Source organism: Babylonia areolata, chromosome 35, assembly GCF_041734735.1.
Source record: "Babylonia areolata isolate BAREFJ2019XMU chromosome 35, ASM4173473v1, whole genome shotgun sequence".
In the NCBI taxonomy this organism is placed as follows: Eukaryota; Metazoa; Mollusca; class Gastropoda; order Neogastropoda; family Buccinidae; genus Babylonia; species Babylonia areolata.
Window position 1 is genome coordinate 6,050,663 of NC_134910.1, and position 144,179 is coordinate 6,194,841.

The following is a 144,179-nucleotide window of genomic DNA, read 5'->3' on the forward strand; positions in this document are numbered from 1 at the left end:
AGGTCGAGCAGGTATTGCATGGTTTCTGTGGGCGTGTCTTTTGTTGTTCCAAGGATCAGCCTCATAGCTTCATTTTGCACTTTTTCTAATTTTAGGAGGTTATGACATATGATAAATAAACAGCGAGAAACACACACACACACACACACACACACACACACACACACAGACGAACAGACAGGCCGACAGACAAGAATGAACAGCTCACCTGCATCGGTCTCTGGGTCTTTTGCCGGGGCCTGGTTCGCTATGACAGAACAAGTGTGCATTGTCATTGCATTTCCATGAACCAGAGTAAAATGAGCCAGGTAATATATATATATATATATATATATATATATATATATATCTGTGTGTGTGTGTGTGTGTGTGTGTGTGTGTGATTATAGCTGTTGTTTTGGGTGGGTTTTTTTTCAAGTGTAGAGCAAACCACGCATGTAAAATCAAGCTCAAGTGAGTTTACCTCTCTCTCTCCCAAAAGCAAAAGGAGGAGGGCAAAGTCTTAGTAACAGTATTAGCTGTGTTAGCTGCGACAAAGGAAACTCCTATGGAATCACCGGTTCTGGTCAATCGGAAATCTCTCACATAGAAGTTGACGGAGGAATGTTCTGAACACCAGAAGGCCGCCTCCAGAATTTGCCAAAGAGGCACATAGTGCTGAAAGCCATTGATCGAAATGTACATTATATACATACATACAAACGTACATATGTAAGTACGTTACGTACATATCATTATCATGAACATAAAATGAAGGCAATTTCAGCATATAACAAACAGGTTTTCGAAGAGAGCTGTGGACAATATGTCGTATTTTCACATCATCTAAGTCACTAAATGATGATCTAACGGCAGGCGACGAAGAAAAGCTTGCTTCAGTTTCATAGATTAAAAAGGTAGTAGTAGTAGTAGTAGAAAATGATGATAATAATGAGAAGAAGAAGAACAAGAGAGGCAAGGCCTTCAAGACTCACTTGTGATACACTTTAAAAAAAAAAAAAATCTAATCGTTAAAATGTGTACTGTATTTTGTTAGCATAAAGCTTCGGGTTAAAAGAAAAAGAAAAAAAGAAAAAAAAAAGAAGTCCTAACGGCAGATTCGAACCCCGTGTGTTCGGGCGAGAAGAAACTGTCTTACACATTACACTATCGTGGCTCCTTAACTGACGTTCAAAAATATAACAATTAAACATGCTTTTTTAAAGGGTAATAAATCGATTGCGGCATTCGTAGAGAGAACCCTGTTTAAATCAGATTATTCTGGTGTATCTTGGGCATTCAAAAAATCTTTAAAGGCAATTAAAAATTCTTTTTAAGTCCGCGGTAAAGGAGACGTGATTATCGCTGCAATCACACTGCAACATTTATCCGTTTTCTCTGGATCTACATAGATGTACAAGTTTAGTTACACCCGGTTGACACGGTCGATTAAGTTTCTCTTTTATGTTAATTCTAGTTTTTTAGTCTACAGAGCTAAAGGTCTACAGAGCAGTAGTTCTCCCCACACTACTGTACGGCTGCGAAACTTGGACAGTGTACCAACGACATGCCAAGAAGCTGAACCACTTCCACACAACATGCCTCAGGAAGCTACTGAACATCAAGTGGCAAGACAAGACCCCAGACACAGAGGTGTTCGCAAAAGCCACCCTTCCCAGCATCTTCACCATCCTGATGCAATCCCAGCTTCGCTGGGCTGGACACGTGGCGCGCATGCCAGACCATCGGCTGCCCAAAAGGCTCTTCTATGGCGAGCTGCAACAAGGGAAGAGATCACACGGAGGTCAGAAGAAGCGCTTCAGAGATACTCTGAAAGTCTCTCTGAAAGCGTTTGATATCAACCCTGACTCCTGGGAGGAATCTGCAGTGGACCGTGACAAATGGCGTGCTGCTGTGCACAAAGGCGCCAGGTTGTGCGAGGCCAGCAGGACTGCTGCAGCTGTTGAGAAGAGGCATGCCAGAAAGTCACGGGCAAACAAGCTCCCTGACAATGATACGCCTGTCTTTGTCTGCCCCAACTGTCAGCGAACATTTCGTGCGCAGATTGGACTATTCAGCCATCTGCGCACTCACAGATAGATTCATGAGCATCCTTCCCCCCACCCCACCACCACCCTCCCCCCATCCCCCATCCCCCATCTGGATGACAACGATGGTCATCATCGATCTCGATGGACACACCACCACCACCACCACCACCAGTTTTATAGTTTTAAAGTTGATATGAAAATTGAGTATTTTGTTAAACTAATAATATGGAGAGCCAAGTACAAGTACTTCTAAACGTCGTATGAAGTGAAAAGGACTTCATTTCGAGAAAAGTCAAGACTGGAAATTTTTGCGTTTCATCAATTCAAGGGTATTAACTCTCATGGTTTATTATTTCTAACTGTGAATTCCGACTGATTCTATGGATATTTTTATGGCTGTTTGGGGCATAATACAGTAAGTGATGAGGCGTTCACAAATCTTTCTCTGAATAAATATTTAATGGTCTCCTTCTCAAACTTTCCATCACATGTTATCGTGTATTGTCGATTGAATATAGGATTGAACGGGCAGGTCAACAACTTGAAACAAAATGGCGTCGTTCGCGTTCGCGAAGAATATGAGCACGCACGCGCTTTGAATATGTATAAATCTGTGTACCCAGCTGATTTTTGCCCATGACCTTCAGGGCTCAGCCAACAGATCAATAAAGTCCACTCGAAGTATTGATTTTAGTATTTTCCGAAAAAGACCACTTGGGCGAATGAACATAGTGAAAGCCCTGTACACTGAGAGTAAAACACACAAGCTTTTTATGTATTGAGTATAATTTCAAAATGTAATGTTTAAGATGAAAAAGATCAGTTTAAAGCAAATTAAGCCCCCTAGAATTAATTACAGATTAATTTCCTTTTTTTTATTATCTGCACCAAGTTCCTGTTTGAACAAAAAATGATAAAAAAAAATGACTGCTCTTGTTGTTGTGTCAGAATATCAGACCAAAGTGCCAAGTTTAGAGAATAAAAAAAATATAGATATAACAGTAAATTCAGTTTGCATATAATTTGGCTTCTTTTTTATTTTATTTTATTTTTTGTGCCCATCCCAGAGGTGTAATATTGTTTCAAACAAAATGACTGGAAAGAACTGAATTTTTCCTATTTTTATGCCAAATTTGGTGTCAATTTGCAGAGAAAATAGCAATGTTAAAGTTTACCACGGACACACACACACACACACACACACACACACACACACACACACACACACACACACACAACCGAACACCGGGTTAAAACGTAGACTCACTTTGTTTACACAAGTGAGTCAAAAAGGAGAAGAAGCAGACAGAAGAAGGGTAAGAAGAAGAAGATGATGATGATGAATAACAACAACAACAAAATTAAGTATAAACGGACTCTCTTCATGGAAATGTTATCTGGTATATACTATGGCAAAAAAATCAACTAAAATGTTAATCATTATAAAAAAAAACAAACAAACATGGATTCAACAGTCAAAATTTGCATCAGGTGGGGTACTCATCTGTTCGAATTGTTCACTCATACGCATGGGTTAAGACAAGGACACCTAATAGGTCCTTTGAATTTCTTCTTTTCTTTTTTCGTGATCGAAGTGGCGGACTGTGTACAAGAAAATGGGAACCACGGCACCCAGCTCCTCCCAGGTTTGAATGAAGTTTTCTTGCTCTTGTCTGCAGATGACAGTTTTCACGTATACTACACGGACTTCAAATTCAACAGTACAGTCAAAAAACTACCAGATAAAATCTTACCACACTCAAACCGTCGATTAGGTTTGTAGTCTTCAACACACTCACAGGTGCCGTCAACACACACGGTGTGCTTCACGTCACACGCCAGGTCACAACTTCCCCCGTACCTTCCTTTTATGGGTTCTGTTGACAAGCACAACATCAACTGTTATTTCTTCATCATAATCATCACGGATTGGTCGGTCGGTCGGCCAATATCCAGCAGGCTCACTACCATCCGCCTGAGGGCATCCCCATTCAACATCACCATCATACAAGCATATGCTCCAACATCTGATCACAGCGATGATGAAGTTGAGGAGTTCTACGAACAACTACAAGAAACCCTTGATCAGACACCAAAGAAAGACATCATAGTAGTACAAGGCGACTGGAACGCCAAGATCGGAGAAGACTCCTACAACACCTGGAAGGGCACATGTGGACGATATGGTAACAACGCTACAAATGAAAGAGGTTTGAGACTCCTGGAATTTGCCTGCTTCAACAACCTGAAGATAACAAACACATTTGGACCACACAAAGCATCCAGAAGATGGACATGGCACAGCCCTGGAGGAGATCACCACAACCAAATAGACTACATCATGGTAAAGAAGCGTTTCCAGTCTAGCGTGAACATTGCCAAGACAAGAAGTTTCCCAGGAGCTGACATTGCAAGTGACCACGACTTGGTAATGATGACCTTCAAACTCCAACTGAAGAAAACAAGGAAACAAAGCTTCTCAAGACTGAAGTTCGACCTGGAAAAATTGAAAGATCCTGAAGTACAAGAGGCATTCCAAGCCATGATTGGTGGGAAATTCGCGCCACTCATCACTCTCGATGCAGATGACGCCGACCTGGATACACTCGTAAGCGACTTCAACGCAGCTGTAACTGAAACAGCCCAAACAACTCTTGGAAAACAACGCATCAAAAAGAAGCCCTGGGTCACGGACGACATCCTACAGCTGTGTGACAAACGTAGAGACCTGAAAAAGAAAAAGAATGAAGAAGAAGGGGCAAAACAGTACAAAGCAGTTAACACCGAAATCAAGAGAAGCATGAAGAAGGCAAGGGAGAATTGGATTGAAGGAAAATGCCAGGACATAGAGGAAAACCTGACAAGAAACAACAGCAAGAAAGCCTACCAAGTTGTGAAAGAACTTACCAACACAAGGCAAGGTAGAACTATGTCCAACATCCAGACCAAGGATGGAAAATGTCTAACAGAAGAACAAGACATCCTAAAGCGATGGACAGAATACTGCTCAGAGCTATACAACATACAGACCACAGGTGATCCAGCAATACTGAATGTTCCACCAGCCACTGATAACAGTAATCACCCCATACTCCGTGAAGAAATAGAGGCAGCAATAGCATCGCTGAAAAAAGGGAAATCGGCAGGAGTGGACAACATCCCATCAGAACTGGTCCAAGCAGGGGGTGAAGTTATGATAGATGTGCTACTGAAAATCTGCAACAAGATCTGGCAAACAGGGGAATGGCCCACACCGTGGACACAATCACTGATCATCACCCTCCCCAAAAAGGGCAATCTCCAGCAGTGTCAAAACTACCGCACCATCAGCCTGATTAGTCATCCCAGCAAAGTCATGTTGAAGATCCTGCTTAACAGACTGAAACCACAAGCAGAAAACATCATTGCTGAAGAACAGGCAGGTTTCAGACCAGGAAGGAGCACAACTGAACAAATCTTCAACTTGAGGTTGCTATGTGAGAGGTACCATCAACACCAACAAGACCTCTACCACGTCTTCATTGATTTTAAGAAGGCATTTGACAGGGTCTGGCATGCAGCTTTGTGGGCTACCATGAATCTGTACAACATCAACGCCAACCTGATCAGACTGATACAGCACCTCTATGACAAAGCCACCAGCGCCGTCTACCTCAACAATAGCATCGGGGACTGGTTCAGAACCACAGTCGGAGTGAGACAAGGCTGTCTACTCTCCCCAACACTCTTCAACATCTTCTTAGAAAGAATAATGACTGACGCACTGGAAGAGCATGTAGGAACAGTCAGCATAGGCGGCAGAACAATCACAAACCTACGTTTTGCCGACGACATTGATGGACTGGCTGGGAAAGAAGAAGAACTGGCAAGCCTGGTCAAACATCTAGACAAAGCCTCCACATCGTATGGAATGCAAATCAGTGCGGAGAAAACCAAACTGATGACTAACAACACCAACGGCATCAGCATTGACATCAAAGTCAACGACGAAAAGCTTAAAACAGTCCACAGCTTCAAATATCTGGGAGCAATCGTGTCAGATGAAGGATCTAAACCAGAAGTACTCTCGAGAATTGCCCAAACAACAATGGCACTCAACAAGCTGAACACCATCTGGAACAACAAAAACATCGCTCTCAGCTCAAAAATCAGACTGATGCGTTCCCTGGTTATATCAATATTGCTCTACGCCTGCGAGACTTGGACCCTGACTGCGGACATCGAGAGAAGAATCCAAGCTGTCGAGATGAGATGCTTTCGTAGACTACTTGGCATCTCCTACAGAGACCACATCACTAACACGGAAGTGAAGAACAGAATCAAGCAAAGTATTGGACCCTACGAAGACCTTCTGTCCATAGTGAAAAAACGCAAACTTAGGTGGTATGGACACATCTCCCGATCATCTGGTCTTGCCAAAACGTTCCTGCAAGGCACCGTACAAGGAGGCAGAAGGAGAGGACGGCAGAAGAAGAGATGGGAAGACAACATCCGGGGGTGGACAGGCTTGACGCTCGGTGACGCCCTGAGGAAATCAGAAAACCGTGAAGAGTGGAGAGGGGTGGTGGCCAGGTCAGCAGCGGTGCCCCAACGGTCTGAACCCAGACTACGGGAGAGGTGAAGGTGAAGGTGAATCATCACGACCATGGTCAAGATCATCATCATCTCTCTCTCTCTCTCTCTCTCTCTCTCTTTCTCTCTCTCTCTCTCTCTCACACACACACACACACACATACACATACATACGCACACAGTGTACACAATTGATATACATCTTTCGACAAAAGTTCTTGCAAGTACCTCTCGCCCACCCTTAAAAAACATCCCCTGGAAACTGCATTCATGGTATCATATCAGACATCCACAAAATCCGGAAAGTAGAATAGGATGGATAAATGGGGTGGAGTAAGTGGACGGAAGGATGCTGCATGTAGGTGAGTGTAAAACTATATAGTCTGAGAGGAAGCCATCTCATACTTTGGATTTTTCCGTGTGTACGTCACTGGTGGAAAATACTAAACTGCATCTCGTTTATTTTATAAGTATCTGTTGCGGAAGACGCGAAGGCGTTTGTTTTTTTTTTCTTTCTTTTTTGTTTTGTTTTTGTTTTCTTTTTTCTTCTTCTCGGTTTGTTTTGTTTTAGTAGCGGGTTTATTGCTGTGGGGCATATCATACATGCATATTTTGTCTCAATCATCTGTGCGTTAAGTTGTGTATGTGTCTGTTATGTGTGCAGGTACACGTGTATGTGTGTGTGCTCGCCCGCGCGCGTGTGTGTGTGCGTGTGTGTGTGACTGTTTGCATGCACGCAGGCTTGTGTTTGTGTGTGTGTGTGTGTGTGTGTGTGTGTGTGTGTGTGTGTGTGTGTGTGTGTGTTGATGTGTGTGTGCGTGCGTGTGTGTGTGTCTGTCTGTCTGTGTGTGTAACTGTTTGCATGCACGCAGTCATGTTTGTGTGTGTGTGTGTGTGTATGTGTGTGTGTGTGTGTGAGTTTGTGTGTGTGTGCGCACGTGTGTTTGTGAGTGCGTTTGTGTAAAGAAAGAAAGAGAGAGATATACCACATATTGCGCCAGAGGTAGCTGCGATCTCCAAATCACATTTACACTCATGGTCCTCACACAAGCCCCCCCCAACACACTCGTCGTCTGTTTGGTTACCGTCACACCTATCACCGACACCGCGACCTGCACACACACACACACACACACACACACCCGCGCGCGCGCGCGGTTGAACTCAAGATGGCGGTTGAACAGCTGATTACCTGCTGTTGAAAATTATCAAATTACGCTACGCAGAAGACCGTAACAGTTATATCGTCTTAATTTGTGAATCTGCGATTGTTTCCTGAAACGAAATATGTGCGTAGAATTACCGATATAACTGTAATTGTGTCATAATTTGATAACAATATTTCGATCATCACGGGTATAAAATATTCCTTTCAGAAAACTGACGTGACCGGCGTTTAACATTTGACAATGGAAACATGCAACTGCCTGTATCAGTCATAAAAAGAATCCAAATTTCAAAGGTCGGTTGCCTCTGGGCAATGTAAGCGTCTCTTCACCTTGACCAGTCCTGCAACAACAGTGTGTATGAGTTGTTTTTATCTGGTGTGACAGATGAATCGGAAAATCTCGTGTAATTATGAATGTCATCCAACCACAGGCCCATGACGCCGAAACAGCCAAGAAACTAAAACTCTGACCGCACAAAAGAGATTTTGGTGTGGTGTGGTGAGAAAGAATTTGTTATCTGGCGTAATGCAGCCCTCTATCGATACTCCACAATTGCAAATGATTTGACAAAGATTGAATCCGCGGATTATGATGATCAAGAGCACCCTCTGCCCTCTTCTTCCTTGTGGATAACTGAAGCACAGTCAACGCCGGCAAAAACAGTGATTCCCGTGCCACCCCACTTCCAAACGTGTGATCTTGACCTTGTTCTTCAAGTCCATTGTAGGGGCCGGCACCCTCCTGTACCAGGGCAAGGACTGCGTTCGATGGGACACAGACGAGTGTGAGGTCATCAACCAGATTGTGAAAACATACATGGTGAGCAGTAATGTCACATCTCTGACCCAGACCTCCCCTGAAAGCCCCGGTGACCTTCATGAGCTGTGTGACTGGTGTGGTACACTGAGAGTGCCCAGTAATGGCAGTGACCCCAATGAACAGTGAGCACTCTAACAAAAGCATGTCCGGCCATAGTTCTATTTCTCCAGTGCACGTCACCCTGGAGAAAATTTCTCCAGGTGATGGTTTTATCTCTCCTCTCCCCCCTCCCCCACAGCCCAACATCAAACAGACCTCAAACCACAGTGGGACATCTTCCACGTAGGATGCAAGTCATCAAGCGACTTTGGAAATGGCACCATCTGAAGCAGTTGCCAGTCGACCCGCCATTGACACACAGCCACCACATGAAAAACAACCTCACCCGCAAGATCAACAGGATCAAAGAATTCCTCCTTCATACTGTGGATTGATGGATGTATCCCACACCCCTTCCACTCCTCTTATACGAGAAAAGATGGAACGTCCTCATAGTCCGGAGACGTACCCTCAGTGTCACCCCAAAGCAGAAAAGTGATCCACAACCATCAACTTCACTGACGGCATACATTGGAAAGTTCCAGGAACTACAGGATGCAGTGGCTGATCTTCAGCAGTCTCACTGTGAATTTCAAGCTTCAATGACTTCACATCGAAGACGCCAAAGTGTGTACAAAAACAAATTTCGTACACTTATAGCATTCAAGACAGAGACGCTCAATTCATTGATTGGCTCCCTTGAATAAAAAAAAAAATCGGTGAGCTAGACAAGCAAATCAGCGCCCTGGAAAAACAAACAAACAAAAAAACAGCAACAAAAACACTCTTTAAAAGCGCTGTTTGGAAATGTCTGTGCAGACCTAAAAAAAAGTCACGCGAAGCCAGTGCTCAGACTGAAGGTGGCTGGCGATGAAGGCGTTGTACAAGGAGATAGTATAAAAACTCTAACGCCTACCACCGTCTGCAGCACATTACCAAGAGCCAGGGAAACCTCCAGACAATCACCAGCTGACGCTGCAACCAACAAAAAGTCGTCACTTGTGACCGAAAGGAACACGTTTGACTCTGGCGGTGAGGTTCTGAGTCAGCCTTCGACACAACCCAGACAGCCCACACAGAGCTGTAGTCCTGGAAAAGAAGAGATCAGCCCCGTCCTCTCCGCTCATCAGCTGAGCCCTCCCCAAAAAGAAAATACACCAGCTTACCCAAGTTCCAGAACAGCTCAATACCAGCCCAGTGTTGACAGCAAAAAACTGAATCGAAGGAATCTGGCATTCTGTTCCAGAGGTTATGGGGAGAAAGAGGCCACACTGAGGTCGTGTGCCTCATGTCTCACTGGCCATACCTTACCATAGGAGCCTGAGGTTCCAGAGGAGGAGGGCCAGAAAGCACAAATGCCTGTCACAGACCTCTCCTGCCCACCCCCACTGGACCAGCAGGTGCCAGGGAAGAGGGACTGGTAAGTGAGGATCACACAAACAGTATCCTCCCCAGTGATTATACTGGGGTGAGTTTGACCTGGGAGGGGTTGTTAGAGAGGTGCCCACCTGAGGCCAGAGGTTTCTGCCCCACAGAGAGAAGTGGGAGAGGGGACGGCATGGAAATTGTGAACTGAGAGAGCTGTTCCACTAATGACTGCTTTGTCAGTGAACTGTTCGTAGTACAGGGCAGTCACAAAATTCCCGAAAGAGGAAATATTCCGTCCCCCCCCCCCCCCCCCCCCCCACCCGCCTTCCCCAACTCCTACCTCCCCACCCCACCCCCCTTTCAGTCACAGTAGGGCCACGAAGCCCCCCTCCCCCAAACCTTTCTTGGAACACCAACTCCAAAGACCCCTTCAGTCCCCTTCCAGTCCCATTTTATACGTCAAAACATCTCCCTGAGATCTCACTCAAGAAACACACTGTCCAGGTCCAAAACGTAAAGACCCTGGGCTGCAAACATGATCTGAAAGAGTTATCATTTGATAGATTTGCGTCTTGCATATATCACTAAAACAATATCCACCATTTTAAAAAAATGACAGACAAAGAACATGGCACTGATGCAATGTTTCATCCAGAATGTGGTCATCTGCTGCAGTGCAACTCTTGCGCTTGGTTGTATGTCCGTCGTATCAGTATCAGTATCAGTAGCTCAAGGAGGCGTCACTGCGTTCGGACAAATCCATATACGCTACACCACATCTGCCAAGCAGATGTCTGACCAGCAGCGTAACCCAACGCGCTTAGTCAGGCCTTGAGAAAAAAAAAAAAAAAAGAAACTAAATAAAAAATTAAATGAAAAAAATTTGTTTAAAAAATAATAATAAAAAACCCCAAAAAAACCACACAAACAAACAAAAAACCAATAGATTAAATAAAATAAAGTAAAAAGAAATAAGTAAATAATAGATAAATACATAAAAAAAGAACTACTACTACTAATAATAATAATATTCATAAGGCGGAAAATCTTGATGAAGTCAACTATAAGCATACAACAACAAAAAATAAGAAGAAAAAAAAAGATAAATAAATAAATAAGGCAATAATGATGATAATTAAGCAAATAAATGTAAAACATGCAGACACACATTCACACATACACACATATGCACAACTTATATCCACCAAACATGCAGTTTCACAGATATGAAAGCACAATCAAATACACATAAACGTACATGCGCCCCAACACACACACACACATACACACACACACACACATATATTTCCCTGCAACCCTCTACCCCCCCTCCTCCACACACTCATTTCTAGGCTACGTATCGCAGCTTCCATGGCACACACACACACGCGCGCGCGCGCGCGCGCGCAAAGAGGCACACTTACTTGTACAAGCACGCACACATACGCCCATATCCCCCACCCCCAACCTCACACACATACATACAAATATATATATATATATATATATATATATATATATATATATATACACACACACCCGCATGTTCCAATATTGCGTTGCTCCCAAAGTGTAAGCTTGCATACACACACATACCTCATCCTCAGAGCCCAGAGAGTCTCTGTTCCGTTTTGAAGAAATTTGTGCAATGTTGGTTTGGAAATGATGCCGATATTTGTTTGATTTGCAAAGCATCGTGCTCTACCTTTCATGTTAGACTTACAGCCGCTCCCTCTCTCTAACTTTATTTCTTTGAGGCGATCGATGGTGTGATGGCCTTGTACCTGTTCTTTTTGATATTCTTTGACTTTTCTGAGGATTTCCGATTTTCCTAGATGTAGGCGGCTCGTTGTTGTTGCGTTACCAGCAAGTCTGTCAGCTCGCTCATTTCCCTTAACACCTGCATGTCCCGGGCAGTATGACCATGTACGTTTTTTAATCTGAAAGTTGCGCATTATCTTGTGCCACTCTGGGCTTCCCATTCCATTTTCAGTTTTCTGTATGAGGTTCATTGAGTCGGTTAGAATCATGGCATGTTGGTTTCCGGGCATATGGATAGACGATAGCCACTGTCACAGCTTCAACTTCCATTGTTAGGCTGGAGGTTGTGATTTTGTAGGCAGCATTCTCTTCCCTAATCGTTTTTCCATTTTGTTTCACAGTGAATCCCCAACCAAATTGGCCTTTGGTGACACAACTATCTGTGTATATGATGATGTCCTCTTCTTTACTGTTTTCTTCTATGAGTAGCTTCACTTCTGCATCAGTTTTGCCCTCTGGCCATTCCCGACAATGTCTTCCTAGAGTGGGTGAAATGGCTGTGTTGAACAGATGGTTGAGGTTTTCGGGTTTTTTCTCCCATTCTTTTGTTTCTTTCAGGTCTTGTAGTCGGCATAATAGCTGGATTCTGCTTGCCCCATCCATGATCTTCCTCGTCCTGCAGTGGGTTTTGAGGGTTTTCTAATGCTCTGAAGTAGGTCTTAACCTGTTCTAACTTGTTTCTGGCCTGCACTGAAGGAAGGTCAAGCAGGTATCGCATGGTTTCCGTGGGCGTGTCTTTTGTCGTTCAAAGGATCAGCCTCATAGCTTCATTTTGAACTCTTTCCAATTTTAGGAGGTTGCTTTGAGATGGTGTTGTTAGCCCAAGTCCGTAGTCGATCATACTGAGGACGACTGATTGGTATAGCAGGAAGAGGTGGCGTTGTTCAATACCTTTGGTTGCCATTGCTTTCAAGACTGAAAGACCCTTTTTGCATTTGAGAACAGTATTTTCCGTATGTTTTCTGAAGGTCAGCATCCTGTCGAACTGTATTCCTAGGTAGCGTAGGCATTCGGTTTTCTATCTGAATCCCGTCGAATGACACAGAAGGTGGTGCTTTGCTCGCGGTTCTGTTGTTGAGGGTGCACAGCAACGTTTGGGCTTTCGCTGGATTGATGGAAGATCCTGTGTCTTTGCACCATTGAGTGATATTGTTTAGTTGTTTCTGGACGGCTTTAGCTTTTTCCTGAGCATCTTTCCAAATTTTGAAGACCAGGCCATCATCCGCAAGAGTAAGCACCCGAGCTATTCCATTGTTGTTTAAGTCTGCAAGCCATTCGTGCAGACGTTGTAGAGGACAGGAGAGAGCGGAGACCCTTGTGGCAGTCCCATGGACAGTTTAGAAGATGCAGACATCCAATCTCCGAGGCGTAGGACGACGGTTCTTTCCTGAAGCACTGCTGCTATCCATCTTGTCCGTCGTAGTTTTTTTAAAGGGTGTTCCAAAAGGGTAACAATGTTAACACACACGTGTGGAGAGAGAAAAGCACGGCAGTGAGTGCGTGAGATAAATGATGCCATTACACAATTGGAGAGAGAGGGAGACAGAAACAGAGAGACAGAGTGAAGGGTTGGGATGTGGGGTCAGATATAGAGAGTCAGAAGCAGTTTTTATGACCCACTTACTGCACTGATCCAGAAAGTCGCAGAAAGTACCACTCTTGCAGAAGATTCTGTTGGGGCCACTGCAGTTTCCTTTCACGTCCAGTTCTGAAATATCGGCATATTGCAGGACAGGTCAGGACAGGACACAATGAAACAAACGAATACAATATACAATGAGACATGAGGGGAGCAAACATTCTGATCAGTCTGAGTTTATTCCTGCACAGGCATCGAACAACACGACCTCTTCTGGCTAAATCAGTCACTCGGTCCAGTGTGAAAGAATTCAAAATGAAGCTTTCAGACTTATCCTAGGAACAACGAAAGACACTTTGACACTGAAGCCGCACTGCAGAAAGTGGGGGAAAACGAGGTCCTTGCTAAGTCATCAGCTGGCATCAGCTGGCGAGTAACCTTGATGGACGGCCCACACATTTCCAGACGGACACAAGGTTTGCTTTTATCTCTGTGCCAAAGACACCTCTGCGACCAGTTTTGAAAGTTAGCATGTTCACCATGGCATTGTACCACAAGGAACAGACACATAACTGAAGATAAGATGCAGTAAATGCCTACAAGACTGAACTGTGGCGGCGAATTGTAATAGGGAGGTGGTGTGCAGGGGCTCCTTGCAAGAGGGACATAAAAGGATTGACTGCCCTTCTGCTGTGTCTCCTGCTGCCGAGAAGGGCGAGGCAAGCGGGTCAACCTGTTGAAATCAAGCACGAGGACCAAATCAAGCCAGACAATCCACAGACACAATTAAACCAGATCAATAATTTTTACACAAAACTATATAACGACATTTCCTCAGAAAAAAGCAAGAAATATGAAAGACCATTTTCTGAGCAGTGAAGTTTATCCGGTACTTACACAAGAAGAAAAGTGACTGCTCAGATAAAGAAATAACTCTGGACGACCTGACACAAGCTTTCTCTAATTTATACAAGGACCCTGCGACTTACACCGCCATTTTAAATAACGGTCCAGGACAAAGTAAAAATGGCATTCCTTCTTTGTATTACAGAAACCCTTCAGGAAAGAGAATTACCCTTTTCAATGAAAAAGAAAGCTTCAGTTTCAGTTTCTCAAGGGTCGTCACTGCGTTCGTCATATGCTACACCACATCTGCAAAGCAGATACATGACAGCATCATTTCCCAAACACGCTAGTCAGGCCTTGGGGGCATGCACACACACACACACACACACACACACACACACACATGCACGCGCGCCTTATTTGTGTGTGTGTGTGTGTGTGTGTGTGTCTATCGGAATTGATTTCTTCTACATAATTTTGCCAGAGAACAACACTTTTGTCGCCATGGGTTCTTCAAGTGCGCGCTGCACATTGGACCTAGGTTCATCATCTCCAGGTCAGGCATCTGCTTGGCAGATGTGGTGTAGCGTATATGGATTTGTCCGAACGCAGTGACGCCTCCTTGAGCTACTGAACTGAAGCTGAAGCTCATCATCTCAATCGACTGACTGGATGCTCAGTTTGATTTTCTAGTCAAACTCTGGAGAAAGCGCGAGAACGGGAATTGAAGCCATACCCATACACACAGAGTATTGGCTGATAAACGTATTAAGGATTCTGCCACCTTCTTTTCATTACGTCAACTCTTGGATTGTGTTCCAAGCCCGAACGCAGGAAAAAAGGAATTGTGAATTCAATTCATAACAGCAAGAACATGGACATCAATGATCTCACAAATTACAGACCAATTACTCTTACAGACAAAAAAAAAAGTTATACAAGTGCTGACCATGTGGCTTCAAAATGTCATCGAAACAGTTGTAAATGAAGGCAAAGTTTCATGAAATTAAGATTTAAAGCAGTCCTGAGATTTTTCAATGATCTCACCAAGTATTTGTACACAACCAGTCAAAGGTGCACTCACTGCCCTAGATTTCTCAAAGGCTTTTGACACACTATCAAAGAGTTGTATCATCTAACCATTTGATATTTTCAACTTTGGCCCAAGTTTTAAAAAAATTGCTTGAAATATGTTTTTACTATAACAAAGTTGTGTTCAAAGTGGCGCATGGTTATCTGATTGGTTTTGGACACAAAGATGAATAAAACAGCGATGCCCCTCGGTCCTCTTCTTTTTGTACTTGCAACAGTAGTACTGGCGATTTGAATTAGAAGTAATACAGATATTCAAAGAATTGACCTGAACCTACATGATGCAATAGATGCAGCAACTGTAAAATCAAACAGCTGATGATGCAACATTAACTCTTAAAAGTGAACAACCTATCCACAGAGTTACAGATATTGTAACTTAGTTTGATGAATATTCAGGCCCAGTGGGTTATGTAATGCCCAGTGGACCCACCTCGAGTGGCTGGCAGGCAAGCAGGCAGGCAAGCAGGCCAGATTCAGAAGAGTGTAGATAGAAATGTGTATATGAAAACTGGATGTTAAAACCATCCAGTCAGTCAGTGTAAAAGTCAAAGTCTACCAGGTGTTAAAACCACCACTGGTTATTTTAATGGAGAGCCTACAAGCTTCAAAACAGATAAGTAATTTTTCTGTGACTTTGATTAATAGTTTGTCATCAAGTTATTGTTTAATCTTTGAATTATTAGTAAATTATTGAGAGGGCCATCTTTGTGAGGACAAAGTGCTATTTCTGTGTAATTGAGAGGACTTATCTTTGTGAGGACAAAGTGCTATTTCGGTGTAATTGACTGATAATTTGTTCTCGCGTTGTTGTTTAATCATTGAATTATTAGTGAATCACAGAGAGGGCTCAAAACTCCCCTCGCTCGCTCCGCTCGCTCGGGGAATATTTCAGAATAACCTGCTATGAAACAATACCCATATGCACCCTTCCACTGGCAAAGAGGAGACAACCCAACAAAAATCCCCAATCCCACGGCTTTCATACAGTACCAATGGGATGAATGGCTGTTGGGTTAAACAGTCACTAACTGTATGCAGTCTGGCCTTAGGGCGACACCAGGCTGACGGACTCCACACAGATGGACATCCATTGCCCTTCCCTGATAAGAGGCTCTGTCAGGGTGACCGAATATTTTCCCTCACCACATAGAACACCCTTCTATGGATACAAAAAAAACCCTGTCTCGCGTGCACCTCGGGGATCAGCTGCATAGCACGAGACATAAAGTCAGATCCCCAAAACCCCAAAACAGGCGTGGCAAAAGAGGTGGGAAAAGATTGTGCTTAGGTAGCAGAATGACAAAAGCAGAGCGGCTGTCAAAGAAATTCTTTAGAATCGGCAGTTGGAATTGTTCCAGCGCAAGAATGAGAATCTCAACAATTGAGAAATTGGCATATGATTTTGACATTCTATGTCTCCAAGAGACCAGGACAAGTGCAGACAGACCAATACATTTTGAGAATTTCACAGTCCTTCAAAGGAATGAAGGAAGAGGGGTAGCAATCATACTGAACAAAAACCTAAAAAACAAAGTTTCCACCATAAATCTAGAGAAATGGTGTAGCAACTCATGTGAATTAGTGGGGGTGCGTCTTGAAAAACCTGACGGAGTTCACAAAAGCATCGTGCTCATCAATGCCTATGTTCACCCAGGAACCTGCATAACAAAAGAGGATTGGGCCTTTTTAGAGGAAATAGAGAACGAACTTGGAGACTCGGTCATTATCTGTGGAGACCTTAATGCAAGATCGAAGTTATGGGACCAGCGGAACACCAACCCACAAGGACTTGCACTTGAAGGAATGATAGGGGAAATTCTTCTTAGCCCATTAACAACCACATCCCCAACTCGCCTTGGAACAAGACAAGGGGACAGTGACAGTGTGATCGACATCGCTCTAACATCTCCAAAATTCAGAGCAGAAATGAATGCAGAGACGCTTCCATACCAAGGCAGCGACCACCTCCCGGTAGCTTTCAGTCTACAGAAACTGTCAGATAAACCCTGTATGAAACTGCGTGATCCATTTCAGTATGAAACCAAAGAGGCAACTGTCATCGAAAAATTAAGACGCAGAAGAAACAAAAGAACGGCACTGAACAGGATGCAAACTATTCAGCCCCCATGGTGGAATACCGACACAGAGAGAGCCTGGATAGAAAAACATGCGGCTGTCAAACTTTGGCAAAAAGAAAGAACAAAACCATCTCCGGACAAAGATATTGAAACAAAAATGAAAGAAAAAACCAAACAGTTTGAAGTCATTGCTCAAGAGGCCAAAAATGACAGGTGGAAACAGTTTTGCGAGACACTCAGTTATGACACAACATTGACAGAGTTCTGGCAATTTTATCGTCGCATGGAAGGGAAAACGTGCACAACAACAACCCCAGAGATGTTAGACATTGACGGAACCAAGCTTAAGACAAATGAAGAAAAAGGATCTGCTTTGCTCAAACGTTTCATACAACAGAGTGATCAAAGAAACTTAGATGAGAAAAAGAAATATATTGAGGAGTTAAACCAAACCCTTATGCAGACTGGACCTGATGATGACTTGACAATGGATGATCTAAACGAGGCAATAGCTAAATGCAAGAAAGAATCGGCTCCTGGCCCAGACAAAGTTCGTTACTCAGACATCAAGGAGCTATCGGAAGAAGACAGAAGCAAACTTTTCAGTCTATATCAAAACAGTTTCCACAATGGACAAGTGCCGGAGGACTGGACACACAGCTTCTTAAAACCCATACCAAAACCAGGAAAGGACCATCATCAGGTAAGCGGCTACCGGATCCTAACCATGCAAAACATTGCTGGAAAGCTCATGGAACGCATGATAGCCAGGAAACTTGCAAGGGATCTTGAACACAGGCACATTCTCCCTTCAAATCAAGGTGGTTACAGAACAGGCAAGTCCACATGGGAAAATGCAGCTGCTTTTGCATATGAGGTGTATGAAGGATTCCAAAGAAAAGAAGAAACACTAGCAGTAGCAATTGACCTTGAAGATGCCTACAATAAAGTCCAGTTTGCGCACCTCATGGAGCTGCTACTAAGTTATGGAGTAAGTTTGACACTGACAAGATGGATAGCAGCAGCGCTTCAGGAAAGAACTGTCGTCCTACGCCTTGGAGATTGGATGTCTGCACCTTCTAAACTATCCATGGGACTGCCACAAGGGTCTCCGCTCTCTCCTGTCCTCTACAATGTCTACACGAAGGGCCTTGCAGACTTAAACAACAATGGAATTGCTCGGGTGCTTACCCTTGCGGATGATGGCCTGGTCTTCAAAACTTCGAAAGATGCTCAGGAAAGAACTGAAGCCGTCCAGAAACAACTAAACAATATTGCTCAATGGTGCAAAGACACAGGATCTTCCATCAATCCAGCGAAAGCCCAAACGTTGCTGTGCACCCTTAACAACAAAACCGCGAGCAAATCACCACCTTCTGTGTCATTCGATGGAATTCAAATTGAGAAAACTGAATGCCTACGCTACCTAGGAATACACTTCGACAGGATGCTGACCTTCAGAAAACATACGGAAAATACTGTTCTCAAATGCAAAAAGGGCCTTTCAGTCTTAAAAGCAATGGCAACCAAAGGAATTGAACAACGCCACCTCTTCCTGCTATACCAATCACTCGTCCTCATCGTGATCGACTACGGACTTGGGCTTACAACACCGTCTCAAAGCAACCTCCTAAAATTAGAAAGAGTACAAAATGAAGCTATGAGGCTGATCCTTGGAACAACAAAAGACACGCCCACAGAAACCATGCGATACCTGCTTGACCTTCCTTCAGTACAGGCCAGAAACAAGTTAGAACAGGTCAAGACCTACTTCAAAGCATTAGAAAACCCTCAAAACCCACTGCATGACGCAGTCAAAGAACCAAAAGGCAGCCGTCTAAGACGAGGAAGATCATGGATGGGACAAGCAGAAGACACAATCCAGCTAGTATGCCGACTACAAGACCTGAAAGAAACAAAAGAATGGGAGAAAAACCCCAAAAACCTCAACCATCTATTCAACACAGTCATTTCACCCACTCTAGGAAGACATTGTCGGGAATGGCCAGAGGGCAAAACAGATGCGGAAGTGAAGCTACTCATAGAAGAAAACAGTAAAGAAGAGGACATCATCATATACACAGATGGCTCAGTCACCAAAGACCAGTCTGGTTGGGGATTCACTGCGAAACAAAATGGAAAAACAATTTGGGAAGAGAATGCTGCCTACAAAGTCACAACCTCCAGCCTAACGATGGAAGTTGAAGCTGCGACACATGCCCTCCAGTGGCTATCGTCCATCCATACGCCCGGAAACCAACATGCCATGATTCTAACCGACTCAATGAACCTCATACAGAAAATTGAAAACGGAATGGGAAGCCCAGAGTGGCATAAGGCAATGCGCAACTTTCAGATTAAAAAACTCACATGGTCATACTGCCCGGGACATGCAGGTGTTAAGGGAAATGAGCGAGCTGACAGACTTGCTGGTAACGCAACACCAACGAGCGGCCTACATCTAGGAAAATCGGAAATTCTCAGAAAAGTCAAAGAATACCAAAAAGAACAGGTACAAGGCCATCACACCATCGATCGCCTCAAAGAAATAAAAGCAGAGAGAGGGAGCGGCCGAAAGTCTAACATGAAAGGTAGAGCACGATGCTTTGCAAATCAAACAAATATCGGCATCATTTCCAAACCAACATTGCGCAAATTTCTTCAAAACGGAACAGAGTCTCTGTGGGGCTTTCCAAATACAATAGACTGAGCAACACACTAGACGCCACGTTCTTGGCATCAGAGATCTTTTCCCATCCCTCTTGGCAGCCTCTGTGCGTGTGCGTGTGTGGATGTGTGTGTTTGTGTGGATGTGTGGGTCTGTGTTTTTGAGTGCGTTTGTGAATGCGCGAGAGTGTAAGTGTACACAAGTGTCAGGAGAGATCTGTGTACGGATGTGTGTGTGTGTGTATATATATATATATATATATATATATATATATCTTTGTATATATGTGTGGGGGTTGGGGGTGGGAGATATGGGCGTATATGTGTGTGCTTGTACAAGTAAGTGTTCATCTCTGTGAGTGTGTGTTTGCGTGCGTGTGTGTGTGTGTGTGTGTGTGCCGTGGAAGCTGCGATACGTAGGCTAGAAATGAGTGTGTGGAGGAGGGGGTTGGAGGAGGTGCAAGGTAATGTGTGTGTGTGTGTGTGTGTGTGTGTGTTGGAGCTCATGTACGTTTATATGTATTTGACTGTACTTTCATATCGATGTCAGGTCAGGTCATTAGATCTGCTACTGGTAACCTGTAATCCAGTACAACCTGTTCAGGGTCGGGTTGCCGACGACTAAACCGGCACTTCCACCGCTCCCTTCTGGGACTGGTGAGGCGGGTGGCTAGACACCCTTATGGAGATCCATAAAAGGGCGTCGGCTCAGGAGAGCCACCGACGGCCATCTAGCTCCACTGTGCTGTGTGCATGCCACACGCAGTTGGTCCCCGGGGTGTGTCTACCCATGTATGCGAAATCTGGATCCGGCAGAATCTGCGGAAGAAACCTATCGGTTCAACGGAGAGGAAGGCGGTTACAGCAACGCACTGTGGAGTGCAGAGAGCAAGATGAGACACTGAAAGGATATCTTGGTCATCCACTGCATCCGTGCTCATCATCCAGTCGTCTCGACTTAGTCTTGCCACTGGAAATTGGTGGACCCGGACGAGAGAGTGAGGTCGACGTTGCGCAACTCCTCTTCACTTTAAACAAACTCATCGCGCAAGTCATCAGTCATCCAAAATGACCTTTCATCCTTCATCATTTCATCACCCCCAAGTCCTGTGGCGACAGGCGAGCGACGAAACGACAGGTGTGGGTACACTGGCAGTCGCAGCCGCAGACCTGCACGCAGGCGGCTCAGGCCATAGGGTCGTTCTTCGTCGACAGGAGCAGCGATGGAGCTCGGCAGCCGTCTGAGCGTCTGAGCAGCCCTCTTTAGGAATGCACTGCTCACCTCCCTGGCATGAGGAAGGGGCTAGAAAAGGTGCCCTAAAAATTGCCTGCTCCATATCACCCTGGCCAGCATACCGCGGCTGGCGGGGACCCTACATCAGCGGTCGAAACAAAGAGAAAGAAAAGAAAAAAACAAGGATCGTTCCTCTCACCATTGGTGCTTGGAACATAAGGACTCTCCTGGACAGAGATAACACGGACAGACCCCAAAGGAGAACAGCACTAGTTGCATCCGAACTCGCCAGATACAACATCGACATCGCAGCCTTGAGTGAGACTCGGCTTGCAGGCGAAGGCGAGCTCTGTGAACGGGGATCTGGTTACACCTTCTTCTGGAGTGGACGAGGAAGCGAAGAGCGACGTGAGGCTGGCGTTGGTTTTGCAGTAAAAACAGCACTTGTCAGCAAGCTAGCTGGAATCCCAAAGGGAGTCAACGATAGGCTTATGACCATGAAACTCCCACTGGCATCTGGCCAGAAGCACCTCACCATTGTCAGTGCCTACGCCCCAACCATGACCAACCCGGATGAAGTGAAGGCGAAGTTCTACGAGGACCTTCACTCTGTCATTGCTGCCATCCCTAAAGCAGACAAGCTCATCATTCTTGGGGACTTCAATGCTAGAGTTGGCTCTGACTACATCTCCTGGGATGGAGTGATTGGAAAGCACGGTGTGGGCCACTGCAACCCAAATGGATTGCTTTTGCTTCAGACCTGTGCAGAGCACGAACTGCTGATAACCAACACAGTTTTCTGCCTCCCTACCCGTAACAGGACGTCATGGATGCACCCTCGCTCAAAGCATTGGCATCTCATCGATTATGTCATCGTCAGGAAAAGGGATAGGCAAGATGTACGTGTAACAAAGACCATGTGCGGCGCCGAGTGTTGGACAGACCATCGCCTTGTAGTCTCAAAGCTGAATATTCGAATCCAACCCAAGAGACGCCCCCAAGGCCAGAAGGCTCCAAAACGGCTCAACATCGCTAAGCTGAAAAGCATCACCATCAAACAGTCATTTGTGGAGCTGCTGGAAGATCGTCTGGAATCCGCCTCTCTGGACAACCAGAATGTGGAGTCTGACTGGAGGACCCTGCGTGAGCTGATCTATAGTACAGCTTCAGAGACCCTGGGACCCATGACCAGAAAGCACAAAGACTGGTTTGATGAAAACTGTGATGAAATCAAGCAGCTTCTGGATGAGAAACGCCGTCTGCATCAAGCCCACCTGAGCAACCCAAAGTCCACATCAAAAAAGGATGCATACAATGACATCCGCAGGACTGTTCAGCAAAAGTTACGCCAGATGCAAGATAAGTGGCTGAGTGACAAAGCTGATGAGATCCAGGGATATGCTGACAGGCACGATATGAAGAGGTTCTATGATGCCTTAAAAGAAGTCTACGGCCCCACATCCTCAGGATCATCCCCCCTCCTCAGTGCAGATGGGAATACCTTGATCACCGAGAAGGAGAACATTCTTGAACGATGGGCTGAGCACTTCAACAGTGTCTTAAATCGCCCTTCCTCCATAAATGATGAAGCCATAGACCGTCTCCCACAAGTCCCCACCAACGAAGCACTGGATGATCCGCCAACACTTCTTGAGACCCAGAAAGCAATCCGTCTGCTATCCAGTGGCAAAGCACCTGGCTCAGACTCCATACCAGCAGAGGTCTACAAGGATGGAGGCACTGTGCTGACTGAGAAGCTTCATCAGCTGTACTCACTCATGTGGAAAGAAGAGACGATCCCCCAGGATTTCAAAGATGCATCTATCATTCACTTGTACAAGCGAAAGGGGAACCGGCAAGCCTGTGATAACCATCGGGGCATTTCCTTGCTCTCCATCGCAGGCAAGATACTTGCCAGGATCCTACTTAACCGCCTCACAGCACACCTTGACCAAGGTTATTTGCCTGAGAGCCAATGTGGATTCCGGAAAGAGCGCGGAACCACTGACATGGTGTTTGCTGCAAGGCAGCTGCAAGAGAAATGTCAGGAGCAAAATGCTGATCTGTTCTCCACCTATGTCGACCTCACTAAGGCCTTCGACACCGTGAGTAGAGAGGGACTGTGGAAGATCATGGCCAAGTACGGATGCCCTCGGAAATTTATTTCCTTGGTCAGCCAATTCCATGAAGGCATGCAGGCTCGAGTCCAGGACAATGGTGAAACATCTGCTCCTTTTGCTGTCACAAATGGTGTCAAGCAAGGCTGCGTCCTGGCTCCAACGCTGTTCAGCCTCATGTTCTCTGCAATGCTTACTGATGCCTTCAGAGATGGCGATGTTGGAATCGGCCTAAAGTACCGAACAGATGGCAAGCTGTTTAACCTCAGAAGGCTTCAAGCAAAAACGAAGGTCATGACAGACATCATCAGAGACTTTTTGTTTGCTGATGATTGTGCCCTCAACGCTGGATCTGAAGCTGACATGCAACTCAGCGTCGACAAGTTTGCCACTGCCAGCAGGAACTTCGGCCTTACCATCAGCACGAGGAAAACTGAAGTTCTCCATCAGCCAGCCCCAGGGAAACCCTACGTTGAGCCCAACATCACAGTCAACGGTCAGAGACTCAGTGCGGTGGAGCGGTTCACATACCTTGGCAGCACACTGTCACGAAATGTGACAATCGACGATGAAGTGAACGTCAGGATTGCAAGAGCAAGCGCAGCTTTTGGTAGACTCAATGCAAATGTCTGGAACAGAAGAGGCATTAGTCTTGAGACCAAGCTAAAGGTCTACAGAGCAGTAGTTCTCCCCACACTACTGTACGCCTGCGAAACTTGGACAGTGTACCAACGACATGCCAAGAAGCTGAACCACTTCCACACAACATGCCTCAGGAAGCTACTGAACATCAAGTGGCAAGACAAGACCCCTGACACAGAGGTGCTCGCAAAAGCCACCCTTCCCAGCATCTTCACCATCCTGATGCAGTCCCAGCTTCGCTGGGCTGGACACGTGGCGCGCATGCCAGACCATCGGCTGCCCAAAAGGCTCTTCTATGGCGAGCTGCAACAAGGGAAGAGATCACACGGAGGTCAGAAGAAGCGCTTCAGAGATACTCTGAAAGTCTCTCTGAAAGCGTTTGATATCAACCCTGACTCCTGGGAGGAATCTGCAGTGGACCGTGACAAATGGCGCGCTGCTGTGCACAAAGGCGCCAGGTTGTGCGAGGCCAACAGGACTGCTGCAGCTGTTGAGAAGAGGCAGGCCAGAAAGTCACGGGCAAACAAGCTCCCTGACAATGATATGCCTGTCTTTGTCTGCCCCAACTGTCAGCGAACATTTCGTGCGCAGATTGGACTATTCAGCCATCTGCGCACTCACAGATAGATTCATGAGCATCCTTCCCCCCACCCCACCACCACCCTCCCCCCATCCCCCATCCCCCATCTGGATGACAACGATGGTCATCATCGATCTCGATGGACACACCATATCTGTGAAACTGCATGTTTGGTGCATTTCTGTTATGCATGTGTGGGTGTATGTGTGAATGTGTGTCGTCATATTTTACATTCATTCGCTTAATTATCACCATTGTTGTCTTATTTATTTATTTATTTATTTTTTATTATTATCATTTTATTAGTATTACTATTATTATTACTACTACCTTTTTCTATATTATAATTATTATTTATTTATTTATTTATTTATTTATGTAAGCTTATCTATTATTTATTCCCCCCCCCCCCTTTTTTTTTTTTTTTTTTTTTTCTCAAGGCCTGACTAAGCGCGTTGGGTTACGCTGCTGGTCAGGCATCTGCTTGGCAGATGTGGTGTAGCGTATATGGTTTGTCCGAGCGCAGTGACGCCTCCTTGAGCAAGTGAAACTGAAACTGAAACTCAGGCCGATAATCGAAACAGAGGGCATATGGTTAGGGTCAAGAAAACATGAAACATATGACATAATGACATTTCCATGAAATCTGGCAGACTGAAACTACTGGGATATATTTCTCAGCAGAAATGAGAATCTCGGAAATTGAAGGAAACTGGAAATCCAGAACTGAAACAAAAACTAAGTTAACAAGAGGCAAAGCCTTCAAGACTCAGTTGTGTTTTGCTCTTTATTCAGTAAAGGAATCATAAGAAGGAAAAAAAAGAGATGAAAACTAGTTAAAATGTGTTCTCCATCAAATATGATACTCATATTAAATCAGCTTGGGCGAAAAAGAAAAAGGCATGCAAGCGGGATCGAACATGCATGCTCAGTTCCGAAGTAAGCAAAATAATCCCAACTGCTGCAGCACATTTGACGTCATTAGACTAAATCTATTATTAAAACAATGTTGTTGTTTTCTTCTTCGTGTGATAAATAGGTGTGATTGTATTGGACTAATAACACCGTTTAAATAATATTTGTTGTGTGTTTGATTACATATCGATTATTCTTTTATTTCGGTGATAAAGGAGACGTTGCCATCCCTTCAAGCCCATCGCAACACATGGTAGATCTCTAGATCTGCACGAACCAGTCTACAAGGGGCTGAACGAAGGGATCGATTGAGCTTTTCTTTTATGTTCATTCCAGTTAATCCAGTGTCCACTTTAGAATATTTATATGCAGGAAACACGTCGATGGTGTTGTTAGTATCACTGTGTGTGTTCTGTCCAAAATTTGTATTTCTTTCCTTTTAATTATGAACAAAAAAACGAGGTCATGTCGACTTCTTAACAAACACAACCTACCTTCTAGCAACTCAGAGGGAAGCAGTTTTTAGAATTTTCGGATTTCGGAATGAATCTCAACAAAACAGACCGTTGTTGGTATGACTGTGAAGATTTTTTGGCATTGGCAGACAAAGTGTTTTCAAAGTTTACTACACACACACACAACCAAACACTGGGTTATAACATGGACTTACTTTGTTTTCACAAATGAGTCAATGGAAAGATAGAAAGGCAGAACCACGTCACGATATGGTAAACTTTTCTCTTTTTTCAAAAAATAATTATTTGTTGTTGTTGTTGTTGTTTTTACTGTCACAGTTCTCTTACGTCCTGCAGGCAGCGTCTGTTCCTGATGAAGTCTGTGACACCAATACGATATAATAAAAAGTATTTAAAAACATCAAAGTGGCATCCTCGGTCTTGGCAAAGAAAATGGTTGCTTTAACATGATCGACATCGAACAACACCAGCAAATGTTACTGGTCAAATGGACAGCCAGATCACTCAAAGGGACAAAAGCAAACTGGAGCTTTCTGCCAAAAAATAATATATCTCCCTTTCAGGATAGTCACTGTGTTTCCAATTGTAATGTCCACCTCAGGTGGGGTTTTTTTTGGTTGTTGATTTTTGTTTTTTGTTGTTGTTGTTTTTTTAATGTTGTTTCCTTTTTTTTCTTTTTTTTTTTTCTTTTTTTAAGTGCAATCAATTTTGGAGGGAGGTAATCAAAAAGTAGCTACTGAAAACAATCCGACTGAAAGCATAAAAAAATTGAAGCACTGTAAAACAACAACAATAACATGATAATATCAGTAATGAAAATGATAATGATGATAATAGATATAACTTCTTTGGAGCAAACACACCATATAATTGGCTCTAAGCGCGTCACATGAAACACTACTTATACAATAGTGCATGATAACATACACGTGTATCTATACACCAAGGTGATATTAAAAAAATGCAGATATGAACACACACACACACACACACACACACACACACACACGACGACAAAAGAATGCCCTACACATGCACACAATCACACATACACGCAGCATACACACACACGCACACGCTCGCACACGCACACGCACAAACATCCCCCCACAGACACACACTACATAATTTCAGTAGAGAGTTAACTAGAGTGGGTAGGGGGAGGAAGAATGCAGACACTTAGCTATGCTTCATCACACCCAAAGGCCTGTTTGAGCAGGTAGGTTTTCAAGTTTGTTTTGGAAGAAGGTAGCGTTGGTAAGTGACGAGGATCCAGAGGAAGAGAATCTGAGACGGAAGTTCCTTGATACTGATATGCCCTTTGGTCAAATGTCTTTGAAGAGGTTTTAGGCACTTGAAGGAGCTTTTCAGCTGAAGAACTGAGAGAAAAGACTCTCTTTAACATCTTCTTTGCGAGAATCTCGACTGACGCCTTAGAAGACCATGATGGATCAGTCAGCACTGGAGGCAGAACAATTATAAACTTGCGTTTTGCTGATGACATTGACGCCCTTGCTGGAAAAGAACAGGAGCTTGTTTGGGCAGTGGAATGCTTGGACAAAACATCAACAGCAAACGGCATGGACATCAGTGCAGAGAAAACCAAGTTGATGACCAACAACACCAAGGGTATTAACTCAAACATCGAAATTAGTGGCCAGAAACCATGCCTAGCTTCAAGTACTTAGGGTTAATTGTGACAACTGTGACTGAGAAGGTTCAATGCAAGAAATACTGTCCAGGATCACCAAAACAACTGGGGCGCTGACTAAGCTGAAGACCGTATGGAATAACAATTACATTGCACTCAGCTCCAAGATCAGACTCACGCGTCCCTTGGTTATCTCGATTTTCCTGTACGCATGTGAAACGTGGGCCCTCACGGCAGAATTAGAAAAGAGGATACAGGCCACAAGTGAGATGCTTTTGAAGACTTTTGGGCATTACGTACAGAACAGGCCACAAGTGAGATACTTTTGAAGACTCTTGGGCATTACGTACAGAGATCACATAACCAACAAGGAAGTGAGGAACAGAATCAGGCAAGCCATCGGGGCGTATGAAGATCTACTCACCACCGTGGAAAAAAACGCAAATTGAGGTGGTATGGGCACATCACAAGATCAACAGGACTTGTAAAGACGATTCTGCGGGGCACTGTACAAGGAGGGAGAAGGAGAGGCAGACAGACAAAGAGATATGGAAGACAGCATCCCAGAATGGACAGGTCAGAGGCTGAGTGGGGCCCTTAGGGAAGCAGAAAAAGGATGGAGGAAAGTGTTTGATAGGTTATCTGTGGTGCCCCAACGGTCATCAAGACTAAGGGACACGTGAAGAAGAAGTAAATTGAAGATGATGTCGAAGAGTGCTTGAATGTACAGACTAAATAATATTGGACTAAGAACTGAACCTTGGGGACCACCATATCAAACGAGACCTGGGTTGGAATGAGAATGAGGACTGGGAACGAACACTCTTTGAGTACGATTGAATCGAACAGACATCTCTATGGTCTACACAGGACAATAATGTGTTGGGTATATGTAAGAGGGCTGCCTCTGTACTGTGATCCTGTCTGTATGCAGACTGAAACACCTCAAGAAGGTCATTTGAGGAATTGATGAAGAACGACTCCTTTGAGTGATTTTGACATAAAGGGTACATTTGAAATAGGTCTGTAGTGTTTTTTTTGTTAGGACCAGGTTTCTTGAGTAGGGGTGTGACCGGGGCATGTTTAAAATCATAAGGAAAAAAAACCGGTAAACAAAGAGAATTTCACAATCTTTGTGACAACTGGAGAAAGACCATTTGAGCACCGTTTGAGCACATCAGCAGGCAAAGGATCAAAACCACCTAATCAAAAACATCTAAGTGGGTCATGATCGAGCAACTCACGGTTGTGTTCACAGAGACTCGTTCAAAAGTAGTCAAAGGGACACCATTGAAGGTATCCGAATGAACATCTGGATCAGAATCAGTGGAGTCAAGTCCACTCTCAATAGTTGAGCTTTTCTGATCAGAGAACTCACATAATCTATCGAAAAGATCAGATAGAGGGATAGTTGAAGGAGAAAACAGGATCTTTAGTGTTGTCAAAAATTTAATTAGTGACTTGAAAAAGAGTCTGGGTGCATTTACGTTTAAATAAGCGAGCACGATAATGTTCACTTTTGGCACTGCTTGAAAAGCTTCCAGAAAAAAGTGTTGCTGGATGAATATCTAGCAGTGAACGACCAGAACCATGGATCACCACCTTCTCTCTGACTGCCTCAGCTTTTGTTAGGCAGCTTTGATGTCATTTGTGATTCAAGGGTCTGAAGGACAGTCAGTGACGTATCTGGTACGAACATGAAAGCAAATGAAATGCATTACACTTTACCCGTTGGAATAAAAGCAGCATCAGTCTCGTGCAAGATCTTTGGCCTTATGGAAATTTTAAGATTTATGAGGATATGGTGCAAAAACATGTGCTGACCTGGCCTTCTTTTTTTTAATACAATGCTATAATAAACCCAATACCACAATCATGGCAACTCCATCCAGCTATCGATGTCCACAAAAATGAAACTCCGAACGATGTTGCAGCATCAGAGCAACAGGGGGATACCTCACGACCTTACCAAATAACCAAATCAGTAAAACTCTGCCTTCAAACAGAGCCATGAACTTTGTGCAACTGTCTTGGAAACTAACCCGGGCATCATTACGAAAGAATTCCGACTGAGGTTAATACATTTCCAGTGTATATACATTTACCTAACGAATATTCACATTACGCAATACGAATACACAAAAAATGCTGATTCTCATGAATGAAAATGTAGAGCTGTTTGGTACTACACAAATGGACATTCTGACTAATATGAAAAAAAGATACATCAATACGATATTGTTAAACACATGTGTAGAAATATGTACCTTATCTTTGAATCAGAGCTCAATCAATGCAAACTGTGATAAACTGTACATTAGGATACCAGAACACTGAGCCATAGTTTGTTAACACTGCTGAGCCCAAACCATAGTTTTTTTTGCGTTTTGCGTTTTTCATTGCACAGAAAACGACACCTCCCAAATTTGCCAAGAGTGAATCTGTATACTGTGCGTACAAGAGAGTGTGTCCTAAACGTTGTGTAGTATACTTCTGAATCGCCTCAGGCAACGAATGGTTTGAATGACAAACAGTGCACTTACTGCACACAAAGTCGAAGTCGCAGACCGTTCCTGGTGCACAGAAAAAATAGCTGTCTCCGTCACACATCTGGCCCACAGCTATTCCTGCAACAATCGTTTATGTATATCTATATATAAATTACACACACACACACACACAGATATATATATATATATATATATAGAGAGAGAGAGAGAGAGAGAGAGAGAGATGCATGTAGATGTGTATGTATAATGAATTTACTTATTTCTTCTCGCATTCTGCATTTATAAGATTTTTTTTTTTTAATGAGCAACACTGTGATATTTTGTCAAATTTAAAAGAGCATAATTTCCTACAATTACAATTGTCTGATTATTATTGATTACTTGTTCCATATGCTTCCAAAAGACGGTTGCATGTGCATATATTAAATCAATATCTGTCTATCTATTTATCTATATATACATATCTGTATATCTCCATATATATGTGTGTGTTTTATGGCACTATTTAAAAAAGTGCACCTTTTATCAGTTTTAACTCACATATGTGACAGAATAACATTTGTGGCAAGCATTTTTGGGTATTATTAAAATCTGAATCGTTTTAACTTAATTTCCTGAATATTGTGAATCATTCTTCATCAAGTCAATTTCTGTATTCAGTCATTCCGTCCTTATACAATATGTTGCTTCCACATCATCCTTCACACACACACACACACACACACACACACACACACACACACACACACACACAAAGAAACAAAAACAACAACAACACAAAAACAAAAAAACCCAAAAAAACAAAAAACAAAACAAACAAACAAGAAGTCACAGTTTTAGCTTGTTCTGTTCTCATAGACTGTATCAGATATGATGCTCCGAAATAACTTAATTTACCTATAAAAAAAAATATAAAAAAAATAAATAAACGCCTTAATTTACGTTTTTTGGGTTTGTTTTTTCGAAATGAACATCTGATGTCCGAATGAAGGCTTTTTATTCTTTTGATAACTGCTGCATAGCTTCGAAATTTAGGTCGTATATTGTACTTAATGACTGACAAAGTCGCTTCAGTTGACGTCAAGAATGGTGTGGAGGCAGCGTTGCTGGAAACGTTCAAGAAGTTGCTGGTGATCTCGATAAGTGAGCCGCAGAGCCACAGAGAAGGGTGGTCAAATCAACGGCTCTGTGCACGCTGATCTTTGTGCCTGTCCTCTGGTGCTTGTTTTTCAATCCTCTTTTAAACAGTCTGCCAAAAGCGCTGTCTGCCTTTCAAGTCTGTTGCCTTTTTTAAAAATTTGTTTGTGTGTGGGTGTGGGGGGCGGGGGGGGGGGGAGGGGGAGGGGTGCGAGGCGGGAGGGGTTGTAACCGAGCTTGGCGTCTCAGAATATAGTGCACCGCAGGTAGCTAAACTTGAGGACTGTGTTCAGTACTTTTTTCACAGATGATGGTGTCAGGAGGATCGTCTTGAGGTGCAGGCTGATGGAAAACTTCTGTCTTTTTAAGGCTGACTTCCAGTCTGAAGAGCATGGTAGCCTCTACAAAGCAGGATGTTATAAGCTGTAATGATGTCTCTGTATGCACAAGAGGGTAGCATCATTAGCAAAAAAAACCTCATGGATGACTTGCTTTTGTGTCTTGGCTTAGGCTTGCAGGCACCTAAGTTTGAACAGACTGCCATTTGTGTGGAATCGAATGTAGGTTCCATCCTCGTCATCAGGTTCTTCTATGGCCCTATGGACCATCATGCTGAAGAAGATGGTGAAAATAAGCTGTGTCAGTCTATTTGTTATGGGAAAAGGCTCTGACCAGTATGTCCAGGAGTACTCTTGTTTTGTTCCTGCATTTCTCTTGGAGGTGCCTGAGAACAAACACATATGTCTATGGTGCTGTGGTTGGCTCTGAAGCCACACTGGCCCTCTGGGATGTGTTCTGCAATGGTAAACATCAGTATGTTCAGGAGTACTCTTGCAAGGATTTTCCCCACATTGGTGGAGTTATTCCCCAGTAGTTGTGGACTTTTCCTCTGTGTTCCCCTCTGGTATTCTGGGTGGTGATAACTGCGTGACAGAGGTCCTTAGGTAGTGTGCCATCTTCCCAATGAATGTGTGAGTTTGGTGGTTTGGGCTGGGCCCTCGTGCTTCCGATTCTCTGATGGAATTCCATCTATGCCTGCTGTTTTGCCTCTTTTCATATGTTCTATGGCCTAGACAGTCTCTTCTAATGTTAGTCTCATCCACTTCAGAATCAACAAGTTGTTGCGGGAGTCCGTGCCAGTGAGATGCGCCTGGTAGTCTGTGTTGGGTAAAAGACTCTGGACCTGCTGTGAAGGGCTGTACACCGCCATCAGAGCTTCACACATACACAAAATTTTGTCTCTGCGAGATTGATCCACCACGCGTTTTGGATTACTTGAACCTTGCACTGGAGGTTGCTGCTTTCAAGGCGGAATGTTGTTTTATTCTCTGGATAGGACCGCTGAGCATGGTGAGCCTCACATGTGGATCCCTTCTTTACCAGCTATCCATGGATCTTCTGGTTGTTTTCATCGAACCAGTCTTTGTTTTCCCTTGACGAGAACCCCAGAACGTTTTCAGATGCCTGTAGGATGCTAGTTTTAAAGTGTTTTTTTTTTTAATTCCCAAAGCACTCCTGGAGATGGATCTATCAGGCGACTGGAATCCTCAAGTTGTGACTGAAGATTTGCCTGACAGTAAGTTTTCACTTTAGCTGACTGGAGGCTGGCAACCTGAAGTCACTTCCATGGGGCGCCTCCTGTCTTGGGATAGGGTTCTGATTAAGGGAGACTGAGTTTGTAGTGAAGAAGACGATGGTGAGTGTGACACGCTGCGCTGGGCATCACTCGGGTGTGTGTGATGAAAGTCATCACATCGAAGCAGACGTTGTTTTTTGTTTTTTTTCCTGTGGCATTACACTTTGTTGAGAGTCAATTTTGTTATATGCGTGGTTGCACGAGGCGCATGGGGCGCTTGAGTGAACATTTATTTTTCTTATACGGATGTTCAGGTGAGAGCTCAGGTAGATGCATGCTCTCTGGCACAACATGTTTGTCACCGAACTTGTGTGGCCGTTCGGCTTACAGCCGCAGAGAACTTTGGCTCTGAGACCCTAGTGCTCAGGTAAGAGTGGAAAAAACAACAACTTAGAATATTTCTGGTGTTTATTTTATTTCATTGTTATAGCGTCGATGGATTAATTTGGATAAGTGTATTTGTATGTGCATTTGATGGTCGTTTTGCTTTTTTGGTCTTTTAAAAAACACAATGTTATTATCTTATCATACTGTTTCTAAACATGGCAGTGAGATTCCTTTTTGTCAAAGTGTTTATAATGTCATTGCTACTGTGACAGGAAGAAAAGAATAGTTTTGCTTACACTTGATTTTACCTAATATTTGTATCAGTTAGAATGATTTCCACTGAGACTTTCTTCTTAACGCTTTACGTGGTGAAAGCCTTGAGATGGCCTTAACGGTCGGCGAGTCTCTAAGCACCATAATTTGATTTGATTTGATTGTTCGCAACGCTGGAATAATGGAATATAAATTTGTAATGTGTAATTTCTAGCGACTGCTTGGAAAACATGACTGGATTCGAAAGACGGAAAGAGGCTAAAATATATTAGTATTATGAAGACGATAGCTAAGGAATTATGAATTTATAACAGGTAAATTAATGGTGTGGATGTGTGACTGAATCTAGGGAAGTTAGTGAAATTGTACAGGGCACACACACACACACACTCACACACATGGGACTGACGGGACTAACGGACAAGACAAGACAATACGGAGACAAGCCTAAACACGTACATTATCCATGATGAACAAGTATTTTTATTTTGATTCAAAGAGCTTGTGGGTTGGCGCTGGGCCAAGACCCAGCCGCAACAACTGCAGCAGCAGCAGTAACCGCTGATGGCGCCATCGTCGAGGGCAGCCAAGTTGTGAAGAAGGCGCTGAAGAGCAGCCTGTGTTCTGGACCGAGGACTGGAGTGAAACGAATTGAAGGACATGAGTATTCCCGTTATGTCTTGTGCAGTGTGTTGTGTGTTGTTGCCCTTCAACCATTTTTAGTATGTGTGTGTGAACGAACCTGTGAATTTTCAAGTAGTTTATATATATATATATATATTTTTTTTTTTTTTTATTTTTTTTTTTGCAAAAATATCCGTCTCCTGTGTGATTTCTATTATGCACGTGAACATGGCTGACTGAGAGGAGTGAGATGTGAAATTTTCCGTCTATATCTAAACAGATATGAATGGATGTCTTTACAGTGTGCAGTATACATCGAAGGTCCCTTGGTGACCTTTGATATAGACTATGCAGTACCAGAGAGTGGACCGAAGATGCATCCAGGCTTCAAACTGCCTTTGTGTCGGAATACGGTGTTGGTGACTGAGCTGCTCTGTATAAAACTCCAACAGAAGGCGACTATTTTCTACCATGAAGTCAACAACTGAGAGGCATCTCTTTCTAAGTCTGGTTTCTCCGACTGGTAGAGGGTGTAGCCAGCGCTTTGTTCTTGAAAGCTGCCTTCTCCTTGGAAACAGACTACACTGATAGCTAGATTTTTTTTCCATTTTCTATGGGGAAGGGCTCTGAGAAGATTTTAGTGTATCAGACCTGGCCACGCTGATTTTCATGTAGTTTCATGACCATGCTTTAGGACTTCCAAGTCGTTCACATGTGTAACCACAATTAATAACAGGCCAAACAAAATATCTAACTAGAAAATTAAAAAAAAAAAACCCAGCCTTTGTTCACATATACAGCCACAATCGATAACAGACCAAAATAGAAAAGCATATAAAATGAATATATATATATATATATATATCACTTCAATGCGTAGTCACCATAAATATAAAGGCAATCGCCCATCATCCATCATCCATGTGACTTTGAGGGGGAAAAAACGAGGTTCGGGAGGCGGAATGGGGTGGGGGAAACTGGGGAGAGCAGGGAGGAGGCTTTGCCAGAACAAAGTGAGACACAGCAAAGAACCTAATTACAATATCGGATCGTTTCGTCATCCACATGTAAAAGGGATCCTTTCGATATTCCAGCCGGAAAATGTCGTTTTGAAGCACAATGATTTCAATTCAACTACAGATCTACAATCTGGGGCAATGAATGTTATAAAAAAATGTTGATAAAGATTAACACATTTCATAGACGGACAGCAGTTATTCTGCTTGACAACTCTCTATCAGTTACGGCAAACTAACAAAACTGGAAATATGACCCCTGTCCAAGCATTCCGAATAATTTATGATAAAATAGTCCTCATGTTGAAAGTGCATGGAAATCGTTATGTTCAAATTACATACAAATATTTTACCACCATATCTCATTTAAAGGGCACCAGAGCGTTTTGATTCAAATAATTACATTCTGCCTAGTGTATGAACTGGGTAATGCGAATCCAGTTAGCATGTTTTGGTCTATCTGTCTGGAAATCTCTACTTTCGTGCACTAAGTACCAGAGTACGTAAACTGTTCGCCACAAACATTAGGCCAAAAATATCAGAAGAAACTGGCACACACACAAAAAATCAGCCATGATATGTGTGTTTTGTGATATTTTATTGATCAACTATTCAATTTCTTTTTGGCTCATGTATGTGTTTACATACAATTTGAATATATGAAACACACACACACACACACACACACACACACACACACACACACACACACACACAAACACAAACGCACGCACGCACGCACGAACACACACACACACACACACACACACACATGGAGTGTGACTAACGGAAATTAAGCTTTTCATTTTGACATGGTGAAAAGGTGTGTGCGTGTGTGGAGAGAGAGAGAGAGAGAGAGAGAGAGAGAGAGAGAGAGAGAGAGAGAAGGGGTACACAAACAACATTTTGCGTCGCATTTGTTGGAATAAACATGAAAAAACCAAAATCACATAAACACAGATACATTTGCAAAACATATTACGAGGTTGCAATTTCTCTAAATTTAAGCGCTTTTTGCAGGAAAATGGACAAATTTCATACATCATTTTGCCTTTTGGACGACATCAATAAGCACAACTTGAATGTACAAGGTTGTCGGGAATATCTAGCTGGAATATATCTTTCTCTTAACCCTTTAAGATCTAAGCAGCTCAAAACAAAATGCACTTCGTCTTCTTTCTCTTTCTGGCATAATGGGCAAATCAGATCATTAACATCAAATTTCCTGTATCTGTAATGATGTGCAGCCAAACTCGACACACCCAACCTAAATCTTGTGGCTATTATTCTCAGATATTTGTCCATGTTAAACGTCAAATAAGGTGTCATGTCATGTAGTCCGCAAAAAGTTCTATACATACTGAATCTATTGCTGTTTTGAAACATGTTCATTCCATGCTTGCCATCTACAATCAATTAAACGTTGCCGAACAGTTTTAATGAAATCACTTATGCTACCCACACCTTGATTGAACCACACTTCGCCAAAACCATTTTCACACAAACAAATGCGTACATCAGTAACCCTTTTCTTTTCCTCTAGAATCCAAATCAAACAGCATTTTGTAAGTTTTCAACGGTATCCTAATTTCATCCATTTGTACTAATCTAAGCCAATATCGTATGCACTGAACAGCAGAATTTACAACTACTGGGTATCTATCAGTTTCACCATATACAAAGTCATTAAGGATGCGGACATCAAGACCCAAAAATTTCTTCAAAGCAAACAGAGGCACAGATTCAGAATGAAACGCAGCATTGTTTAAACCCCACAACTCTGAACCATATTGCACAATTGGCTGCACTTGAAAGTCAAACATTTTCAGAAACAATTTCATGGAAGTGTTATTTGATAAACACAGTCTTTTCATGATACATAACAACGCATTTTTTGCCCTACAAGCGAGATCTTTGCAAGCTGAAACAAAGCTTAAACTCGTAGTAAAAAATATCCCTAAATACTTGCACACATTTACCACAGGTATTGTAACACTATCATAAAGCCATTTTTCCCTCGCACCTAATAATCCACCCTTTCGAAATACAGTAATATTACTTTTTCTCATATTAACCTTGAACTGAAGAGATGTGGCAGTCTCATGTAAAATAACGTCGTCAGCCAGCAAAAGAATAAACAGTTCAAATGCATCATAAGAAATAGTGGCACCGTGTCTTCCATGATTAAGTATTTCTATCGCCAATTCATTAATAAAAAGAGAAAATAATATTGGACTGCACGCATCACCTTGCTTTACTCCTGTTGTACATTTGATGTAATCTGTTAAGGAAGCACCACATCTAACTGTACATTTTACATTATCATACATACTCTGAATACACCTGTATAATTTACCTCTTATAGCATTTCTTAACAAAATAGGCCAAAGTAAATTCCTGTTTACTGAATCAAAAGCCTTTTCAAAGTCGATGAAGGCCACATATAATTTGCGGTTATAAGAAAACTGTTTTTGTACCAATGCTAACAGAGTAAACAAGTGATCTATTGTTGAATAACCCTTTTTAAAACCAGCTTGGTATTCACCTGTACTGTTATTTTCCTTAACCCATCCCTGCTGTCTGCAGTTAATACGAGGGTCATTCAATAAATAAAGTGAATTTTTCGGTATAAGGACTTCTAATACAGATAGAAGCTTACTTTTTTTTTTTTTTTTTTTTTTTTTTTTTTTTTTTTTTTACTTCTTTTTCACATGGATTTAATTTGTTTTGCAGATTAAAAAAAACTTTGAGAGTTTTGGCGATTAACAAAGATGGCCGACCAAGAAGCATGCTCCAGGATTGAACAGCTGTCAGTTATCAAGTTTTTGGTTGCTGAAGGGTGCAAACCAGTTGAAATTCATAGGAGAATGTCAACTGTGTATGGTGCCACATGTTTCAGCCGAAAAAATGTCTACAAGTGGGCTAAATAAAATTATTGTTTAAAGAAGGACGGAGCAGTGTTGAGGATGAAGACAGGCCTACAGAAGTGAGGTCTCCTGAGGTGATCGAATCAGTCAATGACCTCATTCAGTCTGACAGAAGGGTGACAGTGGATGACACAAAATTGTCCATGATGACCTTGGCTACTCGAAGGTCAGCTGCCGGTGGGTGCCAAAGATGCTTACTCCAGAGCACAAACAGAGGAGGGTCGAGTTGTCCCAGCAGTGTCTCTGCCGCTATGAGAAGGATGGTGATGAGTTTCTGAAGAAGGTGGTCACATGTGACGAGACATGGGTTTGGCACTATGAGCCTGAGTCCAAACGGCAGTCCATGGAGTGGAAGCACGTAGGCTCTCCAGTGAAGAAGAAGTTCAAGTCCCAGCGGTCCACGAGGAAGGTGATGCTCACCGTTTTTTGGGGATATGCAAGGCCCAATCACCATTTCATTCCTTGAGAAAGGAAGCACTGTGAACAGTGCCAACTACTGTGAACTGCTGAGGCAGGTCAAGAAAGACATAAAGAACAAACGCAGGGGTCATCAGTCAGAAGGAGTCATCTTGCATCATGACAACGCAAGGCCTCACACAGCAGCCCGAACGGTGCAGACCATCAACGAGCTGGGCTGGGAACTGCTCCCTCATCCCCCTTACAGCCCAGACCTTGCCCCTTCAGACTTTCACCTGTTTGGTCCCTTGAAAGCGTTCACGAGAGGCACGAAATTTGAAGGTGACGATGAAGTCAAAAGTGTTGTGAGCGACTGGCTGAGACATCAGTCCAAAGATTTTTACGCTGAGGGAATACGGAAGCTTGTGCACAGATGGGAAAAAGTGTGTGACAGTGCTGGGAGACTACGTTGAAAAAAAAAAAAAAGTAAGCTTCTATCTGTATTAGAAGTCCTTTTTCCGAAAAATTCACCTTATTTATTGAATGACCCTCGTAACAACACTAAACAATTTATTACTTATATTACTCAGGGATATACCTCTATAATTACTGGGATTTTTTACATCACCCTTTTTATACAATGACAAAATAATAGACTCTGTCCAGGTTTCGGGAAAAATACCTTTATCAAGCAGAACATTAAACAACTTAACAAAAAAACTGAATAACTTGCTAATTTGAGTTTGTATGCAGTTCACCAATAATACCATCAGGGCCAGGGGCTTTACGGTTTTTGACTTTGTAAAAGCCAATAGGACTTCTTTAGAATATTGGACGGTTCATATGACCGTCACCTTCAGCGAGTTGAAAATATTCATTAAAATAATCACTACTTGACTCTTTGTCCAACAAAGGCTTAAAATGCATAAACCAAGTATCAATATCAATGTTATTCATAGGCTGTTTCCTCTTAAACGACGCTTCGTGAACATTATTCCAAAATTCTTTTTGGTTATTAAGAGAGAGAGAGAGAGAGAGAGAGAGAGAGAGAGAGAGAACACACACACACACACACACACACACACACACACACACACATTCAGATTCCTCAGACTCACGACATTTGGTGTCACCAGCAGCACAAATCATTCCCGTGACACAATCATCGTCTTCCGTGCAATCCTGACCGCCAACCTTTCCTGTCCAGCAAAGTAAGAGAACCCTGCTGAGACCTGTCCTATGATGGATAAACACTGATAAGAGTTGTGTGCTGGTCATGGCAAATCACTCCATACTCTTCATGACTCCCTTTCTGATTGTGCTTTTTCCAAGTAGTCACTCATAGGTTTTTGTCAACTCTTTGTTACTAATAATACTAATTACAACAACAATAATAAAAGATAGATAGATAGATAGATAACATGACAAAAAATACCCTACACACGCACACACGCGCGCGCACACATACACACGCACACACACTCGCACACATACGAACACCCACTTAAACACACACACACACACACTACTTCAGTACAGAGTAAATTGGGGTGGGCAGAAGGAGGAAGTTAGCTATGTCTTACCACGCCCAAAGGTCTGTTTGAACAGGTGATTTTTCAAGAAAGATGACAGCGTTGGTTAGTGACACAGATCCAGAGGAAGAGAACAAATGCAGCCACTGTTATAGCCCTCTTACATCTCACGATGGCCTATGGTCTGTTCAGCAGTGACGACCTCTTCAAGATCCTCCACAAGATCAGATGCCATGCAGGCTCCTTATTATCCTTTTTTTTATACTACAAAAACATAAAATGTACTGTAGTCTTTGACGTCTCAACATTACACACCTCTGACATCCAATGTGGAGTATAACAAGGCTGCACCATCACACCCATCATGTTTGAGGCCTTCTTTGCTGTTTTGCTGAAGCACGCCTTTGTATCTATCATAGAATGCATCCATCCCTGGACCAGGTCACACAGAAAGCTGTCAGCCACTCCACACAAAGAACTAAGTCCAAAGTTCATCTGAAATGCTTACCGGACTACCTCTTCACAGACGATGCAGCAGTACAGTGCACTCAGCTGAAAACTTTCAACTGCTCATGAGCCACTTCAGCGAGACTTGTGAGACTTTGGAATCAGTCTGAACAAAACACAAGTCATGCAATCGGGCATGGACTCTGACCATAAACTAAATGTTGTTCATGACTTTGTGTACCTAGATTCGACGATCTCATACTCACTCACTCTTGACATCTAGCTAAACAATCCTATCAGCATGGCAGCTACCAACATACCCAGACTGACAAAGAGAGTATGGACAAACAGGTTTCCAGGGTTTCCTATCACTGCACCTTGCTGTACGGCAGTGAGTTCTGGACACTGCATATCAGACACTGCATATCAGACTAGAACGAAAACTCGATGACTTCCACATGTGCTGCCTCCAACGCATGGTGAGCATCACATAGCAGGACAGAGTTCTAAACAACATCGTCATGGGGAGAGCTGCAATCCACAGCATGTACACCCTGAAGAAGCAGATGCATTCACTGTCAAATGACCAATGGCAAGATTCTCATGTACTTCTACTCGTACAGAGAAAACATTCCACATGCGCACCCCAACTGCGCTATAAAGCACACCCAAACATCTCTACACGGACATCTGCAAGAGTGATCTGAAGGCCTTGAACGTGAATCTGAACACTTTGCAAGTTGTAGCCTCAGTCAGTGTAGAAAGGTCTCTCCCCAAGTTCAAAGAGACGCTTGCCCAGCATTGTGGGACAAACAGACTGCGGAGAACTCCAGACAGACCAGTGTCAGACCAATGCACAGTGTGTGGGTGACTATCACTCTCGTAGTGGCCTGTCCAGCCACACCCGATGCTGTATCAATCACCACCCAGAGCGAGAATCGATAGTATCTCGATACTGACGGATGCCGATCATGGTGCCAAGTTGGACAAAGACTGGAGTGGACGTGATATCATTCAGCCTGCAAGCTTTATCCAAAACACCCTTTTTCAGCCTTTGCCTCTGACATCTGACTTGGAGCTGCAAACTTCACGTCATGCTCTCACAATGACCAATCAGTACACAAAACAAAACGCAGGTTTTGTCAGGTACAGGTTCCTTATTTTTAACTGTAATAATAAGAAGAAGAAGAAGAGGAAAAAAAAAAGGATACAGCACACTATCTAGAAATATGTTCTTGGTGTTCTACAAAGCAATTTTGTTTACATAACACATTACATCAATGTTACGTGCACACACCACAATGTGACACACACACACACACACACACACACACTGCATACATACATTTAAATATACAAATGTACAGAGCAGATACCCTCCACACACACGCACACATATACAGGCACAAACATACACATACACAAACAGACGCGCGCAAACACGCGCACACACACGCACACACATTGACTATGTATATGTACATAAATATAGACATGTGTATGAATGAATATTTATGTGTGTTCGTACGTGTGTGTGACTCGACTCGACTTAATTTACTGTCACAAAGTCCTTAAGAATTAATAGACACAACAAAAGAACATACTGAACAAAGAAAGAAACGGTCATGCAATGATAAACGTAGGTGGCGAGTATTTTCTGACAGTGGAGGGCAGCTGCTATGTACATATGTATGTCAAAATATATGTATGCAGTGTGTGTGTGTGTGTGTGTGTGTAACTGTACCAAGTGCTGACCTCGACCTGTGACCTCTCGCCTGTTTGGTTCCTGTGAAAAAAAAAACCAGCTATAAAATTTACCAGTCACATGCTCACCAACAGAAACACACGACGAGTATGACACTGGAGAAGGGTGATCACACGCTCACTCCCCACTGAAAAGGAACTCTTATCCAGTCTGGCTTCATCACACACACACACACACACACACATGAAGAACAAAACACATTCGCATTCTTCACACACGCGAGTAAAAAGACAGGTCTGACACAGGTCAACTTACCACAAGCCAAACTCGTCTGGTCCCCTGCGTAACCTTCCTTGCATTCACACTTTCCGCTGTCTTCATTGCAGACAGCATTAGGGTCCTTACAGTCGCCCCCGTCACACTTGCCTCCAACAACACCATCCAACGGGACTTTGCGGGGAATAGAACGAGATGCAGAGATTTAGATATACACAGCATGCCAACGTGTATGTTCCAAATCAGGCACAGCAATAAGACATGCAGTAAAGTGCGCACAAGCTCAGTTTATGAAGGGGGAGTGTAAAAGATATGCTCAGATAGAGAGGCAAGGGTGTGTCAATAATCATATTCCTTTGTTCAAATTCAGGTTCATATGACAAAGAGCGCGTTCAGCATATGAGTTGGATGAGAGTCTGTCAAAATTTCACCAAGCTACCAGCTTTATGTAACATTTTTGTATTGTATTTTTGTATTTTTGCTTTCGAAGAAAAACACCAACTTCCCAGCACTCATGAGTTCATTCACCAAAAGACATGAACTGCTGCACACATTATTAATTTCAATCAACAGAAATGTAAACCGTCTACGAAAATGTATTAACAGAACACAAGATTCATTGTTTGCGAGAGCATTTCAAAATACTATGATCTCAGAGCGAAATATTTCGGAAATAATGATGATGATGATGATGATGGAGTCTCCCGTCAGACCGACGGATGAGTAGGCAGGCAGGCTTATCTGTCAGTGTGTGTCCTCATACGGGAGAAGAGGCCGATTCTGGATGCGCAGCACTTCCCACAGGTGTTGCAAGGGAAAACCTCTCCAGAAGTTGAGCCCTGCTTCCTTCGCTCACGCTTCTCCTTAATGGCCAGCGTTCTCTTGTTTTCAAACGTCTTTATGCCGCTAGAGCACAGCATCCTCCAGCGAGAGCGGACAAGGGCATCAGTTTTCCAGGAAGCGATATCCATGTCACAGGCTTTGAGGTTTGTCTTCAAGGTGTCATTGAAGCACTTGCAGGGTCTTCCAAGTTCGCGGTGGCCTTCCTTCAGCTGGCCATACAAGAGCATCTTCGGGATCCTGCTGTCTGTCATGTGGACAACATGTCCTGTCCAGCGTAGCTGGCACTGGATCAGCAGGCTTTCGATGCTGGGCTGGCCACTCCTCTCTAGGACCTGGAGGTTGGAGACCCTGTCTTTCCACTTTATGCCGAAGATCTTTCGTAGGCATCTCTGGTGAAACTGCTCTAGTTGTTGAATGTGACGGCGATACGTCGTCCATGTTTCACAGCAGTACAACAAGGTGGTCAGCACAACAGCTCTGTAGGTTTTGATTTTGGTGCTGAGCCTGATGCCTTTGTTGTTCCACAGCCTGTTGTTGAGTCTGCCAAAGGCGGAGCTGGCCTTGGCGATGCGCAGCGTCACTTCTGCATCAAGGGCTCCGTTGCTGCATAGGGTGCTGCCCAGGTAGTGAGTACAAAGTGCCTGCAGCAGGTTGAGAACCTGTCCATAATGAAATGCGTGTCCTCATGGGTGTGCGCAGCAAGCGTGCAGTCATCAGCAAAGAGGAACTCTCTCAACAGTGCCTCAAACACCCTGGACCTAGTGTGGAGTCGCCGCAATTTGAAAAGTTTGTCATCTGTGCGAAACTCGATGTAGATGCCCTAGTCTTGGAAGGCGTCAATCAGCATGGCAGAGAAGAGAATGGAGAACAGTGTGGGGTGCCAGGACGCAGCCCTGCTTGACTCCATTTACCACAGGGAACGGATCCCACATGTCAGTATTTTCGTGTACTCTCGCCTGCATGCCTTCGTGGAATGACGCAGTCAGCTGGATTAGGCTCTCTGGGCAGCCGAACTTTAGGAGAATCTTTCACAGACCACGGCGGTTCACCGTGTCGAAGGGCTTAGTCAGGTCTACAAAGACCATGTGGAGCTCCTTGTTCTGCTCACGGCACTTCTCTTGCACCTGGCGTACGGCAAACATCATGTCACATATTCCCCTGTTTGTAAATGTGGACAATTGAAGCATCCTTGAAATCCTGGGGGACCTCCCCTCTCTCCCAGATAGACTGGTTCTGGGCGGTCAGCTTGCCTGTCAGCACCTCGCCTCCATACTTGTAGATGTCAACCTGGATTCCATCCACTCCTGGTGCTTTTTCTGACGTTGTCAGCTTCAGGGCCTTTCAGGTCTCGGCCTTGGTGGGAGGGGCAGCTAGCGAGTCAGTGACTGGTAGCTATGGGAGGGCTGCAATTACCTCGACAGATACGGACGAGTCCCTGTTGAGGGGGGTGTTGAAGTGCTCTGCCCTGCGGGCAAGGATGTCTTTCTTGTCTGTCAGGAGGGTGGTCTGGTCCAAGGCATGGACAGGGGTTGATCCTGTGACTCTCAGCCCATATACAGCTCGTGTCGTGAGCATCAGCAGCGGACTGAAGCTCTTCGGACTTTCTCTCCCACGAGGTGTTCTTCATCTCACACAGCCTCTTCTGTACGAGTTGCTTGGTTTGCAAGTACTGGTTCTTCTTCCTCTGGCAGTCTTTATCGGAAATGTGGTCCTGATGCTGTACATGCAGTGTGTTCAGGAGCTTGGAGATTCCAGTGTCGTTCTCGTCAAACCAGAGTGTGTCAGCTCCAACCAGCAAACTGCTCCTCTCATGCAGCGTGTAATCGAAACATCACTTCTGTCCCTCTGACAGACAATAACATAGTCCAGCATGTGCCATTGCTTGGAGCGGGGGTGCATCCATGTCTTCTTGTACTTGTCTGCTTGTCAGAAGAGGGTGCTGGTGATGGTCAGTCCGTGCTGGGCGCAGAGCGAGAGCAAAAGCAGTCCGTTGGCGTTGCACTTGCCAGTGCTGTGCTGTCCTCGGAATTTTGGCCACGAGGAGAAGTCCACGCCGACGCGGGCATTGAAATCCCCAAGGATGATCGCCTGTGCGGCTGAGCTCCTCCTAGAAAGCTTCTTTGATGTCATCAGGGTTGGTCATCGTCGGGGCATAGCAGCTGATGACTGTGGAGAAGCAATCCTCGGACAGCTTCAGATGCAGGGTCATCAGCCTATCGTTTATCCCACGTGGAAGGCTGTGAAGCTGTCGTGCAAGTTTGGTTTGTATGGCAAAGCCCACGCCTGAGGTTCTTGGGGTACCAACTGGCTTCCCTGTGCAGTAGACGGTGCAACCCCCTCCAACTTCCTCAAGCTGGGTTTCACCAGCAAACCTGGTTTCGTTCAGGGCTGCTATGTCCACCTGGTAGCGACCAAGCAGTCTAGCAATGAGCACTGTGTGCCTTTCTGGTCTGTCATCTCTGTCCAAAAGGGTGCGAACTTTCCAGGCACCCAGAGTCAGAGCATGACTCATGTTTCTTTTCTTCTGTTGTTTTCGACCGCTAGTGTTGGATGTCCAAGTAGGTGCGGTTTCCTACTAGGACAGGCTTTGTTTAGGGATCTTTTTATCTCCCCTTCGCCGTGTGGGGAGAGCAGTGCTGTCCCTAAAAAGGGCTGCTCTGACGCTGTGGGAGAATACGGGCGCCGCATCTGCCCCAGTCTACGGCGGACGACCATCGCTCCACAGCCGCCTGCATGCAGAGTCGTGACTAGGAACTGCCAGCAGCATCCTCTGCCTGTCCCCGTTACCACTTCTCGATCGCCGCAGGGCTTGGGAAAGCTGGGTGTTGAAGGGCTAGCTCGTCATTCCGACATTAGCCTGGTTGCCTAACCAGCACAGGTCCCTTCCCCACTCTCTCGCCTACCGACGCCCACAGTCCCACAGATGCAGATACTGCCACGTGTAGAACGGCCTCGGCAGGTGCAGGTTTTTTCTTCTGAGTTCCGTCTCCGAGGAGGACTTCCAGCCAAGAATAAGAGTTCCCCCTGCCCTTTGGTCATCCTCTTCCGCCTTCACAGTCGTTGGGATAGGTTTCCTCCTCCGCCTGGTCCTTCGTTCGGAGATTTCACATGCGGCAGGTAGTACTGGGTTACATGGTACCAGTAGCAAGGGCTATGTCCGTGACCTGACCTGATATGCTTTAGACTATTGCGCGTGTGGCCCCTTTCTCTCATTTGGACGTCGGTACATTATCAGTTATGATTATCACTAGCTATAAAGAAATGGAAAGGAGTGTGTGTGTGTGTGTGTGTCTGTGTGTGTGTGTGTGTGTGTGTGTTTGCACGTGCGTTTGTGTACGTGTGTGCGTATGTGTATTGGTGGCGGGTGTGACAAAATGACATTTAGTAAACGAACTTTGTGCCACGTTCCCAGTCCCGCCCCCTTACGTGTTTATTTACACACAAGTTGGGTCTATGTAATAACCAAGCGTGTTGGTCGGCAATGTGTGTGTGTGTGTGTGTGTGTGTGTGTGTGTGTATTGTGTGTGTGTGTGTGTGTGTGTGTGTGCGTGTGTGTGTGTATGCGTGTGTGTTACACCTTACAACAAATTCATTTTCTCTGGAAATATTTTGTCTCTCGACACTTAATGTGGCTTAACATTGGAAAAATAAGAGAAGAACCCCCTTTCCCGCCCTTTTAATCACTTGACAATGCAATTTGGGAAGGGTGAAAAAATGTATATAAAAAAGAAAGAAATAAAGGTGGGCAAATATGTTTCTACGATCACTTTACAGTTACATTTTAATATCCTTTTTTTCATAATACTTAGTATTTCCGTTTACCATATTGATACATTCATTAGCCTACTAGCTGTGCTTTTATCATTTCCTAAGTTAAAGTCGAAACTTCTGCTTGGTTTGGCTGTGATTTGGTGCACACATGCGTCAGGAGCAGCAAACTGTGCCCTGGAAAGAGACGTCAGTCTGAATATGCTATAGGATTCTTTTTTTTATACAAATCTCACCATCCAAAACATAACTCATAACGTCACAAACCACGCCATTCCGTCATTTACAATCCACTTGAAAACATGTCTGCTACAGGTCTCCTGCTCCAAACCAGTTTGGTTCACAACCATTAGTGAAGTCAGCCTGTGACAAAATGTGCTATGACCCAAAACTAATTCAGTATTGGCACTGTAACATGTAGCATGCTTAAGTTGATTCAAATTTAATTTTATGTTCATCGGGGAAAAAAAGAAGTGTTGAAACAGTGTGCTAGCTTGTGTTGGACAGTCTTGGCCACATCGGATGCAAAACACGCTTATTTCAGGAAACCTTGTGGGGTTTCTTTCACGAAGACATTTCTCCAGTACCAGTGTGGTTGTGAGCCAAATCGGTTTGGGGCAGAAGATGTTTTTGGTAGGCGTGTTTTCAAGTGAATTGTGAGAAGAGCTGTTGGTGATGTTATGAGTTAATGTTTCGGAAAATGATTACTTCACATGGCATTACATGGCACAATTTTGCTGCTGTTGGCAGATGAATGCATCAATGTAACTCCCAAACTAAGCAGTTTTTTTTCTATTTTGTAAAAGATTAATGGTCAATCTGGTTGCTACTGACCAATGTATCAATATGCCAGGTAGAAATGTTGTCTCTTGTGAAAACGAAATAATAATAATGTAACAGTAACATGGCTGCTGAAATACGTTTGGTTTCTTTACAATGGTTTATGCCCATCCCGAAAGTGCATTGTCATAGGAGTGAGTGAGTAGAACCGATATTCTCCCTTGTTGTAGCCGCACAATACCGAAACTAATTACACGTTAAAAAGTGGTCTTATTTGTGTAACTCAGCAGTTCTTTCCCTTTTCATCTAAATACCGAAGCTTTTCGTGGTAAACGTTGATGATCCATTTCCAAAAGTTTAAACCAGTACCGAAGGCAGTTTATGTACGAGTTCACGTACAATGGATAATGTCCCAGTTCGCCATACACCATCTTGTTGGGTGTGCGCACAGGAACCCCTAAAAATCTTTTCCATGCCATAATATGAACCTTTTCGATGTGATCCAATCGTTGCATTCCCCATATTTCAGAAGAGTAAAGTAATGTTGGTCTTATTTTCGTATTAAAAAAAAAATCATAAACAAGGTATTGGGCGACATATCTTTATATTGTCGAAAAGCTATATTTAGGCTTAATAGCGCTTTCTTGCCTTTCGTTACCAAATGCTTAGTGCCCCGTTTAAGACTGATTTTGGTGGTGAAACTAAAACCAAGATAACAATAGTCGTTCACAACTTCGAGTGGTACGCCTTCATTTCTCTTTTACCCAAGAATCCGCCTTTGCGAAAAGCCATAATTTTTGTTTTATTTTTATCTACACAAAGTTTTATGCTTTCACAGCAAGTCTTTAGACATTCTAACTGTGTTTGCTGACTTGGAAGAGTGAATGAGAGCAAAACAACATCGTCGGCAAAAAGTAATATAAATGATTTCATAATTCCGAGAAACATTTGAATACCATGCTTTCCATTTCTTGATACATGATCTGCTAACTAGTTTATAAAAAGAGAAAATAAGTTGGCATCCAACATTGGAGACTGACCCATTCTTCTCTATCTCTTTCTGTACACACACACACACACACACACATACACACACACACACACACACACACACATATATATATATATATATATATATATATAATATATATATATATATATATACATATATATCACACCATTCTGCAAACACACACGCACACTCACATACGCACGCACTAACAAAATTGCACACACATGCACACAGACGCGTATACGCGCGTGCAAACATACATGAACGCAGCTTGCGCACACACTCACTGACACAAACATTCACACACACACGCGCGCGCGCGCGCGCGCGCAGATACACACGTACACATATCACGTATGCTTACTAGCATATTCACACACATCATTATCATGCATACGCGTCTGGACACACACACACACACACACACACACACACACACACACAACGAGCGCGCGCGCATCACTTCTACCACCACCTACCACATAAACCTCCTTTAGTTTCTGTCACGCCTTCTGTACAGTTGCAGAGACCATAATCAGTGCAGTAGGAACCAGCCGCACAATCCTCGTCACTTCTGCAAGACAGATCTGCAGTCCGTTCTGTACATAGGGATGATGCACTGATTGAATAGTGAAAGCAACACTAAACACACACGCACACGCACGCGCAAATAAATGATACACAATGTAGCAATGAATATGTATTATGTAATCATGATGATTGTGTTATCTGGTGGATGAAGTAGTAAAACGGTAAGTGGGTAACTTTTGATACGAATCATTTGAAGGGTACAATATCGATAGGTTGGATTTATCTTTTAAACAATTTTTACACCAACGTTTCGTCTCCAGAAACTTTTCTTGAAGGTTGATTTCTGCTTATTTTGTTAAACCATCTCTAAAAAAAAAAAAACAGTTACCAAGTATTTTAGTTTTCGGTGGATTCCAACACACACACACACACACACACACACACACACACACACACACACACACACATAATGAATGAATGAATGATTCTTCATTTTCCAAACGTGAAGACATTAGTACTTTGGCCGACTTACACATCTGCCGTTGTTCTAAGAGACACACAATCATGATCGCATATAAATGTTGTTATACGTAATACATGTATAATGTACAAGTATAACACAGCGTCAAACTGACAGACACAACATCGCTCACATCTGTACGAAACGGAAGCGAGTAACACACACACAGACACACAAACACACAGTAACACACACACACACACACACACACACACACACACACACACACACACACACACACACACACACACACCTAGGGAAAAACAACAACAAAACCCTAGCATGAATGCTACACATGAATGATTCGAGTGAAATTAACACAGAAAGGCAATGAAAAATGTTAAACACAGATGTAAAATACATAAAAGATAGCAAATAAGGAGACGGGTAATAGGGATATGGAGAGAGAGACACAGAGAGAGAGAGAGAGAGAGAGAGAGAGCGATCTACGCAGCTGTGCCATATATATCTGCTGGTGAGTTGATTTGCATCCTAGTAATAGAGCACTTTTTCTTCTAGCATTCAACAGTAGACCCTGAGTTGTTACCAAATCGATCGAGAGTTGCTGCAGTTTCCTCAAAATAATTATGTTTTATTTCTTTTGGGCGTACTTCTGTATCAACAGCAGATTGTGATATTGTACGCTCACGATTGTTTATTTCATTTCATTTTATTCTATTTCATTTTTTAATATCGTTAATGCTTTTATTTTGGCGTTTCACAGAAGCCATAATTTCAACACACTAAATGAACTTCAGTCTTTGATTATAAATGATGGTAGTCTACACTGAGGTCATTTGCTATGCATGTGCAATCAATTCTAGCAACATTGTTTAAAGAGATATATGTATCTTGATTTTTCATTCCGATAATCTACTTAACAATAAAGGTAGGCTAGCTATTACACACATACATGCTATCATGGGCACACACACACACACACACACACACACACACACACACACACACACACACACAGTTACATCCTGAAGGCAGCCTTTTGCACTGTGACGATGCTACAGAGAGCGGTGTTGTCGTTCTTCCTCCCACACCTGTCATCACTTCACACAGCCCTGACACTGTGAGTCAGGGTATAGTCCCAAAGGACGTCACACGTCACACCTGTCTTCGCTTCATACAGCCCTGACACTGTGAGTCAGGATACAGTCCCCAACAACGTCACACCTGTCATAGCTTCACACAGACCTGACACTGTGAGTCAGGATACAGTCCCCAACAACGTCACACCTGTCATAGCTTCACACAGCCCTGACACTGTGAGTCAGGATACAGTCCCCAACGACGTCACACCTGTCTTCGCTTCATACAGCCCTGACACTGTGAGTCAGGATACAGTCCCCAACGACGTCACACCTGTCTTCGCTTCATACAGCCCTGACACTGTGAGTCAGGATACAGTCCCTAACGACGTCACACCTGTCATAGCTTCACACAGACCTGACACTGTGAGTCAGGATACAGTCCCCAACGACGTCACACCTGTCTTCGCTTCACACAGACCTGACACTGTGAGTCAGGATACAGTCCCCAACAACGTCACACCTGTCTTCGTTTCATACAGCCCTGACACTGTGAGTCAGGATACAGTCCCCAACAACGTCACACCTGTCTTCGCTTCATACAGCCCTGACACTGTGAGTCAGGGTATAGTCCCCAACAACGTCACACCTGTCTTCGCTTCACACAGACCTGACACTGTGAGTCAGGATACAGTCCCCAACGACGTCACACCACGCAGCCATGTGTCAACCAGTAAACAAACAATCGGTAGAAACATTGAATGAAAAATTAGTGACTTTACAACAAAAGATGGACAACCTTTCAAAAGAAATAGGGAAAAGAAAAACAGGCATCAGGTGACCCCCATTCTACTCAAAAAGAAAATGACAAAGATCTCCCCTGTCTTTATTTACATGCATCACCAAAATGTAACACACAGAAATTATCATATAATGTCCCAACATACAACTCTTTTCAGACCCTAGCGGATACTGAAGTAAATGACCATGATGATGTCAAAATGCAAACAAACCCACAACAAATTACAACACCAAAGACTCAAAAAATGACGGAAACAAAATGTCCCACCATCATTTTTACCGGAATTGGAAAACAATGCCTCTGACATTACCTTCCCTATGAACACTCCTATTCTGCTCCTTGGGGATTCAATACTGAAATACATAAATGCTAGGAAACTAGCTCAACGAGGAGAATTTACCTACAAAGTATGTATTCCTGACTTAACGGTTAGCCAGTTGACAAACTCCCTGTACACGTTGAGGGTATCGCATTCTGCACATATACTGTTCTTATACATGTCGGTGTAAACAGCTGCCCCGCTGGCCCCGTGTCGAAACAATCTTGGGCAGAACTGATCACTGCCTGCAAAAATGCCTTGCCCGCTTCTTCTGTTGTGCTCAGTTCTATTATTCCTGTTAGAGGGCGTCGTAACTTGAATAATGCCATCACCCCCTCTAATAGAAATCTCCATTCAGTGAGCAATGACATGGATGTCACCTCTACTGGCAACCATGAAACTTTCACAGCATCATCAAGAGCCCCACGACTTGCCCTTTACCAAAACATGACTCATCCGAATGCAAAAGGCACAATAAAACTTGTAATGAATTTAAAGCAGGCATTTCAACAAAGTTCATAAGTATACCATGGTCACAGAACTTATGAAACTCCTGACTGACCTGAGTACTTCTACCCATGATTACCATGATCAGAATCATGAAGTTAACTATCACTACACAAGTGATACCACTCATGTGACACAGAACAGAGCTGACCCCACTCATTCTTTCCAGCAGCCCATTGTCCAGGGTACATGCCCACCTCCTACCTCCTCCTTTCATTTCCCTTCCCTCCCCAGACATCGTTTTCAGCAAGCACCTCCCTCGTCCCACCAAGAGGCCCCTCCCAACCCATTCACGAACTCAGAATACGTTTACCAGAGGCCTATGTCCCATCAGTAAATTCCTCCTTATCAACCACTTTATTCTGAAAACACACATGCGAGGCCAATGTCACACCCCAACACTCAGCTAGCCTCTACATTTAATATAGATAACCAAGCACCCAACTTATTCGCCTAACACACTAAACAGTTATCCCGCATATGTCCCCAGTGAACACCAACACCCAACACACAACTATACCTCCAGACAAGCTGGCATCAAAACTGATAAGATTCATCCATTTGCTGTGCAGTTACTAAATATGATGGCCTCTCAGATGCTCTCACAGCAACAAACATTTACCAATTGATTTTAACATTGTACGTGGGTTTAAACATTGTTTTATTTGCTCATACTATGTCACATACCAGTGGATTGTCTGAATAATACCGATACCACGTCGTTCCACATAACTGTTGTAATCTTCTTTCTTTCTTCTTTCTTCTTACTCTTCTTCTTCTTCTGTTGTGGTGTTACAGTTTGCAGTTTGCTAGAGCTGTGTAGGCAGTATTTGAAATTGTGTAGTGTAGCTAAAAACCGCCAGGTGTTAAGATCACGCTGGTAAGTTTTTACAGGCAGTCTACAAGCTTCAGAACAAAGATAAGTGATTTTTCTGTGAATTTGATTAATAATTTGTCATCGCATTATTGTTTAATGTTTGAATTATTAGTAAATTATTGAGAGGGCTCAATATTACAGAAGGACCTGTATTTATCTGCAACATTTTATTGGAGGACATAGAAATATTTAATAAAACCGTTCGTAGACTGGGATCGAAAATTAGATATACAGACGGACCCGGGAAGCAGTACTTTAAAAAAATCAAAAGAATAAAACAAGTAAAGTTAAAATGGTTTCAGACATAAAAATATGTTACAGAATCTTAGTGAATAACAGCATATTAAGAAAAAATTGCTTATCCCAAACCCTCCTACAGGATTGTTGTCCATCCTTATAATTATTAATGAGATTCATGTTTCAAAGATACCGGTGTATGGGAACTATTTCCTCGGGAATTCGAGGTTATTCATTTGAAGATATTTCTTATAATTTTTCAACTTGTACTGTTCACTTTAAGTTTTCTGGAACATTTGTATATTATTTTGGTTTTCTTTTGTTTAGTCTGCACTTCATCGGTTGTAACGATTCTGTTTGTACCAAACAGAATCAGAACAATTTCAAACAATAATCTGTTAATATGTGTATATTTTTTTTACTTAGAATATATTCTAGTTCTTCCCAAAAGGATCAAGTGTAACGACAACTATACAGGTAGTGTTCAATTGCATCTTTCTCATTGTCACAGAAATTGCACCTGTCGCTCTCTGCATACCCATTATTGATAAGTATGATCAAACGGTTTTTTCCAAATCAATAAGCGCCATATAAAGCTTCCAACAAGAAAGGCAAGGCCTTCAAGACTCACTTGTGATACACACTTAAATAAACAATAGAAAAAAATATCAATGATAACAGAAAAAAAGTTCTTGTTATATAAAGCTTCATGAAAAAAAAAATGAAAAAAATAAAGAAGCTTAATAGCAGGTTCCAACCAAGCATGTTCGGGTCGAGGATAAGTGGTTTTACATACAGTGCTAACGCGGGTCTACCAGTAGCGTCCAAAAATAATTAATTAAGCATGTTCTTTAGCGCAGTAAATCAAAAACGGTAATCAAAGTGATAACGCCGTTTAAATCATTTTATTTTGGTATATCTTCGGCATTTGAGAATTTCTTTAAGTCTGTGGTAGAGGAGACGTTCCTATCGCCTCAAACACACGGCAATGCGTGACCGTTTTTTCTCGATCTGCAAAGATCTGTGTTCGACAGGCTTCGTAAATTACACTAACCGTAAAACTATGAAACCAAACCATTCAATTTCTCTTTTATGCTCATTCTATTTAATTCAGTATCCACTTTAAAGCACTCATAGCACACATGGATGGTGTAGTTAGTGTCACTGTGTTCTGTCCAGAATTTGTACTGCCTTTCTTTTGATTGTGAACAAGAAAAACGAGGTCACGGCGTGTTCTTACCAAACATGACCAACGTCCGGAAATTGGAAAGTGGATTTTTTATTTGGATCGAGTATCAACGAAATAAATCGTTAATGATCCGGAAATACGGCCAAATTCGGAAGACGTACAACCTATTATTGGCATGAATGTGAAGATTTTTTTCCTACTTTGTTTAAGCCAAATTAGGTATTGGCAAAGTATTTCCAGAGAAAATGGCAATCTTAAAGTTTACCGCACACAATAATTGTACTAATTACTGCTGATATCAGACAGTAAAAACCTCTATAGAACGACAAGTGATGGATTCATACCAGCTTAAAAAAAAAATTTTTTAAACAGCAAAAACACACACACACAAAAAGACCCTATCAAATAAAGGATTGAAGAATATTTTTTTAAAAACAACAAACAAAAAAACCAACAAAAAAAACTATAAATTGTTCACATGACGATTACAAAAATAATCACCAATTATCCCAACGGGACCTATAGCTTTACAATTCTTTAATTTTTGCATTAAAACTTATTCTAAAGAGACTGGATTCATTTTCTACTTCTGGCAAACTGATTACTGTTATTATAATCAAAATCCTTATCTAACAAGGCTTTAAAATATTTAAATCAACAATAAACAGATATGTCGTTCCTATGTTGCTTTTTTTTTTTTTTTTTTTTGGTTGTTGTTGTTGTTTTGTTGTTGTTGTTGTTGTTGTTTTTTGTTGGGGGGGTTGGTTTTTTGTTGTTGTTGTGGAAAGAGATTTTTTTTCATGCATTCCCAAAATTCCTTCTGATCTTGGATGTTATAGACTATCTAACAGCTTTTGTAACACTGTTTCCTCTCATTGTCATAATAAAAATTATATATTTTTATATTCTTTTCTAGCTCTCACACACAGAGTATGTTTTCTTTATCTGAAGTTCTACACAACCTTTTCTCCTGTGACCTTTACATTCCTCATTCATCGAACTTGCTGTTTAGAATGATCCAGTCCAATAGTTTTATTGAATACAGTCTCTGAACAATTCACATCAATGAAATCTTTCTCAGTCAAGTTATCGTGGAATTCCTGACTATCCTGATCGTTCCACACAATTTCTTTCTATCACGCTATCGCGTTTATGGTATTACAAATATTGTTTACATAAAATTAACATTTAAAAAGGAAATACGATACTCAAGAGGAAAGTAATATGCATAATCCACATACATCACAAACAAGTTCATGAAAGTGATTTGACAAATAATCGTTCACACTGTTTCCATTTTCACTTGTGTAAGTTCAGTGTTCTTCCAGGTCACCATTACATATTCCATTTAGCATTGTCAGACCCAAGACAGTGCATACGCTTACCATATGAGTATATGTGTATAACCTGTGAATTACGATAACAATTCATTGTGCAACTTTTATATAAGATTCAATACTGTAATTTGATGACTGTGAAGGATTGATATTAGGAGTTCTGCTGTTAAGATCGCCACTCTGGGTTATATGTTGATGATGATGTTCGTCCTTCGGATTCGATGATGGCCATGGCTTCAAAAATCATATAGAAGATCAGTGGCTGTGGGTCCAGAGGTACTTATGAGGCCAGTCCAGGCTCTGAAGGCTCGCCCATGTGTGGGACACTAGTGAGTGGGTGCTGTTGTGGCAGCAACATCAACTGCATTGGCCCAAGCAACATCCACCACCACGACAGGGTTATATAGACATCACCAAGTCCTAAAAGCAGATTAGTCAATCTTCAAGGATAGACATATTATGATCACAATCAAAATATGCACTTTCCGGTGGTACATAAGTGGATACAAAGAGAACGTCTTTCAAACATGCAAGCAACACATTGAAAATCCCGGAATTAAATCCGTTTTACAATTTTCTTCAAATGTTTCATCAATGCACACGAACAATGTCTCTCCATCGCCTTCTTCCTCTTGGACTTCAGTATATACATGTCCGGGAGTCGTTACAAAATTATTAGAGAGAGAGAGAGAGAGAGAGAGAGAGAGAGATAGAACTCACTGCATCTGTTGAGAAGGTCACAGACGTTGCCACTTCTACAATTTTTCGTATTATTCACACAGTTCTGACCGGTATCCAGACCTGAAGGAAAGAAGGAAAGTATGATTCCATCAACATGATCATGATCATCGTCATCATAATTTTGTAGGTTTTCCAGAACCAGTGCTCCCCTATACTGCACATAACTGGGGTGAGAGGAAGTAGATATGAGATAGAGGGAAGGGTCATTTCGTCTGACTTCCACAGTGATTGTAAGGGAAAGGAGATGGGGTGGGGGAGGGTGCTTGTGGGAGGGAGGAGGCAGGGGAGAGGGGTGTAAAAGAAAGAATGACGGGGAAAGGATAAAAACAACACCCCCAGCCCGCTTTTCTTTCTTTTTTGTTTATTGTTTAAAACGTCATTATTCTTCATTTTGTAAGAGAGAGAGAGCTCCGTGAAAACGGCCAAGAAAACTCCCAAGCTTGATCTTGTCCCTTTTTACTTCAAGGTCAAAATCTACTGAAGCCGGGTGTTGCTGTGCATTTGGGAATCGGAATAAGCAGCGTGACGCCAAGTCCACTGAAAAGGATGATGTGGCTCTCTGCCATACCAGATGACTCAACAGATCCATCTGTGTTAATGGAATTGTTTGGAGTCGGTCGAGGTATGAAATGAATCAAAATTTATTGATATCGTTGATGTTTGTTTGTGAGTGTCTGCAGCTCAATTTTTGTCACTTTCATTCTTTTGAGTAGTATACTGTTGTTGTTGCTGTATACTCACGGCATTTTTGATCTGTGTCACAGGCACTACCAATCCTGCAGTTCCCGCTTCTTTCTCCAGAGCAGGAGTGCCCCACGTCTATCGCTGCAACACAATGATAAAAGACAGGAAAACATGAAGAATGAATGGACGAATAAAGGAAACAACGCTGCCAGTAATGAATAAAGGCGGGAAACCATACATGGAGAATGAATAGAGAAATAAATGAAACAACACTGCAAGACAGTGGTGAACAAAGACAGGAAAGCAAAAAGAATGAATGAACGAATAAAGAAAACAACACTGCAAGACAGTGACAGATAGAGACGGAAAACATGAAGAATGAATAGAAGAAAAAAGGAAAAAACGCTGCAAGACAGTGGTGAACAAAGACAGGAAAACAGAAAGAATGAATACAAGAATAAAGGAACAACGATGTAAGACAGAGATTAACAAAGAAGGAAAACAAAGAATGAACAGAAGACTAAAGGAAATAACGCTGCAAACAGTGAGAAACGAAGACGGGAAAACTTAAAGAATGAATAAATGATTGAAGGATACAGTAGTAGGCCTCCTTCGGTCATGGCTGACCATGGATAGAGTATATCCGACCTCATGTCTAATTAGGCTGTCTGCTTGGACCAAGCAGCGTCGCCTGTGACTGTCGAGACTGATGCGAGAGAGACAGTCTCTGTCGCAGCGGTCACATGTGTAAGCTGATGCTGGTCTGTTGGCTGTCGTCCCTTTTCTACAAGCTCGCTTTTCTGCTGCAGCAGCTGACAGTTTGTCCTCACCAATCTGTAGCTGATTCTTGAGAGTGCTTCTCCAGCTGTTGTGGTCATCTGCAAGGTTCTCCCAGGACTCAGTGTTGATCTCAAGCGCCTTCATGGCACGTTTGTAAACGTCTTTGTATTTCAGCTGTGGGCGGCCGATGCTTCTCTTCTGGGATGCGACCATCTTCCATGCAGCGAACGTGGCCCAGCCAGCGCAGCATGGTATACATGGTCGGGAGACCAGCGCGAGTCAGGACTTCGGTGTTTGTCACCTTGTCTTGCCAGGAGATGCCGAGTATGCGCTGAAGGCTTCTTGGTATTGATCCTTTTCTCCTGACGAGCATGTGTGGTCCACGCCTCACTGTCATACAGCAAGGTGCTGAGGATGCAGGCGTTGTACACTGCCATCTTTGTCTTTGTGGTCAGCTTGGGATTTGTCCACACTCTTTGTGTGAGGCGGGCTAGTGTTGTGGCTGTCTTCCCGATCCTCTTGTCGATCTCGGTGTCAAGGGAGAGGTTGTCGGTGATGGTGGACCCAAGGTAAGTGAATTGATGGATGGCTTCAAGCTCGTAGTCATCAATGGTGATGGCTGGTGGAGATGGCGTGTCTTGGCCTAGGACGTTTGTTTTCTTGAGACTGATGGTCAGACCGAAATCTTTGCAGGCCTGGGAGAAGCAGTCCATTAGTGACCGCAAGTCCTGCTGGGTGTGGGTCACAACTGCGGCATCGTCGGCAAAGAGCATGTCTCTGATGAGGGCTTCGCGGACTTTTGTCCTTGCTCTGAGGCGGGCGAGATTGAAGAGCCTGCCATCTGATCTGGTCTGCAGGTAGATCCCTTCTTGTGCTGTGCTGAACGCATGCTTCAGGAGGAGAACAAAGAAGATTCCAAATAGGGTGGGGCCGAGGACGCAGCCTTGTTTGACACCGCTGCGTACGTCGAAGGGCTTCGAGAAGTTACCATTAAACTGCACCGTCCCTTTCATGTTGGAGTGAAAGGACTTAATCAGGCTGTGCAGTTAGGGAGTCAGCCAACCTTTCTCTGCTGACTAGGTCAAAGGCCTTGGTGAGGTCAATGAATGCGACATACAGGGACATCCTCTGCTCCCTGCACTTCTCCTGGATTTGGCGAAGGGAGAAGATCATGTCTACCGTGGATCTTTCTGCTCGGAAACCGCACTGTGATTCCAGGTAAACGCCTTCGGTCAATTTCTGCAGGCGGATTAGAAGAACCCGGGCGTAGACTTTGCCTCAATGCAGAAGAGTAGTCTTGCAGTGTTTAATGAGATCTGGTGTCAGGCTGTTAATGACCTTACTGAGTTCGTCCACAGTTGGCTCTGCGTCAAGTTCTTCCATGATCGGCATGCACTTGATGGCATTGAGGGCTGAGTTGGACACCATGTTTTCTGTGGAGTAGAGGTCGGAGTAGTGTTCCGCCCATCTCTCCATCTGCTGGCTAGGATCGTTGATTACTTCCCCAGTGAAGGATTTGAGGGGGGCAGTCTTGCTTTGTGTTGGTCCCAGTGCCTTCTTGATGCCATCATACATCCCTCGGATATTGTTTCTTCCAGCAGCACTCTGTATCTCTTCACTGAGCTCTGTCCAGTACTCATTTGCACACCGCCTGGCGTTAAACTGAACCTTATTGCTGGAGGCCCTGAGGATTTCAAGGTTCTTCTCACTGGGTGACCGTTTCTACTCGGTGAGTGCAGCGCGCTTGGCCCCAATAGTGGGAGTCATCTCTGATGATTTTACCTCAAACCAGTCGTGGGATTTCGCGGTTTTCTTCTCAAAGGTGGCCATAGCAATGCGGTGCATGGTGTCTCGTAGCGTTTCCCATCTTTCTGTGGCAGAGTCTCTGGGCTGCAAGGCATCGAATTCTCTCTCAAAGGCCTCTGCGAACTGTTCTACAAGGTCTGGCTGAGACATTTTGCTGACGTCAATGCAAGAGTTCCCTTGTTTCTCTGAGCAGTGGAACTTCTTTGGTTGCAGTCTGATCTTGCAGCATACCAGAGAGTGGTCCGTGTCGCAGTCTGCGCTGTGGTAAGAGCGAGTGTGGAGAAGGTTTTTGATGGCAGCTCGTCTTACTAGGATCAGATCCAGTTGGTTCCAATGTTTTGAGCGCGGGTGCCTCCAGGAGACTTTGTGTTGGGGCTTCGTCCTGAAGGAGTTGGCGATGCACAGTTCATGGCAGGCACAAAACTCGAGTTGTTGCTATCCGTTCTCATTCATTTTCAAAGGAACCAAGACAGGAGGGCCACGAATCGTTGTCTGCACCCACTCTGGCATTGAAGTCGCCCAGGAGAACAAGTTGTTCTGTCCTGGGGATGCTCCTTATGGTTGATGCAAGATTTTCGTAGACCTCATCCTTGGCGTCTGGAGGGGCGGACAGTGTTGGAGCATATGCGCTGACGAGAGTGACATAGCTTCGGAGGTGTTGAGGCGGAGAGTCAGGAGTCGTTCTGAATTGCCGCTGCCTGGTTCGATCATGTTCAGCAGACTGTTCCTGACTGCCAAGCTTACTCCGTACTCTCTTGGGGCATCAGAGCTCTTTCCTTGCCAGAAGAAGGTTTAGTCCCTCTCTTTTAGTGTTCCTGAGTCAGCCAGCTGTGTTTCCTGCAGAGTGACAATGTCCACATTTAGTCTCTTTAGCTCGCTGTTTATGACGGCTGTCTTTCTGGCGTCACTGATGTCTTGCAGATCTTGGGAGAGCCCAGGCATCATTGTCCGGACATTCCAACAGGCCAGTTTCATTGTTGATCCGTTTCTTGAAGTTTTCTTTTTGCCTAGTGCGGAAATTAACGACCTGCTTGTCGGATATTCTCCTAATCTTCATACACCCATAAAAGAAGGCATGTCGTGGCGGGACAGCACCTAACTGGCTGGGGGCTGCCCAGCCTGGGCGGGCGGTAGCTGTCCAGTGGGACGCGAGGGTCCCTCCCACCGTCAAAAGCAATGCCTGGCGTCGGCTCTACGCCAAGTGAGCGCTAACTTATAACCGGTAACTGTTGCTTCACGTGTTGTTCCGACGCTAGTGCTAGTGGCGAAGCTGGAGTGTCCTCTCCAAGTTGTAGGTGCAATGTGTTTATGGATGGATGGACGGATATAAGCCTGGGCAATGTAATATGGAAGACAGGCTGTTGGCCATGCAGCTTGTCCCCCCTCTCCACCTCGCTGACAGATCCAAAGGAACAGCAAGGCTGTTACGTTTTGGTGCCAACGCGGCCGCAGGATCTGCCGGAAAGTGAGAAAGTTTGCCATCAAACTGCCTTAGGGGCCCCACACCGGATTTTCTGTCAGGGTTTACTCCCTTAGCTAGGTGGCCGCAGGTAGCTCCCCAGAGCTGGCGCCCTTTGGTGGGTCATTTGATTCCATACAGGGTGTCTAGCCACCCTCCTCATCATCCTCCTGAGAGGACTGGTGGGTGTGCTGGTTTAGTCGCCAGCAATTCGGCCCTATGACAGGTAGTACTGGGATCCAGGTTACCAGTAGCAGATATATCTGTCTGACCTGACACTCGAAGGATACAACGCTGCAATAAAGAAAGGAAAGGACCTATCAATGGAAACAATTAGAAGCATTATGGAAGTGTGGTTAACGATAGTGGCTAGGTCATTACATAATGATGTAACAATTATTGGAGAAAGCTACCTTGTCTTATCCGGCTACTTCACACACACACACACACACACACACACACACACACACACACACACACACACACACACACACACAGAGTCCTTACATATTCAGCTGAAATTTGGGGTTTTACAAAAAATGAGCAGATTGAAAAAAAAAAGAAATTATGCAGTTAAACGTTTTCTATATGTTCCAAGGTTTGTTTCTAAGTTCTAAATGGTGAATCCGAGTGATACCCCTTGTATGTGAAAACTTATGTAAAGTGAATTTTAAGTATTAGTTCAAACTGTTGAGACTGCCTCAAACAATACTGTATGAACAGGTATACTATATGGTGTTAAATCCAGATACAGAAAAGTAAAGAAAAGTTGGGTATTTGCTTGGAAACAATTTGTCAGAAAATGGTTTGGATGGTTCCATTCATCTAAACTTGCATTCCAAGCTTGACATTCTCATAGCGAACAAATGACATCGTACACTTTAGATTAAGAACACTTGGAAACAGTGAAGTGAAAAAGGGGTTTATGCCAGGTATGTCCACATATTCTCCAAGCCTTTTGTGTAATTCTGATTGATGAAATTCATTTCTTGTTTGAATGTAAATCTTACGATGAGTTGAGAAATAAATGTGTGATTTATGAATATAAAGCTGCAAAAAGGAAAGATCTCTATAGCATGTTAGCATCGAAAGATATTGAGGTGATAAACTTGATGACAGACTTTATATCAGAAGCTTTGCAGATTAGGCAAAAATCACTACTCTCAGTTGCATGCATGGTTAGATAGATCTGATGGAATCTGAGTGACTGATGGATGAAAGAACGGAGTTACTATTTTTGGGGTGGCCTGTTGACTGATTCCATTTCCTTTTTTTTCTTTAATGAAAGAACTTCTTTTTTATATTGTTTTGTTTCAATGTTTGCTCTTACCATATTCATTCCATTATTATAATGTTTTGTTATGCACCAAAAACATGTTGATGCATTCACCCGTGTCATAAGGACCTCATGGCAAGTGACATTAAAGTATCAAAGTGTAAAAAGTCTCTCTCCCCCTCCCTTTCTTTCTAATGTTCTATCAGTCTATGCTTGGTCTTTCACGTGGACCATTCGTGCCATCATCTTATTTATCTTTCTCTTGTTTAGATATGTTTACAGTATTTACACATTCACAGCCTACGAAATTATTTCGATCCACGTTTTTACTTACCGCAGACAAAGTCAGCATCACAAATTGATCCGGAAGTGCAATCAGCTGTATCTATACCACACCTGCCGCCAGGGCGTACATCTTTTTGAAAGCACACACACACACGCACACGCACGCACACACGAACCCACACACGCAAGTACACACACACACACACACACACACACACACACACACACACACACTATAAATGTGAAATGTTTACAAATGACACGTCTCTTCATTCCAGCAATTCAGATGCACGTAAGCCACATATATAGGTTCTACGTCTGCACTTATTCACATTTCAGACCATACCTGGACTGTCTGCCATGCTGGTATCAACTTTCAAAATTCGTCAGAAACCTGGGTGCATTATTTGATTTAGCTCTGTTCATGCATGACCATGTCAGTAATTTGTGTAAACTGCAAACTTCCAGCTGACGAAAATCCGTACCATTCGACCGTATGTAACTACTGAAGCAGCCACTCAGCTTGTTTGTTCCTTGATCCTAAGTCACACTCACTGCTGCAGTTTACTACACGCTGGTTTGCCTTCTGATTCGTTGTCGGACCTTAGGATGATTTTGACAATACTGTTAGAAAACTCTTCTGAAAGTCAAAATAGATCACGTTAGCCCACGTTTACGTCAACTTCATGGGTTAATCATCCAGTTCAGAATTCAGAACAAAACTGCTGTATTGGCTATCGCCACTTTGAAGGATCTCTCCCATCTTACTTATCTTTCGTCCTTTATATACTTGCATCCCTTCCCGTTCTCCCAGATCTTTAGCTAAAAAAAAACTCATCCGAAAACCACTTTAAAGATATTTGGCCCAAATGCCTTTCAGTGTCAATCACCCTCTGTCCGGAATTCTCTTCCTCTGCATCTCCGTCACTCACCAACTAAGCGCGTTGGGTTACGCTGCTGGTCAGGCATCTGCTTGGCAGATGTGGTGTAGCGTATATGGATTTGACCGAACGCAGTGACGCCTCCTTGAGCTACTGATACTGATACTCACCAACGCTGTCCTCTTTCAAAAGAAACTTGAAAACCCACCAGTTCAAACACGGCTTTGGCTGTCATGAAGCATAGCTAGTTGCCTGCATTCTTTTTCTTCCTGCCAATCCCACTTTACCCTCTACTGAAATTACCATGTAGTGTGTGGGTGTGGGTGGCGGGGGTGGGAGGTGGGGGGCGGAAGGGGGTTGGGGGAGGGGGGTGGAGGGGCGGGTGTCTGTGTGTGCACGATTGTGTGTGTGTAAGCTTGTGTGCGTGTGTGGAGCATATTTTGCATCTCGTGTGTGTGTGTGTGTGTGTGTGTGTGTGTGTGTGTGTGTGTGTGTGTGGTTGCTCATATCTGTCATTCGTAGTATTGTCTTGGTTTACAGATGTATAGATAAACATATATGTGTTGTTTTTTCATATGGAGAGGTATGTTATTATACGCTATTGTGCATGTATTGTTTTATGTTAGGTGCTTACATCCCATTATATGGAGGGTGGGGGAGGTGGGTTGTGTCATATACGTATAATTCATCATTATTGTTATTATCATTATTATCACTATTTAACCAACAAATAAATTTCAATATGATATTCATAGAACATAGTTGGATTGTCTCTTGAATGGGCGTTGAGCTTGAGCAAAGTATCAAACGATCGAGTGACTATTCCACTAATTTACAAGCATTCAAGACACATTCATTCCCTGCTTAGGAGTGTCTGTCTGAAGGTTTCCAGAGAGAGATAGAGAGATAGGGGAAGGTAGAGAAATACAAATAGAGACTAACAGACAGGCAGATAGACATAGAAATATATGGCCCAAGAACCAAACCCTCAGTACTCACTACATGTCAAAGTGGTGGGATCTGAGACAAAGCTGCCCAGACACTGACATTTGTCATCAACACACAACGCCCAAGTATCATTGCACGATGAACCCGCCACAGTCTCTTCGGTTTCCGTGCTCTCCGTGACATTCAGAATTGTGCAGTACCCTCCCACTATGTTGTCTTTGGAATCTGCATGAATCAAACAACAAGACTCTATGTATGTGTGGTGTTTTGTGCATGTTGAATCCAAACAGTAATAGACATTCAGGTGACCATAACCCCCCACACCCTTACCCAGGCAGGGGGATTTTTCATACTAATTTTTCCTAAAGTTTGATCAATTTGCCATTCAAATATAACTGTCTGCCAAACATTGATTACGGTATGAATATATACCAGGGTATGGCTAAAAAAAGGCGTTGCTTTTGTATTGTCGCGAAAGTGTGTGATCAACAAAAATGGTGTGTTGTTGTTAGTGAAGTGTCCTATTTGACAAAGATTATATTTGTAGAGCTTCATAATACATTACTCAGCCTTCTACTATCAAGATTGACATGCTAAAATTTACCCGAGCGTTACAGACGCTGTATTATTGACCTAAACTCCACAATTTCAAGTATCGCGTCGCCTCAATTTATAACGTTTTATCTGGTAAACAAAACATCATCATTACCGGTTTTTGCGTCCATACACCCCACTTACATCAGCTGGGTGATTTTTCACAATGTCTGCTTTATAGTTTGGTCAGTTTTTCTGTCCGTGATTACCCATGTCACATAACGTCAGCTGTGGTTGAAGAATCCAGATAATGTTAAAAGAAAAACACAAAAAAACCCAAAATCATCAACTCCCTTCTTTGGCAGTTGCGAATGGTGTGGCTAACACAAATAGCAGACAGATTAGAGTTCATTGCAAACTAACTCATCATTCCTTTCGAACTACAGAAAATATCACCGAGTTATTTATGTGCACTACCAAACTGTGCAGTCTTTCATTTCTTGCCACAAGAACTTCTTTCTTGTACTTCGCATACATTAATGATATACTTTTGCAGGGTTTTTTCTCCATTTTGGAGGGCTTTAAGATGCCAATCTGCGTCCTCGGAGAGTTCCTTTGTACTTGTTGAGTCTTCGAGAAACTGTCACAAATGAAGTATCCTCAGAGCTTCCAACACTGTGGGCTCTGATGGCATGGTCGTTGTGTTTCCCGGCCACAAAGGCTTCAGTGAAGCCCCTGGTGCAGATGCCCAACTGAACGATATATCTCTAAAGTCATGAGTTTTCTCACAGTACCAAGAGAACAAGTGAAGTGAAACGCACCAAGACATACTGCAATCTTCTGGGACTGTTCAATTCGCCAAATAGCCATCAGTGCTTGCTTTGCAACTGGAAAGTCAAACGTGACCAAGTCATACTCCTGACCCAGTTGTCATGTTGCGTTCAGTGACACATCCAGAACGTGTTGCACTGTTATATTGTCGATGACAGGATGAAGAACAGGTTTGGTACAGTCAACTGATGACTGTTCCTGCACATTGGCCAGAGTCATTTCAGTGAATGGCACCCAGTGTGACAGTCTGAAATGGGGTGCTCACAGAAGACGTGTAGCTGGTTAGAATCTGCATGAATCTGGACATAAATGCGCCAACTGTACTGAGTTGAATGGGGACATGAGTGTCAATCAATTTGAGTATGGGCTGCACCTTATCGTTTGTGGAGCTCTGGGGGTTAATACTGAAGGCTAGGCAGGTGTATCGATGAAGGATATGTGTCACTGAGTACCAGTGTCTGGGCCTGGTTTTCAGAGTTTCTTGCTACGTTTTGATTGGCCATTCCATATGTTGAATGTCTTTGCCAGGTCAAAGTCTTGACTCCTGTAAATTACTGTTGTCTCCGCAGGAGCTAGTAATCACGCTATCTGGAGAGATGATTTTCTGGCTGCAAGCTGTTACTTTGAAGACCACTGTAGCAGACCGCAGTCTCAAGTTTAAGGACACAACTGTGAGACATTCAGTGGCCAAAGCAATCCAAAGTATGCATGCTGACAAGTTAAGCACTTCCTGTTAGAAGGCGGATTGCAGTGCCCAGAACGTCATGCTTTGGCATTTCCACTTTCCACTTGTGAAAACATAACACGTGTCTTGCGAAACAGGCAGTAATACTGTATTTCTTTTTTGCATTTTTCTTTCCAGTTAGAACACGTTCCATAAAGTCCTTTGCAGAACCAGGTGCCTTTTGATATTCAGTGAAAAAATTAAAATAAAAACCGGAAAAAGAAAAAAAAAAGACGCCATTTCTGGGGGCAATGGCTGACTTGAGCTTCTCTGTAACTCTGAATAAGACCGCGGAGAGTGAGGGCTGCCTCTTCCAACCTTCCATCCTCTGATGCAGAGGCAACAAAAGCACTTGTAATGGTTCGGCTTGTATGTGTCTGATGAGTACAATAACTCACACTGGTGATTTGGAGCTGCAAAACCTAATTTGCACCCAGAATATTCAGTGCTGTGGTTTGGATTGTGAAACAGCAGGTGTTTTTCTTTCATGCTTGATACGTCTCTCAGCATTAACTCACTCAGTACGGCCAGTCCTCTCTTCTCCTCTACAAAGACCCCTCGGATGTCCAGTGGGTGTCTGAATGACCCAACCTTTAGCTTCCGTCGTAAGAATTGTGGTATTCTTTGTCAACATTCACCTCTTCAGTGTAAGAGCCTTCTGCTTGTAATATTTTGATGGTTGTAATTGGGGTGAAACGCTGTTAACGTCGTCTCTTTCGCCGTTCGTATGGAGAGAGTTAATGCACGCTCTACATCGTCTTCGCCAATGATGATCTATTCAATTCACTCGCACACATGGTTAAAAGTGGACTTCCTTTTGTAAATGATATGTCTCTTCTTCCATGTCTATCCATATGCCTCAGAATGAAGTCCCTTCACTGTGGCAGTGTGCTTCCCATGCCACAAGATCTGTCATGTAATTAGACAATCACAATTCTCTCTGATCGAGTTTTCAGCAATTTTGCCACACTTTTTCCGCATTTGAGAGCTCTGGTGTTTAGAAACTGGGTTCCATTTCCTCGCTTTCTCACACATGATGCAGCAACCTCTTGCAAAAAAAAAAATAAATAAAAGCTTTCAGTGCAAGTTGTCTTTTTTTCCTGGGAGATGATGGTCCGGCTGTGGTATCCTCCTTCTCTTAAGCTTTCTGTCCTTATAATTATCAGTGTTTCACTGTTTCCATTTGAGAACATGTCTGGCATTTTTCTTGTGAAATACGTACAATGCATCATCCAGTCTCTTTGCAAACGTTGTGTAACCCTCAAACTTTGTACGGGCTTTGTGAACACATCAAATTTCATATTTCTCAGTCTGAGACTTGCTTTGTTCAGTCACAAATCTTAATGTCTGTCTCAAAAGTTGTTTTTGTTGTGAATAATTCAGAATTTGTGTGTCCACGCTTCTGAATTTTACGTTTAACACAAAGAAAATGAATGATGTTCATTATTCTGGTACTGTGACGTTGCAGCCAGGTATACTATAGAGTTCATCCATATAGTTCAAAGAAGGAAACGTGACAAATGCATATGTACATATACTCCGCCTGCATTCAAACCACAAATATATCCCTGTAAGATTGATACAGTGTGATTTCTTTCACAGAAATGCAAGGACAAAGAAAAATAAACCCGCTTCATTTACACTGTGGCCCTTGTAAACCATGCAAATTAGACTGATTAAATGCATTACTGCATATTATAACACGAATCTAATCGAATATAGTGCCTAATTATACCAGCAGTTACCTCACGCTGATAAAGAAATCCCTCATACAATAATCAGGTTGCTGGTGATTGAGCTTTTTCATTACACCGGAAGTATTTGATCATCTGACAAGCTATTACGGCACTAATCCCATTTTAATGTCGTTCATGGAATAGCTTATTCTGTTTTCTTTCTGTAAACATTAAGAAATTAGCTGTGTGATGAAATATCTGGATATAGTGCCTTTTCAAGCACATATACCCCCAAAAGTTATTTATAAGGCCCAAAGAAGGAAAAAAGCCTATATTAATCCTCCCCCTGCATTAACACTGCAATTTAAACTTGGCAGACAGGTAAACTATGATTTCTGACATAAAAACACACAAGAAAATCACAATGAAAAATCCCCCACCCCCACCCCCACACCCCCCAGCCCCTCCGGGGTGAGGGTTACTATATGCCACCCGACAGACCATAAGTATGGCCACCACTGAACTGACTCAGCCGTGGTGCAGATTCTGCCCTGGTTCAAGACTCCACGGTGACCTAACATGTGAAGTGCTGCTATGTACCTGTCAATGTGGAAGCATTGTTGGTTAGTTCAAACGTTTTATGTCATGTAGGTGACATATGCACAGAGAACAGGGGTCAATGATAGTTCCAGATGCTTCTAGTACTTCCCATAGTGTCTAAAAATGTGCGCACTTCGTCTGACGTTTAAAAAGCGGGGATACAACAGTTTAAAAAAACTTCCATAAAGTTCCAGATGGGATGCCCCCCCACACACACACATCCTCCCCCTCCCCCCTCCGCCCCTCCCCTGTATACAAACACGTTCACGCACAGACCAACATGATATCCATGTAGTATGCATAAAAGGATACATATGACAGTGAGGGGTACACACACTAATACCTGCACACGAACCATACACGCACACATCAACAACTACAACAAATTGCTGGCCCTGTTTGATAATATAGTAATAATTTTACATTTATTTTCGTATTGGGAACAAAAAACATGAATACATCATCCCCAAACAGGAAATGGAGACACATCTTGTTAACATACACATCAAACATACAATGAAATTTGATTTGAATGAAATATAAACTTAGAAAATTTAAGCTCTGCTTGATAAAATAATCAGTTTGTGTAAACTCTGTGTGTGTGTGTGTGTGTGTGTGTGTGTGTGTGTGTGTGTGTGTGTGTGTGTGTGTGTGTGTGTGTTTAAAATAAAACAGAAATAAGAAAACAGGAGTACGTTGTGTAATCACAAAGTTGAATAAGAATGACTGAACTTCTTACTGAAACAAAAGTCTACTATTTTGACGGTGTGCTTGGCTGTCTTTCATTGTTATAACAGAAAACGATTATATTACCTCATAGCATATGAAACCAATCATTCCCATACTTACTATGACAAAAAAGAAAATGTTAATATATTAGAATCATTCTAATGCTTTTCTTCATCATTCAAAATGCCACTTCTGATTTGACAGATGCGATTGAAACATTCAGTTTGTTCAATATCTCAAAAAATAGAATTAACAACCAAATTCACGCTACAGAATTTGAGTAAAAGTCTTCAAAATGTGCGGGGTTCCCAGTTTTCCTTTATACTGATATTGCCGCTCAAATGCGGAGCATAACCAAGGTGATCTCTTCAGTTGATTCGCTCGTTTCGTTTATTTTATAGTCTGTTCATCATGATATTAGACTGAAAATGAATTATATTATTGATATTATTATTATTTAGATTATTATCATTTCTATCATCATGGTGATGATTGTTATAATTAAGCAGAAATCATTATTTCTGTATATTCTAATGAAAAGGGGAGCGGTTGAGGTGGAGGAGAGGGGGGTCGCGGGGGAGGGACTAAGAAAGGGGGAGGGGAGGGGAGAGAGAGAGAGAGAGAGAGAGAGAAGAGAGAGAGAGAGAGAGAGAGAGAGAGAGAGAATAGAATGTGAAAAAGATAGAGAACAAAATGTAAAATGGAGAGGGTGAGTGTCAGGGACTAGAGAAAGAAAAAAATATAATAATTATTGGAAGGGTATGTGTGAGAGGGGGGACGGGGGAAGCGGGATTAAGACAAAGAATTAATCAATAATCAAATATTCTATGTACTACTTCTGTAGATTATTATTTGAAAAGAGGCTGATGTGGGGACCTTCAATAAACAAGCACTGGACTATCTGACACATAACTAGCCAACTTTAATACAGAACATTTTGAAATATATAACTTTTAAAAAAAAATTTTGTTAATCACATTTGAAACTGTTAACATGTGTTTAGTAATTTCTGGCGACAGGCGAGCGACGAAGCGATAGGTGTGGGTACACTGGCAGTCGTAGCCGCGGACCTGCACACAGGCGGCTCAGGCCATAGGGTCGTTTTTCACCGACTGGAGCAGCGGTGGCGATCGGCAGCCCCCTGAGCGACTGAGCAGCCCTCTTCAAGACAGCACTGCTCACCTCCATGAGGAAGGGGCTAGAAAAGGTGCCCTAAACATTGCCTGCTCCACACCACCCTAGTCAGCATACCGCGGCTGACGGGGACCCTACTCAAGCGGTCGACACACAAAGGAAAGAAAGAAGAAAACAAGGAGCACCCCATTGACCATTGCCACATGGAACGTGCGTACGCTTCTGGACAGAGGCGACTCAGACAGACCACAGAGACGCACAGCACTCATTGCAAGTGAACTAGCCAGGTATAACATCGACATCGCTGCCTTAAGTGAGACCAGACTGGCAGAAGAAGGCGAACTCTGTGAGCGAGGCGCAGGCTACACCTTCTTTTGGAGTGGTCGCGGACCTGAGGAGAGACGTGAGGCTGGAGTTGGCTTTGCAGTGAAGACAACCCTCGTTGGCAAGCTGGCTGGCCCCCCGAAAGGAGTGAACGATCGCCTGATGACGATGAAACTCCCTTTATGCAACGGGAAGAAGTTTACCACCATTGTCAACGCCTAACGCGCCCACCATGACCAACCCGGATGAGATCAAGGACACGTTCTACGAGGACCTGAACGTTGTCATCACCACTGTTCCCAACGCTGACAAGCTCATCATTCTTGGTGACTTTAAAGCGAGAGTTGGTTGTGACAGCACCTCCTGGGAAGGCGTAATTGGGAAGCATGGGGTTGGTAACTGTAACAGCAATGGTCAACTACTTCTCCAGACATGTGCCGAGCACGACCTTCTTATCACAAACACCGTCTTCTGCCTCCCTACCCGTAACAGGACGTCATCATGGTCATGGATGCATCCTCGCTCTGGGCATTGGCATCTCATCGACTTTGTCATCGTCAGGAAGAGGGACAGGCAGGACGTACGAGTCACGACGGCCATGTGCGGCGCCGAGTGCTGGACAGACCACTGTCTTATCGTCTCCAAACTCCAAGAGACAGCCTCAGGGCATGAAAGCACCCAAACGCCTGAATGTCAACAAGCTGTAGCTAGGCAACATCAAGCAGAGCTTTGCTGACACCCTGGAGGAACGCCTTGAGTCCACGGTGCTGGACAACCAGAATGTGGAGGCAGCATGGTGTGCACTACATGAGACGGTGTACATCACTGCCATGGAGTGCCTGGGGCCTTCTGCCAGAAAGCACAAAGACTGGTTTGAGAACTGCACTGAGATCAAGCAGCTGCTGAAAGACAAACGCCAAGCCTACAGAGCCCACATTGAAGATCCGAAGTCACAGTCAAAGAAAGACATACTGAAGAGTGCACGCAGCACCATCCAGCTGAAGCTGCGGCAGATGCAGGATTCCTGGTTAAGCAACAAAGCTGATGAGATCCAGGGCTACAAACGCCACGCCAAAAAGCTGAACCACTTCCACACCACCAGCCTCAGAAAATTTCTCGGCATAAAGTGGCAAGAGAAGATCCCTGACACAGAGGTGCTGAATCGTGCAAACTTGCCCAGCATCTACACCATTTTGATGCAGGCCGAACTGCAGGCCATGTAGTTCGCATGCCAGACCACCGGCTCCCCAAGAAACTACTGTACGGCGAACTCCAACATGGCAAGCGCTCCCATGGAGGCCAAAAGAAGCGCTTCAAAGACACTCTGAAAGCTTCTCTGAAGGCCTTCAACATCAGCCACGACACATGGGAGCTGAATGCAATGGACAGACCAAAGTGGCGTTCAGCTGTCCACAAAGGCGCCAAATCCTGTGAGGCCAACAGAATCGCTGCAGCAGAGCAACGCAGACAGGCCAGGAAAAGCAGTGCCAGCAAGTCCCCGACAGCCGCCAACATCCCCTGTCCACACTGCGTCAGAACCTTCCGGGCGCGGATTGGCCTGATCAGTCATGTGCGCACCCACAGAGCCCAACCCACCTACCCCCAGGATGACTAGATGGCCCTCGTCGATCCCGACGGACGAACCCAATTTCTGGAGGCAAAAAAGGTTTCAATTCTAAACAGCGGGTTAAAACGTGCTCTACCGTTAAACGTCCCTTGCAAATGCATTTGATACTTTCACAATATTTTGTGCATCGGGCATTTAGTAATAACATAAATGCCATGTTCTCAACAGCCCTGCGAGATCTTTTAGCATTTAATAAGGCAGAAGTGTTAACTTCTAAAGACAGGAAGGAATTTAACATATTTCTTTCAACAATATTACACATTTCAGATGATGATAAACGATGAGGAAGTTCAGTTGCATTTAAAGCGTTTTTAGCTCCAAGTTTCGCAAGATGATCTGCACGTTCAGATGATGTTATAATTGCATAACTGATTTTGAATTGACACAAAATAAAACATTAATCAAGTTTAGGGGCAGATCAATTAGATATGTTAATGCCATAAGAACGGCAATTAATTCAGCTGTAAAAATTAAGTAGCCCTTTCCAATATGATATAACTTTTCAATTTTCAAAGCAGGAATTGTATGTCCAGAACAAGCAAACTGATTTTCTAGAACAGAACCGTCAGTATATATCTTTAAGTGGTGGGAGTACGTTTCAGACAAGTGTGATTTGACTCGAGAAGCTAGTATATTGGGAATTTCATCTTTCTTAGTGTCACAAGTTTGAACAACAGGGGACCAAGCACAGAGCCTTGGGGAATGCCCATTTTAGTTATTCCTACATCCGAAAAAGTCCCGTTTACTAATAGAGTCTGTTTTCTTTAAGTATGACTCAAAGAACTCAACAGAATTTGTATGAAGCTGATAAACCCGTAGCTTTTCAAGAAACACAAAGAGAGAGCTAGAAAGGAGATGGGAAGAGAGGGAGAGAGAGGGAGAGAGGAGGGGGGAGGGAGGGACAGATAGAGCGAAACACAAAGATAGAGCTAGAGAGAGAGAGACAGGGAGAGATGGAAAGAGAGAGAGAGAGAGAACCAACAAAAAACTAAAGTAGCGTACCGCATTTCGCCGTTTGAGGATCCGCTACAAGAGTGTTGCACTGACACTTTCCACCAGAGCAATACCCTCCGTTGAGACACAGTTCAGGAGTGGACTTACAGTCGCCGCCTTTGGGAATTCCTGGTTACACAGTGACAGAACATGCAATCGTTTCAAATATTTATACTTGTTTTTAGCGATATTAGTAACAAACCTAATTCCGTGTCGTAATTACTGTTGTTGTTGTTGATGTTTTATCAATCCTTTGATATGAAATAATGAATGTAATTATCAGTGACGGAGCCCATAGTTACCAAGCATTTCGTCTGAAGTTGCAAAAGGAAATTATCTGTAGCATGGCCATTCTTATTAACTACGTGTCACAAGGTGGCAAACTACGTTAGCATTAATAATGTTGCCTGTTTTACCCATCCTTGATGGTAAGCGGAATACATCTATGTGTTGTTTTTGTGTTGTTTTGCGTCGTCTGTTTTGTTTGTTTATGTTTGTCTGTGTAACTGGGTGACACAAGGTCAATCTGAGACAAAATCGGAATTCACCAAACACCATAATATATATGGCTTTTCATTTAAATACATGTCGAAAGCACTGAGTACCTTACTGTGGTCGCTGTGGGTGTAAAAACACAAATTCAAGAATTTTGTATAATTGTGTTTTGAAAGCTTGCACGGATACCAATGAACTGTCGATTGTTGCATTGCTTACTGATCGACAAGTGCAAAGTAGCAATACACAGAATATCACATCCTAACTTATCTATGATAGTTATGGGTATTTGTTTGAACTAATATCAAAATATAATCCAGCATATCAGAACTATTCCGCAAACTGAATTCGAAGCAGCAGCAGCAACAACAACGACAGTAGCAATAGCAGTGACATAGCAATAATAGCAGCAACAGTGGTAGTGACACGAGAAGTAGTAGCAGCAATAGTAGTGGCAGTAGCAGCAACAGCAGCAGCAGCAGTAGGAGTAGGAATAATAGCAGCAGCAATAAAAGTTGAAACAAGCAAACAATCACAAGTGTGGACATACGCATGTCACGGGGTTTTGTTGTTGTTGTTGTTGTTGTTGTTTTCCAGTTCTCCCAGTCAGCCGAACTGGATGAACTGTTTCTTTTTCTTTCTTTTTTTTTCTAGTTTTCAAATTTCCTTTCTTCACCTGCCTTTTCTAAGCGATTCAACGAGCTATCTTTTTTTCTCGGCTTTGTTTATTCTATTTCCCCCTTCAGCTTTTTCTGCGCTCTCAGGCTGCCTTCACATTTAGCCTATCACGTTGCTGACAGTAGCTGGCCGAGAATTCTGCGCATGTCATTTTGCACTTTCTCGCCATGTATGCCGGCGGAAAGTGTTCACACTGGCGACCATCCGTCTCCAACCCGTTTCCAGATAGCATTTTGATTTCACGTAAGCACACAGATGAGACCATAGCTGGTCCAAGAGACGAAACTCTTAATTAAGACCAGAAGCGTGAATCCCAAAATTATTAATTTCTTCCGTGTAGCTAACAGCAACTGGCTGGGTTCAGCGTGAACGTAGCCTTACCATTTAAACTCAGTCCACTTTGTTTTGTTTTTTAACTCCACTCATCGAGATGTCGATGGGTGTGAACCCAATTTTCATCATGTCAAAATATATTTCTGAAGTTCCGAACCACTTTACTGGTGTTTTAGAAATATGCCTGGCCACCGAAGGAGCCGCTGGACAGGGATCCACTGTGGGTGTCAAGCTCATGGACGGATTATGGAGGATCTACCCTGCAACCGAAGAAGCAAGTCTTCTCTCCTGATAAAAGGTATGACGGAAATACAGTCACGCAGGTGGCGAACACAAATCCCTTCATTCTGAGTAGTGATTCGGGCGAGGAAAGGCTGACCACCAAAATTTGAATTAACGATGTGAAAATATCTGGTGGATGCAGGGATCGAGCACTCGGTGGTCAAGAATGGCTGTGAACTTGGATTGTCTATCGAAACTGAAAGAGCCAGGGACACGGACGTAAATGCATCACTCAACCCACAGTGACAAAGATATCGTGTGCAAAGCCTGCAAAATGTCAGGCCACAAGAGAGGAGACCCAGAGCGCCGTCACCTTGTGTCAGACAACCCTCCCACTGAACAGGTTAGCAGGTCGAGGAAGAAGAGAAAACTGCAAACAGTGTTTTCCATGAAGATAAAATGAGAGTCCCTGGTAACCTCTGTGTGACTTTTTGAGGGTCCTTCCAGGATTTGCATGTGTCCTCATATTAAGATAAAAACAACCACTTCAGCAATCACTATTGCACGCACAATAAAAAATTTAAAAAAAACAAAAAAACAGGCCGGATAATACCTTGTCAAGATCAAGACTTTTCTTGCTTTCAGTCAGTTTGTTCTTAGTTTCCACTATCATTTGAACTACCATTTTACCTCATTGTGAAAAGTCACTATGTCAGCATTGGTCTCTCCGTCGTTCGAACAGGATTGTAAACTTCACTGTCACTTGCTTTCGCTGAGGATGTTTTCATTTATCAAGAAAATGGCAAGCTACAACACAACACAACACATGCAAAATCATTTGGCCCTAGAAAACAAATTCTAGAATTCTACATTTCGACATTTGGAAGGCTCTCCTCCAATGAAAATTAGAATATTTCTTCTTAAAAATATATTCAGTATGTACATGGTGAATCACAGAACTGGTTATTGGTTATATCCATAAACACAGAGTGTATCACTGCATGCATGCGTATTCTTTCCACTGCAAGCATTTGTTTGCGTACACCTGTGTGTGTGTGTGTGTGTGTGTGTGTGATGTGTGTGTGTGTGGTGTGTGTGTGTGTGTGTGTGTGTGTGTGTGTGTGTGTGTGCGTGTGTGCGTGCGTGCGTGCGTGCGTGCGTGTGTGTGTGTGTGTGTGTGTGTGCTCAGTTCAACTATAATTATGTGGTTATGGGAGGCAGAGACAGACATGTCGAGAGGGTGTGTGTGTGTGTTAAAGTGTGCATGCACGTACATTCTTTTCAAAGCAGGTCTGAGTGAGTGATTGAGAGAGAAAGCTTGTGTGTCAGTGCCTCCACGCGCAAATGTGTTTCAAATTACGGAGACAGTGTTAAGTGCAGCCATGTCAATCAGTGTGAACAATATTGTCACCTCATCCCTCCAGCTTAAAGCTATAAGTTTTGCTACAAGGTTTTTGCTGTGTTGCACTTCGGTGCTGTCAAGTTTCTGTCAGTTGAGTCGCTAAAAAGTGATTTTTGCGAAAACGTGACTGGACAGGAATGGAAATCGAAAACACGTGTGTGCGTGCGTGCTCGTATCTGTGCGCGCATGCGCGCGCATGAGTGCGCGTTTTTGTTCCTGTGTGATCGTGTGCACTGACGTTTATGTGTGTGCTGATCAGTGTATGTGCACGCGCGCGTGTGTCAGTGTATATAATGTAAACGATGGTAAAACATGTATGCACATATTCGAAAATTTACCTTCAGTGACGAATGCCTGGGCGCTTACTGGCTTTTGCCGTTTGTGTGTGTGTGTGTGTGTGTGTGTGTGTGTGTGTGTGTGTGTGTGTTAGGTTTCGCGGTCGGCAAGTGCCGTAGTCTGGGGACTTGAATCATAGAAAACTACGTTCGAATCGTACGAGGCAGGTCTGCGAAAAGTTATCCAATGCTGCAATAAACAAGGGACGCAACTCCAAACACTTGGTATCTGCTTTTCGTTGACTGTGTTACTGCCGAGTCGGCGGCCTAGAAGATCAACCGAGAAATCATAACCTGTCAGTAAACTCGTGTTCGTCCTTGGGACGTACAGTTCTGAAAACTGGGGGTCCTTTTCAGGTTCTGCGCATGAAGGACACGATATAGTGCGTTATGGAAAACACTGGCAAACGACACAGGGGCAGCTAAAGAAAACAGGGGACGTCCGAATATGCGACAGACAAAACGGTACTCCCCAAAGTCCCCAAAGACTCCACCCTGGCACTGGCCTAAAACACCAAAAATGCGTCAGTCCAGAGATGCGGCGAGCACATCACAGCGAAACGAAAAAAGCTAGCAAAAAAGTCACCTGTTCACCCTAACACGGTCCACACATCGGAATCGGATTTAGGGGATGTTGGGGTGAGGGACTAAAATATTGCCTCCTCTCACAGTTATTTGGTGACAACTATGCAATGGATAAAGGAAACTGAACATGGCGGATCAAACATATGTATTCTCGTTAATGTGCTGTGCAATCTTTCGTTTTAACTGTTTCGTGTTTTTGTTAATAACAATGATAATAATAATATCAATAACAATGACAGTGATAATGGAAATTGTATCGTATTTCTTCATAAATCCCACAGGACTGAAAAATAAAGTCTCATATGAATTTCATCATCTAACAACTTCAAAAGTGATGGAATCTCCCGTCGGACCGACGGATGAGTAGGCAGGCAGGCTTATCTGTCGGTGTGTGCCCTCATATTATGGGAGAAGAGGCCGATTCTGGATGCGCAGCACTTCCCACAGGTGTTGCAAGGGAAAACGTCTCCAGATGTTGAGCCATGTTTCCTTCGCTCACGCATTCTCCTTAATGGCCAGCGTTCTCTTGTTTTCAAACGTCTTTGTGCCACTGGGGCACAGCGTCCTCGCGAGAGCGGTCATGGGCATCAGTTTCCCAGGAAGCGATGTCTATGTCACAGGCTTTGAGGTTTGTCTTCAAGGTGTCCTTGAAGCGCTTGCAGGGTCTTCCAAGTTCGCGGTGACCTTCCTCCTTCGGGATCCTGCTGTCAGTCATGCGGACAACGTGTCCTGTCCAGCATAATTGGCACTGGATTAGCAGGCTTTCGATGCTGGTCAGGCCGCTCTTCTCTAGGACCTGGCGGTTGGAGACCCTGTCTTGCCACTTTATGCCGAGAATCTTTCGTAGGCATCTCTGGTGAAACTGCTCACGTTGTTGAATGTGACGGCGATACGTCGTCCATGTTTCACAGCAGTACAACAAGGTGGTCAGCACAACAGCTGATTTTTGATTTTGGTGCTGAGTCTGATGCCTTTGTTGTTCCACAGCCTGTTGTTGAGTCTGCCAAAGGCGGAGCTGGCCTTGTCACTTCTGCATCAAGGGCTCTGTTGCTGCATAGGATGCTGCCCAGGTAGCAAAACTTGTCGAATGACTTGATCTCTGTGTCACTGATCTTGACTGCAGGTGGGGAGGCACTGGCGTTCTGTGAGCTAGCTGGTTGGTACATGGACTCGGTCTTGCTGAGGCTGATGGTGAGTCCAAAGCGCTGCGGGAGATTGAGAACCTGTCCATAATGAAATGCGTGTCCTCATGGGTGTGTGCAGCAAACGTGCAGTCATCAGCGAAGAGGAACTCTATCAACAGTGCCTCAAACACCCTGGACCTAGCGTGGAGTCGTCGTAATTTGAAATGTTTGCCATCTGTGCGAAACTGAATGTAAATGCCCCGCTCACAGTCTTGGGAGGTGTCAATCAGCACGGCAGAGAAGAGAACGGAGAACAGTGCGGGTGCCAGGACGCAGCCCTGCTCCACTCCATTTACCACAGGAAACGGATCTGACATGCCATTATTTTCCTGTACTTTCGCCTGCATGCCTTCGTGGACTGACGCCATCAGCTGGATTAGGCTCTCTGGGCAGCCGAACTTTAGGAGGATCTTCCACAGACCACGGCGGTTCACCTTGTCGAAGGCCTTAGTCAGGTCTACAAAGACCATGTGGAGCTCCTTGTTCTGCTCACAGCACCTCTCTTGCATCTGGCGTACAGCAAACACCATGTCACATGTTCCCCTGCCTGAGCGGAAGCCGCACTGTGCTTCAGGGATGACTGAGTTGGAGACATGGTCAACCAGTCTGTTCAGTATGATCCGGGCGAAGATCTTGCCGGCGATGCAGAGGAGAAAGATTCCACGGTGGTTATCGAAGATGTTTTGTCTCCCTTATATGTCTCCCACATATATACATGTGTGTGTGTGTGTGTGTGTGTGTGTGTGTGTGTGTGTGTGTGTGTGTGTGTGTACAAGAAAAACAACAAACAAAACTAACAGAAAAAAAACGAACGAACCCCCCCGCCCCCCCAAAAAAAATTTGCAGGAAATTCAAATTACAGATAATGAGGTGACAAAATGGGGGGGGGGGGGGAGTGGGCTGGCAAGATAGTCTACAGTGAAGGACCTAACAGAAGGAAAGGGGGAGTGGCACTGATATCCAAACATTCTGAGTTTAAAGTAATTTTAGAACAAGTAGAAGAAGGAATGTTGACAGAAACTAAACTGCTAAAAGTATATATCCCGAACAATCATACAGAGACAATGAATTTCTTTAATACATTTGGAGAAGTGTGTGAGGAATCGGACGATCAAACATTATCAAAACAAAGAAATGAAAGATATAATCTCAGGACTGTCACTTAACAATGCCGAAGTTAAAAGCAGTTAAACAGATTAATTGATACATTACAACAAAATTAATGCTCTATTGGACATGTTTAAGGAAGATCATACAGAAAAAAAAATAATAACATGTAGATAAATGGGAACAGTGTACAGATGAAGTGATAAATTTCTGTATAAAGTTTTGGAAAACAAATTAATGTGTATAGAAAAAACATAATGATTAAATTTTTTAAAAAACAGGAAAAATAAAAATAAAAAAAGAAATGAGGAACATATTTTACGTTACCAAACAGAAGAAATAGAAGAAAAAAATCATGTGTGGCCTAGCAAATTAAGTAAGCTATTCAAACTGAATTTTACATCTAAAACAGAACTTAGAACTGGTACAGCTGGGACAGCAAACTATTCACAAGTAGGGACAAGAACAAAGCGGGTTGAAGATGGAGAGCGTTATATCAAATAATTCTATATTCCAGAAAAGACTAGGGGAAAGAAAAGAGCGATTACGAGATTATGCAAAGCCTGGGGTGAATTTTTAAGAGGCCAAAATAAGTTACTTCCTTTCCCTAGCAGTTTAATGCATAACAGCGAGCTAAGGAACCGGTTTCAGGGAACGGGTTTCTTCACCCGAATGCTATTCAGGCCCAGGCGGAGACTGGCGATCAGCCTGTGGCGGGCACAGGGTTGAATGAATTAAGATTTTTGACGAAATTTGCCAAAATGTTTCCTCTTGTGGCGTCTCTTCACAATGGAAATTTCTCCTATTCACAAAAAGGGAGTAATTAGTACGTAAGGGACATAGACTGGATAGGGATAAATCATTTTTTGGAGACCTAATAAACCAACAAATACTGGCTTTAAAGTATTAGCTAAGGGTTTGGGAGAACGACTCTGCAAAGTAATATAAGTGTTAGTTAATGATGATCAGGTAGGCTAAATAAGACGAGAAAAAAAATTGAAACAATAAGAAGATTACGCAATTCAGTACATGAATAAAACGAAGAAAGCTCTTTATCTTGGCACAGTCGATTGAAGCATTTGATTCCACATCTCAGACATTTTCGTTAGAACGCATTTTCAAAAGTGGATCTGTTCAATAACCAATGGTGCCATAAGTTCAGTAAACTTTTGGAGGGTGGATATCAGGACCATTAAATGTGTCGTGTGGGATACGTCAGTGATGCTCCTTCTCTCCATTAGCATTTGCTTTAGCCGTTAAGTTGCTTGCAGCTGAGATAAGAAATAGTCCAATAATTGGAACTGGTTCTTCTCTTGGCATTTATGATTCTACCTATCATTTAGTAGATGGTACAACCCTGTTTTTTGTGTGTTTTTTTGTTGTTGGTTTTTTTTGTTTGTTTGTTTGTTTTTTGGGGGTGGGAGTGGGGGGGGGGAGAAAAAAAAGAAGACAAAAAAAGACATTATTCAGAACGTTTTCTGGAAATTGAATGTATAAAAATACATATATGAACGTATAAAAGAACGAAAGCTATAGGAGTGGTTCCCCAGAAAGAAGAACAGAATCCCTTCTTAAAACTTGAAACAAAAAATACTTGGAATACATTTTGAAACTGACAGAATAACAAGACAAGCATATATATATATACAGAAAAAAAGGAAAAAGGACAGCATAAAACAAACAATGGGGGAAACAGAATACAGACAGAAAAAGGGAAAGAAATACAAATGGTGATTTTTTTTTTTTTTTCAATACAAATTGAGGATTGTAAAATAAGACTCACTCTTGGAAAGTGGAGGCCCCACAAAAAATGGTGTGTGTGTGTGTGTGTGTGTGAAAATATCATCACTCACTGCATATTTTTTGAAGATCGCAGATAGCGTTGTCGCCGCACTGATCATCCGCTACACACCCAGAACTGCCCGTCGCTAACCCTGCATCAGAGTAGTGGTGATGGAAATTGTTACTTAACTACAGCAGCAGCAACAACAACAACAGCAGATCGTATTAGTCAAACAACACGCCAGGACAGTCTCAAACCAAGAGAGATAACCAGGACAGAATAGAGAACAAGAGTCAGTCTGCCACACAACAGTCTGCTAGATGGCCGTCGGTGGCTCTCCTGAGCCGACGCCCTTTTATGGATCTCCTTTTTAAGTCCATAAGAGTGTCTAGCCACCCGCCTCACCAGTCCCGGAAGGGAGCGGTGGGAGTGCCAGTTCAGTCGCCGGCAACCCAACCCGACCCTGAACAGGTTGTACGGGATTACAGGTTACCAGTAGCAGATCTAATGACCTGACTTGACCTGGACACAACACATACTACAGTACTCAGTACCGGTTAACGACCACCATCAGTAGTCATTTTGGGTGAAACAAATTTTCAATTTGATGTTAATTTTTGTGTTACTTTTTTTCTTTTTTCTTTTTTTAATTTCACTCACTTATGCACTTATGCACTTTGTAGACAATGTGATGTGGGATTGTGTTGATTATATATATATATGTGTGTGTGTGTGTGTGTGTGCATGTGTGCGTGTGTGTCTTGTTTTATTTATGTCACTTAGTTTCAAATTTGCATATTTTATTGTAAAGCGCGTTGAGCCCCATCTGACATAGGAATGCTGTATGATACAAGCCTGCATCTTTTTTTGTTTGTTTTGTTTTGTTTGTTTTGGGGTTTTTTTTGTTTGTTTGTTTTGTTGGTGGTGGTGGTGGTTTTTTTGTTGTTGTTGTTTTTTTGTGTGTGTGTTTTGTTGTTTTTTATTGTTGTTTTTTGGGGGGTTTTTGTTGTTGTTTTTTTTTGTTTTTTTGTTGTTGTTTGTTTTTTGACAGAAAGGTACATACATGGATGTAAATATAGATATAAAGATAATATACATTGTTACCTCCCTTGCATCTTCTTCAGCTCCCCAACTGCCTATATATATATATATATATATATTATATATATATATATATATATATATATAAGGTGGAAAGATGCTTTATTTCTTCTTCATCCATTGAAGTGACCGCAGTCATCATGTTGACTATTCTGTCACATGGAGGGGAGGTCGGATGCTCACTGAAAAAAAAATCTGGGCTACTCGGGGAGACTGGAGGCCCTTGGCATCAACTTCCTGGGGAATGTCATTCTAGTCTCTAATGGACCGTGTTAAGAAGGACGCCTGCTGGTACTGGGTCCGGCACTGAGTCAGAGCGAGCTGCTGGTTGTGGCCACTTCTCTGGCGAGCGGGCAGTAGCTGGAGCTTGTTCTTGATGCTGCCAATGGTGATAGTGTTATGCTGGATGTGGTACAGCATGGAAAGGCGGGCAGTCCGGCGCCTGGATTCCTGGGAGGGCCACCGCAGTTCGCCATGTGTTGCGGTAGCGCCTCATGACGAACCGGGCAGCGCGACACTGAACAGCCTCCAAACTGTCGACATGTCCCATCTCTTCTCCCATTCAGCAAGCTGGTCGAGGTTGTGCTGCAGATGGGCCTGTTCATCCTGGGAGCGCACCACATCATACACTGCCGTGTAGTCCGCAAACAATCGGGCGCGGGCGGTGAGCAGGTCTGGCAGGTCATTGGTATGGACCAGAAACAGGCATGGTCCAATCACACTGCCTTGAGGGACTCCGGACTGAACACTGACAGAGTCCGAGCGTGCTCTGTTGATGACGACCGCCTGTATCTGGTCTCGGTCTGCTGTAGTGGTGGAGCATGTGGATCAGGAGAGAGTGGTTGATCCGATCGAATGCTTTCGCGAAATCAAGGATCAGGACGTCTGTCTGTTTCCCTTGGGCCATGTTCTCCACTAGCTCATCAGCAAACTCGAGGAGCTGCGTCTCGCAGGACCGTCCCTTCTGGAATCCGTGCTGCCGGTCGTTGACCACCCCGTGGTGCTCAAGGTGGTCCATGATGGTGCTGGTCAGGATGTGCTCCAGCACTTTGCAGCAGACACTGGTCAGCGACACCGGGCGGTAGTTGGCTGGATCATACTGCTCACCCTTCTTAAAAACCGGTGTTACATTGGCGTCTTTCCAGTCTGATGGTATGAGGCCACTGTCGATGGATGACTGGAAGATGATGGTGAGGACCAGGGCGATCTCGTCTGCCAGTTCTTTCAGAACTCTAGGGCTGATGCCATCAGGGCCGGGGGCCTTTCCAGACTGTAAGTTATAGAGGAGATTCCTCACACCTTTGGCAGTGATGGTCACGTCGTTCAGAATGGGGTGGTCGCTGGGAGGCATCTTACATTTGGTGGTAAACTCTTCAGTGGTGTAGGTCCTGCCCTCACTGAACGCAGTCTGGAACTGGTGATTCAGTGCGTCAGCTTGTTCCCTCGGGTCCGCCACTAGGCGCCCTTGAACTCTGAGGGGGCCACTCCGACGATGGACGACTTCTGGTGCTTAATATACGCCCAAAAACGTTTGTGGTTGCTAGCTTGTCCAGAGTCGTCTCTCTCGAAGGTGTCGCTGAGGTAGGACAAGTAGGATCTGCGCAGCTGACATTGGGCCTCCCTGCGTCGTCACTTGTACGTCTGCCTCTACTCCTCAGTGTCTTGCTTACGCATCTTCTTGAAAATGTGGTCGCTTCACTTGAGTAGGCTGCGCAGGGCGGGGGAGATCCAGGGCTTGTTCTCCTAAGCTTGTGCGGAATGAAGTCACGGCTGCTCGGAGAGTCTCTGAAAGTTGACCACAGCTCCTCTGTAGTAGCGCCGCTCTTCATGTCCTCAATCCGCACCTGCAGGTCGGCCATGGACTTCCTGAGTCCATCCCAGTCTGCCTGTTACGGTATAATATTAGTTACCTTTTTCATAATATATTTTGCTGTTCTGGAAGCACTGGGAAGACAGCAGATCAAAGTGCCATCTGAACTGACTACAACACAAAGATCTCAGTCTTCTATAAACAAGGCAAGACGTGTTTTGTAGGAACGGAAGAATGCAAATCATTGACAGAAACCAGTACAGATCATGATACCCTTACAATATAGACTCTGATGATGGCCATGTTGAAGGAAAACAACATCCATCATCCAAGATCTGGATCCACATGTACAGGGACAAAGAGAGGAAGACCTACGGATATCATGGGGACAGTAATGACTGCAAAATGGAGCAGGCGAGATATGATGTCTCAGATCACCATCAGTCCAGTTCAAATCAGTACTGTGACTGCTACTGGACCAGTATCAGTGCTAACAGTGAATTCTTCAGACAGCAGAGACACGGACGCTACGGGAAGCATGGACCCACTACGTCCCACTTCACTCAGTCTGCAAACGACAGGGCACCGGGAAGATGGACCCTGACAAAAGAAGAAGACAAAGATAGCCATACAAACAAGTCATAGAATCAACTGTAAATTGTCGCCTCACATAGAAAGATACAGCAGCCTAGGCAACAGCACAGAAGCAGTGAACCACTACTCAGAGACGTGCTGTAAACAGCATTAGCTTTGGCACACGTCTCTAACAATTAAACTGAGAATTAAACTGTGCAGCGTGGCGACAGTCTGCAGGTTGTTCCAAAGCACCGTCCTTCCACTGTTCCTGTGATGCCTGGTCACAGCACCTACAGTGAGGAAGTCACATCAACGGCCAGAGCAGGCTGGAGGGTGGGTGGGGACAACGGCGACGATCATCAGTGCAGGAATCAACACAGTCAATGGACTCCTCAGAGACAGGAGAACATGTGCCAGCACTTCTGTAAGCCATATATTCCACAGCACTGGTACTGGATAATAAAACAGATTGTGACACAGACCTTGGTCAATCAAAGGAGACTCATGACAAATCATCTGACAGTCACACACTAGACAGACTGACAGAACAAAGAAGATAAAGTCCGTGACAACAGATTGACACAGGTCAAACATATGCAGGACATTACAAAGAAATGACAGATGCTCAACCACACCATGAGGTGATACTGACAGAATGATACCTGACACAGCATGCTGCTGAAAAGCTCCCACCCGAGGAGACGCCAGAGGCTGGGAGACCCGTTGTAATGAGCGGTTCCAGAAAGGAGAGATGGTTAGCTACCGACAGTGGTGCCGAGGACACCAGGAAGACCATTGACACAGACATGGGAAATCTCCTCTCTGAGGTCACGTGTCATAACCAGGTCAAGGCCAGAAGCACAAGTGAGAAGCACGTCTCGACCTGCACGTGCTTTGCGCTCGGACAACAAGACAAGAGCGCTCAGCCAGATTAATATTAAGGACGCTTTCAGAAAGAAGCACGCGAACGAACCCTCTGATCTTGCTGGTGACGAAGGTTCATCCATACCTCGAATCAATAATGAATGGGGGTCCGGCCGAACATTCCACCACGGAGACAGTGACGGTATCGACAAAGAGAGCCAGGCAGGTTGGTCACTTACACTGATCTTGACAGGAAGAAAGAACAGTGTTCCTCAGTGAAATGTGTTTGCTACAATGTGTGGGTTAATCAACGAATTAGAAAAATGCAGACTTCAATGATTTTGTGTCGTGATATTGTTCTTCAACAGAAACATTTGCCTCTGTTGAGCTGGAATCAAACAATTTATTTTGTTTTGATACATTTGTTTTGAAACTTTGTAAACATGGTATGAACTAAGGGGATGTTACAGTTTTAGTCAAGACACACCATTCCAAATACTTCAAACGAATTAAAACAGAGGTAAGTTCGGTACTGATGTGTACCACTAAAGATGTTCACATATCAAAAGAGCAGGTTCTCACAGAAAAGTTTGTTTGGATTAGGGAAAAGGAGGGGGATTTATTAAGGTCTCAAAGTCCTCAGGTTGCTGAAAGGCAAAGAAATCCTTATAGCTGAAAATCAGACTGTGCATAAGAACGAAAAAGACAAAACAGAAACGTTTGTTAAAGCTATTCTCTTCTTCTTTTTCACAAAATAAATAAATGAATAAACAAATAAGGAGTGCTTCAGGAAAGCAAAGGTGGAGTCTTCTGAAACTAATATGAACAATGCAGCATAATTTTGGAAATAATTAGAACAGACTAGTGGGGCAGATAAGATATGAAGAAGTGACAAAATGAAACTGGAAGATTGGTTTGTACACTAAAAAAAGTTTATACTTTCAGAGAAGTACATGATGAAGACAAACTGTTATAGGTAACGTATAAAACCTCCTGAGGGAGAATGAAGATCATGTGCATAATATGTGTATGCTGGAGGAAGAAATTGTGCATACAATTAAAAACTTGAAATGTGGAAAGTCTCCTGGAACTGATGAAGTCATAACAGAAATTATGAAAGTAGGAGGACGTTTTGAAATAACTATACATAGCTTTGTGGATGTTAAGAAAGCTTTTGATTGAGTGCACCATAACAAAAAACAAAAACAAAAAAAAAAACCTAGAAACTGTTAGCAAAGCTTGCATTAAGGGGGAATGTTTCTGTCTCTGAAAGCAATGTATGGCTCACTCTTATCTTTTGTCAGATCAAACAACGAATATACATATCTCTTTTCATGCCCAACAGGAGTCTGCCAAGATTGTGCTCTTAGCCCCACCTAATATTCATTGTTCATAAGCCATTTGGGGAGTTATATCAATGGTATGTTGTCAATCTGCTGCCAACTGTAATGCAGATATAAATTATCTTATTTGTTGATGACGTGACACTATTGTCAACCACAGAGTTTTGCAAGTCAAACCGAACGCTCTGAAAGTATGTTGTGATAATTTAAACATAATAGTGGTTGAAGGAAAAACTGAAGTTATGGTGTTCAAAAAAGGGGAGTATCTTGCAAGAAATGAAAAATGGTTTCAGCAAACGTGTTGAGGTCGTAAATAGCTATACCTACCTTGCTTTTATGTTTACAACAAAATTAAACTGCCAGATTGAAACTGCTGTTCTCGTTGCAAAGGAATAAATACAGTGTGTCAGTTTAACAGAGCTTACCTGAAATGCAAAGAAATGACAAAGAAATAATCTTCTTCAAGATCTTTCATGCAATAGTTCAGTCAATTTTATAATACTCATATGAAGTTTGGAATTTACATAGGCTAGACAATACCGAAAATTCACACCTTTTTGTTTGCAAACGCTTCTTGGGTTTACCACTGAAAGCATCGAACGCTTGAAATATGGTGAGACTGGTAGTAGATACCCTCTTTTTGTGTATAGCACTACGCGTTCTGCTAAGTACTGGTTTCGTGGGGTTTTTTTAAATGGAAGGGGGGGAAAGATTGCCGAAACTGTGTTGTAAAATGTTACTATCCCTGGTTGAAAGTGGAAAGAAATGTTGGGCAACTGATATTAATGATACACTGTGCACTACATTATTTCCGTTTGTATGGTGAAACCAAGATGTTGGGGAAAAACAAAGTTTTCTAAACGCATTCAGACAACGATTGATTGATATGTTTTTACGGGAATGGCCATCAGCAGTTAGAGAAAAGGATAGATATAAAATATATAGAACGTTTAAAGATAATTTTGGTAACGAAATATATTTACTAAGCGTTCACGTTGTGAGTTTAGAAAAGGATAGCCCTTTCCCAGAGTGTTCTTGGTGTACTACCTATCAACAGCAACTTACAACGTATGGTGAAAATCCTTAAGATAAACAATGTCCAAGCTGTTGAAACAGAGTCGAAAACGAACACCACTTTGTTATTATTCAACGACTTGAGAGATATGTTTATAGAATATTTTCTAGATTTACCACTACACAAATTGTTAGCAAGGAATTGATACATCATCAATCGCCAAGTAGTCATTTTGCATTCTGCAAAAAGGAAACAACAAATCAATGCAAATACATTAATTTTTAATACCAAATGTGTTTATCGTACTTTCACTGAACTTCGATTATCAACGCTGTTCAGAATGTATGATGCCGTTTGCTTCAACAATATGGAAAATGATCAAGTGTATCACATGTAAACAATGTGTTCAAAGTAAATCACAATTATTTTGAAAAATATAATACTCCACACCCCTCCCCAGTATCCCTCATGTTTGTATGCCTATGACCGAAACACAATTTTCTTCTCTCTCTGTCCCTCTCTCAAATTTATTTTCCATCCTGTAAGAAGGAGACAACAAATCAATGCAAATTAACGGATTTTGTCAATGCCACCCCGAGAAATGTGTATATCATCTTTTCATTGAACCTTGAATGCCAATGTTATTGGTAGATTAACATGTATGACGTGCTGTGAATTGACATTATACTAAATCTGGAAGATGACCCCATACTTTCTCGATAAGGGAACTCATGAAAAGAATTTTAGTTCGTACATACCATGTTCAAAAGAAAGTCCCCCATCCCTCGCCCCCTTCACTAATGTGAATGTATGCCTATGGCTGAAACACATTAAACCATCTGAATCTGAACCCGAATCTGAATCTCTCTCTCTCTCTCTCTCTCTCTCTCTCCCGTACTTACTGCATTTCTTTGACCCATTTCGATCACTGCACACGGTACCACTTTTGCAGTCTTCGTCTTTAGCACAGCTTTCTCCAAAGTTCATTTCTGTGTCACACACACAAACACACACACACACACACACACACACACACACACACACACACGCAAACACACGCGCGCGCGCTTACGCACGCATGCAAACACTCACACAATCATCAACAGCAGAGAGAAAGAAAATCACCACTTGTTTCTATCGATGGGATACCGATGAAGAAAACTGATAGTCTACGCTACTTAGAAATACAGTTCGACAGAATGCTGAACTTATATTCCAAGTAATGTTTTGAAATGAAAAAAGGGGAATTTCAGTCCTAACGGAAATGAACAATGCCACGGCTTTTAGCTGAATCAATCACTCGTTCTCAGTGTATTTGACCATGACCAGCGCTAACAACGCTTTCGCAAAGCAAGCAGCCTTCTGAAGATAGAAATAATTCAACTAAAGCGATGAGAATAAATCTGGGAACAATGAAAAACACTCTGACTGAAATCATGCGATACCTGCTTGATCTTTCCTCAATGCTGAGGCCGCCGTTTTTTCCCTATCTCTGGAACTTTCAATTGGAATAAACTTCCTCTTTTGCTTCGTTAGGTCACCTCACTCAGGTCTTTCAAGTCTGACCTTAAAACCCACCTCTTTCCAACATAGCTTGCCTTCCCTAGCCTCCCTTCCCTGCCTTTTCTTCGTCTTCAGTTTCTCAATTTTAGAGTTATGCATGCGTGTTAATGACTGGTGATAAAGCGCTTTGATTTGTCTCTGCACAAAATTCAGCACGATATAAATACACATTATTATTAATGCAAGCCAGACACAAAAAGAGCAGATTAAGGCTTAGTAAAACCTCAAAGCCCACTGCATGATGTAAAGAGAAACCAAAAAGGGCAGCCATCCAGATGATCATGGATGGGACAAGCCAAACCAACAATGCACAACTACGGTGGACTGAACAACATGCCTGATCGTACGTTAAAGGCCTGAGAGATGATTTCCGACCTCTTTCTTTTTGGCAGTGGTATGTGTGTACATGCATACTGAGTGTATGAATGCCATGGGAGTTAATATGTGTGTGTGTGGGGGGGGGTGGGGGGGGTGGCAGGGGGGATGGGGTAATTCTGTAAGTGTGTGTGGGCTGCGGTACCAATCTGTGAGTGTAGCCGCGCTGATGCATGCATATTGCCTATTTGTTAGATCAACCATATATATATATATATATGCGTGTGTGTGTGTGTGTGTGTGTGCGATTCTGTATGTAATTGTGTAAATGTGCCGAATGATGATTTATGTGTTTATAAACCACACGCAATATATTTCTGCACCCACTCAGACCAAATTTGTGTTAGAAAGCATGTGTCGGTGCGCACATTATTGCTCTGTTTTTTTTCTGTTACTGCTTTACACAAACCTAGAGTAGGTTCTCCAGGCCTGATGAGCGTTTCTGGATCAGACATCTGTCTTTTTTCTCTCCATTTCCAGCAGGTGCGGTGTAGCGTGTATGGATCAGCACATTTTGACACCTCTTTGAAATTGACACTGAAACTATTTACATTATTCACCGTCAGAGGCATGTACAAAAAATTCCATTCAGACAAGGTATCATTAGATTTACTGCTGTTCTTTATGATCCTAATGCAGTGTACACTAGTGGTGTCTGAACAAGCATTACTCCTGTAAAAGTAAATTAAGGCACTGTAGATAAGGTTTTATTCATTAGATGAATAATAAATTTTATTATTGACTTCGTTTCGTTTTTGTTTGTTTGTTTGGTGTTGTTTTTTTCATCCATATATTCTTGCATTTATGATTCCCAAAAAACAGACTTTGGTTGACTGCATGGTGAGGAAAAAGGTGACAATCACGTCAGTACCCACATGGATGTGAGAATAACACAGAAAATAAAAGAGAGGGGGAAAAAAAGAATATGACGAAGAAACGAAAACAAGAACATGAACAGGATTTCATTAAAGTTATTCACTGATTCATTTCCATGCTTGTTCGTTCGTTCATTCGATTCGTCTTCTATGCAGTTACTCTATTTCATCATATTCCTTTTTTTTCTTTTTTTTTTCATCATGTGTTTGTTCCAAATACTTACTGCAGAATTGGTTGAGTTCGCAGAATGACCCTGACTGACAGAACTGTGCAGTGAGCGCTGTACAAGGCTGTCCACCGGATATTCCTGTTCGGACACAACAATGAACGCATTATATCTGACGCACTTCACGGCTAATTCAATACTGACGCCTCTGCCTGGCCCAGCGTCTCTGAAGGCAACTGGCGCAAGGACTGAATCATTCCACAGCCAGCAAAGACTGCCCCATGTGAACTACAGCAAGAACAGGAGGCGAAGACAGGCGGTTAGTTTAGTTTGACAGTGTGTCTAATGAATACGAACTACCACTGTTGGTAGCACATTCTGTGCCATGTTAAAATGGATCAAAAGGAGGGCGAAACCAAACTGGTCGTCCCTATTGCTCCATATGAGTCATTTTAGTCTGACACATTCTTTCCTTCCGAAAAGTGAGGAACCTGTTTGGTGTGTGCTGTGCACCCAGTCTCCAAATGCCAAACATCTTCTGTCAGACCATTGGGGTCTGCATGAGATCAGGCACAAACATTTTACAGCTAGCTCCATAAAGAAATCATTGTGTTTAGTCTCAACACTCAAATTTGGCCTGTCCAGCACAGGTGACCCTGCCGCGGCCTTTCACTTGTAACACGTTATCCAGCCTCAGTAAACTTACTGGTTTTCTCAGGGCTTAGATCATTATATGAGTACAAAGTTTTAACTAAACCAGTAACCCTGGCTGGTAAGCGTCAAAGGATAATGAGACTTCAAGCCACCCCCACACCCCACTACCCCCGCCCCAAACCACATCAATGTCCTGTTTGGGGGGAACTGGGATGTCAGGCTTCCCCACATTGAGTATTGTGGTGGGAAAGCAACCCCACTAAATGTTGGGAGGGCAAGAACATCAAGTCATCTCCCAAAAGGGGACAGTAACTCCAGGCCTCCGTGGATTAAGCAGAGGAACACTGAAGTGTCAGGTTCCGTGACAGAGACGCTGATGAAGTGGAGATCGTCCTGAGTGACAAGTGTTAGGTCTTTTCACTAGAGGCAGTGTGTGCCCGCCCACCCACCCCAGCCACCCCATGGGGTTACGGTAAACACCCTGACTAAATAGTGCTGGTCTGAGACAAGGGAGAAGTGCTGCAGGTCTGACCCTGGTCCTCCAGGTAGCCCAATGTGTACTAGGGGCTTACCCAAGTACGGGGGCCCATCCCAACTGTCACTGACACCCGGACCTGTTTAAAGTGGGTAACTTGCCCACACCAGAGAGAGATAAGGTCTGACCTGGGTGTAGAACTCACCATGACTGATGGATGGGCTGACAGCCTTGAGCCATATGCCATACACAGGTCACAAGGGGAACTGGCTGGATAGGGGGGTGGGGGGGTGGGGGTACCTGTCATGATCTGGTTTCTCCCCATGAGGGTAAGAGTGTGATAAAGTTGCTTTTTCACACACCCAACCCCTCTCCATCACTAGACTGGATGTTCTGTGAAGAGAGGGGCCAGATAACAGGGTCATGTGCCTCACCTCTCACTAGCTGCACCCTCCCACAGTAACCAGAGGTCCCAGAGTTACGAAAGCGCGAATGTCTGTCACAGACCTCACCCACCTATGGCTGCCAGAACGAGGATCACATAACGAGTATTCTCACCGCACCTGATGTCTGGGTTTTTCTACCCCACAGAAGGAAGTCCGGGAGGGAACTCAGCAAGGAACGGCTACCACCATTGAGAGCAGTCACAGCCCACTTCTGTGGGTAAAAGGCAGACATTAAGAGGTCCCGCTAAGAGGAACTGTCGTGTCCCCATCTCCAACATGGGATACAGTAGAGGTCCCGCTAAGAGGAACTGTCGTGTCCCCATCTCCAACATGGGATACAGCAGAGGCACAGACCCAACCCAAACCAGGCTCAGTGAGGAGGACGGGGCGTGGGGGAGTGGGGGGGGGGATGGGGGGAGCGGGGAGGCACGAATTTGCTTACCCTCAGTCCGATTCCAGACTGATCACTCAGTCAAGCCTCCCCCCCCCATCCCCCACCCCACATCCCCCTCCCAATCTGTCTCAAGAGACACATCGTCCACATCGTAAAATTGGAGAACCTGGAGACGCGAAGCTTGCCGGAGTTCCAGGTTGAGCCATTGCAGGGTGGAGTGCGAGGCAGAATGACCAGGTCAAGTCAAAAGACATGCCTGAAACCCGTAAAGAGAAAGGACACCAAGGAAAATAGGATGAAGTGGGAGGAATATGATTCGAATCAAACGAACGTTAAGACAACACAACTGAAACGAATAACGTCACACAGAGAATGTTCGATTTTTTTTTCCAAATGCTTTAAAGGTTGTGGCAAAAATCCGTTAGCCACATTCATCACTCATGGCAGGGAACAGCACTGATTGCCTGAGCAGATGGCGGGCTTGGCAGAGACAGGCATCTTTGTACTTTGCTGCAAAATTTGGTCAAAACCGACCACAGTGATGGACACACTTTGCTGAAATTTTGATATAGTACAATATATGACACAAAAATATATGTAGAACAGCACTTCCACATTTCAAAGACACAGAATATCCCAGTGTATTAAACCTTCTTGGCAAAACTCCACCTATACACTGTTGTTGAATTTTCAACAAAAAACTGAATAACACAAACAAGCATGCAAACAAATGAAAATCCACTAGATGGTGTGCTATTGTCAAAGGTATGTGACTGAACTTAAACAACATCAAAACAGGAAGCATTCCAAACTGTGTGCTGTCATCAAAGCACATAATCCCTCATCTTCCGCCTTCCACTGCCCGTTCCAGTTCTTTTCTTTGTCACGCCTTCGTTGTTATCGTGGTGCCGGTGTGTTTCCTTTCCCTACATAATTGCCTTTGTTTGTCTGAAATCGACAAAGATTGCCAATGTTACCTGCTATATGTCACTGCTGATTTCAATCACTCGCTGACTGGGCTGGTATTCGTTCAACGTTCTGAACCGCAGATCACACCATGTACGACATTGGGACTGTTTTTCATGTTTATAAGGACTGAAATAGTCTTCCCATGGGTTGGACAACAGAGATGACGCTATTTCTTTTTTCTGGCTGAAGGAAATTCGTAAAAGCCCAATGACGGGTGGGCAATCTAGCCGCAACTACTGTTGGTCTAAAACAGCCTGCAGTCATGTTGGCAGAGAACAAGAACGCTGAGCAGTAGTGTACATGTTTAAGCAATCATAACATTCCATTGATATACCTGATAAGAGTCTACATACTTAAGAACTCTTTCATATCTTCTTCAGCATCCCCCACTCCCCCCCCCCCCCCCCCCACTCCCCTCCCACCACTCCCAGATTCTCTCAGGTTGCTGGCGAGACCAGCATACTTCTCAGTCTTGTAAATGTGGGCTTCCTCCATTCTGCTTCCGTATGGCACAGTGAGCTCAGCCAGAATCGCTTGTCTCGTTGCCTTGGGGTGGAGTACCATGTCAGGTCTTATGCTGCTCTTGCTGATGATTTCTGGGTGTTTCTTCCCCTCTGGTAGGTCAATTGAGCATTCCCAATCTTCGGCACCATCAAGCAGCCCACGTTTCCATGCTTCGGAAACTCTAGATGCTGTTCCTGGCCAGGCTTTATTGCCTTCTGCCAAGTGGAACTCTACTGGAACTTCTGGTGGGGTTGGTGCCCCTTGGACAGTGCTCACCACGTGTGCATTTTCTTTTAGCACTTGGTTGTGCCTCCAGGTGTACCGTCCTTGGCTCAACGCTGCTTTGCATGAGCTGAGGACATGTTCCACTGTTTGTCTCCCATGGCTGAGTGGGCACGCAGAGTCATCTGCTTTCCCCCATTCCACCAAGTTTGTATTCGAGGGAAAGTGGTCGTACACATATCTTAGGATGAAGCTGATCCTCAGAGGGGCCATGTTCCACATGCCGCTCCAGCTGAGGCTTCTTTGGAGTGCATTTTCCCATGTTGTCCACTGCCCCTGCTGGCCTTGCTGGACTCTTATCATCCTACTTCCTTCTTGATCTCCTGTATGATCATGTCTCTTTTTGCTTCCCCCCCTTGCCTTGGACCACCATTCCATTTTTGTCAATCCCAGGCCTTGTCTGTTGGTTTGGGTGTGACCTATTATTTCCTTTGTCTTAAGGCTTTCTTTCGCTGCACTGACTGCCTCCCTGACTTTCCATTTTCTGCCAGTCTTCAGCTGAGAAGTCTTGCCTTCCCTTCCTTATTTTCTTCGACAAGAAAGGCAGCCTCAGCTTTGCTTGGCAACAGTGGAGTGCCACGTCAGTGAGACCAGGTGGAACACCAAGCCATTTGCGTGTGTACTTGTTGATCTTTGTCTCAATCGACTTGACTGTGCTACAGCTGATATCATATATCAGGAGAGGCCACAGGAGCTTTGGTATCAGCATGTACTGTAGGCACTACACTTTGTATTTGCCAGGAAGACCACACTGGTCTATGATATGTAGGCCTTCTTCTGCTGTCTGCTTGGTTTCCTTTCCTCTGTTTGTGTCTTGCAGGGACTTGTCATATCATCTTCCAAGGCTCTTGACTGGTTCATCTGACACCATTGGAATGGCTTAATTGGCTTCAGTGAATGTGACCGTTTCAGCTACCTTTCCTTTACGTAGTGAGAGGCTCCGTGATTTCTTTGGTTTGGAGTTCATCCTGGCTGAGGCAACTAGCTCGTTCAGCCGCTTCAGTATTTCAAGGGTGTCATCCTCTTTTGTTGAAAGGACTGTTGTGTCATCAATGAAAGCTTTCAAAGGAGGTATCTGGTATCCGTTACTGAGGTGGCTCGATCCGTTCCCTTCATTGAGGCCTTCAAGATCACTTCCACTGCCAGCATGAACAGCATTGAAGAAACTGCACAGCCCATGGCTATGCCCACTTCTAGATTGATCCAATCTGTCGTGTATTCCTTTGTGGTGAACCGTATTGAGAAGCCATGGAAGTATTTCTTCAGCATTTCCCTGATGTTTGTAGGTACATGGTGTACCTCGAGAGCCAGTTGGATCATCTCATGAGGAAGTGACCCGCACGCATTTGCCAGATCCAGCCATACCACGTCAAGGTTCTTTTTCTCTGCCTTTACTCTTTGGATTGCATCCCAAATCATTGTGGCATGTTCTACACAGCCAGAAACTCTTGGGATGCCACCTTTCTGGACTGGCACATACAGGTACTCATTTTCTATGAGGTATTTTGTCAGTCTTGCAGCCATGACAGAGAAGAAGATACTTCCTTCGACATTCAGGAGCGATATTGGTCTGAATTGGCTGATGGTACTTGAATTCTGCTCTTTCAGGATGCACACGCCATACGTTATCATCCACTGGTTGCTGTTCTTCAGTTTCCTCCATGCTGATCTTATCACTCTGTGCAGCCACTCAAGGGCTTTAGGACATTTTCTTGTACAACAGTTACAGTATTCCGTTTGGCCCTGGTGATGATTTGGACCTGGCTTTCTTGACCACTTTCTGTACTTCCTCAAGGGTTCATGGTTTATCACTGAACTTCTTCTCTGGTTTCCTTGGATGAAACAAACCCTTAAGATCTAGTGGTTTCTTGCTTTGCGGATCAGAATACGTTTTCCCGAGGTGCTGTTCAAGTGTTTCTTTGTCCACTGTGAGTGTCCCTGATTTGGGCTGCTCGAACAGTTACCTGGTGAACTGAAAGGGGTTTCGGAAGAAGCAGTCTTGTGTCTTCTTCGTTTTGCTCCTTTCCCTCTTTGCTGATTCTGCTTTACTGAGGGCACTATGCTTTGCTTTGAGGTCTTACCAAAGTTTCTGTAGGCCCTGCTTCTCAAATTCTGAAGCTGTCTTCATCGTTTTCTTGAGCTTTCTTTTTGCATTTCGGATGTTGTCCATTTCTTGTTGTCGTCTGGATTTTTTAGATGTTCCTGTCTTTGGTTCTTTCACTCCATAGGTTTCCCGGCAGGTTGCGTACACAATATCTCCATTGGTGGCTAACTTGTGTTCCAAGGTGCTCTCTCCTATCAGTGCATCAAGTTTTCGAACTATTTTCTGGTCCAACTCTTCCCATTCCGTTTTTGCACTTGCAGGTGGCAAGTTTAGTTTCTGGCGTTTGGCATCAAGATCTTGTACGATTGATTCGTCTAAATTATCAGCGTGGATCTCCTTGGCAGTGTGGTTTAAATCCTGGCCTTGGTATTCCGACGTCTTATCTGCTGGTGCAGTGTGCTGCTGACCATTCGTCAGATTCTTCATACAACCCTTTTTAGTCCTGTGGATCTTCATGCCACGTTCAGTGGAGAATTTCCGCCCACAGACACATGGGAATTCAATCAGTTCTCAAATCGTAGTCCGTTTACTGTTTCCAGTCGTGATTCTGTTGGCGCTGACAATAGATTCTAGGAATTAAGAGTAACACAAACGGAGTATGTCTTTATATGAAGCGACCGCAACTTTTGTAAATAATACAGCCTGGTTAGACATTTCTTACTTTTTGAAACTGTGATGTATTGGTGTTACAGAAAAAAAAGATTCGTCAGAAGAATGGTTGATTAAATGTTAAGAACCGCCTCCTTTACAGTCATTTGGGTACAATGTGAATAAATCTATTTTGTAGTTCTGTCCAAGTTTCAGGCGTTCCTGGTCTTTCCTTGTCTGTCTCAATCTGGTGACTTCAGTTTACAAATCTTCTTGGGGCGAGTTCCTCTCACAGTTTGTTGCTGCCTCATCATCTGCATTGATTCAGTGGCATTACTCTCATTCTGAACCCCACTTACAGCCACACCCTGGTTCGTCTGTTGCAGTGCCCAGCTGTCACAGTTCTTGTCTGGTGTCAGCAGATTCATGAGGACTGTCACTGGAGGAAGTCAGTGGTGGGATCCACGTGAGAACGGATGTTCACTTAGTCTGAATCTTGTGTCAAAATGATCAGTCAACATTGGCAGCTCGATCTCCACTGCCCGCCTAGGACTATAGAAGACGAACCTTGGTGTCGCTGTGTTTGTAAGACTCGAGACGAACGACGTGGGGCTTATAGCACTGGAATGGCGTGGAAGATAGGGGCACGCACACGACAACAACAACAACAACAATGAAGTCGAGAAACATAGTCAAATACCAGACAGAAAATAAAAACATAATGTAGACTCACTGCATGTGTTATTGCTGCACAGTCCAGAGTCACATTGGCCGTAATACGCGGTGCAGTTTCCACCGTTGATAATCTCTGAAATATACAGTTTCCGATTTCAGTCAAATCAATAACTCCCTACACCTACCCCGACTACGTTATTTAGCCAGTGACTTGATTCCAGTGGTTGTTAACTTCATTGCCACCTGTGTTATCTCCGTCTTCTTCTCTTTCAAAAACTGCAGTATGTTGGAGTGTGTGTGTGTGTGCACGCACGCGCTTTTATGTATTTGTCCGAGTTTATGTGTTTGGACTCCTGTGATTTTAAGTGTAGTGTTGGGCCTGTGTACATTTGTCTGAGGCTTTTGCGTCTGTGATACTATAACTTGTTGCATGTGTGTGTGTGTGTGTGTGTGTGTGTGTGCGCGCGTGCATATTCATGCTTCGGTTGGTGAAAGTGAGTGTGTGGTTGGAAACTACAGGGTTCACTATCAGGTCACGTTTCTTTCGTGGTTCAAAACTATTTGTTTATTTTTGTGTCTTCTGCATATCCTTTCCGGAACTGCGTTTGCATTTATCATTCGCATTATAATTTTCATCATCCTCATTATTATTAGTAGTAGTTGTTGTAGTGGTAGTTGTAGTAGCCGTAGCAGTAGTAGTACAATCATTATCATGATTATTATTATTGTTATTGTTATTAACATCATTATCATTATTGTTATTATTCATTTGCAGCCAAGTGCTCAGCTGGCTACAAATACTGCTGCACACACGAACTGGAGCTGACGCCTTTTTCATAGCTAACCTGCTGGCCTTTAATGGCTCATGCCTAATGCGTGACGCCATTTGAATTGTAAATGAAAGCCCATTCTAAACAAACGCTCGAAACATTTACCAAATCAAATCTACGTATCATTCACTGCCAGTTTATGTATATTGTGCTTACACACACACACACACACACACACACACACACACACACACTTAAATCAGTTAGAAGCATATTTGATTTTAGTTTGGTTGTTCGGCAGTGTCAGGATTTCAACTGACACTAAGTTTACGTCATTTTGTTCTTTCTGTCACATATAATGCTACAATCTACATTTCTGTACGTGATAGCTTATCGTACACTGCAACCACACTACCATAGTGCTTGGATGAGAATAGATCAGGAACTTAAGAGATACAAAGTGGAAAACAGTTTCAGTGCAGTGACAGTGTCCAACCATTCACATGCTGAGGTAACTTGTGGCGTAACGCTATTTGAATTCGAATTTGAAACATAAGGTGTTAAGCGTCCTCTGGTTATTTTCAGAGGTGCTGGTCCCGAGCACACTTTGCGTGTCGCACACACAGTCAGTTGCCTAACATTTTACTGTAAGTACTGTTTTAAATGCATTGATGATTTGTAAATTGTCCGACACATTCCTTGTGTTCAGATGAGTGTGTTATCTTGTTTTAAGTTGGTAAACTTTGTCAGAACAATTGCGTTATTGTTCAGTCACATGTTTCATTTTTGTTTAACGTAAATTATCATGTCAGGCAGAGTTGACTTTTTTCGAACGTCAATGTCAGTGACGTCTCTGCCCACTGAAAGTTCTAGGGTATGACGCAGTCTTTCACATTCGCTCACACTGATGAACGTTATACTTTACTTAACCTGCTTTCAGTGGAGGAGATTTAAATGTTGAACACACACCACGTTTAATGAGTTTATGTTTGACGCAATTGGATAACTTATGTGAGCTCATTTGCTAGCTGAAGCCACTTGGTTAAGCCATGATAATTTTTGCAATTATTGTATTGTGTACTGACTACTGTTTGGTTTCTAAGTGTACCGGCATTTAATATCAACGCCACTTGTTATTCTGTTGTGGTGATAAATACAAGACAGTGTTAGATTAGTATCAGTTATTTGTTATAACCATCTGATATGTATCACAGTCTGTTAAATGTAATTTAGCTATCATGCTCTCTCCTATACAGCTTACTCCAGTATAGTGCTACATGATAACTGACTCATTTGAATCAATGACACAGCATAAGCTTTACATAATCTATACTGTCAGTGTACTTTCATCAAATCAGCTTAGCTTTAACCATTTTAACTATACTATTTAAATGTATTAGAAATGTCATTTGCTGTCAGTGTTTGGTCTTCATACATGCATTATCTATGTTATGTTGTTGCCTTCTCCAAACCAAGTGGTAGTCTTTCCATTGTAATATATGGTGTGCTTACTATCCACTTGCATTACTGACATGTACTTATGACATTTGCTGTGTGTGTCTTTTCAGGCACTGTCTTCTCATCTTCTTTTCTTCTTCTCTTCTAACTACTGTATGATAAACAATAGAAAAACCCTTTGTGGCTGGCCTCTATATATCATTGGCCTGTGCATGGATCTTTCCTGTCCTATTAGCTTCCTACTCTTTACTTCAGTATTTCTTTTGTAACCCCTTTATGACGGGCCGCAATAGCTGAATGGTTAAAGCATTGGACTTTCAATCTGAGTGTCCGGGGTTCGAATCTCGGTAGCGGCGCCTGGTGGGTAAAGCGTTGAGATTTTTAACGAATTCCCAGGTCAACATATGTGCAGACCTGCTAGTGGCTGAACCCCCTTCGTGTGTATAAGCAAGCAGAATATCAAATACGCATGTTAAAGATCCTGTAATCCATGTCAGCACTCGGTGGGTTATGGAAACAAGAACATACCCAGCCTGCACACTCCCATAAAACAGAGTATGGCTGCTTACATAGCGGAGTAAAAAAGGCCATACACGTAAAAGCTCACTCGTGTACTTACGAGTGAACGTGGGAGTTGCAGCCCACGAACGCAGAAGAAGAAGATGTAACCCCTTTATAATATACCACTTGGTTCATGGCTACACATTTACTTATTATTTTATGTATGTTTTTATCTCAAGACATAAGACATTGGTTTCTGCTGGTGGTCAGTCACCTGCTTAGCAGACGTTGTATAGCATATATGGATGTGTCTGAATGCAGTAACGTCTCCTTGAAACACTTAAATGAACTCGTTATTTTTCCTCAGCATAGTTACTGTCTTCTTTGCTCCTTCGCATTAACGTGATTTCACATAAATTCTGTCTCTCCATTTAATCTTTGCTGTTAACTCAAATCTGTGAGTATATGCAGTTAAGACGCTTTTGGCAAACACTGATTTTTCAAAATGCTACTCTCTCTCTGTGACCCACTGTAACCGTGTGTCACCAGCTGTACTACACAGGCAGACATCATACCTTATCACCCCCAGCTTGAGCCACCTGTAATAACTGAGCATCTGACGGTTCCGGTTGTCCTCTGATGCCGCTCAGTATATTTGTGCTCCATATAATTTGATAGCGCACAGTGGTTGTGACATGCTGAAGGCTTTAGCTGAATATTTCTTGATAGGAATAGCGAGTAAGTATTTTGTTTGTATTGTGCTTCCCTCGACTACATTTGTGTGTGTGTGGTGTGTGTGTGTGTGTGTGTGTGTGTGTAGAGAGAGAACGCGAGAGAAAATCCAGAGGCTTGCAGTTTCCGTTGCAAGAGTCACCATGGTGGTAGCTACACCAGCCCCGCCATCAATGGAAGCAGTACACGTTACCGCAAGGTCACTCCCGGCCTACGTGTCCCTGCCTAATGTGCACGACATATGTGTTGCTGCAGAGGTGTAAAAGAATCCAGAGGCAAGTTAATGTTGGAATGGTTCATATTCACGGGGGAGGGGTGGGGTGGGGGGGGGACGTGTTTCTCTCCTGTCCAATAATCCTTCCAGCAACGGGGACAAGAAGATGAAAGGCCCACCACTAAATTGTGGGTGAATAACACAAAGTATTTAAAATGATAATGTAGAAACCACTTAGCAGAATATGTGGGTAGAGCTGTGGTCCTCGCTTCGCAGTGAGCTGGCGAAGAACCCAAATGAATGGCTGACGCAATTTGAAAGTGACAGCAGGTTTATGCCCATAACGGTGTTGAATGCAACACTGTGACCAGTTTTAAAGACACTGCAGACATCTATCATCAGCAATAAAACCAAATGCCTGCATAGCAAAGATTGGGCTTATGTTAGATTGATGGACGATCCTGTGTTTTGGCACTATTGGGCAATATTGTTGTTTCTCGAAAGCTACTGGGTTTTTTATGAACATCTTTTAATGTTTTGAAGACAATGCCATCATCCATGAGAGTAAGGACAGGAGACTCTCCATTACATATACCCCAAACTCCATCTGCAAGTCCTTTTGCATAGACGCTGCAGAGGACAGCAGAGATCCTTGTGGCAATCACATGGAAAGTTTATATGGTGCAGACATCCAAGACAGTGGTTCTTTCCTGAAGTGCTGTGGCTATCCATTTTGTTGGTGTCAGATTTACTCTATACCTTAGTGTCAGCTCCAAGATGGAGTCTCCCGTTGGACCAATGGATGAGTAGGTAGGCTGGCTTATCTGTCGGTTTGTGTCCTCATATGGGAGAAGAGGCCGATTCTGGATTCGCAGCACTTCCCACAGGTATTGCAAGGGAAAACGTCTCCAGAAGTTGAGCCCTGCTTCCTGCTCTCACGCTTCTCCTTAATGGCCAGCGTTCTCTTGATTTCAAACGTCTTTATGCCACTAGAGCACAGCATCCTCCAGCAAGAGCGGTCAAGGGCATCAGTTTCCCAGGAAGCGATGTCTATGTCACAGGCTTTGAGGTTTGTCTTCAAGGTGTCCTTCAAGCGCTTGCAGGGTCTTCCAAGTTTACGGTGGCCTTCCTTCAGCTGGCCATACAAAAGCATCTTCTGGATCCTGCTGTCTGTCATGCGGACAACGTGTCCTGTCCAGCATAGCTGGCAGTGGATCAGCAGGCTTTCGATACTGGGCAGGCTGCTCCTCTCTAGGACCTGGAGGTTGGAGACCCTGTCTTGCCACTTTATGCTGAGGATCTTTCGTAGGCATCTCTAGTGAAACTGCTCAAGTTGTTGAATGTGACGGCGATTCGTCGTCCATGTTTCACAGCAGTACAACAAGGTGGTCAGCACAACAGCTCTGTAGGTTTTGATTTTGGTGCTGAGCCCGATGCCTTTGTTGTTCCACAGCCTGTTGTTGAGATTGCAAAAGGCAGAGCTGGCCTTGGTGATGCGCAGCGTCACTTCTGCATCAAGGGCTCCGTTGCTGCATAGGGTGCTCCTCAGGTAGCAAAACTTGTCGACTGACTTGATCTCTGTGTCATCGATCTTGACTGCAGGTAGGGGGGAGGCACTGGCGTTCTGTGAGCTAGCTGGTTGGTACATGGACTAGGTCTTGCTGAGGCTGATGGTGAGTCCAAAGTGCCTGCAGGAGGCTGACAACCTGTTCCATAATGAACTGCATGTCCTCATGGGTACGTGCAGCAAGCACGCACTCATCAGCGAAGTGGAACTCTCTCAACAGTGCCTCAAACACCCTGGACCTGGCGTAGAGTCGCTGCAAGTTGAAAAGTTTGCCATCTGTGCGAAACTGAATGTAGATGCCCCGCTCACAGTCTTAGAGGGCGTCAATCAGCATGGCAGAGAAGAGAATGGGGAACAGTGTAGATGCTAGGACGCAGCCATGCTTCACTCCATTTACCACAGGGAACGGATCCGACATGTCAGTATTTTCCTGTACTCTCGCCTGCATGCCATCGTGGACTGATGCAATCAGCTGGATTAGGCTCTCTGGGCAGCCGAACTTTAGGAGGATCTTCCACAGACCACGGCAGTTCACCGTGTCGAAGGCCTTAGTCAGGTCTACAAAGACTATGTGGAGCTCCTTGTTCTGCTCACGGCACTTCTTTTGAATCTGGCGTACGGCAAACACCATGTCACATGTTATCCTGCCTGAGCGGAAGCCGCACTGTGCTTCAGGGATGACTGTGTTGGAGACATGGTCAACCAGTCTGTTCAATATGATGCGGGCGATGATCTTGCCGGCGATGCAGAGAGATTCCACTGTGGTTATCGCAGGATGTTTTCCACTTGTTATCCACAAGTTGCGCAAATTGTACTTTACTAAATGCATCTTCCACTGCAAGTCAACTGCTAGTGCTAATGGTTCCGTGTTGTTTTTTTCTTCGAAATCCTTCATATTCCTCATATGCGAAAACAGCCGCATTTTATCATGTACATTTACCCGTTCCCTTGATTTTGGGGGAGACTGCCTTGATTCAATATCTCCTGCGAGATTCTTCACTACTGAGCATCTTGTGAGCTCTCCAGCAATATTTTGCATTGTTAGGATGTGGTAGCCTCTTACCTGACGATGATCCTTCCCTGGTTTTGGTATGGGTTTAAGAAAGATGGGTGTCTCATCATCTGGCACTTTTCTTTTCTGAATGGTGCTATAGCAGAGACCGAATAGATTGCTTCTGCCATCTTCCAATAGCTCCTTGATATCCGAGTAGCGAACTGGATCAGAGGCAGTACATCCTTATCGCATTTTTCTATTGCTTCAGATAATCTATCGCAATGTCATCGTCAGATCCAGGGTGCATTAGTTTTTTAGTTTAACTCTTCCACACATTTCTTCTTTTATTCTGTTTGGTTTTGGTTTTGTAATTATTTTTCTCCATTTTTGAAAATGTATCAACAAACCTATATTCGTTTGTTGGAAATGAAATAGATGTATTTCGGTTGCATGAATACTTTTCATGAATGATCTTTAACCGCGACAATTTCTGCGCAGTATCATATTTTAAATATTAGATACATTTTATTACGTAGTTGTTTTTCCCCAATATTTCGCGGTTTGTTTGTTATTATTTCTCTGTGTGTATGTGTGTGTGTGTGTGTGTGTGTGTGTGTGTGTGTGTGTGTGTGTGTGTATGTTTATAGGTAATTCCACTTCGTTGTGTTCAACATAATAAAATATGAATTGAGTAAAAACAGCATCTGCAACCGCAACATCAAAAACAACATTAAAAACAATAATGAAACTAAAAACAACATTAGAAACAATAAATAAACTCGGTATTCAAACGTTGTCAGAGACAGAAATCAGAGAAGCAGGACCTGTTCAACTTACGACGAACATACGAGGGTCATTCAATAAATAAGGTGAATTTTTCGGCATAAGGACTTCTAATACAGATAGAAGCTTACTTATTTTTTTCTTTTCTTTTTTTTTTTTTTTTTTTTTTTTTTTGTTTTGTTTTACTTCTTTTTCACATGGATTTAACTTGTTTTGCAGATTAATAAAAACTTTGAGAGTTTTGGCCAGGATTGAACAGCGGTCAGTTATCAAGTTTTTGGTTGCTGAAGGGTGCAAACCTGTTGAAATTCATAGGAGAATGTCAACTGTGTATGGTGCCACATGTTTCAGCCGAAAAAATGTCTACAAGTGGGCTAAATTGTTTAATGAAGGACGGAGCAGTGTTGAGGATGAAGACAGGCCTGGAAGGCCTACAGAAGTGAGGTCTCCTGAGGTGATCGAATCAGTCAATGACCTCATTCAGTCTGACAGAAGGGTGACAGTGGATGACATTGCAAGGACTTTGAGCTTATCTGATTGGACAGCACACAAAATTGTCCATGATGCCCTTGGCTACTCGAAGGTCAGCTGCCGGTGGGTGCCAAAGATGCAAGGCCTCACACAGCAGCCCGAACGGTGCAGACCATCAACGAGCTGGGCTGGGAACTGCTCCCTCATCCCCCTTACAGCCCAGACCTTGCCCCTTCAGACTTTCACCTCTTTGGTCCCTTGAAAGCGTTCACGAGAGGCACGAAGTTTGAAAGTGACGATGAAGTCAAAAGTGTTGTGAGCGACTGGCTGAGACATCAGTCCAAAGAGTTTTACGCTGAGGGAATACGGAAGCTTGTGCACAGATGGGAAAAGTGTGTAACATTGCTGGGAGACTACGTTGAAAAAAAAAAATGAAAAAAAAAGTAAGCTTCTATCTGTATTAGAAGTACATGGATGAAAACGTTAGAATAAGAGAGAGAGAGAGAGAGAGAGAGAGAGAGAGAGAGAGTTGCATAATGTGCCCTCTGCCCACACAATCGGACTCGTTCTTGTTGCTTACAGTCCAGCCGACCGCACAGGGCCATATCAGGACTGTCAAACCATACAAATGCTCAACCGCGTCAACACAAAACCGTCACATCTATTAAAAAAAAAATTAAAAAGTTAATAATAAAAAACAAACAAACAATACAAAAACATAGAGACAAACCCATAAAACACAGTTCATGATATAAGTATACAATCCAACTTACTGCATTTTCCTGATTTGCAGACGGTCTCTGTTTTGCACATGTCCTTGTGCTGTGAACAGTCATCTCCAGGAAACAGTTCTGTTGGGATTGAATTTGACTGCTCACTTGACTCTTGTGTGTGTGTGTGTGTGTGTGTGTGTGTGTGTGTGTGTGTGTGTGTGCAGAGAGAGAGAGAGAGAGAGAGAGAGAAAGAGTGACACTGACACTGACTCTCCACTGACACAGGTTTAACTGTGAAGGCCACCGGCCCATACATGTCAGGGTTGGGGGGGATAAATGGGGTCATTCGATATACAGAAAGAATATGCATTTCGTTTGTCAAAACAGAATAGCCTGTATTGACAGAATCGCCTGTATTGCACATGAGTAACCGGTGCCTGGATGAAAAGAATGACACATAACATGTACGTGCGTATTAATCTAGTTTCACTACATGTTTAAATTCATTCAGTGTGTAAATCTGTCTGTAAAATTTAAACACGTTGGTTTACGCTGATGTGGTGTAGCGTATATCTGTTTGTTTGAACGAAGTGACGTCTTCTTGAGTAACTGAACTGAACTATCTCTGAAATTTAAAATTGTACACTGCAAGATTTCTCTGGGGGGTAAGATGTTGGTTTTGTGGAACAGACAACAAGGTATTGTCATTGACAATTTTGAACTCTGAAATATATTTCTGGCGGAGGAATGACATGATATCCATCTCCCAGTCAAAGTATCTCAAAAAAAGTATAATATTATATATGTATAGTTCAGACTAAAAGTATATTCTTAATGACCGAAAAGAAAATCCCTGTGCCAGTCTCCACGTCTTGAGCTATTGCTTTCTACAAATCGGACAAAAAAGACGGGTGGAAAAATAGAAAGCAGCATTCAGAGGAATGCAGAAATGAACATACCTTCTTGCAAGCACGTCATACGATCACACAACAACACACACGTGTTCAACGACATCCACTTACTGCAAAAGTTGTACTCGCAGACCAAACCAGTTTTGCAGCTATCTTCGTTGCCATAGCAGTTAGTTCCGATGTCCAGTTCTTTTGACAAAAAACAAACAAAAACAAAACAAACAAAAAAAAAACATGGGTTCAGCATCTGAAACTCTTTTGATTACTGTTTTCACACTCACGATACGGATTATGATATTAAGTCGAAGATGCATCATCATCGACAACAACACAAGAAGATTAAACTAGAACACACACACACACACACACAAAATCATTTTCTATATGTAACACACACACACACACACACACACACACACGGTATGTCTGAATCAGAATCAATCTGAAAGTCAATTTTGATTATCAATTCAATTATAACAAAGTTTTGTGGGGTTTTTTTTTGAGACTGAGGATGCAAACTAAAATGCAAAAAGGGGTACGTTTTACCGGTAGAGAGAGGGAAGGGGGAGTTGTGAGTGAAAGCCCTGGACCGTGTAGGAATTGAACTGCGGTTAGGAACACACACACACATTCACTTACTCGCATGCGTACACAGTAACCCCACCCCCACCCCCCCGCCCCCACGGCCCACCCCGCGCCCCCCTTCCCCTTGGATTTTTTTCAGCCCTCGTCTAATATCACTTACAGTGAGAAGACGTTAAACTAAAGAACGAACGCACACTCACACGCACGCACCTTGCCACAGGTTCAATTCACACACGGTCTAGGGCGTTCACTTACAACTCCCCCTCCCCTCTCTCTACCGGTAAAACGTATTCTTTTTTGCATTTTAGTTTGCATCCTGAGTCTCAAACAACTGAACTAATAATCAAAATTTATTTTCAGTTTGGTTCTGATTCAGACCCGTATGTACTAAATACTGTTAAGTCCCTCACTCTACACATATTGCCTTGCTGTTAAAGCCCCGTTGCGTTGATTTTTCTCTCTGTGTGTTTGTATGTGTGTGTGTGTGTGTGTGTGTGTGTGTAAGAGTGTGTGTGTGTGTGTGCATGCGTGCCGTGTGTTGTCGATGTTGTTCGCCGATCATGCTATCATCAGTGTTCGCTAAGTGTGCTGCTACTACGACTACTACTTCTGATACTGCTGCTGCTGCTACAACTACTACTAATGCTGCTGCTGCAGTTGCTACTACTACTACCACCATTACTACTACTACTGCTGCTACAGCTACTGCTGTTACTACTATTAGTACTACTAATTGATGTCCCTATGATGCTTCTGTGATCGACTTACTGCATTTGCCACCTTCACAGAGGAGTCCCTGGCCACATTCACTGGGTTTAGAGCAGGCGGCCCCAGTTTTCAGCTCTGAAAAGAACACGTTCTGATGATTATTTACAACCACAACCTCTGGGGGGTTTTTATACGATAAATTTCCCAATGAACGGTCATGCAAACTGACATCATAACGATAATGCCTCTTTCCGAGCTTGAACGTTCCTCTTGGCTTCCGATATTGTTTGCAATGTTTATTATAATAAATGATCGTTTGGTTGTTTTTTTTTAAGTTAAATATATGTGCTTCATTGCAGGAAAAGGACCAGAGAATAGAAGTTTGATAAATATGTCGAATGTTGACTCACATGGGGAGCCTTTTTTTCCTCCAAGTAATTAAAGGCACATTAGTGTTGATCAGGTTTCATAGAAAATGAAACCCCAAAATGATGATCTCAAGCTGAAATATAGGTTGTTGTTTTTTTTCTACACCCAATTCCAGCACGACCATGCATCCTATCTGTAGTGGTACTGGATAGGGTGCAATTTTCATCAGGATAGTTATAATGACTTCGGTTAATCAACAACAATGTCTGGTTAGTTATCCCCTGAGAAAAAAAAAAAGAAAAGAAAAGAAAAAAAAACATTGTCACGGTCGACAGTTAAAACATTACTTTTCTATTTCGCCATTCTTGGGGAAGACGGCATGGATCCAGCTTTTGAGACGACAGGGTTGCCATACACAGGAGTATGGGAGCGTGTGTGAGTTAGTGTGTCCGTGTGGCAATGTGATCCGTGCCGCTCGTGCGGTTACTATGCTTCTGAGTGAACCGTTCATGGTTCAGATTCAAGCTCCTCTCTGTCTTGCTCCGTCTTTTCGCAGTCGGCTTTGAACTGGAAGGCCTTCTGACCCGGTGGGTCTGTCCAGTGGTTCCCCGGTTCCTCTGCATGCGTTTGAAGAGGAGGGGATGGGCTGTTCATTCAGCTAGAGTTCTGTTAGGGTTATTGCAGGCCCTGTACTTACCTGTGACCTCGTCCGGCTAGGTGGAAGAGGCTGCGTTCCAGTCTCTGGTAATTTGTTTTGACCAGATTGCACCAGCTGTTGAGGTAGACTTATTTATTGGCATTTCACTAGCTGTGTCGCCATGTTTATTTCATTTGTACATATAATCGTTTTCGCTGTGTGCTAATGTAGTAAAATTTCCGTGTAATTTCGTACTGTTAAGTTACTGCTAAGTATCGTTTGGTATTTGTATAGTTTGACCAGTACTCAATTATATCTTGTGCGAGAGGGGCGCTACTTTCCTCCGCCCACTATATTGATATGGAAATATCTATTGCGAATTGTTTTCTCATGACGAACATGTTTTGCCATAGAGAGAAGTAGATATTGTTTTATCAATGAACAGTCCCTTCTCTATTATTCTCTTTCTCTTGCAGAGGCCACGGGGTTGTCTGAGGCCCGATTTTCCGTTTATCAATGAACAGTTCCTTCTCTATTGTTGTATGTGTGTTTGTATGTGAAAATCGGGTCTCAGACTCTATACACACACACGCACACACACACACACACATATATATATAAATAAATAAATATATATATATATACACACACAAACACACATATATAAATAAAAATATATATATATATATATATATAAGTTGGCCTCCTTCGGTCATGGCTGACCAGGGATAGAGTATATCCGACCTAATGTCTAACTGGGCTGTCTGCTTGGACCAAGCAGCATCGCCTGTGACTGTAGAGACCGATGCGAGAGAGACAGTCTCTGTCGCAGCGGTCACATGTGTAAGCTGATGTTGGTCTGTTGGCTGCCGTCCCTTTTCTGCGAGCTCGCTTTTCTGCTGCAGCAGCTGACAGTTTGTCCTCACCAATTCGTAGCTGATTCTTGAGAGTGCTTCTCCATCTGTTGTGGTCATCTGCAAGGTCCTCCCAGGACTCAGTGTTGATCTCAAGCGCCTTCATGTCACGTTTGCAAACGTCTTTGTATCTCAGCTGTGGGCGGCCGATGCTTCTCTGCCCTGTGGCGAGGTTTCCATAAAGGATGTCTTTTGGGATGCGACCATCTTCCATGTGGCGAACGTGGCCCAGCCAGTGCAGCTGACGCTGTCTCAGCATGGTATACATGGTCGGGAGGCCAGCGCGAGTCAGGACTTGGTGTTTGTCAACTTGTCTTGCCAGGAGATGCCAAGTATGCGCCGCAGGCTTCTCAGGTGGAAGGTATTGAGCCTTTTCTCCTGACGAGCATGTGTGGTCAACGCCTCACTGTCATACAGCAAGGTGCTGAGGATGCTGGCGTTGTACACAGCCATCTTTGTCTTCGTGGTCAGCTTGGGATTTGTCCACACTCTTTGTGTGAGGCGGGCTAGCGTTGTGGCTGCCTTCCCGATCCTCTTGCCGATCTCGGTGTCGAGGGAGAGGTTGTCGGTGATGGTGGACCCAAGGTAAGCGAACTGATGGATGGCTTCAAGCTCGTAGTCATCAATGGTGATGGCTGGTGGAGATGGCGTGTCTTAGCCTAGGACGTTTGTCTTCTTGAGACTGATGGTCAGACAGAAATCTTTGCAGGCCTGGGAGAAGTGGTCCATTGGTGACTGCAAGTTCCGCTGCGTGGGGGTCACAACTGCGGCATCGTCGGCAAAGAGCATGTCTCTGATGAGGGCTTCGCAGACTTTTGTCCTTGCTCTGATGCGGGCGCGATTGAAGAGCCTGCCATCTGATCTGGTTCGCAGGCAGATCCCTTCTTGTGCTGTGCTGACGCATGCATCAGGAGCAAAGCAAAGAAAATTCCATGTGAGGTGGGAGCGAGGACACAGGGCTTGGAGAGGTTACCATTAAACATCACCGTCCCTTTCATGTTGGAGTGGAAGGACTCAATCAAGCTGTGCAGTTTGGAGGGGCAGCCGACTTTTCGAAGAGCCCTGAAAAGGCCGTCTCTGCTGACTAGGTCAAAGGCCTTGGTGAGGTCAATGAATGCGATATAGTTCTCCTGGATTTGGCGAAGGGAGAAGATCATGTCTACCGTGGATCTCTCTGCTCGGAAACCGCACTGTGATTCCGGGTAAACGCGCTTGGCCAGTTTCTGCAGGCGAATTAGGACCCGAGCATAGACTTTGTCTACAATGCTGAGAAGCGAGATGACTCTGTAGTTTTTGCAGTCGCTCCTTTCGCCCTTGTTTTTGTACAGGGTGATGATCTTGGCGTCCCTCATGTCCTGTGGTACAGCTCCCTCATTCCAGCACTGACAGAGGACTGCGTGCAGAGGATGCAGAAGAGTAGTCTTGCAGTGTTTAATGAGGTCTGGGGGAATTCCATCGCTGCCAGGTGCCTTGCCTGATGTCAGGCTGCTAATGGCCTTGCTGAGTTCGTGCTCAGTTGGCTCTGCGTCGAGTTCTTCCATGACCGACATGCGCTTGATGGCATCGAGGGCTGAGTTGGACACCATGTTTTCTGTGGAGTAGAGGTCGGAGTAGTGTTCCGCCCATCTCTTCGTCTGCTGGCTAGGATCGTTGATTACTTCCCCAGTGGAGGATTTGAGGGAGGCAGTCTTGCTCTGTGTTGGTCCCAGTGCCTTCTCGATACCATCATACATCCCTCGGATGTTGCCTCTTTCAGCAGCAATCTGTATCTCTTCGCTGAGCTCTGTACAGTACTCATTTGCACATCGCCTGGCGTTAAATTGAACGTTACTCCTGGCGGCCCTGAGGATTTGCAGGTTCTTCTCACTGGCTGTCTGTTTGTACTCGGTAAGTGCAGCGCGCTTGGCCTCAATACAGGGAATCATCTCTGATGATTTGGCCTCAAACCAGTCGTGGGACTTCGCAGTTTTCTTCCCAAAGGTGGCTATAGCAATGCGTTTGTTGGTGTCTCGTAGCGTTTCCCATCTTTCTGTGGCAGAGTCTCTGGGCTGCAATGCATCGAATTCTCTCTCAAAGGCCTCTGCGAGCTGTTCTACAAGGTCTGGCTGAGACATCTTGCTGACGTCAATGCGAGAGTTCACTTGTTTCTTTGAGCAGTGGAACTTCTTTGGTTGTAGTCTGATCTTGCAGCATACCAGAGAGTGGTCCGTGTCGCAGTCTGCGATGTGGTAAGAGCGAGTGTGGAGAAGGTTTTTGATAGCAGCTCGTCTTACTAAGATCAGATCCAGTTGGTGTCAATGTTATGAGCGCGGGTGCCTCCAGGAGACTGTGTTGGGGCTTCGTCTTGAAGAAGGAGTTGGCGATGCACAGTTCGTGGCAGATACAAAACTCAAGTAGTCGCTGTCCGTTCTCATTCATTTTCCCCACTCCAAAGGAATACAGACAGGAGGGCCACGAATCGTTGTCTGCACCCACTCTGGCATTGAAGTCGTCCAGGAGAACAAGTTGCTCTGTCCTGGGGATGTTCCTTATGGTTGTTATGGTTGATGCGAGATTTTCGTAGAACTCATCCTTGGTGTCTGGAGAGGCGGACAGAGTTGGAGCATATGCGCTGACGAGAGTGACATAGCCTTCAGAGGTGTTGAGGCGGAGAGTCAGGAGTCGTTCTGAACCGCCGCTGCCTGGTTCGATCATGTTCAGCAGGCTGTTCCTGACTGCAAAGCCTACTCCGTACTCTCTTGGGGCATCAGAGCTCTTTCCTTGCCAGAAGAAGGTGTAGTCCCTCTCCTTTAGTGTTCCTGAGTCAGCCAGCCGTGTTTCCTGCAGAGTGATAATGTCCACATTTAGTCTCTTTAGCTCGCTGTTTATGACGGCCGTCTTTCTGGCGTCACTGATGTCTTGCAGATCTTGGGAGAGCCCAGGCATCATTGTCCGGACATTCGAACAGGCCAGTTTCATTGTTGATCCGTTTCTTGAAGTTTTCTTTTTGCCTGGTGCGGAAATTAACGACTTGCTTCATACCTCATACACTCATAGAAGAAGGCAGGTCGTGGCGGGACAGCACCTAATTGGCTGGGGGCTGCCCAGCTTGGGCGGGCGGTAGCTGTCCAGTGGGACGCGAGAGTCCCTCCCACCGTCAAAAGCAACCCCTGGCGTCGGCTATACGCCAACTGAGCGCTAACTTATAACCGGTAACTGTTGCTTCACGTGTTGTTCCGACGCTAGTGCTAGTAGCGAAGCTGGAGTGTCCTCCCCAAGTTGTTGGTGCAAGGTGTTTGTGGATGGATGGACGGATATAAGCCTGGGCAATGAAATATGGAAGACAGGCTGTTTTGCCCATGCAGCCTGTCCCCCCTCTCCACCTCGCTGACAGATCCAAAGGAACAGCAAGGCCGTTACGTTTTGGTGCCACCGCTGCCACAGGAGCTGCTGGAAAGTGAGAAAGTTTGCCATCCAACCGCCTTAGGGGCCCCGCACCGGATTTTCTGTCAGGACTTACTCCCTTAGCTAGGTGGCCGCAGGTAGCTCTCCAGGGCTGGCGCCCTTTGGTGGGTCATTTATTGCCACCAGGGTGTCTAGCCGCCCTCCTCACCATCCTCCTGAGAGGACTGGTGGGGGTGCTGGTTTAGTCGCCAGCAATTCGACCCTGTGACAGGTAGTACTGGGATCCAGGTTACCAGTAGCGGATATATCTGTCTGACCTGACTCAATATATATACAAAATTAAAAGAAAACAAAATTGTTCGATTAATTCTGTCATTTATATCTGGAAAAAAAGATAGAAAAAGGAAGTGCACTGAACATTGCTATCCACCTGTACTTTTGAGGATTATCAGGATCTGCGCCTTATAGGACAGGAGTAGGAATACCGTTTTTCCACTCATAAGGATAATTTTATGATCCTCATCGTTGGAGTCCGTCTGTATTAACTAGTTTATGAATAGTGTTTGTATCATTTTTGGGGAACTGGGTTTTTGTTGTTGTTGTTTTGTTTGTTTGTTTTTGTTCTCTTTACGCTCGTGTCCTCTTTTTTGTTTTGTCCTGTTGCATATATCTGTGTGAAATTCGGACTGCTCTCCCGAGGGAGAGCGCGTCGCTACGCTGAGAGCGGCACCTCTTTTCTTCTTCTTTCTTTCTTATTCTTTCTTGTTTTCCTGTTTGCAATTTTAATTTGTTTTCCTAACCAAGTAGAGTTTTCTGCAGAATTTTGCAAGGGACAACCCCTTTGCTACTGTGGTTTCTTTTACGTGTGCTAAGTGCATGCTGTACGTGGAACCTCGGTTTATCGTCTCATCCAAATGACTAGCTATCGTCCAGACCACCACTCAAGGTCTAGAGGAAAGGAAGAAAATACTGGCGGAAGTAGGTTCAGAGCCAGTGCGCTCACATTCTCTCAGATACGTTACGGAGGGTAGGCCTAACAGCGAACGTTCCAGTCGAAGCGACCAGCTCAACGTGTGTATTGTACAGATAACAGGTCGTAGAATCGTCAGATGTAGCTTTTCTGTTTTTGAAGGCTTTCTCCGGTTGGTTGCCACGAAAAAGTAAATTTCGTCTACTCTTCCTTTTCAACGTTTATCAACAGTTGAAATAAAAGAGGTGTGTAAGGGTGATTGCAAATTGGTAATGCACGATTTATTCACATATCAGTCAAATCAGCTATTTCAAACAGTGTTGAAGATCAAGTCGAGTCTTGTTTGCTTCCCTTGAGTTTATTAGGATTGTGAAAGCACGTTTGTGAACTTGGTGGGCAGTGGTGCGCGAAGAGAAGAAAGAGCGTGGAAATGGCCAGAAATAGCTGATGTTTGATTTGTTCTTGGAAATGAAGATTCATTAAGATATCAGAACGAGGTCGAAGCAGACGTTAAATGGTGAAATGTGTGTGATGAGAACGCTTCGAAGTGGTGCGGTACACGAACCGTTCGCATTTACATGCTGCTCGGAATTTGGCATACCCACCCTATCACCTGGCCAACACTCCACTCATTTATCTATTCCTGTTTATTCACCTATTTACTTATTTATTTATCTTTTATTTATTTATTTATTTATTCATTCATTTCTATATCTATCTATCAATTTACATATTTGTTTAATCTTAATGTCTGTTTTGTCACTAATATTTTCTAGATAATCAATACAGCCTGTGTATCTCTGGACAATCATGCCTGATATAATAGATTGTCTGTGCACGGCTAATCCATTTGGGTGTTTCCCACACCAGTTTTGCAGCAAGTTTACAAGCCCTTTTCTGTTGACTTTTTTTTTTCATTAGTTTTGTTTGTCAGTTTATTGTATGATTGAGTTTGAGCAAATCATTTTCTTGTGGACAATAGATGAGCAGATTTCAATAAATTACATGTAAAAGTTTTGTCAGTGTTTTGGTTTTTTGTTGTTTTCTTTGAGAATGCCGCTCCTTGTTTGACTGGTTGGTTTTGTTGTTTGGTTTGTTCGTTGTCTTCTTCTACCGTCACACACACACACACACACACACACACACACACACACACATATATATATATATATATATATATATATATATATATATATCTGTGTCAGGTCAGGTCATTAGATCTGCTACTGGTAACCTGTAATCCAGTACAACCTGTTCAGGGTCGGGTTGCCGGCGACTAAACCGGCACTCCCATCGCTCCCTTCCGGGACTGGTGAGGCGGGTGGCTAGACACCCTTATGGAGATCCATAAAAGGGCGTTGGCTCAGGAGAGCCACCGACGGCCATCTAGCTCCACCGTGCTGTGTGCATGCAACACGCAGTTGGCCCCCGGGGTGTGTCTACCCATGCATGCGAAGTCTGGATCCGGCAGAATCTGCGGAAGAAACCTATCGGTTCAACGGAGAGGAAGGCGGTTACAGCAACACACTGTGGAGTGCAGAGAGCAAGATGAGACACTGAAAGGATATCTTGGTCATCCACTGCATCCGTGCTCATCCTCCAGTCGTCTCGACTTAGTCTTGCCACTGGAAATTGGTGGACCCGGACGAGAGAGTGAGGTCGACGTTGCGCAACTCCTCTTCACTTTAAACAAACTCATCGCGCAAGTCATCAGTCATCCAAAATGACCTTTCATCCTTCATCATTTCATCAACCCCAAGTCCTGTGGCGACAGGCGAGCGACGAAACGACATGTGTGTACACTGGCAGTCGCAGACGCAGACCTGCACGCAGGCGGCTCAGGCCATAGGGTCGTTCTTCGTCGACAGGAGCAGCGATGGAGCTCGGCAGCCGTCTGAGCGTCTGAGCAGCCCTCTTTAGGAATGCACTGCTCACCTCCCTGGCATGAGGAAGGGCCTAGAAAAGGTGCCCTAAAAATTGCCTGCTCCATATCACCCTGGCCAGCATACCGCAGCTGGCAGGGACCCTACATCAGCGGTCGAAACAAAAAGAAAGAAAAGAAAAAAAACAAGGATCGTTCATCTCACCATTGGTGCTTGGAACATAAGGACTCTCCTGGACAGAGATAACGCGGACAGACCCCAAAGGAGAACGGCACTAGTTGCATCCGAACTCGCCAGATACAACATTGACATCGCAGCCTTGAGTGAGACTCGGCTTGCAGGCGAAGGCGAGCTCTGTGAACGGGGATCTGGTTACACCTTTTTCTGGAGTGGACGAGGAAGCGAAGAGCGACGTGAGGCCAGCGTTGGTTTTGCAGTAAAAACAGCACTTGTCAGCAAGCTAGCTGGAATCCCAAAGGGAGTCAACGATAGGCTTATGACCATGAAACTCCCACTGGCATCTGGCCAGAAGCACCTCACCATTGTCAGTGCCTACGCCCCAACCATGACCAACCCGGATGAAGTGAAGGCGAAGTTCTACGAGGACTTTCACTCTGTCATTGCTGCTATCCCTAAAGCAGACAAGCTCATCATTCTTGGGGACTTCAATGCTAGAGTTGGCTCTGACTACATCTCCTGGGATGGAGTGATTGGAAAGCACGGTGTGGGCCACTGCAACCCAAATGGATTGGTTTTGCTTCAGACTTGTGCAGAGCATGAACTGCTGATAACCAACACAGTTTTCTGCCTCCCTACCCGCAACAGGACGTCATGGATGCACCCTCGCTCAAAGCATTGGCATCTCATCGATTTCGTCATCGTCAGGAAAAGGGATAGGCAAGATGTACGTGTGACAAAGAACATGTACAGCGCCGAGTGTTGGACAGACAATCGCCTTGTAGTCTCGAAGCTGAATATTCGAATCCAGCCCAAGAGACGCCCCCAAGGCCAGAAGGCTCCAAAACGGCTCAACATCGCTAAGCTGAATAACTTCACCATCAAACAGACCTTTGTGGAGCTGCTGGAAGATCGTCTGGAATCCGCCTCTCTGGACAACCAGAATGTGGAGTCTGACTGGAGGACCCTGCGTGAGCTGATCTATAGTACAGCTTCAGAGACCCTGGGACCCATGACCAGAAAGCACAAAGACTGGTTTGATGAAAACTGTGATGAAATCAAGCAGCTTCTGGATGAGAAACGCCGTCTGCATCAAGCCTACCTGAGCAACCCAAAGTCCACATCAAAAAAGGATGCGTACGATGCCATCCGCAGTATTGTTCAGCAAAAGTTACGCCAGATGCAGGATAAGTGGCTGAGTGACAAAGCTGATGAGATCCAGGGATATGCTGACAGGCACGATATGAAGAAGTTCTATGATGCCTTAAAAGAAGTCTACGGCCCCACATCCTCAGGATCATCCCCCCTCCTCAGTGCAGATGGGAATACCTTGATCACCGAGAAGGAGAAAATTCTCGAACGCTGGGCTGAGCACTTCAACAGTGTCTTAAATCGCCCTTCCTCCACAAATGATGAAGCCATAGACCGTCTCCCACAAGTCCCCATCTACGAAGCGCTGGACGATCCGCCAACACTTCTTGAGACCCAGAAAGCAATCCGTCTGCTATCCAGTGGCAAAGCACCTGGCTCAGACTCCATACCAGCAGAGGTCTACAAGGATGGAGGCACTGTGCTGACTGAGAAGCTCCATCAGCTGTACTCACTCATGTGGAAAGAAGAGACGATCCCCCAGGATTTCAAAGATGCATCTATCATTCACTTGTACAAGCGAAAGGGGAACCGGCAAGCCTGTGATAACCATCGGGGCATTTCGTTGCTCTCCATTGTAGGCAAGATACTTGCCAGGATCCTACTAAACCGCCTCACAGCACACCTTGACCAAGGTCATTTGCCTGAGAGCCAATTTGGATTCCGTAAAGAGCGCGGAACCACCGACATGGTGTTTGCTGCTAGGCAGCTGCAAGAGAAATGTCAGGAGCAAAATACTGATCTGTTCTCCACCTATGTCGAACTCACTAAGGCCTTCGACACCGTGAGTAGAGAGGGACTGTGGAAGATCATGGCCAAGTACGGATGCCCTCGGAAATTTATTTCCTTGGTCAGCCAATTCCATGAAGGCATGCAGGCTCGAGTCCAGGACAGTGGCGAAACATGTTCTCCTTTTGCTGTCACAAATGGTGTCAAGCAAGGCTGCGTCCTGGCTCCAACGCTGTTCAGCTTCATGTTCTTTGCAATGCTTACTGATGCCTTCAGAGATGGCGATGTTGGAATTGGCCTAAAGTACCGAACAGATGGCAAGTTGTTTAACCTCGAAGGCTTCAAGCAAAAACGAAGGTCATGACAGACATCATCAGAGACTTTTTGTTTGCTGATGATTGTGCCCTCAACACTGGATCTGAAGCTGACATGCAACTCAGCGTCGACAAGTTTGCCACTGCCAGCAGGAACTTCGGCCTTACCATCAGCACGAGGAAAACTGAAGTTCTCTATCAGCCAGCCCCTACGTTGAGCCCAACATCACAGTCAACGGTCAGAGACTCAGTGCGGTGGAGCGGTTCACATACCTTGGCAGTACACTGTCACGAAATGCGACCATCGACGATGAAGTGAACGTCAGGATTGCAAGAGCAAGCGCAACTTTTGGCAGACTCAGTGCAAATGTCTGGAACAGAAGAGGCATTAGTCTTGAGACCAAGCTAAAGGTCTACAGAGCAGTAGTTCTCCCCACACTACTGTATGCCTGCAAAACTTGGACAGTGTACCAACGACATGCCAAGAAGCTGAACCACTTCCACACAACATGCCTCAGGAAGCTACTGAACATCAAGTGGCAAGTCAGGACCCCAGACACAGAGGTGCTCGCAAAAGCCACCCTTCCCAGCATCTTCACCATCCTGATGCAGTCCCAGCTTCGCTGGGCTGGACACGTGGCGCGCATGCCAAACCATCGGCTGCCCAAAAGGCTCTTCTATGGCGAGCTGCAACAAGGGAAGAGATCACACGGAGGTCAGAAGAAGCGCTTCAGAGATACTCTGAAAGTCTCTCTTAAAGCGTTTTAAAGCTCCCTGACTCCTGGGAGGAATCTGCAGTGGACCGTGACAAATGGCGCGCTGCTGTGCACAAAGACGCCAAGTTGTGCGAGGCCAACAGGACTGCTGCAGCTGTTCAGAAGAGGCAGGCCAGAAGGTCACGGGCAAACAAGCTCCCTGACAATGATATGCCTGTCTTTGTCTGCCCCAGCTGTCAGCAAACATTTCGTGCGCAGATTGGACTATTCAGCCATCTGCGCATTCACAGATAGATTCATGAGCATCCTCCCCCCCACCCCACCACCACCCTCCCCTGATCCCCCAGCTGGATGACAACGATGGTCATCATCGATCTCGATGGACACACCACATATATATGTGCATATATCCACATGAAGAGACAAAACATTGACGGCCAGAGAGGGAAAGGTAGAAAGTGCAAGGAGAACAGGGAGGAGAAGAAGAAGAAGAAGGAACGAGATGGACAATGGAGCCCTTAACATGAAGCGCTTCAGTGTTAAGTAGGGTTTTTTTGCGGTTTTTTTTTTTGTTTGTTTGTTTTTTTGTGTTTTTTTTGCAAATAAATAGTCTGAGGCTGTTAATTTCTGTGCACGTTTTCCTTGAGTGGAACACGTGTGACAGAGGAGGGAACTAAATAGCATGTATCTTTCTACACGTCTGTCGGCTTTTGTTTACAGGAAGACAGACCCTGTATCGGCCGCCGTACTCTAGAGGTCACAACCAGGCGGCCATAAAGCCCGTAATTCTTACCTACGAGTACCAGACTGAGAGATCACTATCTCCATAATGAGTCCCTGCTCTTTTGTGTTGTGCACCTGAGGATGAGGGGGAGGGTCTGAGACAGGCGCGAAACATTCACAAATGTGTTGGACAACCAAATGCAATTACATCTTATCCAACACTGTTGTGCAATGCTCTAAACTTTCACACACTCTCTTCCACACCAACACACTCACCCCATCCACATGTGTACACTATTACAACACACACACGCGCGCACGCACACACACGCACGCACACTTTGTAACGAACAGAGAGTTACACAGACAGACACAAAAGCAGACATACAAACAGAAGGGGAACGACTTACTGCATGAGAAATCCTGTGCATACGGAATCATATTTGGGGGACAACCGCAGTGGCCGTTACAGGGCCCCAAGTCGCAGTCACTATCCGATTGACACTGGGACCCTGCACGTCTCGAGGCTGGAACTATTGCACACACACACACACACACACACACATACACATACGCACGCACATACACACGCATACACACACACACTTCCTGTCATAAATCAATGGACCACAGTTGCCATCCTTTAAAGAGTTTTTGAACTCTTTCCCCAGCCTGCGTATCTCCTTGTCTTTTAATTATTTCATTTTATTTGTTTATTTCTCATGATGGTTGAACAGTCCTTCACCTGCACCCATTTCCCCAGACTATTGTCTTGCCCAGATTGATAATTGATTTAATTTTGGTCAACCAGGTAGGTGTCACCTCTCTGCAGATCCAAGTAAAGTTCACAATTCACACTTTACCGCACATTCACAATTTCCCTGACACAGTGACCGCTTACCTTATAATGTCTGAATTATAACACAGCTGAGCTGACCACTAATGGTTTACACCACCCTTGCGTTCTTTAGGATACCCAGGTACAAGATGGAAACATGAATATTTATAAGCTACAGTCACACTTCTTTCTTGTCATACATTTCTCAATTTTATTGTTTTCTTTATTTCATCATTCGAATTCAATGACAGTTTTTCTTCAGTGCAAATAGTAGAAATTATGAAAACCACTGAATAAGTCGTGTTTTTAGTCAGAGACTATTACGAGTGGGTCACCAGAATTGACAAGACACTTGACGAACCTCATTTTTAGACAAATCGTAAATCATGTCATGCAGGTCAAAATCACTGGACTTCACAAGCTATGGTTCACGTCCAGCTTCTTGTTCACCCAAACCAAAAGCTTTGTATGTTTTTTGACTGGTGTAGTCATTCGTTCTTTCCCTTATTCCCACACAGAATAAAGAATAAAGTACAAAATCAACACTATGTTATATATGTATTCACAAATCTGCCCCTTCCTATCTCTGTGGCTGCCTACACATGTACATTCCATCTCGCTCTCTGCGATTGGCTTCGGATCCACTCTGTTTACACATACCCAGATTCAAACACTCGACTGTTGGCTGCCGTTCTTTCTCTGTCCCTGGACCTTGTAATTGGAATGAACTTCCTCTTTCGCTTCGTCAGGTCTCCACACACTCAACTATTTCAAGTCTGGCCTTAAATCCCACATCTTCCCAAAATAGCCTCCCTTCCCTGCCTCTTCGAAGTCTTCAGTTTTTAACTGTTTTAGAGTTATGCATGCGTTTGAATGACTGGTGCGAAAGCGCTTTGATTTGTCTCTGCACAAGATTCAGCGCAATATAAATATAGTAACTATTATTATTATCTATATGTGATATACATAGTACACAGAATATCAATCCTGCAGTTTAAATGGTTGTGTTACGAAAATGACTAACTCAAAACCTATTGCATCTACATAAACATATACGATGTGTTCATGTTCATGAAGACTGTAAACTTACAAGACAGCAAATATTGAGAGAGAGAGAAAAAAAATTGATAAATAACAGCCTTTAATATGATTCTATGAAAAAAATATGCTTGATTCATGACGATCGAGGATAATGTGTTCGATTATTGTTAAAACAATAATCATCCTTTTAGATATTTTTCAGATAATTTCCCGACATTAAGTCAAAATTGACTACGTATGCATTGCTTCATATAAGTGTTTTCTTGTTTGCATTTAATTGTTAACTATAAATCAGCACAGCTGATCACACAAGTTCTCAAGTACAGACATCCAACTGAACTTATGCATGGTCCGAATCAGTGCTGAAGTATGAAAAGTTTGAAAGGAAACAACAGTCTGCAATGCAGCATCAAAAGGTATACCTGGTAGTGTTATTTTTATTACTTTTTCTTCTTTTCTCTCTCTTCTCATATTAGTAACTGCAAACATTTGAAATTCAGAAGCACAAAAGTGCACAAAATCTTGTTTTTGTTTCTTTAGTCCCATGTGCTAAAGATATTGCCTCCACCTTTCTTCAAGCATCACCACCTAGCTGCTGTACAACAACATTACAATGATTCTGGTACTAAAAAAAAGTGATAATGCTCTATTACACTAGCCACCACCTCAACCGGAAGCTGACACACACATGCGTGGGGGGGAGGGGGGGGGATCAAGACGGTTAATTGATATTTCAATCATTTTCATTTCTTTCCGTGTTTCTATTTCGTTACTTTCCTACACACACACACACACACACACACACACACACACACACACACACACACACACACACAGAGAGAGAGAGAGTGTGTAGTGTGTGTGTGTGTGTGTGTGTGTGTGTGATACAGCCCTATATGACACAATCCATACATTAAGTTCTTGTGCAGAAACTGCAAAATATGAAATGTGTTATTACCGTGTAATATCAATCATCCTTGAGGCCCGGGCCCACATTGTACCGTCGAATAGAATTGGTGTGTTGCAACTGCTTGTCAACCTATCGTGGAGTGATCAAGTCGAACTCGTATATGAAATTTTCAAATCATTATCAGTTTTATCAATATATGTATGTCCTTGCACGCGACCCCCTGTTTCCCAGTATTGGTCAAACTTCTGAATGGTTGCTTCAAAGCTAATTTGGTGAATCCTGAAAAACAAAGCATGTTTTGGAAACTCATATGTACAATATGTATGGTAAATAATTTATTTGTGAATTCTACAATGTGGTAAAGATACTGAAACACTTGCAATCTTGGGTAAACCATTTTCTGATTTTCTTCTCTGGAAAATACAATCCCCAAGTGTGCCCTATATATAAATATATGCATGTATATGTATATACACACACACACACACACAGAACAAGAACAAGAAAAAAAAACCTTTAATCTCCAGGCCTCCGGCCCCTAAAAAGAGGTCAAAAGTAAACAATATGGTGATCCCGATCCCATCCCGGGAAAAAAAGATAAAGGGTAGCGAAGTCATCAGTGAGGAGAGAGGACAAGGTTAAAAAGTAAAAAAAGATAGTAATGATCATAATAATTTCAACAAAAAAATCGAAGATTAAAAACACTGTCAGAACTGACGCAAACAATTCATAAGAAACATGAAAACAAGCATACATCCTACAATACATAAAAGTTGTGAAAGGGTTTGTCGAGTCAGATCTATAATTTGGCGGAATCTCGTTACGGGGGAATTGCACTGACTGGCTGAGCAGACTGAGTTAGCTCCAAAATGTCTGCTAACAGAGCAATCCATCAGGTCTAGTTTTCATAGGTTTGATATGCTATAAATTATGTTACATAAAATGGGGTTTTGGTGAACAAGAACATGAAAAACACAGCACAGGGATGCTGCTCAGTTTCCAGCAGGATTCTTCCTCTTCTTCTTCATTCGTGGGCTGCAACTCCCACGTTCACGAGTGGGTTTTTACGTGTGTGACCGTTTTTTACCCGCCATATAGTGGCAGCCATAATGCGTTTTCGGAGGTGTGCATGCTGGGTATGTTGATGTTTCCATAACCCACCGAACACTGACATAGATTACAGGATCTTTAACGTGCGTATTTGATCTTCTGCTTGCATATACACACGAAGCGGGTTCAGGCACCAGCCGGTCTGCACATATGTTGACCTGGGAGATCGGAAAATCTCCACCCTTTACCCACTAGGCGCCGTTACACACATCCGCTTGTGTGCAAAACAAATGGTTGAGTACCACAGCCAGACTGACTATATTATTGTGAAGAACCAAAACAGGACTGGCAACGATATACCTATAACAAGGTCATTCCCACAAGCTGATCTTGGCAGTGATAACGTCTTTCCTTGATAATCTTTAAAGTACAGTTGAGGAACAGAAAAAGAGGAAATACAGCCTTCTCAAATTCGGTGTCAGTTTGCTGAGTTTTTCAAGGAGGTTTGATCATCCAGTTAAATCCAAGAGAAGGGCTACATCGGGATTCGAACCCAGACCCTCACTGACACATTATTGGCAGCGTCTAAACCATTCTGCAAACTTTCTCCTTGACGGATCAATTTAGCACCCTTTGCCAATTTGGTTTAATATCATACATCACAGAAAACGTTATGAATATATCAAAGTTTTCAGTTGCCTAAGTGTTCTGAATCCAATTCTGCAATTTATCAGACGCTACCAACAAACATTTTAAGATAACTTCACAACCACACTTAAACTTCGCCAAACATGTCCATATCAAAACAAACATGCACAATCGAAACCCACTTCTTTTTACCGTTTTCACTAAATCATTTGCTTTGCACAGTGATCTAAAATCTTTCAATCCAATATTCCCTACCGGAAGACAATAAACAAACTGCAGAATAAACACGGATGATTTGTTCCATCATTCGCCAAGTCATATGGAGTCCATGACAAGCAAATGGACACGGACATAGGGCGAAAGACAGAGATGAAAGTAAGACCAGTATTGTGACAGGCATTCAGGCATTGTGAAGATTGGAAGAGTCAGTCAGACAGACAGACAGACAGAAATGAAAGAAAGACTTCCAGTCAGACAGACAACGGTATCAACAGAAAGACAGACGGTGCACAGGAGTGACACTGATGTCTTACCGCAACGGCCTTGATGAGGAGTGCCGACGCCGGTCGTGCAGGTACACTTTTGCTTGACACAAGTACTTCCCGCAGTGCACTGACTGGTCTCCTTACATTGCAAACCAACTTTGATTCCTTCAAACAGAGAATGGTCATTACTGTTATTGTTATAGGCCCAATATTCAGGTTATATTACAGACTGACATTAGTTTTCAGTGGGCTAAGGTGACAGCTGCATTATCAATAGTTTCTCCATTGCAATGGGAAATACTTTACAGATTAGTCTTTTATGAAGGACTATGACAATCAAACTAGGAGGCAAGATTGCACTGGCTCTTAGTGCTGCAGCCTTGGGGTCTAGTTGACCTTTGGGAATCATCCCAACGCCGACCGAGCTAAAACGCTCTTGGTCGAGAGAGTGGGGATGTAACTTGGGCAAGACACTCTCCACTTGCCCAAATATTCGGGACAGTATTTGCCTCCTCTGCTGTTCTGATGGTCATAGTCATTCTTTTCATTCTTCTTCTTACTATCATCATTATTATTATCACTATCACTTTTTAAGGGTGGAAAAGACACTCCTCTATCAATTTCTGTTTATTAGCTGTTACCCAACTGCTTCACAACCGTATTTCCCGCACAAACGCCGAAAATATTCAATGCAAGAACTGGTAAAAACACACATGAGAGAATAAAAATATATATATAAAATCTCTCAAAATGATCGCTGATCATTGCTCCACCCGTCGATCTCCACCAAGGTGGACTTTACAAATTCCTTCTGTGGAAGGAACATCATCACATTCGCAAATTGGAACAAAAGAACATGCAGAGACAGGTTGGAAAACTGGAAGAATTGACCACTGAGTTGGACAAACATACCTGGCACATTAAGATCTTGAAAAAAAGGGATAAAGGGCATATCCTGTACTATTATGAGGAAGAGGACAGACGTGTACATGGTGCAGTGTTTCTTAGTCAAGAAGGACGTAGGAATACATAACAGGGATACTGCCCAGTTTCCAGCAGGTTCATATCCATCCGCGTGTGAAACATCACGTTAGTGCACACGTATGCCTTTAAATCAGAGTATGTTGATGTCAAGATTGAGAAATTATACTTCACAAGGACATAGTATAAAAGCTGAGAAGAAGACATAGTCATACTTCAGGACGACTGGAATGCAAAGGCTGGCACACATGCCCAAGAAGACTTGCGGGAGTTCTACGACCCCTACTGTAACGAGAATGTCAAAGATACAGGAGAATCCACCATTGATATAAAATGACTTAGTTCTTGCTTACAGAAATTACACACTTGGTGAGCATATAACATCCCAACAATGGTAAATGACACTCCTAAAACGGTCAGTGAAATAGCCAGACATACTTTTATTATTCTTGTTAAGAACTGGAACAGGTCTGGCATCAAGAGAGCTAAAACAATTATGTTCTCCTTAACTAGATGTATACACAGGGGCAGGCTATGAAGGGAAAAAAACGATGGAAAAAAACATTGCAAAATGGTGGGTTGACAAACAATCAACAGTTCTGTGTAGTGACCCAATGGGTCATCTCAGAGAAGAAAAAGAATAGAAGGCACTTAAGCTTGCAATGTTGAAGTTTACCATGGACACACAGACACAGTCACACAAACAGAAAGTCGCACACACATTCACATATCACCCCCCCCCCACACACACACACACACACACACACACACATATGTGCGCGCTCACACACACACACACACACACACACATATATACACACACGTGCACACACACACACACACGCACACACACACACATATGATTTAGTTATTTTATCATTATCTAAAGACGGCTTACAACAAAAGCTTAACTTTTTACACTCTTACTGCAATCAATGGGGCTTACGTTTGAATAGAGAAAAGACAAAAGTAATCGTTTTTTGTTTTTGTTTTTTTTCAAAAACTGTCCCTAAAATACCCCTACATTTTAAATGTGGAGAGGACATAACTGAAACAGCAGAAGAATATAAATATTTAGGGGTTATATTTCATAGAAATGGCAACTTAAGTCGAGCACAAGGTCATCTTAAAAATCAAGCAAATAAGGCTCTACATGTGCTACTCAGAACATTTCGTAATACAAATATGAATACAGATATCATGTGTCAGTTATTTGATACTTTGATAACGCCTGTTTCAACATATGGAGCAGAAGTTTTGTTTCCATATGATGTTGCAGGAGATGCATCGTTTAATTTATTCGAATTATCCAGTAATTGTCTTTTCAACAAATTTCCACATGAAAGACTTCATGTCAAGTTTTGTAAGCAGTTACTTGGTGTACATAAAAGAGCAATGGTTCTCCCCGTTTTGGGAGAATTAGGAAGATTCCCTATTAGCCTAAAAATAATATGTCAAGTTATTGGCTATTGGATACACATAGCTTCCTAAAAATTCACTTGTATACACAACATATAAATGCATGTATCGTCAAACAAATGAAAATGTTCAGTGGCTACTTTTCACAAGAAATGTATTAACTGGCACTGGATTAGATCATGTTTGGAAAAATCAGTTCACTTTTAGTGTTAAAAGATTAAAGTATGCTATATCCAAGAAACTTGAAATTGAATATGTAAAATTTTGGAAACAGAAACATGACAGTTCATCTCATTTAGAATTTTACAAGAACGCTGTGACAAATTATAAAACTGAACCGTATTTAAAGAATACAGCAAATACACAACACAGGAAAGCACTGACCATGTTACGAATCAGCACCCATGACACAAATCGAAAAGGGAAGATATAAAAATACACCGAAAGAGCAAAGACTGTGTGATACTTGTAACAGTTTAGAAGATGAGATTCACCTTTTAGACAATTGTGTAAAGTACAATACTTACAGACACAGATTCCTAATCGATATATGTCGTCCAAATGCAAAGCCTAGTGAACTGATCCTTCTAGCAGAAATACAGCGAAGGCTGGCGAAATTTGTTATGAGTGTTTCTCTTCTTAATATGTTCATGTTTATGTTTCATTGCGTCTTATAAACTTTAAGGTTTTATGACAATAAAAAGTATTCTATTCTATTCTATTCACACACACACACATGTGCACCACGGAGGCAGGGTTATAACACTGACTCATTGGTGTCAAAAACTGCACCATGTCAAACTGGTGCCAACCAGGCCTGTCGGTTTAATCTATGTTGGCCAAATTTGCGACTCTGCCTCATTTGTAGTCTGCTCAGCCAGTCGACGCATTTCCCAGGCTTAAGAGCTGAAACGTCATTCCTCGACCAACGGCCATATGAACTATGTCTTTTAACCATATTTTGCTCAGTTTTTGTCACCACCGTGTGCACTGCAAGCGATTCCAGGTGGTCCACTTGTGAGTTCTACACCCATGTGGGACCCTACCTCCCTCTGACCTGAAAAGATATCCCATCCAGGAGGTCGTGGCGCCTGTGATCCTTGGGGATGTGTTAACAGGGTGACTGGTACCTGCATCCTATCTATCCACACTGGGGTCTACACCTAGGACATGCTGGGCTCACTGGAGGACCATGGCTGGCTCCTGGCACTCCCACCCAGTCTTTAGTGGAGGCAGGATCGAGCAAGCACTGGCCTCCAGCACCTATCTAACAGGACCTAGCACCTCCTCGAACCACCAATCAACTTGTGGAAGCCAAGAGTTTCCGCCCTCTCTTGGGGAGTGACTGAGTGTTCCTGCCCTCCCGATATTAGTGGGCTCCTCTCTCTTCACACAATGCTCAACGTCTGGCATCCATGTTTACACGCAGAGCTGAACTTTCAGTCCTGTCACTCTTCTTCAGCCGTGTCTTTCAGTCAGAGGGACTAGCGGGATTCACGGCTCTTGCTGCCTCATTACAAGGTGCCAGAGTGAACCAGCTCTACTTTCTGCCAGGTTGACCCCAAGGCTCTTTCTACTCATTCACCTTCGGACGAGGCCGAAATCAACTCTGATCTTGTTATGTTAGAACTTAACCTAACAGAGTATCCCATGTGGAGCGTCTCTGTCTATGTTAAACCCCTCCTTGGTAGCAAACCTGCTGCTCCCGCGCCACAAGGCTGCTTAGGCTCCTGGAGATGGATCAAGAGTGTCAGAATATGCCTGCCCATGGTGGGGGTGCCACCTCTACGCCTCCTACTCCCCACCTGGTAAAAAGTCTTTGGTGCCGGCAGTTCTCCCGTGGGAAAGTATTTGAAGGATTCTACAAAATGAAGCATCTGAACATTTGTATACCACCTACATTTTAGGGAAAAGGAACTTCCATTGCAGGACCCTTGGCTAGTCCTTCTTCCGGGTCCCACCACTAACTAGCCAGTATATTTGGCTGACTGGGATAAGGTGGCCTGCCACTATCTTTCCGAGGTCTCCACAGCCTCTGACACCTTCCTACACAGGCCCATCGTGCTGCAGGAAGACGGCCCAGAACACCCAGGTACAGAGTCACCTCATGCAGAAGTCTCTGGGCTCCTTCAGCGACTCTTTTGTTGGCTTTGGGGTGGCTTTGAGTCTGCCAACTGAGGCGTTTATTTGCCCACCTTTCAATTCTGTTCTTGACAGTATGGGTGCATTTTTTAACAGCGCAAGACACTTCCGTTTCAGGCACACCAATTTGTAGGAAGCTGGGCCAAAAGCAGCACTCATAATGGCTATGCTGACTGATCGGTGATGTGAAGTGCAAGGTAATCCATGTTGGGCTGTGTGCTGCTTTAGGCGTAGGGTGAACTTTTTACTATGTGCTGCTTGTAGGAAGTACTTTAAGTGTAGGGTGAAGTGCTTTATGTAGGACTGTGTGTTGCTTTTGCTAAGTAGGGTGAACTGCATAGTGTGTGTGCTGTATTGTAAAGTAAACACTCTATAAAAACCACTCCATGTGACCCTGCTATTGGTGTGAGGAGAGAGCGAGTGAGCGCAAGTGTGCAACATCAAATTGTCGATCCAGTACCCCCTCTTGGATCCTCTCTCTTTGAATCGAACCACACTTTCGAACAATTTTAATACACACACACACACACACACACACACACACACACACACACATATATATATATATATATATATATATACATATATATATATATATATATATATATATATATATATCGAGAGAGAGAGACAGACAGAGACAGAGACAAAGACAGAGAGTATATATATATGAAAATACACACACACACACACACACACATAATATATATATATATATATATATATATATATATATATATATATATACACACACATAGAGAGAGAGAGAGAGAGAGAGAGAGAGAGAGAAGGAACGTTTCCATTTCCAAATGTCTGTTGAAGCCTTGAATATTGATTATTAAAAACTAGCCTGAGACGGAATTTCGTCATCACCATCATTATCACTACCATCACCATCATCATGACTGTAATTAATAGCAAAAATCATAGTATCAGGAGTAAGGGTACAGGGCGAGTAGTGGTTGTTGTAGTAGCAGCAGTGGAAGTAGTAGTAGTTGTCGTAAATGTAAATATATATTTATGCAAACTACTGGCAAAAAAAAAAAAAAAAAAAAAAGAACACTCACCACATCGCTTATAAATGTCACAGTTGGCAATATCGGGACAATCTGCTTGAACTTTGCAGCCATTACCCAACTGGCGTTCTGAAACGTACAAACACAAACACACACACACATGCGCGCGTGCGCGCACACACACACACACATGCGCGCGTGCACACACACACACACACACACACATATGCGCGCGTGCACACACACACACATGAATGTGAGTGCATCATGCCTTTATGTTATTCAACCGAACCCCAACATTCAGTCTCATCAAATCAGCACCATATAAGTGACAAATCCAAAGTGCACAAATGTTTAATAATTAAAGCATCAAACTGACCACCTAAAAAAGTAAATCACGACTAAATTTGAAATATAACTGAAAAAAAAACACCAAAACACAACAACATGATTGTTGAGAGGTGAGATAATGATGTAATGTTGTTTTCAGAATGACGTTTCGAATTCGTTTTGTTTGTAAAGAAATGTTTCATTTTAGAGTCGTTATAGCTAGGTTACCAAACACATAGGCCGGTATATAGTTACACTCTGCAAACACAAATTAGCTGATAGAACTGTTTAGTGCATATTCATGACAGCAAGTAAGATAATGCATGTTGAAAAAGAAAAAAAAGAATGAAAAAACAAAATGTATGTGTGTGTGTGTGTGTGTGTGTGTGTGTGTGTGTGTGTGTTCATATAGACTTGTGTTACAAACACACTTACTGCACTTCTTTGATCGAGAGCCACAGTAATCCCCACTCAAGCATTCGTTTCCCAGTGTGTTTTCTTTACAAGGTTGATTCAGCATCCAATCTGAGTGCAAACACATAAACAAGAAAGCAAAGCCATCAAGACTCGGGTGTGTCACACACTAGATCGAGAAAAAGAATTGTGGAAACAAACAGCTTCAGTTTCAGTTTTCAGTTTGTCAAGGCGGCGTCGCTGCATTTGTACATAATGTATGTACGCTTCATCACACCTGCTAGGCATATGCTTGACTAGTGGAACAACCCAACGCGCTTAGTCAGGCCTTGAGTGCATGCATATAATATATATTTGTGTACCAACACAGAGGGAGTTTTCCACATAGTTTTGCCAGAGGACAACACTACTATAAAAGCTGAATGTAATCATGTTACCTCCATCATGCTTTTAATAATTGCAAAAAAAATGGCCTTGGCCTTTGACCTCTTATGGTGCTTGTCGTGTCAAGAGAAAGCTGACTCAAAGGATCATATTCATAGTCTTAGAAAACAAAACAAGGTATAAAATTTTAAAAAAAATTATAAAAAGACCTGTTCACCCACACCAGTTTCAGTCCACGTCCAGCGCATTGCCGGCCATCCAATAGGTCTATACTGATCGAGATGGTCACAGATGTGTACCAAATGTATCAAATATGCACACGACAGTTGGCACAATGATAATCAATGCTGTTTACATACTCATATGAACATGTTTGCACACTTCTTCAGTAACAAAATTTTGACCATTAGAAACAGTTTCCACTCAGTCTCACAGTCACACAACATGTCTCCACCTTTCTCTGGTATCCCTCAGTCTGAGTTTGATCCTGTTACTGAAGACCTTGTGAGGAAAAAAATCTATTTTGCTGACTACTCCAAAAACCATGTGTGTGTCTTTTTTCTTCTTCTTATTTGGATATTGCCTTCTTTAATTCTAATTCAGTTTTCAATTCACGTACTGTTTTTTTTCCTCCTTTTCTTGTTTCTTTCTTTTTAATATGATTTAGTACACACCTTGATGCCTCCCACTAAAACTAAAGTGCTAATGCATGAAGGTCAACACACACAAAAAAAAGAATCTAAATAACAAAACACATGGATAAACGAATAAAACTCACGGCATTTGCCTGAGTCACACACAGCCCCTTTGGCGCAGGTTTGAGACTTGCACGTCCCCAGAATTTTTGTTCCTGCAGAAGCAAGCAAGAAAAAAAAACATCGTATCGTTTTTGTTATGTTAGTTTAATGTCAGGCCTAATAAAATCAATCGCTTAGTCAGTCAGCTCCATCCATACGCAAAGTCGCGTGTTTTTCTCTGAATTGTGCATTAATTTTTTTTTTAACTGTAAAAGAACACAGCAACGCAAATTGTCACGGGATCATCATCATAATCTACATCAGCACGCACTTAACAATCCTTTGCTCATCTCCACAAGAGGAGGAATCCAGTGCAGTCAAGCACAGTCTCTATAAAAGTGTGTTCATACGCAAAAAATGCAATCATATAGAAAGTAGAAAATCGTACTGTTTTCATGCTGTATGTAACAGTAATTATATCACTTTTTTTTCAAAATATGTCTACAAACAATAACTTTTCTTTCTTTTAAAATCAAACTTATTGTTCCTCCAAAACAGCAAACATTTAAAGAAGAAGAAGAAGAAACGCTGTCAATATGTAACCCTTGGAACCTGAAAAAAGAAACGAATCATCATCTTTTTTTATAACAAAATGAATTTGAAAAATGCAAAAGCGTTCGTGACTTACCCGTGATTCTTGTACAACGACCGCCAGTCCGAAAACGGTGTGGGTAAGGGGCACGGGGCTTGGGGGGTTTGCAGTACAATATTATATCGATCCAAATATCTTTGGTCACCATCACAAACAAATGATTGTCTGACCTGAAATTGTGTGCTGAATATGGATCAATTCTATCTTAATCAGCCCACACCAATCTGCATTTCATTGTCTTCAGCTCACAGCATAGGTCTGTTTCAAACTTCATCATGACTTCCCAGCTTCACTGAAACGTAACATCCACATGCACAAAAGCACTTCTATCAACCCCACCCATCTTCTGCATCCGCTTCTTTCCCTAACAGGAGGAATCCAAAGCATTTACGCACAGTGTGAATAAAACATTTTAATTTTGATTTTATTTAAAATGTATGATGAATGTAAGTAGGTCTTTTAAAAGACGAGTTTTCAATTTCACAGTATTTTTTTAGAAATTAGTGTCATAAACTCTTTCTTAAAGGATAACTTTCTCGAACTGAACGTGGAGAAAAGAAAAGAACTTATTTTAGGCAGTGAAAGGGACACACACACACAAAATCCAGTCATAATAGATCAGAAACAAGTGGAAATAGTGGAGAGTTTTAAATATCTAGGGACTATAGTTGATCACAGCCTCACATTCAGTGAACATGTTGACGTCACTGCCAAGAAAGCTCACCAGAGACTCTTTTTACTGCGAAAATTAAGAAGTTTTAATGTTAGTCCACACATACTTGAGCTGGTGTACATAAGTCTGATAGAAAGTGTCATGGCTTTCAGTATTGTGGCCTGGTTTGGCAATCTGACTGTGAAGTTAAAGACAAAATTAGGACGAGTTGTAAACCTGGCCAGCAAAATCATAACCAAGCCCCAGCAACAACTAAACACCCTATACCAGTCCACACTTAGCAGAAAAGCACTCCAAATTTTTAATGATTCCACTCATCCACTTAACTCTGTCTTTCAGAAGCTCCCTTCTGGCAGACGATGTAAAATCCCTCTTGCAAAGAAGAATGTGTACAAAAAATCATTTGCCCCCTCTGCTGTTGCTGTGATAAATGATTCGCTCAAATAATGTTTTTATTCCATTGCCTGTGGTTTGTTTATTGTTATGATGGCAGTTGTCTTTCTTCCCTATATGTATGCATGCATGCGTGTAAAGAAAGAAGTAAGGGGAGGGGGTGAGGGGAGAAGTGTGTGGGTGTGCGTGTGTGTGTGTGTGTGTGTGTGTGCGTGTGTGTGAGCGCGTGCTCAGTGTTATTGTTTTGCCGCAGAGGGGCATGAAAGGAGTTTTACATGCTTTTAGTCTTGGTGGCGGTGTTGACCCTTCAACTGTGATTTCATGTTCTTAAATGTTATAATTATCTTACTGAATATTTTCCTATTATATCATTGAAATGTTTCACTTTATCTTTAAATGTAATTTTTGTTTTCTTACCTAAATGTTTTCTTTTAACATGATAGTTAATATGTATACTGTGATCAAGGAAGGGTGTGCCAGTTGCTCTTTCGTTTTTTTCGGTTTTATCTGTTGATGACCATTTGTCTTTTTAAATGTTATTATTATCTTACTGAATATTCTCCTTTTTATAATAATTGAAACGTACACATGCGCGCACGCGCGCGCGCGCATGCACACACACAAAACGATACATGCACACGCACGGGCACACACGCAACACATACACAGTTGTTACAATCTGAATATAATAGTATCTTACCCACATGTTTTTCTTTTTACATAATAATTGATGTGTACATGGTGATAAGTGAAGGGTGTTTCAGTTGTTTTTGTTTTTTGTTTTTTTTGTTTTGTTTTTGTTTTGTTTTTTTCTGACGGGCATTTTATTTTAAGTGAGCCTAAAGTATGATATAAAGAAGGTCATTCATTTCAGTACACACATAAAAAGGAGTCGATTTCGTCAGAATCACATTTTTTTTTTCTTTTGCCTCCCCGTCATCTGTACCGTTTCAATGGAATTGCTCACATGCCGCTCATTCCGTGTCCTCCAAACACAGCCACACCCGGGTACTCTCCGCAGGGACACCTCGAACTTAGGTCGCAAGGACGCCACACACCACAGGAGACCCTGCACCGCTGCTGATTTACTTCGGTGGTGTTCAGTGGTGCCTGTTCTGGTTTAACATACTTGGGACACCGCCTACTAAGCCCCACACAGACGACAATAATGGCTGAGTGAGCGTCCCTCCCAGAGTGGATACCGCCGCGCATTCCTTCAACAACAGCTATGGGTAGGAGCCGGCCGCGGGCCGAAAAACCCACCTCCGCTGGGATTCGAACCCGCATCCTCCCAGCTGTAACTCCGCGACGCTAACCACTTCTCCACAGCGGGTGGTTGAATCACATATACCTATTATCATTATCTTTTCATCCGTCAAGAAGAAAATATGATCGACCATCTTCTTTTGTTGAAAATGATGATGATTGTGAGTATTTATAATCATCAAATCACTGTGTGTGTGTGTGCGTGTGAATGGTGAGAAAATGATGAAAAGATGTGCAGAAAATCGGGATAAAATGTAGATAAACTTGACTTTGATAAACGTATTACACTTTGTCAACAAAACAAAACAAAACAAAACAAAAAAGCACTTATTCGCGTTAACATATTTTGTTACAGAATTATTGCTTTTTTCCTTGATAAAACGTCCAGGAGTCGCCTCAAGGTTGAAAGTGTCATCCCAGTTTCCCCCAGGTCATTGTCCTCTTATCATTGCTGACCATTATTGACCTCCACTTGCCACCATTGACCACAACGCAAGTGTTCAAATTGCGTTGATTGTTTGTGCATTCTTGTCATACCCAAACAGATTCCTTATCAACAAACCACTGCTGACCACTACTGACGCCCATTTAAAAAACATTTCAGATTGCTTTTTGTGACATTTATGCAATATATACTTGGACTTCTTGACAGGATTTCGTCCTTGACTGACCACCACTGACTGGACCACTGCTAACCACAACTGACAACGATCCAGAAAATTTAGAATGCTATATTTAATCATGCTATGCAATATTGTCTTCTTGACTGGCTTTGACTATTTTCAGTGAAGTACTTATCACAACCCAAAAATGTGCAGCTTGCGTTATGTTACCATCTTTCTGGATAATGGGAACTCTCGTATCCAATATTAGGTCTTTTTTACCAGTGGTTACCGCCCTGGGGATAGACCCGAGGAAGCATATATCTGGGGAATATCGACCTGCGGGAACATTCAGTTAGGGGGTGTAGAACCAAGACAATTTTGTGGAAACATAAACCTGGGGGAATCATAAACCTGAGGGAACACAAACAAGCTCTCAGTTCAGAACTTTCAAATGTCTATTATATTCATCTAGGTAATTACTTCGAAACTACTCGATGGATCACTGATGCATGTGTTTTCCCCCCCTGACCTCTGAAGTGTTTCCTGCATTTGACTTTCGATGTTGTCTTTTTTATAGACTTATATTATTTTTTTTTATCTTGTGTGTGCTCTTTCTTTTTTCAACATTCTTGATTTACAGACATCATATTGACATTACATCCTTGGTCAACAATGAATGTGTAATAACCTTCGCGGTCGTTATTACATAATCCGTTTTAACTGCACAGTCCTAATGCAGTGCCCATGTCTAAAAATGTCTTTTCGCGCGCACGCACAGATACAAATCTTCATCTAGATGCGAACTGCGATAAAAGATCTATAGAAAAGGAAACAAGAAATATAAGTCGATGTGGACCGCTTAAGACTATAATGTTCCGTTTCCAGCACACATTTAGTTTTACGATCATTCATTTCAGATGGTGAGCAAAACTATGATTCACATACATGTAAATATGCCTACAGATAAGACTCAATCAATGCTCTTGCTCACAATGTCAATCAGTCGTTGAAATATCTGATATAGCAATGAGCAAGTTAAAAAAAAATCGATATGACCCGACGAAGAATGATGCTGAATGAAGAAAGGGACAAGTAACCACGATACTAGCACTATAATTCTACCGAATAATGAGAAAGAACAAGAATGAGAAAAAACAAACATCTTTCAAAACAAAGTATTACGTGTTTTGCAGACTTCCGTGTTCGGACAATTAATTAAGTACTGTGTTTGCCGTGAAATTTAGCCAACAGAGCAAGCAAACCAGTCGACCAAGTTTACATCATTTTGACATGGTGCATTTCATGACGCCACACGGAAAAAATATAATAAAGATATTCAGGCTACCGTGGGATGAGGACTGACTAAAGAAAAGAATATGATACGCACTACAAACGCCGTCTTGACAGAAACTGTTACGATCACAGGCAATGTATGACCTGCCAGGTGGGCATCCAGTTCCCGGTCCTACCTCTGCAACACACACACACACACACACACACACACACACACACACATATATATATATATATATCGTCGTCAACGTCGGCCTCCTTCAGTCTCGAGAGACGATGGCTGCACCAGAAAATTAATGTAGTAACTGTTGGGCATTGCACTTCCTGCTGTGGCTGTGTAGACCGATGCTGGAGTGGCAATCTCTACTGCATGTGGGACAGATATTATTATATGTAGATTCTGCTTGGTTTACAGAATTTGACTTGACCTCTCCAGGTGCATGCCTGGCCAGATTGATATAAAGGACAAGCTGTTGCCCATGTAGCAAGTCCCCCCTCTCCTCGCCTCTAGTTGACCCCAGGGGAAAAGCAAAAGCCAATACGCCTGGCACCAGGGACGACCCAGGAGCTGCCGGAAAGGAGCTGGTTACAACTCAAGACCGCCTTAAGGACTCCAACTCCGGATTTTCTGTCAGGTTTTATTCCCTTAGCTAGAGGTTTCAGCTTGGAGTTGTCCTTCTACTAGACGATCAGCCTTCCGTGGCTAACGAGCTTCATCTGCTCGGGTTTGAAATAAATGTTTCCTTCTCCTAGATGAACTGCCTTCCTAGGCTAACGAGCTCCATCTACTACATCTACACACACACACACACACACACACACACACACACACACACACTTGTGTGCACGTTTGTGTACTGCTTTCTCACCATTATGTTCATGTTCTCTCCTCTTTTAGCACTGCAAAAAAAAAAAAAAAAAAAAAAAAAATCCTTTTTTGTCTCTCTATCTCTGTATTTCGGTCTTGGCTTTCATCCACAGTCAGTCGGACGTTTTTCGCGAGTTCCGACAACACTGAAATCTAAGCTCGCTTCTTTTTTCAGTTGGAGAAAGGGAAGGGTGCACTGACTGCAGTGTCCTACGGAGATGTAGTAACGTCAGCGATGCGACATTATGCGAGCGGGATGAACATTTCATTTCAGCAACAGTTACCTTTGTTTTACTGTAACATTTGTAATGGCATATTAAAGCTTAAATCATACGCATTACTATATCAATGTATTTCGGGAATAAAGGTGCGAAAAGGAAAACTTAATTGTTGTCATCGACCAGTGTAACAGTATCAGTATCAGTATCAGTAGCTCAAGGAGGCGTCACTGCGTTCGGACAAATCCATATACGCTACACCACATCTGCCAAGCAGATGCCTGACCAGCAGCGTAACCCAACGCGCTTAGTCAGGCCTTGGGAAAAAAAAAAAAAAAATATATATATATATATAAATATATATAAGCGTACATACATAAATAATAATTATGATGGAAAAAAAGAAAGATAAAAAAGATAGTAGTAATGAAAATAATGATAAAATACTACTAATAATAATAATAAATAAATAAATAAATAAATAAGACAACAATGATGATAAATAAGCAAATAAATATAAAACATGAAGACACACATTCACACATACACCCACACATGCATAACAGATATGCCCCCAAAACGCAGTTTCATAGATATGAAAGCACAGTCAAATACATATAAACGTACATGAGCTCCAACACACACACACACACACACACACACAAACACACCACAAATTTCCCTGCACCTCCTCTACCCCCTCCTCCACACACTCGGAGTTTCTAGTCTATGTATCGCAGCTTCCACGGCACACACACACACACACACACACACACACACAAACACGCACACGCACACACACAGATGAACACTTACTTGTACAAGCACACACACACACGCCCATATCTCCCACCCCCAACCCCACACACATATATACAAAGATATATATATAATATATACGTTCCAATATCCTGATGCTCCCATAGTGTAGGCATGCATACACTCACATACCTCATCCTCTATCTCACCTCCTCCCTGCACCCCCACCTCCCCCTCACACACACACACAACACACACACACACACACACATGCACAGAACTCTCCTGACACTTGTGTACACTTACACTCTCACGCATGCACAAACGCACTCAAAAACACAGACCCACACATACACACAAACGCACAGAGGCTGCCACTGATTGGCCGCAAGAGGGATGGGAAAAGATCTCTGATGCCAAGAATGTGGCGTCTAGTGTGTTGCTCAGTCTACTGTATTTGGAAAAGCCCACAGAGACTCTGTTCCGTTTTGAAGAAATTTGCGCAATGCTGGTTTGGAAATGATGCCGATATTTGTTTGATTTGCAAAGCATCGTGCTCTACCTTTCATGTTAGACTTACGGCCGCTCCCGCTCTCTGCTTTTATTTCTTTGAGGCGATCGATGGTGTGATGGCCTTGTACCTGTTCTTTTTGATATTCTTTGACTTTTCTGAGGATTTCCGATTTTCCTAGATGTAGGCCGCTCGTTGGTGTTGCGTTACCAGCAAGTCTGTCAGCTCGCTCATTTCCCTTAACTCCTGCATGTCCCGGGCAGTATGACCATGTGAGTTTTTTTATCTGAAAATTGCGCATTGCCTTATGCCGCTCTGGGCTTCCCATTCCGTTTTCAATTTTCTGTATGAGGTTCATTGAGGCTGTTAGAATCATGGCATGTTGGTTTCCGGGCGTATGGATGGACGATAGCCACTGGAGGGCATGTGTCACAGCTTCAACTTCCATTGTTAGGCTGGAGGTTGTGACTTTGTAGGCAGCATTTTCTTCCCAAATTGTTTTTCCATTTTGTTTCGCAGTGAATCCCCAACCGGATTGGTCTTTGGTGACTGAGCCATCTGTGTATATGATGATGTCCTCTTCTTTACTGTTTTCTTCTATGAGTAGCTTCACTTCCGCATCAGTTTTGCCCTCTGGCCATTCCCGACAATGTCTTCCTAGAGTGGGTGAAATGGCTGTGTTGAATAGATGGTTGAGGTTTTCGGGGTTTTTCTCCCATTCTTTTGTTTCTTTCAGGTCTTGTAGTCGGCATACTAGCTGGATTGTGTCTTCTGCTTGCCCCATCCATGATCTTCCTCGCCCTAGACGGCTGCCTTTTGGTTCTTTGACTGCGTCATGCAGTGGGTTTTGAGGGTTTTCTAATGCTTTGAAGTAGGTCTTGACCTGTTCTAACTTGTTTCTGGCCTGCACTGAAGGAAGGTGAAGCAGGTATCGCATGGTTTCTGTGGGCGTGTCTTTTGTTGTTCCAAGGATCAGCCTCATAGCTTCATTTTGTACTCTTTCTAATTTTAGGAGGTTGCTTTGAGACGGTGTTGTTAGCCCAAGTCCGTAGTCGATCACACTGAGGACGAGTGATTGGTATAGCAGGAAGAGGTGGCGTTGTTCAATACCTTTGGTTGCCATTGCCTTTAAGACTGAAAGGCCTTTTTTGCATTTGAGAACAGTATTTTCCGTATGTTTTCTGAAGGTCAGCATCCTGTCGAAGTGTATTCCTAGGTAGCGTAGGCATTCAGTTTTCTCGATCTGAATCCCATCGAATGACACAGAAGGTGGTGCTTTGCTCGCGGTTCTGTTGTTCAGAGTGCACAGCAACGTTTGGTCTTTTGCTGGATTGATAGAAGATCCTGTGTCTTTGCACCATTGAGCAATATTGTTTAGTTGTTTCTGGACGGCTTTGGTTCTTTCCTGAGCATCTTTCGAAGTTTTGAAGACCAGGCCATCATCCGCAAGAGTAAGCACCCGAGCTATTCCATTGTTGTTTAAGTCTGCAAGGCCCTTCGTGTAGACATTGTAGAGGACAGGAGAGAGCGGAGACCCTTGTGGCAGTCCCATGGATAGTTTAGAAGGTGCAGACATCCAATCTCCGGGGCGTAGGACGACGGTTCTTTCCTGAAGCGCTGCTGCTATCCATCTTGTCAGTGTCAAACTTACTCCATACCTTAGTTGCAGCTCCATGAGGTGTGCAAACTGGACTTTATTGTAGGCATCTTCAAGGTCGATTGCTACTGCTAGTGTTTCTTCTTTCCTTTGAAATCCTTTATACACCTCATATGCAAAAGCAGCTGCATTTTCCCATGTGGACTTGCCTGTTCTGTAACCACCTTGATTTGAAGGGAGAATGTGCCTGTGTTCAAGATCCCTTGCAAGTTTCCTGGCTATCATGCGTTTCATGAGCTTTCCAGCGATGTTTTGCATGGTTAGGATCCGGTAGCCGCTTACCTGATGATGGTCCTTTCCTGGTTTTGGTATGGGTTTTAAGAAGCTGTGTGTCCAGTCCTCCGGCACATGTCCATTGTGGAAACTGTTTTGATATAGATTGAAAAGTTTGCTTCTGTCTTCTTCCGATAGTTCCTTGATGACCAAGTAGCGAACTTTGTCTGGGCCAGGGGCAGATTCTTTCTTGCATTTAGCTATTGCTTCATTTAGATCATCTATTGTCAAGTCATCATCAGGTCCAGTCTGCATAAGGGTTTGGTTTAACTCCTCAACATATTTCTTTTTCTCATCTAAGTTTCTTTGATCGCTCTGTTGTATGAAACGTTTGAGCAGGGCGGATCCTTTTTCTTCGTTTGTCTTAAGCTTGGTTCCGTCAGTGTCTACCATGTCTGGGGTTGTTGTTGTGCACGTTTGCCCTTCCATGCGACGATAAAATTGCCAGAACTCTGTCAATGTTGAGTCATAACTGAGTGCCTCGCAAAACTGTTTCCACTTGTCATTTTTGGCCTCTTGAGCAATGGTTTCAAACTGTTTAGTTTTTTCTTTCATTTTTGTTTCAATATCTTTGTCTGGAGATGGTTTTGTTCTTTCTTTTTGCCAAAGTTTGACAGCCGCATGTTTTTCTATCCAGGCTCTCTCTGTGTCGGTGTTCCACCATGGGGGCTGAATAGTTTGCATCCTGTTCAGTGCCGTTCTTTTGTTTCTTCTGCGTCTTAATTTTTCGATGACGGTTGTCCCTTTGGTTTCATACTGAAATGGATCACGCGGTTTCATGCAGCGTTTATCTGACAGTTTCTGTAGACTGAAAACTACCGGGAGGTGGTCACTGCCTTGGTATGGAAGCGTCTCTGCATTCATTTCTGCTCTGAATTTTGGAGATGTTAGAGCGATGTCAATCACACTGTCACTGTCCCCTTGTCTTGTTCCAATGCGAGTTGGGGATGTGGTTGTTAATGGGCTAAGAAGAATTTCCCCTATCATTCCTTCAAGTGCGAGTCCTTGTGGGTTGGTGTTCCGCTGGTCCCATAGCTTGGAT